This window comes from Haliotis asinina, chromosome 4, assembly GCF_037392515.1.
Source record: "Haliotis asinina isolate JCU_RB_2024 chromosome 4, JCU_Hal_asi_v2, whole genome shotgun sequence".
NCBI classification, from domain to species: Eukaryota; Metazoa; Mollusca; class Gastropoda; order Lepetellida; family Haliotidae; genus Haliotis; species Haliotis asinina.
The window spans coordinates 37,462,595-37,587,152 of NC_090283.1; the positions used below are offsets into that span (position 1 = coordinate 37,462,595).

Here is a 124,558-nt window from a genome sequence, read left to right on the forward strand (position 1 = left end):
AATAATCCGTAATATTTTCAATAGTATATACACCTGCAGTATTTTCTAAAATGTACTTCATACAAGACAAATATTCTTGGGTAGAAATTATAACCCATAACTCGGTCACTTACTTGCTCATATGAAGATCTGTCTAATCTGACTCAAACCTATGCAGGCATAGAACTCAACATATTGTTCTCCGCAACGTTGTACAATTGAATCTGTCTCGACCCTGGCGTCCAAGACAGTCCCAAAAATGTTCGACGGGGCTCATATTGGGGCTTCTTGCAAACTGTGTGGGCAAACTTCCTATGTTGTGGGTCATGTCATGTTTTAGTTTTGTGGGCAAACTTCCTATATTCCTATATTGTTTCAGTTTTGGTGGCTAATGTCCTCTGTTGTGGGTCATGTCATGTTTCTGTTCTGTGACACAATTCTGGGGTGGTTCTAGTCACGTTACAGTTCTGTTACACACCTCTGTGGTGGTTCTAGTCATGTTACAGTTCAGTGACACACCTCTGTGGTGGTTCTAGTCACATTACAGTTCAGTGACACACTTCTGGGGTGGTTCAAGTCATGTTACAGTTCAGTGACACACATCTGTGGTGGTTCTAGTCACGTTACAGTTCAGTGACACTCTTCTGGGGTGGTTCAAGTCATGTTACAGTTCTGTGACACACATCTGTGGTGGTTCTAGTCACATTACAGTTCAGTGACACACTTCTGGGGTGGTTCATGTCATGTTACAGTTCTGTGACACACATCTGTGGTGGTTCAAGTCATGTTACAGTTCTGTGACATACTTCTGGGGTCTTCAGATCTACAACAGGAGTAATTTCTGTGAGAAAGAATGAGTTGCACTATTAATTCATATGTTTTGTAATAGCATATGTGCGACCCAAAAAGGAATTAACTGTTGGTATTGGCATGTTACAATTACAAGCAATTGAGTGTATAACATTTCTTCCCCTCATCAAAGACGTGTCTAGGCGCACCTGTCACAGGCACGTGTTAACATTTATCATCTTAATTTCTATATCAAAATATCAAAGAGTAGAAATATGGATGTCATGTGACGGATGATTCCAACATACGTTGTTTTAGTTCGCTATTCACCTTCCAGTGTGTTTGACAGACTTATAACACTGAAAGGTTTTTAAGTTCTGCTCCAGTAAAGAGCACTACCACCAATTTCAGTCACAGTCAAACTTGTTGTCAAGGAAAAGCCAAAAACATTAAATTCAAAATTCCCAAACTAACAAAAGACACCAGTACACTGACAGACCTATCTATGCACCAAGTTTAGTGAAGAAATATTGAATCTTAAAAGGTTCACAGAAAGTCAAAATTCCTGTCTGTTTTCAACTGTTGGAATTTGATTTTTGCATATATGAACATGTTACAGCACCATCACGTCATGTGTGCTAAAGGAAAGCTAATGTCAGCTTATCTCCAATATGGCATCCATGCAATTAACTTAAACTAGAGGTATGAAGGGAAGCAGTGTTGTCAGTCACAGACTGACATCTTGAAGAGACTGTTTGTAATGAGTACAAAGCACTATCAAAATACCATAAAATAACAGCAATGCATGTACAGCTAAGAGGCACAATGACAACCAAACAATGGTTGTTTTCCAGGTAAAACAGCACTGCATAACTTGCATATATAGCATTGGTAACAACAGGGCTGCAATTTTTTTCATGCCCATCACATATACTCCACAGGGGTACAAATACATAAAACAATTATTGTCATCACTATTGTACCATCTTGTTCTATGGGTCGTATGGCCTTTATACAAATAAACCCTTCTTCTTCTTCTTATAAATGAAACCCCAAGATTAAAACTACTCATTTCGACATAGGTATACCTATGTCGACTGCCATAGTATTCATGTACATTTCTGGGGTTAGAGTATCTTGTTCATAGGTTTGTATAAACCTACAATCGTGACTACTGTTTTGAAAAATGAAAGCTTTACTGTCATTTAATCTTGTTAGCTGTTTACAACCAGTAGGTAGATTTGATATTTTAACTAGATGAAAACAAATCTAAATAGCACCTTCTACCTTGGAAGCAGGATAGGTGTCGAACCGCCCTATTTTATACTGGCAGGCTTCCAAAATGCTCCCTTAGCACTTATGAACAACACTAGGGCTAGGGTGAAAGAGTTATGTAACCTGTCAGAGGTTTTGTTGGTTGGTGAGAGTGAAGCATACAACGTTTTGGATATCTTTTAATCGCTCGGTATTAATTAAGCACACGTTTTTTCAAGAATGAACTTGGTGTTCCGCTTAAGACTAACCACAATTCTTTCATATGTAATGGTTAAAAGAGTCCAAAAGTGTGAGTTTATTCATTCCCCACAGGGCAAGTGACTTAAATTTAAGAATGTAACTTGTCCTAATTCACCACTCTTGCCCTGATTTCATGACATAATCATGATGACGTAGTTATGAAAGAATAAATCAACATGGTATTTGATGTTAATGCTTAGTGGACTATTGAGAAATGATAAATAACAACAAAGAAAGATAACTCTACTCTATCATCATTGTGAAATCTAAAGCTACATTTTGCACAGATAGGACATGAAATCCAAGTTTATTTGCAGTTTGCAACTGTAAGCAGAAATGACCTAGTAGCCTACTGGCATGTAAGATACCATTATATGATCTGACCATGACAAAGCAATAATACATGCAGGTGTTAATTTACAATAAACTTTGGATGAATGTAGTAATTATTGGTACCAACTTGCTCTCTTGGTGATCTTGCAACAGATGTTCAGTAACATGCCTCAAACATCCTAAAGACTTTATTATCCCTTTCCAGTTGTTTTCTACTAATATTTCATGAGACTTTGAAACAATTTTCAATTATCAGCTACTTCTTATTTGTTAAGATCTGATACAATTAAACGTTAGTTATTTTGTTGTTGTGAACAGTTTAAGTAAACTTAACCCCAGTGTTATTCTTTACACCCCTCCAGTGTAGGAATGTAACAAGTAACACTCACTGGAGCTAAGTGAGTAACACTGGGGTTAAATGAGTAACACTGGGGTTAAGTGAGTAACACTGGAGCTAAGTGAGAAACACTTGGGTTAAGTGAGTAACACTGGGGTTAAGTGAGTAACACTGGAGCTAAGTGATTAACACTGGGGTTAAGTGAGTAACACTGGAGCTAAGTGAGAAACACTTGGGTTAAGTGAGTAACACTAGAGTTAAGTGAGTAACACTGGGGTTAAGTGAGTAACACTGGAGCTAAGTGATTAACACTGGGGTTAAGTGAGTAACACTGAAGCTAAGTGAGTAACACTGGGGTTATGTGAGTAACACTGGGGTTAAGTGAGTAACATTGGAGCTAAGTGAGTAACACTGGGGTTAAGTGAGTAACATTGGAGCTAAGTGAGTAACATTGGGATTAAGTGAATAACACTGGAGCTAAGTGTGTAACACTGGGGTTAAGTGAGTAACTCTGGGGTTAAGTGAGTAACACTGGGGCTTAGTGAGTAACATTGGGGCTGAGTTTACCTGACTGTTGTTATGAACAGCTTAACATCTGACATCTGTCACTGGAGTTATATTTTCACAATGCCCTCTTCATTCACATTCATATGATAAGTAGAAGAAGAAGACAAGTATCCCCCATACTAGAAATATCCCACTTCCAATCTGACCGTGGTGCTGGCAACTAAGCAGCTGTCTTTGATTCACATATATAGACATAACATGTGTTCTGAGAGACCTTTACACTTTTACACAAAAACATCAATAGTGCTCCCATACTACATTGTATTCTATTAGCTGAATCAATGCCAAGGATTGATCAGTTAGTACTTTCGGAAGTCTACCTGGTGTTCATGTTACACTGTCCCATGAATGGTTGAACCTAATATGATTAGTTGCTTTCCACTCCTCTACTGAAGAAACATCATACACAAATCATTACATAAATTGAGAATAGTAATTACTGTTGGTCAATACTCCTCTAATAACCCAAATGAGGACACAGTATTTCAAATCCAGGCGTGGTCATTAAAAAAAGAGAAAAACTGTGCTCCAGAAATAACTGGGGTAATTTCCTATGCCTGGAGGTATTTAGGCCATATGAACTTTGCCTCTCTTTGCATTAAGGTTTCAACTGGAGAGAAGAAAACACTAATTGATTGAAAGCGTATGTACATACATTAAATTCTGTTAGATTATATTACTAATTATATATCAAACCAGCTAAATTTAAGAAACAAATACACATAGTAACCGAAGTCTCTGCAAAAACACAACAAATACCATAACAAAAATACTGCAGAGGTAAATTACCATGTCTTTGGATATAATTATAAAGTAATATTTTCATTGACCTAGTTTATTTCTTCTTTGCTCACCCAAAGCATTACAAAATAGTTTCTGACTGAGCACAGTACACAAAACAACAATTATACACAAGCATATCTATGAATTGGTAGAATATGGTACTTGGAATACTGGTACATACAAACAAGATTTTGTGGCAAAAAGTTGTCATTTCAAAATCTTCATCACTGCCACAAGACCTAGATGCCATACTTATGATTTAGGTGGGTATAATTTCATCTAGCATTTGTGGGCCACTTTGCTGTTACCAAAAGCTGGGGCACTTAGCAGGTGCCTTGTGTCTACTCCAGATCACCTCATATATATATAATGTGCAGGTCAGTTTAATGTCCGTATTTCTTTCCCATCAGATGTAACTGCTGTCCACTAGAACTGCTTGTGGTCTGGCACTGGCATTTTGCAGATTATTCAAGCAAATGACACAACGAGAGGACACAAAATATTGTCAGCCAGTCACTTTGTTCTGGTTATTGATGAATAACAACAACTGGTCAGCAAAAAGCTAATAATATTTTGTGACCTGTCAACTAATCTCAATGTGCAGATCAGTTTGCCTTTCATGAGTGGTATTACCATGAAACTACTGCCCAGTATACTGACCATGGTCAAGTTTTGTTGCCCTGGCAAACTGTTTGCTGCAATATTGCCAAAGGTGATTTCTGCCATCTGTGGATTAGATGCAAACCCTTAATTTGTAGATAAACATGATGTGAAAGCACTGACACACTGCAGGACCTCGTTGTTAACTGGGCTCCAATCTTCCTACACCCTCCAGAGGATGCCTAGCTTTCAGCCACCTAACCTTGCACACATTTCAAATAAGAGACAAATGGTACTGATGTATGGTATTCTCTCAGACCTGCCTACCCTACTTGCTTTCAAAGTGTATTCATGGTGCCTAAAAAGTGTATTTTGAGGTGTAAAAGTGTACAATCGCACAAGGAATACAATCTGGCTCCTCCAAGCATGTCTCCCAAATGCACAATATCAATGTCTGTACAGCAATATGTACAGTATACAAAATACACCAGATAGGCGGGTCTGTGGAGGTATTTTACAATTTATATTTCAATAACTGGCTTGCCATTAACATGAATTTCAAACAAAGGAACATTCAAACACAATGAACATCCAAACTAAATGCCTTTACAAGAATTATGATCAGTTCAGATTACACACCACTGAAAACTGTAGTCAAGTAGTGTAACGTGATCAACAGTAACAATAAACATGTTATCTTAAAAATGTAGCCATCTAAATCTCTGTATATGCAGCTTTGAAACATGTACACAAAGTACATACATTAACATTGATTCACATTATGGCACACTGATTACACACATTAACTAAAATCATGGACTTACACACAAAACATGGCTTTGCACACTGTTCATATTGAAAAAAAACAAGAACATGTTTCTGTGACCAATCCACAAACATCTACTGATGAAGTGACTTAAGTAACAAACAGAACTCATGCATTCATACACTCATAAATTGAACATACATGTACATATACAAAAATGATGACACTTCTCTATCAACTATCTTGCTCTCTACATATCAATCACACTTTCAAAGTTAATTCTTTTAAACCAAATAACTATTAATATATACTCTACTACCTGTATCAGCACAATAATCCTTCTGTAAAAAAGATTAAAATATTTCTGATGCTTTATCCTCACGCTGTACTGTTTAGCTGAATTACAAGAATATCTACAACCACCATTCATCTTAAGACACTAGTGAATGATTCATCAAAATACTGCATCAGCATATACAGACAAAGCTAAACAGCAACTACTGAAAAGAAGATCACAAGTACCAGACCAGAAATCTTTACATCTGTTACATTTCAAGGTTAACCTCCAGTTTGGGGAAAATGGTGCCTGTGTCTACACACAAAATCAAACCTTATATCTATCTTCCCTTCTGACCAAATGAGATGTTTCTTTGATAGTGTTGTTACAACAATACTCGTATGCTAATCTAGCTGAATGTGTCTATGCAGGATTTTTACGAAAAAGCAATGTGGCAGTGACCACAACTGTTTTGCAAAGCCATTTTGAATGACCTACATGTCACTAATGAACTCTGAACATAATTTTACCTTAAATGTAACAGTTGTGCACTTTAAAAATTCTTCAATGTTTTGGAAAAAAATCATAGATATAACTTGAACAGTTTCACATGCAATAATCATGTCTAATGCTCAGACAAACTGATTTCATCACATCTTGGTGCTAAGTGTCTGTTGGGTACAATAAAGGTCTCAGTGTCACACTGAGGACCTGGGTTTGATTCCCCACATGGGTACAATGTGTGAAGCCTATTTCTGTTGTTACCTGATGTGATATTGCTTGAATATTGCTAAAAACGGTGTAAAACCATACACAGTCTTTGTGATTAGATTGTCTGTCTTCAGACAAGCCCAACCTGTTTAAGTGAAGAAGCTTGCTCTACATTATAATCATAACCCCTGAAGAACTGAAATGGAAGTTAGATCGATTGATTTTCTTTAATTGAATTGTTCTTCCTTAATATGTATGGATAAATGTTAAAATAACAAAACTAATTCAGTACATAAATATTCTTGTTTGAAACATTATACCTATTCTATAAAAATAATCAATACTCAGATCATCAAGCTGTTGGTTCCTCAAACTCAAGACCACTTCCTTCATTCTCTCAACAAGGAGGAAATCAATATATGAATATTCCTTGCCCATAAAATGTAAAACTGTGAAAAAATACATTCAAATACATATTAACATCTTTGTGTGTAATATTATCATACCATATAGGCTCCAAGGATTAAAATGATATGACATTTAAGCCAGACAGACACCAAGAACCACCTAATCTATCTTCATGTTCCTGACCATGGGCCGGGTGTTTATGAACCATACAAGCTCAAACCTGATCAAACAAGAAGACAAAGTCATCAATATCCTCTTCAATGGCAAAATACGATTCATGAATATGTCAACAAGTTACGATTTTGTCAAATGCATAGAGCAAATTTGAAGGAGAGTATTGAAAGGATTTTAAGTTCTACTCCAGAAAGGAAGAAACAACAAACTTCAGCTGAAGCCAACATTGTCGCCATGGAAACACAAAAAATATTTCAATAAGAATACAAAAACAATCAAAAGTCACCAGTTCACCACTAGATATGCGTATGTACGAAATTTGGTGAAGAAACTCTGAATGGTTGAAAAGTTATGCTCCAGAAAAGAGCACTCCCACCAAACTGAGTCAGTCAAACTTGTTGCCATGGAAACATAAAAATGCTTAATTCAGAATTCCAAAACAACCAAAAAGTACCAGCACATTACCACCAGGACTGTGCCAAGCTTGGTGAAGAAATATTGAATGGTATTAAAGATCTGCTACAGAAAAGACAAAAGTGCACAGACACACACACACAGACAGAGTCCATTTTAATACCCTGCAAACTGAGTTGCCGGGGACAATAAAAACCTCCATTCCATCAGTAAACAGACCCTCTGACTACTCCAACAAGCCTGACATGAAGCCCAGCAGCCCTTCTGACTACGTCAACAAGTCTCACATGAAGCCCAGCAACCCCTCTGACTACTCCAACAAGCCGGATATGAAGCCCAGCAGCCCCTCTGACTACTCCAACAAGCCGGACATGAAGTTCAACAGCCCCTCTGACTACTCCAACAAGCCCGACATGAAGCCCAACAGCTCCTCTGACTACTCCAACGAGCCTGACATGAAGCCCAACAGCCCTTCTGACTACTCCAACAAGCCTGACATGAAGCCCAGCAGCCCTTCTGACTACTCCAACAAGCCTGACATGAAGCCCAGCAGCCCCTCTGACTACTCCAACAAACCTGTAACAAGCCGGACATGAAGCCCAGCAGTCCTTCTGACTACTCCAACAAGCCTGATATGAAGCCCAACAGTCCTTCTGACTACGCCAACAAGCCGGATATGAAGCCCAGCAGCCCCTCTGACTACTCCAACAAGCCGGACATGAAGCCCAGCAGCCCCTCTGACTACTCCAACAAGCCGGACATGAAGCCCAACAGCCCTTCTGACTACTCCAACAAGCCTGACTGGAAACCCAACAGCTCCTCTGACTACTCCAACAAGCCTGACATGGAAGCCCAACAGCTCCTCTGACTACTCCAACAAGCCTGACATGGAAGCCCAACAGCTCCTCTGACTACTCCAACAAGCCTGACATGGAAGCCCAACAGCCCTTCTGACTACTCCAACAAGCCTGACTGGAAACCCAACAGCTCCTCTGACTACTCCAACAAGCCTGACTGGAAACCCAACAGCTCCTCTGACTACTCCAACAAGCCTGACATGGAAGCCCAACAGCTCCTCTGACTACTCCAACAAGCCTGACTGGAAACCCAACAGCTCCTCTGACTACTCGAACAAGCCTGACTGGAAACCCAACAGCTCCTCTGACTACTCCAACAAGCCTGACATGGAAGCCCAACAGCTCCTCTGACTACTCCAACAAGCCTGACATGGAAGCCCAACAGCCCCTCTGACTACTCCAACAAGCCTGACATGGAAGTCCAGCAGCCCTTCTGACTACTCCAACAAGCCCCTCTGACTACTCCAACAAGCCCCTCTGACTACTCCAACAAGCCTGATATGAAGCCCAGCAGCTCTTCTGACAGCTCCTCTGATTACTCCAACAATCCTGACATGGAAGCCCACCACACCAACAAGCCTGACATGAAGTCCTGCATGCTGTCCCACTACACCAACAAGCCCAACATGAAGCCCTACATGCTGTCCCACCACACCAACAAGCCCAACATGAAGTCCTGCATGCTGTCTCACTACACCAACAAGCCAAATATGAAGCCCTGCATGCTGTCCCACCACACCAACAAGCCTGACATGGAAGCCCACCACACCAACAAGCCTGACATGAAGCCCTGCATGCTGTCCCACCACACCAACAAGCCCAACATGAAGTCCTGCATGCTGTCTTATCACACCAACAAGCTTGGCATCAATCACTGCAGCATGGTCTTTAGTCCTTTAACAAGATGCATGTAACCATGACATCCACATTTTAGTTAACTGAATATCATGACACTATGTGAAATACATACACATAGCATATTATATCTAAAATGTATTATTTGAATATTGTCTAAAATATGTTTTAAAATGTCTTATGCATAAAATTTATTATTTTCAAACAGCATGTAATCATTTTATGGAGCCCTTTATCAACCCTTCATAACTAGATATTTTAATATCTTCGGTTAGGTATATATTCATGAGGTTCTGGACATATCAATAAATTTATATGAACTGTTTGATCAAATGCATAAAAAAAACATATCAGTAAATAATTTTCTTATTTGCCATTCCAAACCTAGCACTTCATATTAAGAAAACAGTCCTGCTGTTTCACTATCCCTAAATAGCATCAGTTTGAATTCTATACAGAAGTAAATCACTACTCTGTCTAACCTGGATATAAGATCATATTCTTTGCATTCCTGTCTGTAGCTAGATACAAGTCCATAAACCCATGGTCCATAATTCAAATGCATCACCAAATTCCATTCAAACTACAGCTACAGATATATACAGATGACAAATTCTGCTGTCACATCCACCAGACATCCATTTTGCATAATGTGGTCCCAACATAGTTCTTTTCATTTTTAGGACATACTAAATCAAAAGTGAATCTGACAATTATACTTACATCTTCCACTGGTACTTTGGATCCCATAAAACTAATGGATTCCAATATATTATACACTCACAGTTTGAGTGCAGCTCTAATCTACCAGCAGATATGCAGTATTTATTCACAACAGAATGGAAATGCAAGTATGTAAGCACCCTTTATCAGCAGTCTTCTAGAGGGTAAGTTGTTTGGCACATTTACCTTCAATGGTTCATTCAGCACAGCTCACCCAAGAAGAACTGTAGCAACCAGTAATAATAAATAATAATAATTTGTATGGCATCCAATATCCATCCAATCAGTAAGTGGTTGCTCATGGTGTAAACAAATCAAAACTGCCAGGTATCACTGAATTTCAGTTTAATCTGGGGCTTTATCTGAGATCTGTTACATTAAAATTGTACAATATATGCAATTGGTTGCTACATCCAATCTTGATCATATCATCGAGTGTATGGCCTTCAGACTTCAGACAATCATGAGCTCAGTATTTAACAACAGCTTAAACTTTTCTGTAGTCACAGGACTCCAGCATGAAATGTGCAGTGCAACTTTAACTCAGTACTTGAAAGCTCCTGCCAGAGCTGCCTTTCTTATGAACTCTTTGACAACACACTCATCCAACTTGGTGAAAGCTTCAGTCTGGGTGACAGCCGTCATGTGGTTCAGAGCAAAGCGGAAGCAAAACTCCTCCAGTACCTAAAATTATAAAAAGACCATAAGTTACCCAGAGGACATACCAGCATTTTTACCTACAATATGGTCCTCAATATTCATATCAAAAGTATGTATCAAAGGGTTCATATCTACAGTATGTCCATAGTCCATAAACATGTCATGTACCACAGTTTTAACATCTACTGTATGTACTTCAGGTCAAATAATGACCTGAGGGTTCATATCAATGATATGAACCAGTTTTTACATCCACAGTATATGATCTGCGAAGGTGCGGGGAAGAACAGGCCTTCAGCAATCCATGCTTGCCATAAAAGGTGACTATGTTTGTTGTAAGAGGCAACTAATGGGATCGGGTGGTCAGGCTCTTTCCCAATTACGTAGATCAATGATCATGCTGTTGATCACTGGATTGTCTGGTCCAGACTCGATTACAGACCGACGTCATATAGCTGGAATGTTGCTGAGTGGCTGAATGGCTGAACGGCTAATACATGAATTTTGACATTACTGGTACTACTTTTATCACTCATTCAATTCATGATTTTCATTCGGAAGTTTACACACCTTCTGAGAGCATGTACAACGAAAACACTTCTATGGAATTTAATCAAATTTATTTCATTTAGTGTGGTTACACACGTTATTTTCAGTCGTATAATAACCCAATTTTCTGAAATAAAAATGAAAATATACAATCTAAATAAGTAAACAAATACTTCTAGTAGGTCTCTTGTAAATGTCAACAAGAGGACTGCACAGTACACACAGCATCAAAAAATGAGTGTTGCTCTTGTATCTTGATCACTGCCACTGTCAGCCACATCCACTTGCATCCTCCCGCACAAATGTAGGTTGTATTGTCACTGCCATGCCTCCCTTGGTTTCTTATGTCGCGGTCAAAAGTACTTCCCAGAGTTTGAATACAAAAGGCTTGAAATCATCTTCATTCAAGGTTGTAGGCTGTGTTTTCAGGCCCTATATTTGGTGGAGCCTTCAAGATAAACATCAAATCTCAACAAGTGGGAATTCCAAGATGAGCAGGCATCACTGGCATCCTGCACAAAGCGTCGCCGTGTTATTTACAGCAACTTATCCTCCGATGAGGAACATTAACTTCAACTATTTCAGACACAGTTGCCTGTTATTCACATTCATCTTTGCTGTTGTGTGTGCCGCTCCTAATTAAATGCTCCCTATTATCTTCTTCTTTGTGAATACCTCTCAACATGACGACCAGCCCAACAGTGATGGCCAACTCATCAGGCAAGATTTAGGTCACGTAGTCAACTTCAAAATGTTTACACTTCACAAGTGATGAATTACATTATTGTATATGAAACCAAATCCTCAGTTGAAAAGAATTATATTTTGATTTCGACTTGATTCTGTCTAAATTTGTTTATTTTTTTACCAGTTATAGGAAATGCATTGCTTCTACACAGTGTACATTTTCTTGGAGTGAAGTGAAAATCCAATCACCAATATGAAGTACTAATCTGCGTTGGGCAGTTCTATATAGGTAGTTGTCCAAGGGTGGTTTTAGGGTGTCTACCTCGACTGGTCCTCATTCTAACACCACCCTGTCTGATGGAAGGTTGATGAGGAAATCACGCTTTTGGATTCTTGAAGAACCGGGCAGCACTATTCTCATGTTGTCAAAACTCCATTTCAGTGTGTTTGTCAGATACTGTCTAGATGGTGTTTTCACAAGGGATAGTGGGACACCCTTACTATCAGTCTTATGGCCAAGAATGCATGCATGGTACATGTAGACCTGTATAACGTAAAGGTAACATCTTGCTGACTGTGGTATCAGCTGTAAGTGATTTCTGATCTATGTTCAAATGCCATTGGCTTGCAACTTTTATTCATCATTGTTTCTAATATAAAATCCACTTGGGGGGTTCCCTTAATTCTTGTGCCTAAGTATATCTACCATATATACCAGTGTTCATATCTACAACGTACACCAAAGTGTTATATCTAAAATGTATACCACAGTGCTATATTTACAGTACATACCATGGTGTTATATTTACATTATATACCACAGTGTTCATGTGTAGCGTTCAGATCTACAGTGTACACCACAGTGTTCATATCAACAATGTACACCAGTGTTCAGATCTACAGTGTACACCATAGTGTTTACATCTAGAGTATACACCTGGGTGTTCAGATCTACAGTGTACACCACAGTGTTCATATCTACAATGTACACCAGCGTTCAGATCTACAGTGTACACCACAGTGCTTACATCTACAGTATAGAGTCAGGCCGCGTTAATCCGGACACTTCTGTTTTTCATCAAAAACGTTCGGATAGTGAAACATACGGACTACTGAAACGAACTTTTATGAACACAACTACAGTAGGGTTACTTCCCTTTGACATGGCAACACAAAAACACAAGTTTCACATGACTTTATTACAATTTGTAGACATAATAACGTGAATATTCATACAATCAAAGCATACAATTATGTCTGGATAGATTATACATACACGTAACAAAACTCACTTGTGAGTAACAGTTCTGAATGCTGGAGCTTTTTTACTTCGGACCAGGCAGTTTTCTCAGTGCTTTACGGAGATTAAGCGTCTGTGGCCAGTCGGCACACTGGATGAAATGCTTGACGAGATATTTCTTGTAGTGGGCCTTGGAAGTTCTCATGTTCCCAGCATCCATTAGCTGAATGTGCGATGTGGTGTTTGGGGGCAAGAAATTAACTTTCACGTTGGTCAGTTTGACATTGGCACACTTGTGACTGGCAGCATTGTCACGAAGTAAGATCACGTGGCAACCACGTGATTGCATCTGTCTGTCGAATGATCGTAGCCAATCACAAAACATATCCGATGTCCGAAATTGTGCTCTTGCCGATAGAATGTCCGAATTCTTGACCAAAATGTTTACACATAAGATCAAAATTGGCTTTGGGGTTTTCTCTTCTTTTTTTTCAGTAATTTCATATCTTTTACGCCTAGGGGCGGGACTTGCCATTATGACTGACAAGCGTCAGGTGATCTCATTTTGACACGATCACTGTTTTATACAGGAAGTAAGCATGACAGGTATTACTCCAACTAACCAAAAGTGAGACCTACTAATTGATCAAAATCACAAACTAACGACATCTTCAACTCGCAAGTGTCGTTTAACAATTACCACAGAATGGGGCTCATGGTGTGAAGGGATTATCCAAACCATTTTGATGTACCGCCGGATTAATGAAGCAAAACTATGTGTAATTAGCTAATCTGTTACCGCTGATTAACGTTCGGATACGGAGAGTGAAGCACCGGATTACTGAATCAACAGGTAATGAGTTTACATAGTAAACAAGATTGGTTACAGCTAGCTATTGTTCAGATATCGCGGGAATCGGATTGTCGGGGTCCGGACTAACGCGGCCTGACTGTACACTAGTGTTCAGATCTACAGTGTACACCATAATGTTCATATCTACAATGTACACCAGTTTCCAGAATAAATGGACGTAGTTTATATACCTACATTATTTTCCAGAGTGTTTATAACTTTCACACTTTCCAGTGTTCACATCTACCATAATAACCATAAATTTAATGTCTACATTAGATAATTTCACAGAATAAGTACAGTGTGTATAGTTACACTATTGTAGTACATTATTCATACATATTTGTTTGTTGTGCACTGTGCAGGGGCAAACCTAATATCTAAGTATACATGTCAACCATTCACTATGCATGAAACTATTACAGGCCAAATGATTGAAAAGTATTATTCTGAATGCAACAAAATATTTATGGAAGCCAGTGGTTTTAATGTAAATGATACTGGTTTTTCTCCTGAACCAACCAACTTCTACAGCATGTTCAAAGTTTGCAACTCTGGCAACTCATGTTATGTCTAAACTCTTGTTGTTTGAACAGCCTGGACCACTCCTCCATGCTAAGCCCACTGAACCAATCTTATTACAATAACCAACACGAATGTGTCAAAAACAGGTTCCATCAAGAGAAGAAAATCCCCCAACTTGATGTGTGGCCATACTCTCTAAACATGGCTAGTATCAAGTCCAGAATCCTCTGTCAAGAGGAAGTCTAATCAATAGGGTATGAAGTTGACCTCTGTGAAATGTTCCATGCCGTACCACTCTTTACATAGTGTGGAATACCTCTTTTTGACAAACACTTCTGTGTTCAATATTTGATGAATATCAATCACAAATCACAGGCACTTTGACAGCTTCAGTGTCAATGATGAAACAAAAAGGTTTTCACTGTAAGAGACCTGAACATGTTAAATGCTGACTTTAAAGAATTCTGACTTTCTTTGATAAAGAGTTGTCCATTACTAATGGCAAGCATAATAATCTGAACTCTCAAGTATTCATTTTGGGACTGTATTAACTGGACCAACAGTCTTCGAGATATGCATATTATGAGCCATTTCTGCATGAGTGTTGACATATTATCTTTGCATATACACAAGCTTGATCAAATCAATTTTGGATAGCAAGAATGATAGATTTCAGCACCAATAGTTGAAATGGATTCAGGCACATCCAGCTTCCACAGTCCTGTTATGATCATGTTCATATATATTGCTCATCCTGTGAAAGTTGTGTTTGTAAACATTTGACAAACAGAAATCCAGTCTCTGATGTTGTCAGGAATTTGCTTGATAGTCCAAGATCCGAGTCAAAACATCCAGATAACAATCCTCCATAGGATAAACAATACCAGAAATTGTGTTAGAAATGTCCCAATGTACTTCTGGATGCACTTGCATGGAGGTTAAAACTTGTCCCAAAGTACTAGGAAGCCTAGCATTGCAAAGAAAGCTGGATGATAACATGAGTCTCCAAAACTTCCTTCTATGTTAAGGAGGTGATACAGCAACAGGTGTCCAACACCTGCAGACGCATTACCCAACAGATACATGACAACTGTCTCAACACACTAAAAGTCACCATGAAAAGGTAAAAAAGACTTTCAGCACGTTGAGGGTGATTTTGTATCTATATTACAGGAAACACGGCCACTGACACTAGTTAGTTATTTATTTGTGAATGACAACGCAACAGACATCAAAATAAAGGTAGCATATCTTCCATACTGTAACCCAGTGCATTTACTCTGATATAAAAATGACGTTACATGGGGACTGACACTGGTCGGTAGCTGAAATACATGCACAGCCACTGTGGGAAACTCCGCTAAGAAAAGTGAAATAACTCTGAAAGCATCATATGTCAAAAGCAAACTGTAACCAAGACCATACACCATTTCCAGAAAAAACAGCTTTTGACATGTGGTGGCCCCAATCTTACATGCAAAATGTGAGTCATTTGTTTGTTTCAAGGTTTGACGTAAGTGCACAAAGCCCATTGCATTGATCAGCTGACATTCATATACACACGGATTCCATGTTTAATATGGGATATTCCTCAAATCAGTTATCATAAATAAATGGGTAATCTTCAGCCTCAACTGCGAGTTCAAGCTCAAAGGCAATATTATAGTCAAATATTTTGTTACATATTCCTGTGTCTGAACAAACAGGTGCAAATTAAAATTCACCTTGCAACTGCTTGTTCACCAACTAACCAAATTCTAGAACGCCCATCAAACAAGGTTAATCAAGATGTTGTATCATGATGCTTTTATGCATAAATAAAAACGTCTCCTTTAAAAAGACACAACAATTTATCATTTTAATCATTCACACATGAAGAATTAATTTCAAAAGAATGTCAGAATTCACTCAACAAAGGCAAAACAAAGAGGAAGGAGTTTGGCACCTTCAATCCATCAAGATTCACTTAGTAAAGATATAAATTCAACTTCTATAAAAAACATAGATATGGATACGAAACACATTTTGATGAAGATGAGGTATCTCTATTGAATGGGAATGAAAAGTTTAGCTCAGTGTAAAATAAATTCTTCATAATAAATAAATTATTTTTGGAGACCAGTGCTGACAGAAACACTCATCCATTCCTCTTCTCTGCTGTCAGTCTGTGATGACAGGAAGTTGTTGACTTCACATAAAACAGACTTTAATGAAGATGACCAAATGTTTTTTGTTTACTAAGGCTTTCAGTTCTGATTGCAGATGTTTGGTGATACCAATGAAGACCACTTTTATGACTGGGAGATGGGATGATTATCATTTGGACTAACTGTTCTCATGTTTGTAAAGAAACATGGTCTTTTCCTATGTCTTCAGTGAGAAAACATGAAAAACAATTTAAAGTGGTACACATGAAGAGCTAGAAATATGATCACACCGATGTGTAAAGCAATACAGTCAAACCCCGTTGTGTCGAACTCGTCAGGTCCAAGGGGAAAGTTCGACTCATCCGAGTGTTCGACACATCCGCCAGTACTGAAAACACCAAGAACCAACACGGCCCCGGTGCTTAACACATCGTTATTTTGCAGTAGGATACACATACGAACAATATATCTTTGCAATAAACGTTTATGGCAGTATTGATCTTTAAATTACAACATATACAAATGTAAATCAATTCAATCACTTTATTCGTCATGGCAAATATGCAAATATGCATACAAAAAGATAAGAACAAGAATAATTTAACAAACTCACAAGCGATTCCATTTAGTTGACAGCACTAATTCATTTTCAGTTGGTATAAAAGTTGTATAGTTCATACAAACGAAATAATAATGTACATATGTGTACATGTGGGGCATTTATCTCTTAAAAAAATCTGAAATTACAGTCTGTTTGGTGTTTGGGCATGGCATCACATCCCCCGGGCTGATCGGGTCCTTCGCTGAATTGCTCTGCCATGTTACTAACCGTACTGGTTAAAAAAAATTGATCCTACACCTTAAATACTAAACCAAAAACAAAACATCAATTTAGATAATCCAACTCCGTTTTCCTCACTTGTCATTTTGTATTTTCAAGGAAATCACATGACCGCTAACATAGACTGTCACATGACAACAACATGCGCCATTGTTTGTTTAGAGATATCCTGTCGGTCCCTGATCAACGTGTCACTGGTAACAACTTAATTATGGTTAATTGTTTGAGCAAAGTTCATTTGGTAAGTGTGCTGACAATGTGTGTATAGATGCGTAGTTAAACATGTCACTTGATTGTTAAGTCCGTTAATCGTTACTTTTGATCTTTAGGTAGCACGTTTATGAGGATGACTTCCGATTGCACGACTGAAGTTTTCAGTTGCAACAACCAGCTTTGACAGTTCGAGACAAAAGGGTAAATTTGTACTTGTTAGAGCCTTTGGGGACCCTAACATGAGTTCGACACAACCGGGAATTCGACACATCTAGTTCGACACATCAGGGTAAAAATAATGATAAATATAAGGAAATCGGCAGGGACCGAGATGTCAGTTCGACACATCCGAGAATTCGTCTCTACCGAGTTCGAGACAATGGGGTTCGACTGTACATCTCTCTGTTACTGCTGTACGGCATATGTATCAAATTAGACATAACAATGCATAAAGCCATAAGTTAGGTTTGCATTGGACCCATCCAGTCTTACTTCAGAAAGAGGTAGGTGTTGTTCTTGCATATATTTTTTTAAAGTGTCAGACCTATAAATTTGTCTGGATTTCCCCCAAATCTGAGTCGTACTGTCAGCTAACTGTCACAGTTGCGACCACTACCTTTGCTGACACTGGCAAGCTTGGTCATAACGGAGGCCTAGCTGATTGGCTTCTGTGAGACTGCGGTGCCAGCTAAGGGTGGTAATAAAACTATACATACAGATGTCGTCTACCTACCACAACTGTAAACTATTTACGAAATATGACCCATAGTCAGAGACATGGACATATATACCCAAGGGAAATGGATTGGCCCACAGGGCTGGCTATAAAATAGAGTTGTAAGCCCACCATGTAACTGGCAAGCAGTGGGCCGCCAGGCAGTTCCTATTTCATACACTGCCATACTATGTCCTCCTTTGGTTAAACAAAATTATTCTGATAGTTTGTTACAAAAGAAGCAGTTTTTAAATTGTCTAAATAGAAAAAGTAATAACCACATGATAATCAAAAAGGAAAAATCATATCCTAACAATTTTATCACATGACATTGATGCCAAACAAGTAAGCATGTTTTCCACAATAAGATACACTGTAAAACTATCCTTTTGTCTATCTATTTGGGATATTATTCAAGTGGTAAAACCAGTCTTTTTATGTTCTGTCAAAAGGGTGTCAAATTCTGAATAACAAACAAATATCATTTATAATTTGAAGGAAACTGACTGAGATACATACTCATCACATGACAATGTAGCCTTTCTCTGAGGTTGCCAGTTACAGCAAGTGTTTGCCATTAATATGGCAATGTCCACCACTGCTAAAGAAGAACGAAATATTTACAACATATTTGCTACTTTTTTTGTTCACATACAATGTACCTGAAATGACTGTAAAAACACTGAAACCATTAGGTGCAATGTCTTATGAGATATCATGTTTACATAGGTTTGAAAAGTGGTCAAAGTGTTGTAGTGACCTTAAAGATTAGGTCAACGTCACCAAAACAACTGATGTCTGCATAATCCCCCAGTGTTGGCTGTCACCAAATTTGAAGACATTGGGTACCACAGTTCATGAGATATTGCTTTAAAATGCGTTTGAAAAGTGTCATGGTGAGCTTAAGATGTCAAATTGAAAGAATCACCACACAATACCCTTTTGGATTGACGCCATCTTAAAGAATATATAAAATTCTACATATTTGAGAAATAAGTAGACCTATTGCCTGCGATGTGATTGTCTTGCAACCTTCACTTCTCAGATTTTATGCCATAAAAGGCGACTATGCTTGTCGTAAGAGGCGACTAATAGGATCTGGTGGTCTGGCTCACTGACTTGGTTGACACGTCATTGGTTCCCAATTGCGCAGATCGATACTGTTGTTGATCAATGGATTGTCTGGTCCAGACTCGATTATTTACAGACTGCCGCCATATAGCTGGAATATTGCTAAGTGCGGTGTAAAACTCACTCACTCACTCACTCTCAGATGTTATGAAAATGCAAATGCTTCATCTAAGGGGTTAAATTCTTTTTTTACAAGGTCAGTTACAATATTGCATGGACACAGTATCCCATGTCATCACATATGAGTCCAAGTTTACAATGCACTCGATATTAATACAATAAATCATACATTTCTTTTCACCAGAGACAATATATGAATATGGTCTGTTTTCTTGTAATTGCTCCAAATGAAAAGTATCTACAACATTTCTCATATGTCACTGTTTTTTCATTATGATGTGTAATTATTACAAATGATTCAATTACAAAATATGTTCGTCTAGCAACACTAATACATTTTCAAATTTCAAAGCAGCACCCAGGTCCTGGCAGAGGGAAAGCTGATATAGCTCTCTGATTTAGAATTTGGTTTGTCACCATTGGTTGAAATAATGCTGATGTGATGATAAACTTTAACTCATTCAGCAAAGTCAGAACTAATGAAACTATGTGGATGAATCAGTCTGTCTACTCTCAATATGGCACTACAATGGCAAACATCATTATAGTTGAAGCAGCAGTAGTATTCAAGGACATGGTATGGACTGGGTAAAATTAGACCTGTCACCTTCTTCCCTCTTTTTCAATCAAAGACAGGATTTTACACACTAAAGAAAATCCCATCTCTCCCTTCCACTCCACTCTCCCTTTCTCACTCCCCAACCACAACAGTTCCAAGACTTGACCTCCTGTCACTGGGCACAGGGATACTAATAAACCCTGATAACTAATGCATCATATCTTCTTCCACACCCTTCTAAAACAACTAAAAGAAGTCAACAGGTTTTGATTGACAACTGCATGGCACCCCTTCTGATTTGCATGCTTGGGTTTGCATCAATCTGTCTATAGGTAAGGAAATCACTAATGAATTGCAACTCTACCGTGTATAAATTGGTCCAACTCCCAAATGGCTTCCCCATATCCATGGGTAATAACGGACTGTCAATTTGGTGGCTGGTAGTCTGGATCTGGAAAGTTCACCTTACGCATTTTTCTAAACCATACTTTTTGTCAGAGCGTTACTCTACACTTGTACTGTTTCACCCAAAGTGGAGCATTTCCAAGTGGAAATAATATTGTGACAGATGGCCAAATAAGCATGGTAAGAAACTATTGCCAACTGTATTATGCACCAAAGCTCTGTGAGCTTTATCAGTTAGGTTCATTCAAATTTTTATGAGGTGAAAAAGCTTACTTTGAAGGATAATGAGTTGATCACCAAAACAATAGAGGCAAACTTGGCAGTTCACAAAATGGAGCAATGATATTTATGCTGTGATGGACCTTGGAATCTTCTGATAAAAGACGTTAACGCCTTCGTCTTGAAATATCAGGAATTTTGTGTGGTGTCAATACGCTGATGACACCCAGCTGTCCACAGTCTTCAAGTCACAACCAGGAGAAGCAGCAGCTGCCGCTGAGTGTGTCACCTCATGTTGTGCCCGTATCAAGAACTGGATGAATGTTAACAGATTGAGACTGAATGACAGTAAGACAGAGTGCATCCAATATTGGCAATATACGTAAATTTCTAAGTGAAGTTTCTGCAGCTACCCTGGCACTTTCTCTTGTGATCTTGAGAACTGATTACTGCAATGGACTGCTCACCAACACTCCAAAGTCAGCCATAAACAAACCCTAACGCATACAAAATACAGCTGCCAGGATTGTGTCTTTCTCCAGTAAGTGTGATCACATAACCTCAATCCTTCATACCCTCCACTGGTTTCCAGTACAACAAAGGATAAGCTGTAAGACCCTGTGCTTCGTGTACCAGTGTCTGTCGGGGGATGCCCCCGAGTATCTCCATGCCTGTATTGTACCATATATCCTGGCTTGATCTTTGAGATCAGAGTACAAAAATTTACTGACTATCCTACTTACCAAAACAGTTTCCTATGGACAGAGATCCTTTTCATTTGCAGCTGTGACTGAGTGGAATCAGTTACCAAAATACATTAAAGACTGTGACACTTTCTCTCTGTTTAAATCCTGACTCAAAACACATCTGTATAAGCAAGCATTCTGTGATGAGTCAAGTTAGTGAACCCTTGGACTGTGCGCTTAGAACATGAAATATTCATGGAGTCATGCGCAATATAAATAAACTATTATTATTATTATTATTATTAACTTTTATTAGAAACAGTGGATACAAAACCAAAGCATGTATGTTCATGAAATCACAAAGTCTTGGAGAAAAATAATGATTCCTGGACTATCCATGGGAGTAAAATGTTCAATACATTTCAGATTTCTGTGCGCCCATGCCACAAGAGTGGCCAAGGAGTGTGCCAAGGAAATGCAGTGTGTGTTTGATAAGATAAGTTGGGTGTAAGTTAAGGGTTTTGATTAGTGAATGTAGCCGATTTCATTGGGCAATGTCAAGCAACTTGTGTATTCTGAGATGAGGGTTTATCTAGCTTTGCATCAGTTAAACGGGAGCGCAAATTCAGAGGTTAATTTTAGACAATATGGCTGTTCTCACAGGAATATATGGGTACTTTCAGATATGCCATTCAGGTACTTAAATTCAAACAGGTCTCTGAATTATGGCTAAAAGTTCAGTCACATTTTTTGAACTTCCAGCTCATTTCCAGCTACAATTAATACTGAGAAGTATGTTTGTGCAGTTCTTCTGTTGTCAGGAAGGGGTTCTTGCCTTCATTTCAGAAGGTTCTGTGTTTTGGTGACATGGGCATTTCAGTCTCTGCTGTGGAGGACTTCCTGACAATTTTGGGAGAGTTTTCTGTTAATATGGGTAGTTACATTTGAGGAACTGTCCATGTGCTTGTTCTTGTTCTGTGGCAAACAAGATGTCCCAGAAGACTTCAAACAAGAATGATGCCATTTCATCCTGGTAGTGCTTCCATCTTTCATTTCAAGATGCAGAGTAACAATTTCAAAATTCAGCAACCCCCTTGAGTAGGACTATTTGCCAAGAATCCTGTTTGTGTTTACTTCCAAATGATGTTTTTGTGAAATATTGGACAAAAAGAAGTTTCTGTAGAAGATGAGTCAAAATGAATGTAAACAAAACCTTTGATAACATTGTAACATATTTTTTCTGGTCTAGTCTGTGTAAGAATGTGTCATAGTTTGTCAGACTTGTCATGCATGTCTGGTGTCAGAAAAAACTATGAGTAAAATACTCCTGCCTCTTTGAAGCCTGTACCAGCACCTGAAGAGCCATTCAGTCAGTACATTATTGATTATGTCCATTGCCTAAAAGCTAGTCTGGTAATCAGTATTTGTTGACAGTTCTGTGCGCTGAAACCAGATTCCCAGAAGTCTACTAAGGAATATTACAATGCCGGTTATCACTAGCGCTGGGATCAAGTTTTTCAAAATGAATGGCTTACCAAAAGAAGTTCAGGATCATCAAGGGTAGAATGTCTGGGTTGTGTCAGCAAGGCCTGTACAAGTATGGATTACCCTTGTGAAATCTGGCTCCTCTGATCGTAAGTCATAAGAGAGTATTGAAGAGACTTTATCAGACTGTCAGCTGCCTGAAGTCCATGTTAATTAGTCGTTTAGAGGATTAATGAATCATTCAAAAGAACAACGGCTTAAAAATCAATCAGCTTTGAATTTACTGAACTATGTGTCTACTTTTTTGATTTGTCGTGTAAGATCACTGATATTGCAAGGAAATGTTAATGAAATGTTAACGTTATACCAGGACAAAATGAAACCAACAGTAACATAAAGGGTGTCATCACAGAAATCCCATACTTCCCACTCTGGTTTTGTACACAGTTAGTACACAACCCTATGTTAAAGAACCCAAGAATCTTTTGGTACCTGACAAGATGCTGAGCACATGAATACATACAAAAACACCTAGTTGCGGGTTCAGCAATGTGCAGTTGATTTGTACCATGACTACATGTCCCAGTCCACCAGCTGTGAGAAAGCCATATTAACTCACTCCAAAATGGAGTGGAGACTGAAAATGATGAAGAGCCATTCAAATTGTCATCCAGTGATTGAGGATAGAACCCCATACCTTTGAGCAGCTGGGCTGAGGTGGATATAGGAGCAATATAAATATCTTTGAAAATAATAAATAATAACATGCATTGTCACTAATGTGACATAATCCCACCCACAAATTATCAACTCAAGCTTAAAAAGTTATTAAACCCCACCCGCAAATTATCTAATCAAACATAAAAAGTGATGTTATACGTCAACAAAAACATGACCATTAAACTTCTTTTGAAATCTTAGTTTGTAGATGTTCAAATACACAAATATTTTCAAGACTCACTTTGATCTTGACATGAATATCATGGCGTATGAAATATGCCTAATAGTAATAAAGAAATTGCTTACTGAAAAATATTCAAGGAAAGTCTTGAAAGTCTATGGAAAAGCCTAATGCTATATCCCGTTTCGCGCTTTCTCAATGGTTCTTGAGATGTCATGCTGACAAGCTTAACATGCAGGTAACAAGCTGAAGTGTCACCATGACCTTGAAGGTCACCAAAATTGACTAGGCCCTGTGCCTTCTCTAGATAAAGCTTGGTGTTGAACATGAAGAAAATCCAGTTGATGGTTCGTGAGATATCTCGCTGACAAGCTTAACACACAGCTTAACATGCTGAAATCTTCAAAGTGTTTCCATGCCTTGAAAATTTAATGAAGGTCACCAAAATTGACTGGGTCCTAAATAAAGCTTGGTATTGAATATGATGAAAATCCAAAGAATGGTTATCGAGATATCTCACTGACAAGCTTAACATGCAGTTTAATATGCTGAAATCTTCAAAGTGTTGCCATGACCTTGAAAATTCAGTGAAGGTCACCAAAATCAATTGGACCCTGCACCTTTCCTATATAAAGCTTGGTGTTGAATATGAAGAAAAGCTTGTGAATGGTTCTTGAGATATCTCGTAAATAAGGGTAAAATGTTTAAGTCCCATCGTTACCTTGAAATGAAGCTCAAGGTCACCAAAGATGACTGGGACCTTTCTTATAACTGTAACGAACCTAGGTATGAAATGTGAAAAGAATCTACCCAGGAGTTCTTCAAATGTTCGAATTCATATGGACAGACAGAGCCTAATATTATATCCTGTTTTGTGCTTTACGTGTCGGGACAAAAATGCAGTGAATCGTTCTTGAGATATCTCACTAACTAGTTTAACATGAAGTTTAATATGCTCAAATCTTTAAAGTGTTGCCATGACCTTGAAACTAATGTGAAGGTCACCAAAATCAACTGGGTCCTGCACCTTCCTTAGATAAAGCTTGTTGAATATGAAGAAAATCCAGTGAATGGTTATCAAGATATCTTGCTAAGCTTAATCTGCTGAAATCAGATGCATGACCTTGAAAATTGAGTGATGGTCACCAAAATCAGCTGGGCCCTGGGCCTACCCTAGATAAAGGCTGGCGTTGAATATCAAAAAATCCAGTGCACGGATCTTGATATATCTCTCACACAATGATAAAGTTAAAAGTTAAAGACCCCTTGTTACCTTGATATGAAGGTCAAGGTCACCAAAACTGACCAGGACCAGTCAATTGAAGTTTGATGAATTTGGTTATGAAAGCCTGGCCTTGACATAGAAATGTTCAGATGTTACACAAACTCACTGTGAAAATAGTCCAGCTTTCAAGAGAAGGTGCCAGATTTCATAAACCAGTTGGAATGAACCTATATGTTAACCTGCTGTATTACCTGTGAAAAACAATTAAGTGAACCCACTCTAATTGGTGCATCTCCACTCAAGTCAAGGGTTCTTGAGAACACCATCCAACAAAATGACGAGTGGCATTCACAATGCATCCTGTTTCTAAAACATCTGTCAACCCAGTTATTCATCACATACATTACATTTCATGAGTGACTGCTAATTGAGAGAAAATGTCCTGCCATAAATGCAGGACTGACATCACACAAATGCGTTGTTGTAAGGATATTTTCACTACAACATTTAACAGATGCAGGGCACCTTTCAGCTTTTCTTGTTAACAGTATCATGCTACCTGATAATGAGGAAAAGCCAAAATGTCATGTTAGTTTGTAATTAGTAATTAGCTGTCTCGGCACTTTGGTTGGCTGGGGTTCATTGGTGGGTTCTGCAGAAACATTACTTTTGACATCATCTTTTGTCCAGTCATTTAACAACCTATCAATTGTGTAAGCAGACTTCGATGTGTCATCTGACCTTTGTTCTAGGTGCCTTTGTGCTGTCTGTATAACTTCAGTTTCAATAATGTCAGTTTCAATACAACTGATTTCATTTTCAATTTGTTTTACTTTCTCAGCCTGCTTATTTCTAACATAAGCTCGCGCAAGCTTTACCATGACATCTATGGCCTTGTTCTGAAGAGAATTTATTTTGTCTATGCTTTCATGAACAGTCCTTCGAGAGGGTAAATCCTCAGTCGCTATCAAATTATGTAGCTTATTCTTAGCTTTTGTAAATGCGGACTTAGCATTTGCTTTCTGTTGCTTCAATGTCAAAATGTGCTCTATCAAAGACCATTCTTTGTCTACAACATGACTTCTGTTCATCGACCTCAGTCCCTATTAAACTATCACTTGTTTTCCCAGCCATACTGTTTGAAATGCTACCAGACACAATCTCGCATTTCCACTTACCTTGCACTGTCTAACTATCTAATACACTATCAAAGATACGAACAGACTAATGAAATAACCATGCTCTGCTACCTCTGGTAATGAGGAAAAGTCAAAATGTCATGTTAGTTTCAAACTTTAACTGTCTCAAAAAGATGTTACACTGACAAGCTCTGCTATCTAACTGAACCCCGCGGGCAGTCACGTGTCCCCTCGTCGACGGCTTCCCCACGAGACGCACATGCTGCTTCTCAAAGCAAGGTGTGGTTTCTCAATACGTCACACCAGGAAATGCAACTGGTGTGTTTTGGCACGTAAAATCTCGTGAACACCACCATAACTCATAAACAAAGTGAACTGGTATGATATGGCAACTGGTTCACCATTAGTTTCATTTTTATTAAATATCTCAGATTATATCAATCAGCATAATGTACAAGATGCAAGACTGCCAACTTTCTTGTGTTAAGCAGCATGTGTACAAACAAGAGGCAGCAATGCCTAGCATTAACCAGACCCAAAAGAAATATCCAACAATATCCATCAATCTTAAACCTTTTAAGACAAATGCATGAATTACATCACTGCCATAAATCCTGCACTTTGACTGCAATCCCAGTATTCCCAAATCTTCAGCTTCAAGAGATACTTTCCTCTGTCACAATACATAGCTAGTTGTATCTGCAGCAGTACTATTATCTTACATCTCTTCCAAGCCTAGTAGTTAAAGTGTTTGGTCATCATGCCAAAGACCCAGGTTCAACTCCCAATATGGTTAGAATGTGTGAAGTCCATTCCAATAATTCAGAACACGCAAGCCTGTGATTTATCAGTCACTGTCCATGGCTCAGGTGCTGAAATTGTGAAGAACTACAAATATCTTGATGCAGTGATTGGTAAACTGGAAAAATAACACAGATGCTTTATACATAAAGGTTGACAATGTATCTTGTGGAAACTTTCTTCTTTTTATGTTGACAAAACTATCGTTTCACTGTTTTATTGTTTTTTTATTCAAACTTAACAAACGTGCCAAATTAAGCAACAAAATTGCAAATTTCAACCCTTTGGCGTAGATGTATGAGGAAAGAATTTTAACTTTAGCAAATAGAAGTTTACATAACTTCTCAAACATGTCAAACACAGAATATTAGCTTTTACCACCTTTCAGATATTTCCTAATTTCAAACTTTAAATCAGAGACCAATAGAATAATTGTAACTGTTTTAAGTGCATATTTTTAATCAGTGTTCAATAATTTAAATTACAGTACTTTTACCAGTGAGAAGTACTGTTTTATTCATTTTATTTATCCCATATTCATATGTGTGTTCAGTGATGATGTACAGCTAATTCCCATTCAGGTGATAAAGTTTTTTCATCCTATTTAAAAGCAGCACAAATCCAAACTAACTTACTGTTCCTGGGGTTGAAAATCCTCACTTCTTTCCTACATCTACAGACAGATGATTTGAAACATGTAGTAAAACAGGTAGTATTCTTAGAACTATAAACAATAATTAGTATTGTTTTATAATCCTTATTAATCCTCTACTTCTATTTCATAACTGCAAGCACAGCTAGAGGGAAGCATGCCTGTTGTAAACTCCCTGCACAGTTGACAGTTATCCTCATTATACTAAAGATGGCCGGTAGCATTGGCGCTGGAAATAGGAAATGCTGACAATGATTATCTGCATATGATTATCGGAATAGGGTCGCTGTATGGCTCTTGTGTGGATGGGAGAACATTAAGTCAGGATGCCTTTGGTATAACCAAGTTAGCTTTCCACAGGTAGATCATGTACGGGAATCTCTATGGTCAACAGTTCAGTCAACAGTTCGAGGCAGTAATGGTTTTGTGGTGTCCTCACACACTTGGCCTTACCAAAGGTATGACATCCTTCCTGTTCCATCTCCACCAGGTCTATATTGACACTTTACATAGGGCATGTCATAAATATACACAACTGTAAGTTATGAGTGACATAGATGCACAGCTGGTTCTGGATGGCTGACAGTCAATGCACAATGCATGGGGATTTCAGGTCTTCAGATTAGGCCTTTTGTTGTTGGGCTTGATTCAGGACAACTATTACCCAAAAAACTGCAAATTATTAAGGCTAATTCTGTAGCTATGACATGTACTTGTCTTGATCACTTAAAGACACTAAAAACAGAAATCTCCATGGTCAATCTTCATCAACATTGTATTATACATTTACTGTCAGCCAACCTTAGTGTGCTCTGCAGCCAGGCCACTTCACCTGATCACTGTATTGTATCATACAGTGGGTAGTGTTCTCCGCAGGATAAAGCCAACGGATATTTTGCGGTATCCGTTAGGGTAATATACTAGTTTCACACTGTAAACAAACATGGCATAACGCCCATGTATTGGCGATCGTGTCCAGATTGATGGCTGTGGTTACGATACAGTGACTGCCTTGATGAGAGAAAATTGTTGTCTCGTAATGATAGATATGACCTCTCTAATTTAAGTCTTAGAGTTAGTGGTTCGGGCTCTGATCCACTCTTTTTCATGACACAGATGAGAAATTTACAGATGAGAGTGGAGAGTTCATGAGGGGGAATTGTTTCGAGGGGATGAACATTATATTAGTTGTTTAAAAGTTTAACAAATTCCACATGTGTTTTTTTGTCATTTTCTAAAATAAGTTAATATTTGTTGACAACAAAACACTCTTTAACATAAAAGCTGACTGGGTACTACATGAGGTAATGCAGTCAAATGAGTGATCAGTAGAAAACTGCGTCCCCGAGCTTGTTACCTCACGTATTACAATGCACATGTTTATGACGTCATAGATATGCGGGCACATCTCAGGAAGTATAGATATGCGGGCACATCTCAGGAAGTTTAGTTTCATGATCTGTGGCTAATGAAACTCACATTTTCTTAAATATTAAAGTAAGAATGACATTGTATGATAAATAGGTTATCACGCGAGTGTGTTTTGGGATGGTTAGTATCCTGCATTAGGAATAAACACTATGTATTTAGTTCGCCAAGGCTCACTCACATGGTTATTCCCAATGCAGGATATTAACCATCCCAAAATGCACTCGCGAGGTAACCTATACACTCGTCCCTCGCAATAACACGGGTCTCGGCGTCCATGGACAACCCCCTGCATTACTGCACACAAGGAATATACGTCGAGTGAAAGACCCAGCAACAAGAGCGTATATATACATTGCATTTGGTACATGCTGTACGTGTGTGTACACAAAACGTACAGTATGTGTTTCTGTGAATGGTTATGAAACAAGTGTGTGATGGAGAAAATAAATCTGTACCAAAGTGTTTCTGTGTTTTCTTTTGGTAAGACCGATCTTTAATATGCAAATCTGCTAATATGGTATGATATGGTCAGTAGTTTTACCTGGCGCTGTCATTTTTATTCCAAATAAAGGGAAATTTCGCATTTCTCTATAGAGAGTTCGTGGCAGACTTTCTTCCATAATGTAACAGTATACATGATTGTTACTAATCATTCAGACATTAAAATGTATGGGAGTTAGAAGTGAGCAATGACTTCATTCTTTTCAGATGTCAACTCACCTTCTCGAGCACATGGAGAGGCAGGGTGGCATGCAAGCAGTTTAGCCAATCAAATATATTGTATCATTTTGTGTACATAAAGAAAGGCAGTGATTGGATAATCGCTTTAAAATCCGGAGAATGTCCACGGTGTGACAAAATTGAAGAGAAAACACGAAGGGAACTTAAACGAACACTACGTTTATATGATGGCATGATAAAAATACGAATATTGATCAAAGTATGTGTACTTTTATATATTTACATGTATTTACAGGTTCATAGTCCTGCATTGTTAAATGGTCAAGAGCTCAATTAACAGTTTGACATTTTGCACGGGTCACCTCACATTGTCTAAATACAGATGCAATCAAACAGCCTTGAAAAATTCCCGTAAGCTTTTCTGCCGTTTCACATTTTGTGACTGTCTTGTCAGTTTCTCCACAATGTTCCGCATCTGCATAACAGAAATTTCAGAAAAGTCTGCCAAGCGTTCCATATGTCTGAAAACAACTTTTGCACATTCTAAAACCTCCAACACTGGTGTAAAGACACATTCATTCTCTGCTTTGATACCATCGGTATAATCTTCCACTTCGGTTTTTTCTGACATCATGGCATCCTCAATCAGTTCTTTGTCCCCCTGGCTTCCAAACACAAGAAGATCATCATCTATTGCGTTGTACATTTCCACCGTTATGGGACTGGTGATGAGGGCGTAATTTTTTCGCATACTCCTGATATTTGGTGAGTGCATCTGTTACATCTTCTGGTTTAAATTTGAGGACGTCGTCTTCATCAGTGACCGCGAATGCTTCACCTAGTCCCTTATTCCAGCATTTCTCAATCGTCTGTTGTGATACACTTTGCCAACGGATGTGGGAGAGAGCTACCGCGTTTTATAAGTCCTCTTCTATAATGTGACTTGTACACCTGGATTATACCTTGGTCCACTGGTTGGACGAGAGGGGTGGTGTTCTTTGGAAGTAGCACAGCTCTAATCTTCCCGTCATGCGATGTCAGCGTGGTCGTGCTGGTAAACACATATAAGATGATCCACAACCTGACAAATGACCCCAATTTGCATACTTGGGAACGCCCCACAGAATGATCCACTTGAAACAAGAGGGAGACAGGTTTTCTGATAAATATCGAGAAGTTCATTCTCCCCGTGCGTTTCACGCATGAATTGTTATAGCACACTCAATTTGGGAACAGGTACAATCCCAACGAATTGAATCAACACAATATACTGAGCAAATATGTTCAGGACCACTGATCCATATCACGAAGCAAATGACATTTTCCTGGGTTTTTTTAACAAAATTGTTGAATATCTAAAATGCTTGTCAATGCCCCAATCATCTATTTGTCTTCGTCTTAACTAAAGGTTAGGGTGGAATATCAGTATCTTATGCCTGAAATTGCAGTCTTATCATCTGAAGGAATATGCGGTGTTGATTTCATGTCACGGTTAGCATGTATTGCACGTGCAAAATCGTCAAGCTACCTGTAGCAGCCAAGTGTACTCGCCCAATTCGTTGTACCGCCTCTCTTGTCACAAATGCGTTTAGTGCGCAGGATCATCTAATATGTGCCTAGCAGTAGGTGGTTGGGCGGGACAGTTGTCAAGCAGCAGTATTGCTTTTTCTTCTAGAGGTTGCAATCTTAGACACTCCCTGATGGCAGGCATAAACTTATGGAAAAAACATTCTTCAAAGATAGCTGCTATCATCCAGCCATTCTTAAAAGCGGTGTATACAACAGGTAATGTTGATCGGTTGATATGATGGAGACAGCGTGGATTCTGCAACGTGCCAATAATCAGGGGCTTCAGTTTATGATTTCCTGTCTTCTTACATGTCAGCAAAACTGTCACGCTTTGCTTTGCCTTCTTGAATCCAACTGGGCGCTTATCCTCTGCCACTGTCTGGCAACATCATGTAGTATAGCCCAGTTCAACACAGTTATAAATTTGAACTGGTTCGAGGCCCTCTGACTTGATCAGCTGCCGCAGTTCAGTGGGATAACTGCTAGCTGCTTCCTGGTCTGCAGTCACCAGTCACCACAAACGACATAATTCCATGACGGTGTTGAAAGCACAATAACCATCCAGAGCTAGCCTTGAAAGAATCTTCGGATCCATGAATCTGCATTGAAAACTTCTAAGCTTGTATTTTCATAATCTCTCCTGAGATTGGCATTCCATCATGTCTGGACTGAGTAAAACCATGAAAAGACAGCTTTGTCCAGCGTCGTGTTATATGCAGTCTTAGCCTTCTTTAAGTTGAGGCCACCGACATCTTCCGTATCCATCATGAATCCCTTCAACTTTTCCTCATCTTTTAACCAGCCTCTGAGGGTGCCTGCCGGGACACCAGAGCTGCGATTGACACTGGCCTGGGACTCTCTATTCCTAACTCTCTTGAGAGGGCCTATTTCTCTGCAACTGTGTAAGCTTGACGTTTGTTCTTCATAGATGCCATGGTGAAATTCACATATGGTACAGAACAACTGTGATCTGAACTTTTATTTAGAAGATGATTTCAGCACTCACATCTCCTACTTTGAATGTGAGGATGTAATTTAAAAGTGTTACAGCGTGCTTTGTTTCTGGTTATCTGTATTGAGAACATGTTGTCTTTTTCAAACACATGTACCTCTATTTTTTTTTGGTTATTGTCCGGATTACACTCCGATTGACACTGAGAACGCATCCGCCATGTTGTTACTCCAATGACAACACATGGCATGTTTTATGGTCGAATTAGTTTTGACATTTCAAAGGGCTGATCTCATTAATTTACTCAAACTACAGATAATCCAGCAACAGCAACATGTGGTAGATGTTCATTTAACAATAAAAGATCAAATGACAACCCCAATTAGATATGGAGAACACGCGGAGATGTATATTATTTAGTCATTGCTTTGCTCTCATTACGCAGCACGGAAGTGACATGAACTTTTTGGGAGCCACGGACTACCCTGCGGTTTAACCGAATCCATGGTATCGCGAAGCTAGTTATTACGAGGGACGACTGTATATACATTTATATTTACTGTCAGCCAACCTCGGCGTGCTCTGCAGCCAGGCCACTTCACCTGATCACTGTCTTATACATTTACATTTACTGTCAGTCAATCTTAGCATGCTCTGTAGCCAGTACACTTCTCCTGATCACTGTCTTATACATTTACATTTACTGTCAGTCAACCTCAGCGTGCTCTGCAGCCAGGACACTTCTCCTGATCACTGTATCATAGATTTACATTTACTGTCAGCCAACCTTGGTGTGCTCTGCAGCCAGGCCACTTCTCCTGATCACTGTCTTATACATTTACATTTACTGTCAGCCAACCTTGGTGTGCTCTGCAGCCAGGCCATTTCTCATAATTTTATTCCTGTTGTTTACAAGTGTACAAGCATTTGATGTGGTAATGTCATAAGTCTTTATCCAAATACAATCATAAAATTCTTCAAACTTAATAACTTTATGCCCCTCCTTCTCAAGATGCTCTTTTTTTAACCTCAGAAAGGTAACCCCTGCAGCTCTAATGCAACCAAATAACAACCATTACATGGTTTGAAGTACTTCTAGCCTGTATCTAAGTGAACAGGGCAAGCATATTCACCACAGTCACCTCCTACAGAGAACAGTACAATAATCCCTCACATACACATACAAAATGTCTATTAAAATATTTTTAAATGAAATTCCCTGAGTCTGTTTACAGGAAGCTCAGTGTTACTATTCCAGAAGACTAAATGAATGCCCAGCTGAGGTGTCTGTTACTTGCTGTTTTAAACAGAAATACTTATGCACACAATATTGTGTTACAAGATAAAGGTTTAATTACGTAAAGTTTTCAATGTGTACATAATGGTAATATAATGAAACAACTGTGAGAATGTGATTGCTGACATTGGGATGCAGACGGTACACTATGGTACTGTCAACTGTCAAGAACAAAGGGACTCAGGGGACATCTCATGGTAATCACATAATGTTCAATGCATGGCAAACACATTAATTATCATCTCACACGTAGGATTTCAAAAAACATGATAACGTGAGTACAAACTGACCAAACATGTTATGCATACAACATTATATGACTGAAGAAGATGCATAAACTTTTGTAAAGACATCATTAAGTATGAAGCATCTCACATCAAATGACCTTTCTTGCCTTGGCAATCATCTTGTCTTTTTAACAAAGAAACACCTTGCTGAACTGTTAGAAGGTTAACACCCTCCAAACATAGTAGAACATGTTGTCTAATAATTCAAGAAAGCATTAAAAGTTGTCAGGTTCATAATTAAACAACACTGCCTCTTCACAGCCTCAGACAAAAAAATAGTACAAATTAGGCATGTGTCCAGCCAGGAGAATTGGGGATGATGAGTTTTTATGTAAAAACATAATGAAAACAAAAACATTATGACATCACTCACACTGACCATGTCAAGGCAGGCTAAATATCAATCATTCTTCAACGTCCACAAACCTTGGCTTCAAATTTGATGGCAGCTGCATACAACATGGCAACGTCTTTCACTGTGATGCCTTGTTTGATTATTTGCTCACAGTAATTCTTCAAAATCGGTTCACAGTATGCATTGGCCAAGTCAAGCAATCCTGCAACATAAAGATTAATAACTTAAGGCTGCAGCTCTTGTTGAGTAATGTATGGTTGGGCTGGTATCACCAGGACAAAACTGATACATCATAATGCATGACTGTGTCATGGATATTGTTGGTGAAAACAACATAAACATCGAGCTAATATATATCGTGCAAAGAATAGTGATCGCTGGAATGATCGTATCATGGAGCAGCAAAACACTGCCACTTGCGTATTATGACTAATATACATAATCGCATTTTAATCGCATTTTGTTATTATCGGTTTGTTATTTAATAATAAAAATATCAAATCTTCTTATTAATATTCATGAAATAATATTACAAGACATTAACTTCACATTACTACAAAGCAATACTCAACAGACCCTTTTTTCCTACTGCTGGAATGCTGACATTAATGATGCACTAATCATGAGAAGGTTACTTCCCCTGTGATCAGGAAAAAGTTTCCATGCATTCACTTTTCCAGTTATTAGCCTGGACAGGCAACTGATTTCCCATAAGGCTCATTTACTACTACAGTGTCAAATCATAGAGTTCTTTATTGTGAAGGTAGAGAATTTACCAAACTCCTAAATTTGGGAGGTAGAAAGACAACATAGCAACCATCTTAGTTGTCTAATTGCTGGTTGGAGTGCATTAACCAAGTCCTTAACAAGAGAACTACTCAGCCTGATCAATCACTCACTTGTCTGCAGCATTTTCATGCTAAATGTGACTTTCACACTGACTGAGAAAATCGATCATGATGTATGTCTTCTGCCTGGCAAGATTTCAATAAATTTCAAGTTCCCTTGTAATTATATTGCAGCAATGCAGGATAAATGTATTTCACTTTTGTCCATTTAATCTTTATCTTAGCGGATTGGCTGAGGTGCATTTGACATGGGCAACTTTGATATCTGTCCTGAATGAAAGGATTACTCTTAGTTAACTTCTGCAGGAACATTTTCTGAAAAGGGAATTACAATCACAACCACTGTTACTTCAACAGAAATTTTGCAATTCTTGAAATAACAGCAAATTTTGTCAGTTTCATATGTCCACCAATACAATTTCAGCACAAGAAAGTATCTCTTCTGACAGAGTTTGTAGATATTGTAAGTGTTCCAAGAACTGCCTAGTATTTTTCCTAAGTTGCCATATTTCAAAGGGATTTTAAGCTAAAGCTAAAGGACTGGTTAACAAGCAGAAGTTGTTCGTGTAAATACATATCTGTCCAGGTGATTAAGTAACAACACCTGGTTAGTACATGATAGAGCTGAACATAATGTACAAAGCAATACACATGAATACAGGACAAATGTTTATGGATAGCATCTTCTTCAGTTTATTTTCACAACATTTCGGGGCTTATTTAAGCCCCGAAATGTCATGAAAATAAACTCCTTATAAGCCCCGAAATGTCATGAAAACAAACTCAAGCAGTTGCTATCCATAAAAATTTGTCCTGTATTACTACGCCAACTTCTAAATGCCTTTCAAGAATCACAATATACATGAAGTATGAAGAAAACTGCTGAAGTGTGTTTGGCAATGAATTCAACATGCTATGCCATGTAAATGCTTTTCACGTACCTGTGAATATAAATATACATTCTCTTTCTGATACTGTCTTATTTTGGACAAGGGAACAAAAAGTGCATTATCAGAGAGATAATGAAAGTACAGTCTAAGATGGTTCATGGACATAAACCTATCAGCCTTTAAGTCACTGCAGCAGAGCCGGAGGCTGTGGTTGACAATTTTACAGAATCACCAACCATATTATTAGTCTAGATTATGGATAATTATATCAGACAGATTAATTAATTATTGAGATTCTATTTATGAGCAAGCATGGTTTTGTCAAGTAGATTGTTCCATATCCTGAGGGCATGATTTGGTTTTTAATATGATCTATTTCCAAGGCTATATGTGCCTCTATCAGATAATTTCATCTGGTATTACGTAAAAGTTTTTGAAACATGTTCATTTTGCGATTTTGCAGTGATATCTTCAACGGGTGAGTAATAAAATGGTATAACTCTCTTTGTTTCTCTCCTTGGAAATTAACTGTTGCATATATGATCAGTTATGCATCTATATATAGCATCTAGCATGTACAATGCAATATATAGCACACTTTGTGGATAATGCAATTATATCTAAAACCTAAAACAATTGTAGAATTGAGCACAACTCACATACCCCCACTTCCCATTTTGGGACATGGAAATGGCTGATATTGATATATAATAATGTGTCAAGGATCAGCAGCTCACAAAACTTTCTCCTTGACTCTACTAAACTTTATATATATGACAGAAAATAGTTTTGCCATGTGTACCTTTCTTTTCATATTTGAAATGAAGAAATTAACTACTTACAATCAATCTGAACTATGTTTGTACTTATGACATGAAGAAAACAACCCACGTAGATACAGGAAATGAATCACATGTTGATAACATCAAGAAAACAACTCATCTAGATACAGACAATAAACCACATATTGGTACATATGACACACAACAAAGACCATGAAAAGTGAAAAGGTAACATCACACTTTTAATAATCACATTTTACAAATAAATAGCACATGGCATATCTCTGGGTCATGATCAACTTGTGTATTAAGTTTGGCGGACCCAGCATGTATAGTTTTGGTGATATGCTGTGGCCAGGTAAACATCAAACATATTTTGCACCAAGTCCTATTTTCATGGAAACAACAACAAAACAAATTCTGAAAAAAAATAAAAAATTAAAATAGCAAATGGCACATCAGTGGGTAATGATTACAATGTGTGTGATGTCTGGTGAACCTAGCATGTAGATTTTAAGAGATATGCCCCGGACTAAACCATCCAACACATCTGGAACCAAGTTGTGTTTCCATGGACACAGCAAAAATCAAAATTCTGTAAAATGTCAAATAGCAAAAGGTACATCAATGGGTAATGATTAAAATGTGTGTGAAGTTTGGTGAACCTAGCATGTAAACTTTAAGAGATGAGTTCTGAACAAAAGCATCAAACACATTTGGCTCTAAGTCATGTTTCCATGGAAACAGAAAAATAAAAACTTCTAATAAAACTTCAAAGTAGCAAAAGGCACACCTATGGGTAATGATTAACATGTGTGTGAAGTTTGGTGAACCTAGCATGTAACCTTTCAGAGACAAAGTTTCGGGCGGAAGATAGATGGATGGGAGGATGGACAAACAGAAGGACAGACAGAATGAAGGCTATGTACCCCTGTTACTTGACATAGCGGGCGTATAATCACTTTTTCCAGTGGTGGGTTTAGAAAAAAAACAGTATATATTGTTTAGCACCTGGTATTAGTTTCTATCTTGGGACAAACAATTACCAGACTATTCCACAGTTTTAAATTATTTTGATAGTCATCACTTTCATTTGGAGACATACATACTATAAGTAGAAAGGATTATACTCCCTGAACAGCCTATATCCACAACTGGATCCCATTATCTGAAATCTACTTTTAACTCAAATTAGATGGTAATTCAAAATAATGAGGCAAGGATATCCATACAGATCAAGTAACAATGTCACAGATCCAAAGGAACACAGTTGCATGTACAAGAAACTAAAAACACCATACATGCATGGACAGACAACAAACACACAAAACACCATACATGCATGGACCAACAACAAACACACAAAACACCATACATGCATGGACAGACAACAAGCACACAAAACACCATACATGCATGGACAGACAACAAACACACAAAACACCATACATGCATGGACCAACAACAAACACACATTCCACTGTTTCATTGAGAAAATTAGAATTTGGCTTCTAATATTCAGGGCTCTACTTCTTACTAACTGACTTACAATGATAATAAGTAAGTGAGTAAGTGAATGAGTGAGTGAGTTTAGTTTTACGCAGCACTTAGCAGTATTCCAGCCATATTGTGGTGGTCTGTAAGTAATCGAGTCTGGACCAGACAATCCAGTGATCAACAACTTGAGCATCGATCTGCGCAACTGGGAACCGATGACATGTGTCAACCAAGTCAGCAAGCCTGACCACCCAATCCCGTTAGTCGCCTCTTATGACAAGCACAGTTGCAATGATAATAAGAATATAAGGACTTTTCAGTAATAAAGACTTAGAGACTCTAAGTCATATTTGACAACCTGCCTGATACCACTATTTCCTTCACCAAACCACTTGCAATATAGGTATGTTCTAACTAGATCCTAACATTTTTATATTAATAAAATCTTACTATTTTTAGATATATATACATCTTTTTAATGGTCATTCATTGGGCTATTCAGCACATAGTTTAGGAGCATCTCTTCATCATTATCAGTCTATATTTCATCTGTAACAAGAAGAAATTCAACACAAAAATGTTAATCCATGCCACAGTAGAATTGTGCCAATTTCGCCATATATTGCCACAGTAACTACACATTGTGAAATTGTGCAAGCATTCCAAAGTCCTGATAGAGTGGCATGTTCTCACTTAATTAAGCTGCATTACTGTTCCAGTTACAAACAAAATGCTTTGATATTCAACCACAAATCTCAAGGGAGTGCTTCTGACAAATAGGCTGAGATGTATGCAGAAATTGTCGTCATATTAAACAGCAAGAGGATGGGACTTGCACTAATATAAACAGTTCCAAGGCCGCCTTACTTCTATAGTGGCCATACATGGCCACTGCCAAACTGGAGGCGCCTCACAAACCTAATTCAGAAGTCAAAAGATTTTGAACCTATGGAGAATTCTGCAAATTATTCAGGTCTCAGATCATTAATTGGAAAGATCTAACGCACCAGGGTATAAACTGATCAGCTTAGGGTTGAGTATTTCATCTTTAAAATTCATTGCAGTTTCCAGGACTTTCATTTCCAGAAACTGACTGGCTTCATTGCCCAGTTTCAATCTACCAGTCGCTGGGGTCAAACAGGTCAATGAATACAGATCAATCAATTTTTTTCACCTCCTGAATCAGATTAAATTAAGAAATTAAAGCCATATGTTCTTTCACCATGCATATTTTTTATGACTATATCGAACGATCAATTAACTTGTATTTCAGGTTTTCCTCCAGGAATCTGCTGATTTAATCATGTCTAAAAAAAACTTTGAGGAGAGATTAATTAAGGCTTACACAATAGTTTACATTATTCATAGCATTCAAGTACACCTACATTCCATTGCATTTGAGCTCATATCGTATAAGGAAGACATTTACATACATTAATGTGTACCTGTCAGTTTTTATAATAAAACAATAAAACAATAACAAAGAAGAGGGAATGATTTAATTCTTGTTATTTGTTGCTTCCAAATCTAAATTATCAATTAACTACAACCAATCAATGACATTTGAATAACTTCATGTTTGAAACAGCTTTTACTTCCACAGATTCTTTCTTTGTTAAACAGAAATGAAAACTGTGTCGGCAGTAATTATTGTTATGCTCCATTAATGGAATTTCATTGTTAAGGGCTCAATTTGCAATAACAGTACATGAATCATGTTCCCTCTTAGGGCATGTTTATTGAAACCATCCTTTTGTATATGTTTTCAGATGGTAAGATTCCATAAAAGGACATGACATGATATGGTCCAATCTGGGCCAGTGGATTTATGCATGATCATGACAACGACACATTTGGACATAACTGTGAAATTTATCAGATGAGCTCACATAAATGAAAAGTATAAAGATGTTTGCACCGCATGCAAAATAAAAGCAGCAACATTCACGTGGGTATGTATGCCAACAATTCTTTCATGAGTGAATGACATCTTGAAATCCTCACTTTTTATATAACCATAACAAATGCTAGATATTGAGTTAATTATTCAAAGTCTATTGCCAATGATTATTCTGAAATTTCTTTAAAAGAAACTGCACAAAATGTTGAAAGTAGTGAAATATAGAAGGTTTTCCTTCACAGACACAAATGTGGTAATTATGGAATATACTTGTGACTGGGTAGACTTGTGTTTCAATGCACCCTGCACGGAATAAGGATTGGAGGATCGAAGAATGACAATACAAACAGTAGACAGTAGACAGCTGCCACTGAACTGATGTGTTTGTGTTTATGATTATGATTTGATAGGATGAGACTATAGCTAACATCTCACTATGTAGTACAAAACTGCAGCCAGGGTTCAACAGTTTTTTCCCCACAATGGTTGCCACAAAAATAATGAGTTATGAGGAAGCATACATTTAACAATATGTTTTCAGCAGAAAAAAACACTTGCCTACCTGAAAACATCAAAACTTTGTAATTCATCCACCTGCTCTCAAAACTTCTCTTATTCTGAGGGTTACCTCAAATATAGTGAGCGAATATAGGCAGGAAGATAATTGTTAGATTTCTCCACACATTTTTAGCTATACTAATGTCAGGGCTTTGGGCTGGCCACATCATCATGGGTACATAACTGTTTGTTCTCCACTGCATTGTGAATCTGGATGCATTGGCTGTTGCATTATCAGCGAGAAAAAAACTCTGCAACTACAGGCCACAAACGTTCTTCTAATATACTTACATATTTTAATACAGGAATCAAAATGCAAAAACCTTACATGTGATGCAATCCCAAAACATCACACTTGCACGTTCTTGTTTGGTAGCACTGGCATGTTCACGAAGACACAGTGGAGCCCATTTTTTTGTTGTCTTTACTCCAAATATTAACTAAACTGTCTCTCCCTAACACTATCCGAGTTTCGTCAGTGAATATCGCTTGTTCCCAGTAAGTTTGAACAGTCCTATGGAGTTCTGAACAACACACACAGTGAAGAATGGATTTTGCTTTGATATCACATTTTTCTTCTTTTATATCAACGAAACTTTGAACGTCTTTTAACTGATGACTTAGATAATCTTACAGTTTGAGTCTGGGCATCAAAAAGACCAGTCATCTCACCAAGCATTTTTCTGTGGTTACTTTTAACTATCTGTAAAAGTTGCCAATCTGCACAAGCATCACATTTTCTCAACCATCCACTTAAGGTGTGTTTTCCTTTAAACTACAGGCTGTGTATTGCTGAAGGAACTTGGCAGTGGTTGATCTGTTAACTTCTAATATTCCAGAAATCTTACAACCACTAACACCATCATTTGACAATTGTACTTCTTTTCACATAATCGCTCAATTCTTTCCCTCTCTGTGCCATGTCCAATCAGATGACAAATAATATAAAGGGGGCATAATTGCAAAACATCCGGTGGCACAAACGTTAAGTGCCAAACCAAAATAGAGACCAATGCAATAAGTTTAATCATTTTACAATATTCTACCCTCACTCTGTCTCTGAAAACGCAAAGCGCAATGAAACCAGATTATGGCAGCCATAGTGGGGAAGAACATTTGGTTCCTGGGTGTATATTGTAACACTTCAAACAACAAGAGTCATCAGAAGATGACATATCCCCCCGGCCCTCACATGTTTGAAAGGACAAATAATCTGAGAGTTACTCATTGTTTTTTCAGACTAAGTTTGAATTGTTACCATGGAATTCATGAAAATTATAAATGCCATATATCTGTAACCAGCAAAGTCACAATTTCAACATGTCTCATATATCTGCCAAGATCTGTTGAAAGATATGAAATGGTTTGCGCGTTGTGCTCTGGGAACGAAGCCCATCCCTCCATTTTGAGACTAAGTCCGAAACGTTTCCATCGAAACTTAGAAAATATTACATCACAAAAACCTGTAAATAGCAAAAGGCACCACTTTGGGGTCTGCCACACATATCTGCCAGGTTTTACCACCAAATATTAAGACGGTTTTGAGTTCTGTTCTGGAAATGAAACACACCTCTCACTTTTCAGACTAGGTCCAAGGCGTTTCCATGGAAACCGAGAAAATAATAAATCACAAAAACCTGTAAGTAGCAAAAGGCACCACTTTGGGGTCTGCCACACATATTTGCCAGGTTTTACTAACAGATATTAAGAAGGTTTTGAGTTCTGCTCTGGAAACCAAACACACCTCTCACTTTTGAGATTATGTCCAGAACGTTTCCATGGAAACAGAGATAATAATACATCACAAGATCCTGTACATAGCAAAAGGCACCATTTCAGCTTCTGACTGATATATCTACCAAGTTTGGTCTAAAAGTATTGAACGGTTTTTTAGTTCAGCTCCAGAAATGAAACACACCTCTCACTTTTGAGACTATGTCTTAAACATTTCCATGGAAACCGAGAAAATAATAAATCACAAAAACCTGTAAATACCAAGTCAAAAACGTTTCCATGGAAACTGAGAAAATGATAAATCACTTAAACCTGGAAATAGCAAAAGGCACCACTATAGGTTCAGACTGATATATCTGCCAAACTTGGTTTACTAGTTTTACGTTGCACTCAGCAATATTCAGCTATATGGTGGACCAGACAACCCAGTGATCAACAACATGAGCATCGATCTGTGCAATTGGGACCTGATGACATGTGTCAAGTCAGCGAGTCTGATTGCCCGATCCCGTTAGTCACCTCTTACGACAAGAATAGTCGCCTTTAATGGCAAGCATGGGTTGCTGAAGGCCTTGTCTACCCCGGGACCTTCACGGGTATTTGAAATATGGTGATAATAAGGATGCGACAAGATCTGCCATCTTCACAATCAATCCAGACATCATGTAGCTTTGTAAGTGATTGTGTCACTGATCACTTTTTTTCGCTTCTATCTGGATGACAAAACTGCAGGTCAGATACACTATGAACAAGGGTCATCAGAAAATGACATATCCCCCCAGGACCCACATACTTGAAAGGACAACTCATCCGACAGTTACTTATTGTGTTTTAGACCAAGTCTGAATTGTTTCCATGGAATTCATGAAAAATATAAATGCCACATATCTGTAATCAGAAAAAGTCACCATTTCAAGATCTGTCTCATATATCTGCCATGGTCTTTTGAAAGATATGAAACATGTTCATGGAACTGAGAATATAATACATCATAAAAACCTGTAAATAGCAAAAAGGCACCACTTTGAGGTCTGCCACACATATCTATTAAGTTACACTGACTGATATTAAGAAGTTTTTGAGTTCTGCTCCGGAAACCAAACACATCTCTCACTTTTGAGAGTAAGTCAAAAACGTTTCCATGGAAACTAAGAAAATGATAAATCACAAAAAAACTGTAAGCAGCAAAAGGCACCACTTTAGGTTCCAATTGATATATCTACCAAGTTCTGCAGAAAAACGTTGTTTAAGTTCTGCTCCGGAAACGAAGTCCATCCCTCCATTTTGAAACTAAGTCCGAACAGTGTCCATGGGAACTGAGAAAATAATAAATCACAAAAAACCTGTAAATAGCAAAACGCACCACTTTGGGGTCTGCCACACATATCTACCAAGTTACACTGACAGTTATTAAGAAGTTTTTGAGTTCTGCTCCGGAAACAAAACACACCTCTCACTTTTGAGACTAAGTACAAAACGCTTTCAGGGAAACCGAGAAACTAAGAAATCACAAAAACCTGTAACTAGCAAAAGGCACCACTTCAGCTTCTGACTGATATATCTACTAAGCTTTGCAGAAAAATATTGAACGGTTTTTGAGTTGTGCTCTGGAAACGAAGCCCATCCCTCCATTTTGAGACTAAGTCCGAAACGTTTCTATGGAAACTTAGAAAATAATAAATAAAAAAACCTGTAAATAGCAAAATGCACCACTTTGAGGTCTGCCACACATATCTACCAAGTAACACTGACAGATATTGACAAGTTTTTGAGTTGAAAAGTTTGAGTTTGAAACCAAACACACCTCTCACTTTTGAGATTATGTCCAAAACGTTCTCGAACCCAGCAAACACATCAAGCAGTAATATTATAACGGATGTGTCCTGTCCCTGTACACACCAAAGCACTATAATGAGATGTTCTTGAACGAAACAAACACATCAAGCAGTAATATTATAACGGATGTGTCCTGTCCCTGTACACACCAAAGAACTATAATGAGATGTTCTTGAACGAAACAAACACATCAAGCAGTAATATTATAACGGATGTGTCCCGTCCCTGTACACACCTAAGCACTATAATGAGATGTTCTTGAACAAAACAAACACATCAAGCAGTAATATTATAATGGATGTGTAGTGTCCCTGTACACACCTAAGCACTATAATGAGATGTTCTTGAACGAAACAAACACATCAAGCAGTAATATTATAACGGATGTGTCCTGTCCCTGTACACACCAAAGCACTATAATGAGATGTTCTTGAACGAAACAAACACATCAAACAGTAATATTATAACGGATGTGTCCTGTCCATGTACACACCTAAGCACTATAATGAGATGTTCTCGAACCAAACACATCAAGCAGTAATATTATAACGGATGTGTCCTGTCCCTGTACACACCTAAGCACTATAATGAGATGTTCTCGAACCCAGCAATCACATCAAGCAGTAATATTATAACGGATGTGTCCCGTCCCTGTACACACCTAAGCACTATAATGAGATGTTCTTGAACCAAACAAACACATCAAGCAGTAATATTATAACGGATGTGTTCCGTCCCTGTACACACCAAAGCACCATAATGAGATGTTCTTGAACGAAACAAACACATCAAGCAGTAATATTATAACGGATGTGTCCTGTCCCTGTACACACCAAAGCACTATAATGAGATGTTCTTGAACGAAACAAACACATCAAACAGTAATATTATAACGGATGTGTCCTGTCCTTGTACACACCTAAGCACTATAATGAGATGTTCTCGAACCAAACACATCAAGCAGTAATATTATAACGGATGTGTCCTGTCCCTGTACACACCTAAGCACTATAATGAGATGTTCTCGAACCCAGCAAACACATCAAGCAGTAATATTATAACGGATGTGTCCCGTCCCTGTACACACCTAAGCACTATAATGAGATGTTCTTGAACCAAACACACACATCAAGCAGTAATATTATAACGGATGTGTTCCGTCCCTGTACACACCAAAGCACCATAATGAGATGTTCTCGAACCCAGCAAACACATCAAGCAGTAATATTATAACGGATGTGTCCTGTCCCTGTACACACCTAAGCACCATAATGAGACTCTCTTGAACCCAGCAAACACATCAAGACACACCACCAGGCATTTTACAGCTGCTTCACAAACCCTTCACAGTTCAGCAACATGAATATTTCTTGGTTCATCTTGCAAACAATGCCACTTTGAGGTTGACCAACTTCTAATTAACTATTTGTCAGAGATACCATCAAGGACTGCATGATAAATGAAACTAAATGAACTACATGATGTTGTCTGGTAAAGGTTATCAGTGCCCAAGTGCCGCTGAGGTGTGAAAGGACCTGTTTACATGTGGTGGTTGTTGCCTGAGGGTCATGTAAACATTCAGCTGCTGTAACTGATGTGTTCTACAATAAACTAGTTGTCGTTGCAACAACAAATGCATGATCTTTAGAGGTTGGGAGAACATGAATATATGACATGTTTTTATTTATAACACAACATATTTTTATTCTTTATACAAAATTTCAGAGCTATTTCTTGATCCTTCATCACGTGAATGTTGAGTCAGCACACACACACGCACTCACGTACGCACGCACACACACTAATTAGTTATTATTTATGTACAAAGATAACAACATATTTTAATGAGGTTGTGCACTGAATCAGCACTCACCTGAGGAAGGATTAACTCTGAAAAAAGAATAAACTGAAGCAGCTATGATCCATAAACACAGGCATGAATCATCTGTTCACATTTTCTCAAAATTTTCACACTGATCATTGCATGTCTGCATTTACTTGGTGGTATGTAACTGACAAAACACAACAAAAATCCCATTTGAACTGAAGATGTTGAAGATGACATGGACTACAAAAGGTGTCAACAATTGTCTTTAAGTGTAAGTAAAAGCATATCTTCATAGTTATTAGTCCATGGTCTAATATAGCTTACCTTCACCCATTCGGGTGAATTTAGAACACTATATTTTTCGGCAAACTTATCTTGTGTACATTCAAAATGCAGATGTTTGCACCCAGATGATTTTTCCCACCCAAAACCCACAAATGAGGTTTGGGAGAATTGACATAAAGCACTTTTTTTCTATTTTCCCAAAAATGCTTTGTAATAATTGCTATCAGGAACAATGAAAATATTTAAGATGGTTTCAATATTCTTCAAAGAACAGAATCTTGTCAAAAAACCTACTTTTGTTTAAGACACCTGCAACGACATTTCTACAGATTCACGAACTCCCCATAGGTTCCCATCTGTCTTCCCTCATCACAGAGATTTTTATCACCCCTCTCAAATGCCCCATTCCAACCTCTCTGCTGGTACTGGAAAGTTGCCGCCCTCGTCAACATCGCTCACCATAATGACCCTGACCACCCACTACAACATCTCAACGCCCAGCATCCAAGAATCAAGCTCACCATGGAAATAGAGACTGACCACCAACTCTCACAAATCATCGTTGGTGAATACTGTATTTGACTTCCAAAAACAGCCTTCCATAACAGTAGATAGCAAGCAATTACCATGTAGCGCTCGTGTAGAGGCTAGAGCACTGACTACATGTGGGTTAGAGGCTCGTATAGGGTCTAATCCTGTGCTTTATATGCTCTGAGTATAACGGCTCTGATCCACACTGAGATAGTGTTGCGGGATACTTCCATGTATGTCTCAGTAGATATAAGGATAAATAGGTGCCTGAACTGTTGTCTTCTAGACGCGCAATGTATATTTTCAATGCTCTCACAGGACATGATGATAAATCTTACGTATCATAGATTGAAGACAAAGCCGGTATACGGTACTGTCTATCCGGTTGACCTGGCAGTGGATTCTTTGCTATGAAATCCTGGTGACTTGTGTGGAAGCTTGTTCGATTAAAATCTAGAGCATGAATTTCTGATAGTCTTGCCGCTGTAGCCAAGGTAAGTAAAAATAGTGTCTTTGAGTCAACATTTCAATTGAAGTTCGATCAAGTGGTTCATATATATTACTTGTGAGATGTTGGAGTACAATATTTAGATCCCACGCTGGAGCTGTAAATCTGTGTTGCTGATCTTCCAACTTGAACGAACGTAATAAAGCAATGAGCTCTGGTACTTTAGTCAGTTTGGTCCCTGTTCTCATGGTGAAGACTGACCTGAAAGACCTGACGTAAATAGCATAAATCATCTGCTATTTGAGGATGAGTTGCCTTGTTCGCCGAAAATCCCTTTTTCCTGGCGTAGGTCTCAAACCGTTTCCACTTGTCATAAAGCGTGCGAGTGGATTTCCGTAACGCTACGGTGACTGCTTTTGCTGCTCTTGCTGAATATCCTCTGCGTTTCAATACGGTCCATATGTGAAGACGGAATACTGATGGTTGGCCGTGTATTTGTTTTGTATGGGGATGAATGAGAAGATTCTTCCACTATGGTAACTTTAGTGTTGGTTGTCCTAGCTCTTCTATAAGTGTTGGAAACCAATCTCTCGTTAGCCAGTAAGGCACAATCAAAATTAGTTGTAAACTGTTTGTTTGTCTGATTTTCTCTATGACTTTTGGTAACAGTACTGGAGGGGGAAACGTGTACGCGCTTAGTAATTCTCAGGGAATGCAGAAAGTGTCCATTGCCCAGGCTAGGGGATCTGGTACTGGTGCCATAAAGGGTGTTGGCTGTTTCTTGAATCAAATAGATCTATTTGTGGTGATCCGAAAGTTTGACTGATTAGTTGAAACGCTTCCCGATGCATCCATTCTGTTGGAGATGGACGTAGGGGACGAGATAAGGCGTCTGCCATGACGTTGCAGGCTGCTGGTATGTGACATGCTTTTACTTGAAGATTCAAACTGTCAATTAGGTTGAACAGTTGAAATGTTAGGGGTAGCAGAGATAGTGATCTTGTTGATCCTTACTGGTTGATGTGAAGAGCTTGTTCCTCTTTGTTCCAGATTCCTGCTGCTACCTCGCTTCCCTGATGAGTTCCCCATCCTTGTAGGGATGCGTCTACATAAAGGTGGTTGTTGAATACCGGCTTGTTGAGGTTCCAATTACGACTTTAGGTCTAACCAACCCAGTTGTGTTAGTAGCCTGATCGTGAAGTCTAATTGTAGTCTGAGTTGACTTTTCCGTTGATGCGCTTGTATCCCGTCATCCAGATAAAATGCACTGCGTAGCCCCATGAGGTGTACATAATTGATGATGAGCTTGTTTATTCGTGTAAATAAACATGGGTCCGAAGATATTTCAAACAGTAGGACTGTCCATTGATAATGCTGACCGTTGAAAAGGAAGCGTTGATATTTTCTGGATTCTCGATGTATCGGGATATGCAGGAATGCATCTTGCAGATCTATACTGGCTAGATAGTCTGCTGGTCTGATGAGGAGTCTCAGTCGAGGAAGATGTACCATCTTGAAATGTTCTGGCTTCCGTAGAAACATTTTGTTGAATTCCTTCATGTTGGGATTTCAGGTGTTCCACTACCTTCGCCAGGAAGAGGAAAGTAAGCAATTAAGCATGAGTCAGGATAAGGAAAAACTTTTATCTGTAGATGTGATATTACTGTTGTGTTCATTATTGTCCTTCATTATATTACAGTTTTAAAACAAAGCAGACATTGTTGAGCAATAAACTTGCAACACAAAGTATTTGGTTGTCACTGAAGAGTACTGTTCCTACCATGCAAGATCTTGCTCTGAGGGCTCTTCAAGAGTCTGTGATCCAAAGTATAAAAGAGCAGAATCTTTATGCAGTTATATTTCTGACAAACATCATATTTCCTAGTGCACAGAGCATACTTGTTTAAAACCACTCACAGCTGTGAGGAGGGGGTGGATGTTATATATGAAAACAGTGTCTTTTCATATGTCTTCACCAACACAAGGAGATTACCAAGAGCATGTAACACCATAACCATAATATCAAAACCAAAATACCATAACAACAAATCATACATATTTACTTCTTAAATGCACAGTTTATTCCAATATATTTCCAGCTGACAGCACAGATGAGGGAAGCCTCCAATGGCGACTCATTTGTCTGTTCCATTTGACTATGACCATCATTATTATCTGAAATATTTATAGTTAGAGCTTTAACATCACAAACATTGGAATGTGGTATTCTAGGTATAATAACAGTGTCTGATACGGTACTGTCTGACACCTATTTCAGGCACAGTGTACAAGACATATGCACAGGGTAACTATGTTTCCTGCATGTAAACTAAGGCACAGTGTAATATGAAGTACAACAGAAACAGCAAATCATTATGTCTACATCACTGACAATGTCCTTCCGAATTATTTTTTCCATTGCACTAAAAGCATAAAAACCTTTACCCAAGACATGGGAGCACTTGAGAAAATTTGTCATATTAGAGCCAGAAAAAACATCAAGCAATAGTTCTTAATAATTCAAAGAATACTATATCTCTCTTCTTCATTACAAGATATCTTGTATTCTGACTGTAACTAGACAATAAAATCTTTAGCTTTTCTTCCCCACTGGCACCTATTCATAAGTGGCTGGGATAATACTAGTATCTTCCTTTCTGAACACTTAGTATACACAGCCAGGATGTGTTTGCATCACTCCAGCATCAGCAACCTAGAAGCAGATTACTGGGGAGTTGGTGAGATTATTCCTGATGGATTTCAGTGATCACTTTCATAAAGAAGCTAATAATGAACAACAGTTGTAAGAAACTATACTCATCCAGTTGAGGGAGTTATAACCAGATTACTGTGATGTCACCCTGGGGGACATCTAATTGTTTCCAAACAAACCTATTCTGTATGTTTCGACCACTGGGAAGTATACATCATTCCAAAGGACTGTTTTCAGGATAAAACCAAAGATCAGAAGTCTAGAAAAGCTGTGTATCTGTGTAAAATGTGCACTGAAATTTTCAAAATATGCATTGAAATATAGCTCTAGCATCCCAAATACAAATAGCAAAATATAGACATGTTTTTTTGGGTTGTTGACTTGCGTACTCTGACTTACCAGTAGAAAACAAATGCATAACAGAAAGTACTACTTAATTTCATTATGTAACAGTTCACATTAAGAAAAACAGAATGAAACAAGCACACAAATGCAGCTAGCTATGTTTGCAACACTCATTTTGATTACTTTTGACAATATTACACTGCTCATTGCAAAAGAATTTGATGAATTTATTAGAAATTGTTTTGAATCAGAGTATGCTATTAATAGAATATTGTCAATGAGGCACCAGTGCGGAAACATGATGGCAATAGACTCTCAAAAAACCTCAGGATGCATGGAAAATTAATTTCCAAGGTTATCTTTCAAGAAATACACTGATAAAAGGAGACTATGCTGTACATCTTATTCCCTTACAAGATCATGGAGCTACGGGGTGACTGGGTTGAGACTAACAAACTGAGACAGACTATCCACTACAATCCTACTGACTCTCAGAAATAACATGGAACATGGAAGTGAAGCAGTGAAAGTAATTCCCTCTGTCAGTAACTATCAGAGATAGTGATTTTAGGACTTTTCCACATCCATCGCTGAGCTTGTATGCAAAGGAATAGACATTTCCTGTCTATTTCAAGAATTAGTGTGTCACTACAAAGTAAAATCAGAGAGTCTGAACAAGACAGACATGCTAATGCCACAGTACCAAAGCTGTACGAAGGGTAGACATCACCTACTGTCTTTGTTCTTGTCATCGCAGAATCAGGCTATAAACTGTGGTAAAACTGATGGTAAACGTCAAGGTTCTGCATTTGAGAGTTGGAAAAATCAAGACCATGAAGTTTCCAAGGTCCTGCTTGCCACGGCCATGGATCGTTGGAAAACAACATGACAAATGTCAAGGCTCCAAAAACTGCTTCCATTAGAGCAAAAACAAGATTCCACTAGGAATGTGTACAGTAACTCTAGTGTTTCCAAACAAGAAAGACATTATAAGCAGATGGAGGGCAGACACCTGGATGTTAATAATATACTTTCATTTAGAAAGTGGTCAAAGTGATATCAATATGTATCATGCTAGATTCCTGCTATAATACAGATCAATTAAAGTACTGCACGTTTCATCTCATATGTTTCATTTCATACCTTGTCATAATGTTTTCAGTCTCAATGGAAATACAGTCAGGCCGCGTTAATCCGGACACTTCTGTTTTTCATCAAAAACGTTCGGATAGTGAAACGTACGGACAACTGAAACGAACTTTTATGAACACAACTACAATAGGGTTACTTCCCTTTGACATGGCAACACAAAAACACACGAATGTATACAAGTTTCAAAAGACTTTATTACAGTTTGTAGACATAATAACTTGAATATTCATATAATAATCAATCAAAGCATACAATCATGTCTGGATAGATTATACATACACGTAACAAAACTCACTTGTGAATGAAATCTACATGACGGTAACAGTTCTGAATGCTGGAGCTTTTTTACTTCGGACCAGGCAGTTTTCTCAGTGCTTCACAGAGATTAAGCGTCTGTGGCCGGTCGGCACACTGGATGAAATGCTTGACAAGATATTTCTTGTAGTGGGCCTTGAAAGTTCTCATGATCTCAGCATCCATTGGCTGAATGTGCGATGTGGTGTTTGGGGGCAAGAAATTAACTTTCACGTTGGACAGTTTGACATTGGCACACTTGTGACTGGCAGCATTGTCACGAAGTAAGATCACGTGTCAACCCCATGACTGCATCTGTCTGTCAAATGATCATAGCCAATCACAAAACATATCCGATGTCCGAAATTGTGCTCTTGCCGATAGAATGTCCGAATTCTTGACCAAAATGTTTACACATAAGATCAAAATTGGCTTTAGGGTTTTCTCTTTTTCTGTGCGGCAGTAATTTCACATCTTTTACGCCTAGGGGCGGGACTTGCCATTATGACTGACAAGCATCAGGTGATCTCATTTTGACACGATCACTGTTTTATACAGGAAGTAAGCATGACAGGTATTACTCCAACTAACCAAAAGTGAGACCTACTAATTGATCAAAATCACAAACTAATGACATCTTCAACTGGCAAGTGTCGTTTAACAATTACCACTGAATGGGGCTCATGGTGTGAAGGGATTATCCAAACCTTTTTGATGTACCGCCGGATTAATGAAGCAAAACTATGTGTAATTAGCTAATCTGTTACCGCTGATTAACGTTCGGATACGGAGAGTGAAGCACCGGATTACTGAATCAACAGGTAATGAGTTTACATAGTAAACAAGATTGGTTACAGTGGATATCGCGGGAATCGGATTGTCGGGGTCCGGACTAACGTGGCCTGACTGTATACCCTCTCCATCATAGTTATGTCCTTGTTTCATGTAACAGAAAGGCATTCAGTGTTAGTGTCCATGGATGTTCTGAAGGTTTGGTACTGATACTAACTCTGTCCACACAAGTATGAAGTAATAATACATACCTATTGCCTCTTCTGGTACAAGGTCCACCTGGTCTGTGTACAGGTACTGAAGGAAGGCACGGTACACAGTGTATGGATACTGGGTGATCTCGATGGTGCTGAAAGCATGAAATACATCACTCTGGTGATACAACTCAACAAGTAAATTAACAAGTGATAGCTTGCAACTTTTACATGAAAACCATAAAAAATGAGCAAAAAAAAGTTAAGAAGACAAAGTCATCAATGTCAATGGCAAAATACTCTTCACAAAAATCTATTAGTTACAACTGTGTTACAAATGTTTTAGAGTGTATACAGCAGTGAGTGAGTGACTTTAGTTTTATACAACACTCAGCAATATTCCAGCTGTCTGTAAATAATAGAATCTCAATCAGATAACACAGTGATCAACAGCATGAGCATTTACCTACATAAATGGGATACAATGATATTTCAGCTAAGTCTGTGACTATATTACAATGTTGAAGTAGAGAGTATTGACTGTTTTTTAAGTTCTGCTCCAGAAAAGAGCACTACCACCAACTTCCGATTTCAGTCAAAATCAAACTTCTTGCAAAAAAAGAAAATATTTTATTCAGAAATCCAAAACTACCAAAAGGCACCAGTACACCACTACACCCATATATGTGTCAAGGGTGATGGAGAAATATTGAAAAGTTTTATAGTTCTGTAGTGGACAAGACGACATCCTCACAGCTACAGCCTAAGTTGTGTTTCCATGGACTCTGCCAAAAAAAATTCATATCTGGGTCTAACCCCCAAAAGGCACATTTACGGATCATGATGAGAATGTGTACCAGGCTTGAGGAGATCTACTATGCACAAGATGACATCCTAAGTCATGATTCAATGGAAAATGCAAAAAAATAAAATTCATGTATGGGTAGGATGGACAGAGCTTGTTTCTATATCCCCTGCAACTTCGTTGTTCCAGGGATTAATTAATTATTCGCTGACAAAAAAAATAAATGGTTTGAGTGAGTAGGTTGTAATGCCTTCTTATAGCAATTTTACTATAATGTCATGGAGAGAAATAGGCCTCTCACACTGAATGTATGATCTTACAAGTGACAAACAATGAGTGGTCCTGGCTTCAGTAGCAGATATCTATCATGAATTGCTAGAGTAACAACATCTTAATATGGAGCATATTAAGTCAGTGGAGATAAGGCTTTTGAGACCTGATTTTTCACTTTTGCCTTTCACAGACAGGTTACCTGTGGTTATTTTAACCATCAGAAATGTAGTGAACAATTTCAGACTGTTGGTAGTTGGTACTTCAGCTGAGTTGACATAATTCATCAAGCAACAAGACTGAGACAACAAGCATTCACTATTTCATATACTTTATTCCAGACATCTTTGACTGGCATTCTACAAGTTGGGTAGATACAGGATGAGGACTATTTTTATGGATATACAACTTCTTTATTCTACATAGGCGAAGATTCTAATATTTGACAACATCATCAGAATCTATGTCAAAATGTCACCGATACAGGTAAGAAATTGTATATCATTACACAATGCCATTATGAAAGTGGTCAAATGTAACATGTGCCATATTTGGGATAACACTTTCTTAGTGAAGTATAAATTGTAATACTTTTTCAGTTGAGTCCCATCTGGGCTTCACACCTGCACCCTCAGAGGTCAGACACCTAGCCTGCTCAGCCACCACGACTTTATACTTTACTAAGAAAGTGTTATCTCAAATATGACATATGTTACAAGTTGTATATCCATAAGAATAGTTCACATCCTTCATCCCAGACAGACATGTATTTGAAGGAAAGAACTCACTCTTTACCATCTTCCTCCCAGCACGACTGGAACATGGAGCGGAAGTATTCACATCTGCAAATACACAACTGGCTTGTGAAAACATCTCAAAGGCTGAGGAATTTAACTGTGTCAAGTAATCTGGCATTATGCACACAAAAAATGAATGCACGATTAATTTTGCTCCCCATTTGTGATTTCAAACAAATGACAAAGTAAGGGAAAGGCCTTCTTTTTCGCTTATACAATCTGGTCCATCTCAAAAAACAAAGGAAAGCCTTAAGAAATGGTTGTGAACTTCAACAGACATGTTCTGACGAATGTGAGCTAGATTGTTCATTTGAACAAATGCATCTTCATGGCACTGAAACTTACAAAAGTCTAAACATTTATTCATATTTATACTCTTTTCTTGCACTATTCTTAATCACATTTATTGTGACACAGACCCTTCATTGCCCATGTGATCGGAATAGAAGATGTTACACATCGTCATGTTACTGCTTGAAGAACATAACATCTGAAGACATTGTGAGAAGGCAACAGGTAGGCCCTCAAATGAACTAATGCAGGAGAAGTACATAAATGTGTATCTTATATTACTCCTTAATGCATCAATCTGACAGCACAGTGGTAGGTACATATTCTGATTAGATTTTTCCACAATCACCTATATCTTGTGTCTAAACTGGCAACACCATCTTGAATTGATCAGCAACAAGAGACAACTATGACAGGGTTAATCATCGGTGCCCTGATTGTGCAATGACCAAGCATGTCTAACTGTTCTGGCTGGTGGTGAATAGATGTATGTTGCTATGACAACAAATCAGATTAAAAGCCTCTGGATGAAGTTTATGCTCTGTTGGGGCGAGTTTGTCTTGATGGGAAAGTGTGTTCTTAGAATGTTCTGAAACCCATGATCTGTAGGTTCAGACCGTCCCCTTGGCTCAAGAACTGAATGAAATGCCTTGTGAAGCAGAGATGAAGAGTCACTGGTTCCCTGATTTTGAAAATGCCAAACTATAATATGCCAGTATAAAATGGCTGGCTCAGCGTTCGAAATAAACTTTTTTTTGACAAAGAAACAAGTACTTTCAACCTGGTATAAAAATAGGTAGCAACGTCCCTTACCTGGTAGCAGCATTTTTTTTTGTATTGCAGAAAATACATCATATAATCAGTTCATAGCATGTTAAGTACTTTTGCATACTGGTATTTATCAAGTTATGCAAAAATAACACCTTTACTTCTATTAGCAGTCAAAATTTTATCACCCTGATGTTTCAGGAAATGATGAATGTCCATTATCAAACATACGAAGCCATAACGTTATACCTCTGCATACGCGCACTGAGCTGACCAGTTCTGTCACAATCATGCAAGTACTGTGATGCGATAGTGATTAAGAAAGCTATGATGATCAGTTATTTTTGACATTAAAATACCAGTGTCGGTAAGTTTATAAGTGAAAGTGCACAAGTGGTAGTCTGTCCTATGAAAATGATGGGTTGTTCATGAACATAAGCTGTTTTACTGAAAATTACCAGGTAGCAAGTTGTTGCTACTGTGTGTTCTTTTTTTCAGGGAGCAAAATTGGATTTTCAACAGCAAATATGCTACCTCAAAGTGTTAATTTTAAACCCATGTGCTAGTTTCATATCTTACCAATGGGTGATTGCTAGAATTAAAGTTTCTAAGTCCAGATGGTGGATGCGCCAATCCTGTTGCTCATCCACCCTCATCTGGAATTAAGCACCCCATCCCTGACATGAACAGTCTACGAATAGGTGGAAAGTTGCATTTTCTGTTAAGGAGACTCAAACACAGACGTTCGATTCTACGCTCCACCACAAGAGATGTGATCTGAGGTCAAACTGTGTTTGTTGCACTGGTGGATAAGTATTTGCAAATGGGCTGAGGCTGATCAAAGCACTGTGTACAAGAAGGTTCGCGGAGCCTTAAAGGTCACATGCACAACTTTGCAGATTCTGAAACCTTTCAGAATGCAGTTACTGAAACAAATCACCAAAAAGGCCAATTCAACCCATAAAGTTGAAAAAAACGTGATGAAAACAAAGCCCACGAAATCGGAGTTCAAATGATTCACTAAATTTCCCCCAGCACTGGGGGAAAATTTGTTTTAACAGCTGTGCTGCGCTGTGCCCATAATGCATGCGCAGTGAATAGGTTCGCGGAGCTTGAAACAGTATGCATGCCCGGAGTATGAGGTCGTGAGCAGTAGTCTAAACTTGGTTGTGTACACAAACAAGTAAACAATCTACTCATGACATAAAAAAACTTGTTGATTGTCGTATGCAGCCTCGGTCACAGAGAAAGCTCAAAGTCTGATTTATTGATACCTATATGTCTGCCTGCCTGTCTGCTAAAGACAGTATGCAATACACAGCTTCAATCATTGACCACATGCAATTTGAACTGAACACCTATCAGGACATACGCCATAAACAAAATAAATTGATTTATGACTCGTACACCTGAGTAATGTCTCTGCCACATCATGCAATTAGGCAGGTGTGATACCTGTATACATGACATGTTTTTATGTGCATTTGTGCAAACAAACTACATCCATTTTTCTTCAATGACTGGATCTGACGGAAACTAGTGCAAACTTTTGTCAGTTTCAAGTCCTGCTTTGTACTTGGACGAATGATTTTTTAGTGGGTCAAACGCAAATTCAGAGAAAATGTATTTACAAAACCCAACATCTTTATATACATTCTTTATGGATAACAACTTCTTCTAGTGTATATGATTTTATTTGACAACGGTATATGAATCCATACTGAAACAACACATCAAGTACAATAAAAGAAGTTGTTATCCCTAACGAATCTTACTTTCTTGTGACACAGCATACTTCTAAAATGCCTATCAAACAGATCATCTTTCTGTACACACAATGAGCCCTCAGCTTACCAGCAAATGAACCAGTCAATCAGATGCCGTCGTTACACTTGAGTGCTCACCCATAGGCTACGACTGGGTTCGGTCTCACGAGGGCTTCGTTTCAAGTGAAGTAACCCCAAGAACAAAATATTGCATTTTTGAATCACGGCTGTTGTTTTTTAACAAGCAGCAATGTATATTATATGTCATCAACAAGTGACATTTGTGTTTTAATTATGTTTGATTTTTTGGTTGCATGTGACCTTTAAACAGTATGCATGCCTGGAGTACGAGGTCATGAGCAGTAGTCTAATCTTGGTTGTGTACATAAACAAGTAAATGATCTACTCATTACATCAAAAAAACATGTTGATTGTGATAAGCAAACTCTGTCACAGAGAAAACTCTGGACTGAGCCTCATGCAACACTACCTTAAGCAGAAATTGCAGAACATTTAAAAACACTTAAGAAACAAGAGTCATCAGAAGATGACAAATCCCAACAGCCCCCATATACTTGAAAGGACAAATCATCCGACAATTATTTAATGTGTTTTTAGACCAAGTCTGAATTATTTCCATGGAATTCATGAAAAATATAAATGCCATATATCTGTAATCAGAAAAAGTCACCATTTCAAGATCTGTCTCGTATATCTGCCAAGGTCTTTTGAAAGATATGAAATGGTTTTCGAGACACCAGGGTCTGCCACACATATCTACCAAGTTTTACTGACAGATATAAAGAAATTTTTTAGTTCTGTTCCGGAAACCAAACACACCTCTCACTTTTGAGACTAAGTCCAAAACGTTTCCATGAAGACCAAGAAAACAATAAATCACAAAAACCTGTAAGTAGCAAAAGGCACCACTTTAGGTTCCGATTGATATATCTACCAAGTTTTGCTGAAAAATATTGAACATTTTTTGAGTTCTGCTTCGGAAATGAATCACATCCCTCCATTTTGAGATTAAGTCCGAAACGTTTCCATAGAAACCGAGAAAATAATAAATCAGAAAAACATGTAAATAGCAAAAGGCACCACTTTGGGGTCTTCCACACATATCTACCAAGTTTTGCAGAAAAATATTGCATTTGAGTTATGCTCCGGAAACGAAGCCCACCCCACCATTCGACTAACACCAAAATGTTCCATTGAAAAACAAAAAAAATAAAAATGCCAAAACTCTGTAAACAGCAAAAGGCACAACTATAGATTGAGATCATTACATCTATCATGTTTGGTCTAAAAATATTGAACAGTTTCTGAGTTATGCTCTGGAAACAAAATGATGACGGACGGATGGACGGACGGACGAGGCATCGACTATATCCCCCCCGGGCATTACATGCTAGGGGGATAGTAAATGGAGTGATGTCAAATATTTACTTCAGATGACATTTTGACAGGTTGTGCATGATCAAAGGTGATCAAACACTTGAAAAGCAGTAAGAAAGTTTAAGAAATGAACTGAGCACAAAAAACAAAACATACAAAGGACGATTATCATGAATTTTCATGTACAAGAAAGAAATACAAAATCCCAGACAACTGCAGGAACAAATACACAGGATAAAGCTTGGATCTTACACTGTCCTATCTTCACAACTCAGTTATTGCCATAAGTTATGGGGACAAACTATGGCCATTGATGCTGCCTGGAGACAATTCTGTAATATCCAATGTACCTCTTCTGGGGGATCTTACCCCAGACCTCCAGCACATGTCCAAAGATTTGTTTAACAATGCATTTTTACCTCACAGGTTGTTGTTTTACCTGCCAGTTATCCCACACATGGGATGGCATTGTTTTATCACAACTATGGTATACCCTCGTGATTCAGTCCTGACATGCTGGCATGTGCAAGAGATACAGTGTCAGTACCCAAAGGCCTTGGGACCTTTACCACAGTTCCTCCAGGACACATCAGTCCTGTTATTGTGAAAGCATAATAGTACCAACATTTCTGAACAAAATACCCCCTAAAATATGATCACTATGACGGACTGATCAATGTCTATTTTAATAACACATCAAGCAGTAATGATTCCCATATTTCCAATTCCACTGAAATGAATAGAAAATTAAGGTGAATTTTTATCTTCTTGAAACAAACATGGGGGGAACAAACAAACTGTACCTTCATCATACATATGTTTGTGGTGAGAAGAAACTTACTGATGTTGCAAAGACCAGACAACAAACAAACATGAACTGACAAAAACTCCATTGATTTTACACAGAAGTGCATGGGAATACTAACCTTATCTTGAGAATGGACTTATGTACATGGATTTCTCGGTCTTCAACAACAAACTTCAAATCAGTAGTCAGCTGAAATAATTTAACATTCACTGTTCAATATACAATCATCATGTAATACAAACAAATATCACAACAGCTATGATTTTAAACCTGCATATAGTCATTTACTTTCCTATCAGAACTATGTTAGTTTGTATGAATCTTTTTACCCTTGGTACACCACACATTGATTTTAGATATGGACATGCTATGACCAAAGGCAGGCATCATGCATTAGTTATGTACCCATCATCATACAAATATCAAGTTTCAATAAAACATTCTTCCAGTTAACTAACTTTTGGGTACACAGTAATTATTGCAATGTTGTTGACAACTGAACAAAGATGCCTGAAGTTACTGATATGTGGAATGCTGGCATGTCATTTAGGGCTATTGCAAGAGATGTTTGTTGTCATCAATCTACATCGATTCATTGTCCATAAACACCAGCATACCAATGACATTAAGGACCATCACTTATTAGACTGACCACAAGCAACAACTCCTAGGAAGGATACAGCCCTACTCAGAATCATAAGATTTTATGGCAAGTAGCATGTTTAAAGTCAAAAACCACATGACACTGTCCGGTTGGTAGAGAGAGATCTAAACTAGTCAGATGAAAGTCAGTTGGTTTTGTTCCTGACTAATGGACAAGTCTGGGAATGGTTCTGCAGAAATACTCAATACCAGAAAATCTTGCAGCAAGTCAAGTTTGGCATGGGTTCATTGATGGTTTGTGAGTTCCTATCACTACTGTAAACTTGACCTTCAGAAGAGCAAATAAAATCTCAATGGACAATGGAATATTACTGACATCCTAAGCTGGATTGTTGCAGCACATTTTGAGGACCATGCACTGAACATGTTCTCATGATGACAATGCTTAACCAGACCATTTGCTCATTTTTGCACTAATCTCTCCTATGTAAAGTTCTTTTTTGCATTTTCTATCCCCCCACCACTGAGACGGAAGATAGGACAAACTTATTGTAACAGATATTACATTCTTTCACATATTAGCTACATAAATTGCAGCCTCAGGTATATATATATACACATATGTATTTGGATAAGAATTCACTTATGTATATGAAAACGTTTCTCACCAGTGTCTTCTGAATGCGTAACATTTCCCAATATAAAGTTATTGACATGATACTATCAATGTTTAGTCTGCAATGAATGGGGTTTTGTCAAGTATAATTAATGCATTATTTGAAGAGTGTATACTTTGGTGAGTTGAACTTCAGAACAAATTCATCTTTCCGTTTCCAAATCTCCCTGACAAAAAAATCTGATAAATGTGGTACAGGTTACCTGTATGGAGTTCATTATAGAAAGACAAACATGGAATGGCCTAACCTAAAGTAACAAGCAGAGCATTTCACAACATCAGCTGTTGTCTTATACGTTCACTCATTTGACAAGTAACTGTTCCTTCACATGCAATAACTGAGAACCACATGGGAAAGATTGCTTTAACTGACCATGTGAATGAATCATGCTCTTTACTTTTTACCAGCCAAGAAATTGGTAACAAATGTTCAACACATGAAAAAACATAATTTCTCTTACTGGTACTGCATGGACATCAATAAAATAATTTCTAGACATGCATGTTTCGAAATTGCCGGATGTGTGCTACAAATATACTTGTTTGACAGATGCATTCAGAGCACCTGAAAAGCTTTTGAACATGTGGGTATGATACCCATGCTTTTGAAACAAACATATGAATATTTAAAATATATGCTTAAAATTATGGAAGGTTAAAGAGGGGGTCATGGACATTGTACCATGATATGTGGGGAGTTGACAGTACGTAAATTTGTAAATGTCAAAAGGCTAACATAAAATGACAAACTTTGGGGTCAGATGTATTCAATGAACAAACTGTTAAATATTGACCCTCCCCATGTCCTTGTACAAGTTTTTGTGATCGTGACCAAATATGAGTATCACTTTCTATCAAAATCACGGAAAGAAAATCTTTTGGTGACCCTGCCCTAAATTCTTCTTACCTGCTTAAACCCAAAAATACCTGATTGGTCCCTTACTGCTTTAACAGTACAATAATATCAACAGATATATTCTTTAATTATTTATAATATAAACTTACACAACTGTACTCACCGGATCATCGAAAGCTTTGCATATAGTTTGTGCTATTCTGGATCCACGTACATGCTCTGAAAATAGTTCAAATTCAAGAACATTACAAAGCAAATAAGTGAAAAATGAATCTTCAGATAACCCAATGCAGACATGAACCTGACTTGAAACAAACAGAGAACATAAGCAGCTGTGTGTAAAAGACTTGTGCAAAGGGACTTATGTTTGTAATATCAATTCTGACAATGACAAGAACTAAGAGTTTCTCCTTGTAATTTGTGGTTCATAACAATGATGGCCATTTTAACGTCTTGTCAAATTTGATTTTCTAAAGATATATTGAAATGTACAATGGATAAGATGAAACATGTTCATGGCACATTAAGCTTCATCTGTCATTCAGTACAGATGAGGAAACATTTACACCATTTAACAAAGGTGTTAACTGAAAAAGTCACTGTGAATCTTAGTAGGGGTCACAGTGTTACAAGGGAGTGGCCTGAAGTGTTCAAGGCATGATGTAGACTGTCAACAGCCACGAGGTAAGTGACACACATGTGAAATTTGCCCAAACACTAACCCATCAGTGACCAGGTAGAGAGGCCTGAAGTGCTCAAGGCATGTAGAGTGTGCATCAACAGCCATGGGCTAACTGACACACATGTGAAATTGGCCAAAACACTAACCCATCAGTGACCAGTTAAGGCCTTCTGGAACTTATTTCAGTGACTCTACTTGAAGTGAACTTATTTTGTTGATCATCAAGGCCACTCCTTATACTGCTACACCCACAAGGAAGAGAGTTTTAATGAATGTCAAATTCTTCATTATAAAGAACACAATGTTTTGGAGTATATCCTTTCTCAATGCCAATCATTACTTTATCCCGTTCAGTAGTCACATTAAAATGACAAATTATTATTATTCATTATTAATATTATTTATATATGATTCTTTTATCAAATCTATCACTTTTCACAATGTCTGAAACAACTTATTAAACTTTATTATTGAAAGGATTAAAATTATAAAGTATTTTTCACAATCTAACTAAAACAAGACAAAATTGTTTCTAGGGAAACGGATCCCCCTGCTGCTGTAGGATGCGTTACCCAACATTGAGTGTTCTCTAATTTCTCGTAATCAAGTTCAATATACATCCATCAGATGCACACTTCTCAAGTCCCAATGAAACTCATGAAGAAGCTTAATCAATTCTATTGAGCAGTTTTTGTGGAGAAGTGGATAGACTTAATCGCCTATTTCACTATCATCAGAGAGAAATTCCACATAATTTATCTAAAATAAAAGACATATGTAAGCTAAGGCAGTTTTGTGCTGTGGTTTTTGAGGAGCAGTAGATTTTGAGAGGTGGATAGAGTACATTCCCTGTTTTGTATGGACAGACGGACGTACTGGCAGACGGACACAGAGTGTAAACCTATATGACCAGAACCGTATTATCGCCGCGGCATAAAAGAACTATTCTTGCACATATGCTTCAACAACAGGTTCACGGCAAAGTTGTCAAAGTGCAAAGTAGTTATGTTCCAAGAAAATGATTTCTAACAAGATGAATAAACTGTAGATTAAAATGGACAGCAGGGCTCACAAAATTTGTAAAATGTACATTCTAACTTATTATTTTCATCATTTTTCAGTGATCACGTAATGTAATTCAACTGACATCTTCGCTTTCATCGCCTCACTTTCTGTTCGGACATGATGTTTCTAAAATGAAGTCATATGCATGAAGCCTTTTTGACACAGGTCATAACCTACCTTCAACATGTCCACTAAGTTCTGTAATATATGCATAGGTGATTTTTAGCTATAAGACATTCTGAACAGCATGATTTTATCTGAATCTCTAAGTTTACCTTTATGAGCATGGTATCCACGGCTATGATATGACTGACAGCATGAATGGTGTAGCTCACTCATTACATCTTGAAATGCAAACGAAAATTGAAGTGGTGTCCATCAGGACCCGTGTAGTGAAGTCCTGAAACTATAGCCTTGCCATAGCCTTGGTATTTTCATGATGCTTATAGTTTTCTCACTGACACTGAACTGGGTGATTGAGTATGGTTTTTAAGCCACTTTTAGCAATACTCCAGCACTATCACAGTGAAAGAGCACTCTGTAGATTTGAATACACTCACCAACACTGTATGTCCTCCAACTGATTGGGGGAGCTGAAAATGTGGCAAACACATCATCCACGCAGTTGAAGCGAGTCAGCATGGGTGACGTGACTGACTGGCCCCGACACTGACCCCACATGTACACCTTCCCTGTCTGGCTCATGGCAGCTGAGATGTGTGTGTAGTGGCTGGCTGCGATCTCCACAAACCTGAGGACACACTACTATAAGGTCACAGAGTCTACTTGCTGTAGTTCTTATGTTATTTTGTAAAGTACCAATAGCATGGGATACATGAATGGACTTCAGAAATTATCCAGTGTTTTGTTTTGACAGCAAGGATGAAATGTATTAATCAAATAAAACATTAGACATTAACATCATGATTATGCAATCTACACGTTTCAGAAATACTACATTGTGATATTGCTGTTTCATGACAATAAATTCCTGATGTATGATCAAGGTCATGTAAGGCTTTGTATATTTCACATCAAGTAAAGTCCTTCCACATTTCTGATGGACTGACTGACCTTTCAATTTTCTCCACCTTGGTAGGGTACACCTGATTGGCCTTGCTGCTGGTGCCAAGCTGACCATACGAGTTAGCTCCCCATGAGTACAGTACCCCTTCATCTGAGAGAGCCATAGTGTGGGCATACCCCGACACCACCTGCAAGGTTTGAAGATACAAGTTACCCTTTCATCTGAGAGAGCCATAGTGTGGGCATACCCCGACACCACCTGCAAGGTTTGAAGATACATGTTTCCCCTTCATCTGAGAGAGAGATAGTGTGGGCATACCCCAACACCACCTGCAAGGTTTGAAGATATATGTTTCCCCTTCATCTGGGAGGGAGATAGTGTGGGCATACCCCAACACCACCTGCAAGGTTTGAAGATATATGTTTCCCCTTCATCTGAGAGAGTCAAAGTGTGGGCATACCCGAACACAACCTGCAAGATTTAAGAATACAAGTTACCCCTACATCTGAGAGAGAGATAGTGTGGACATACCCCGACACCACCTGTAAGGTCTGAAGATATAAGTTTCCCCTTCATCTGAGACAGCCATAGTGTGGGCATACCCCAACACCACCTGCAAGGTTTGAAGACACGTTTCCCCTTCATCTGAGACAGCCAAAGTGTGGGCATACCCCGACACCACCTGCAAGGTTTGAAGATATATGTTTCCCCTTCATCTGAGAGAGAGATAGTGTGGGCATACCCGAACACCACCTGCAAGATTTGAGAATACAAGTTACCCCTACATCTGAGAGAGCCATAGTGTGGGCATACCCCAACACCACCTTCAAGGTTTGAAGATATATGTTTCCCCTTCATCTGAGAGAGAGATAGTGTGGGCATACGCCAACACCACCTGTAAGGTCTGAAGATACGGGTTTCCCCTTCATCTGAGAGCCATAGTGTGGGCATACCCCAACACCACCTGCAAGGTTTGAAGACACATGTTTGCCCTTCATCTGAGAGAGAGATAGTGTGGGTATACCCCGACACCACCTGCAAGGTTTGAAGATATATGTTTCCCCTTCATCTGAGAGGGAGATAGTGTGGGCATACCCCAACACCACCTGTAAGGTCTGAAGATACAAGTTTCCCCTTCATCTGAGAGAGCCATAGTGTGGGCATACCCCAACACCACCTGCAAGGTTTGAAGATATATGTTTCCCCTTCATCTGAGAGAGCCAAAGTGTGGGCATACCCTAACACCACCTGCAAGATTTAAGAATACAAGTTACCCCTACATCTGAGAGAGAGATAGTGTGGGCATACCCCAACACCACCTTCAAGGTTTGAAGATATATGTTCTCCTTCTTCTGAGAGAGAGATAGTGTGGGCATACCCCAACACCACCTGCAAGGTTTGAAGACACATGTTACCCTTCAATTTGTTCCCAGGAGAGGCTGTTCATGTCAATTTATCTAACGGATAAATCTAAGGTATCTACACTCCTGGCAGTCCATGGCCACAGCATGTTCTTTCCTGTCAAAGATGTGAATCAAAAAGTCTTGTAGGGATATACTTGTAAGAATTATGTATGTTAATGAAGGATGATATTCATGAATATGTGAGTGTCCCTTGCTCACATCAATGAAGTGATGCATGCCTGTCTGGCTTTCTGCACCCATGGAGATAGGTTCTTAACACAACTAACACAACTCTTTGGAAAAAATCTACCTTGTTCTTGGCAACCATGTGAAAATATCTAACAATGCAAAGCAAAACAATTCTCAGCCAAAAAGCAAAATGTGTCCTGAATGTGACAGGGTGTTTAAGGTTTACCTTTGACTAAGGACTTAAGATAATCGGGAGATTCCTATAGGACACATGGATAGTCTGGAGATAAAGCCAAAAATACTTAACATCTGGCGTTAACTGAAGACACACAGGACAACAGTTGCCCCAGCATTGGTCCAGATTGTAAGACTACTGATAAGAGAGAGGGAGCGAGCGTCAGGGAGTAAGACAAAGATAGTGTGGGTGTGAGAGCAGAGAGAAGCTAACCTGGGAGGCTGCTCAAAGTGCTTCATCACACAGAAGCTACTGAATTAAAAATGAACTGGGTACACCCTTGTGTGTTATATTGTTATACCCACCCCACAGTGGTAATGAATGCATTATTAGAGTCAAAGAAACACTCATCTGGTTATTTTTTCGATCTGGGTGTCTGGATAAAACACATTTTAATAGTCAGGAAAGAACTCCACACTATTTTCTCATACAGTTACATACAGTCATATAGAAATGATTCGCTAACTTGTGTTTTCATATTTCCAAGATTGGGCAGTTTACTATAATTTCATGACACATTTTAGTGTGTAGGTTATCACTTGTGCTCATTTAGTTACACATCAATGATTTACGGTATGTTTGAATCATACAAAATCTTTTAAAACACTCAGTGCGTGTCTGTATTCAGTGTCTGCGTAAGCAAATGCAAGTCACCTGACTGATGATGAGACCAGAGAGGGCACCTGCCACCTTGCATGGATTGGGTTGATTCACATTGTTGCCCAGTCCCAGCTGACCATTTCCATTGTAACCCCAGCCATACAACTGAAAGAACAGAAAAAGGGTAAACATTACATAACTTAGTAAAAATGAAACATTTTTTTACATAGAGAGATTATTGACCTCATGTGTTTCTGTATCATTAATATCATATTATTAGGGATAAAATTTGTATTATGCGAGCCTTTGGCGAGGTCAATAATCTCTTTATCATATAATATGATGCTTAAAATTAGTTTAAAAGTAGAGCAAAATACGCTTGAAGAAAATATAGTTTCGTATGAATACATAGCACTGAAGTGAAGTCAAGGTCAGTGACCTTTCGCAATGGCGGCATATGAATACACAGCACTGAAGTGAGATCAAGGTCAGTGACCTTTCGCAATGGCAGCATATGGTTGTGACCAGTCAAACATATAGTCCAAACCTGAATATGAACCTAGAATGACTTTTTCGCCTTGAAAGAACAACAAAACAAGATAACATTCAAGGGAATGAGGGTAATAAGTAAGAAAGAGGTTCTTGGTTCACAGACAAACAGTAGTGTGTCTGACAACAAGTTCTTATAACGTGAGGAAGTCAATGTTTGAAAACAAACGGCCATGTTCAGAACATGCCGAGATTAAGATTTCATCTGAGCCTCATATTCTGTACCTTCTATTTGAACAAAGTATTCAGGTTCATCTTTTCCAAAATTAATCACTGCAGTAATAACTCCGGCACCTCTATCATCAGCTCTGACAGAATCACCAATATTGAACTTGGGGGCAGCCATGTTTGTCTACAAACTCGCCCACGCAATGGACAACCCCTCGAAAACTCCCGACGACGTCATCATTCAACGTTTATGTTGAGGGATTTGACATGACCTTGTATGGAGTTTTGTGGAAGTAGTTCTCGTTTTTTTACCTAATTTGCATATAAATCAGATTTGGATACCAAGTTTATCAGATGTGTGTTTATTGTATAGATAACACTCTCCATTATATGATAAATCTGTATACTATCTAGCATTACAGGTAGCATTTACTACCTGTATCATAAGGCAAATGGGATGGTGTCTGGGATTGGTGACCTGTTGTGCGACTACCAGGTGACCAAAACTATGTACCTATTCAGTGTCTTCCAAAGCTCTGTTTCGTAGGCTGTGACTGGCAAAGGCTGTGCTGGGTTTCCAGTGACAACTCTTCACAGTGTCATAAATATGCACCCTGTTTGTGAAGTGTGGACACCACTGCTCTAATCTCACAGGGATTACTAGTTCTGGGTGGATCAAGTCCAGCAGTCTCGCAGGATGGAGAATGCCATGATGCTTCTTTTAAACTGAGGATAGAACGCTCATGAGTGGCATGAGGTAAGTGGTTCCCTGATTCCACAGGCTCCATACAACAGTGATGTCTGTGGAAATGGCTAGTTACCAATCACTAAGAAAGTGTGATGATGCCAACCATTATTTATCAGTATATTTTACATTTTGTGTTACGTTTAAGAAAGAATTTCATGTTTAGTGCTTAGTTGATCAAAAAGGATTTCACACTTAGTTCATTGAAAGGTAACTAAAAATTTATGTAGTTTAGTTTAAGTTCCACAGCAAACCATATGTAGTTTAGTTTAATTTTCATTACACAGAGTCAGCCTGGTCTTGTAGATGAGAGCCCCATTCTTGAAATCTGTCCACAAATAGTGTGGGATTCAAGCAAAATGACACACCTCAACAGATGTTTGATTCTACTGTCCACCAAAAGGAGATTGACTAGAGGTGGGACAGTAGAATGGCCAGGACAACTGGATCCAAATGCCCTAAGAAAGGCTGAAACTGCTGAAAAGGTTAAAGAGCATCTCTTCTCATACACTGGCTAAGGTAAGGGTGACAGTTGACTTTTATCATGCTGGGCTTGAGTGTATTCCATTTTGCCTATTTCACTTTGATAAATAACACCCAAATGTAGGAAAAAACACTCTACTTATGATATGAACAATTCATGAATGTTCTGTTATTGTGAATAACAAACTAATCAAGTGAAATGATTTGATTCACTGAAAAGAAACCGAAAATTTTCAGCACAACTAAACCCACCTAGTAAATCTGTTGATACATTGAATATCCAGTTCAAAATTGATCTTCAGTAATCCATGCTTGCCGTAAAAGGCAACTAATGGGATCATGCTCACTGACTTGTTTGACATGCCACTGCATCACAATTGCATAGACTGATGCGCATGTTGTTGATCACTGGATTGTTGGGCCTGACTCGATTATTTACACATCGCTGCCATATTGAAGGAATATTACTGAAGGTGGCACAAAACTACACTCACTCACTTACCAGAGTGTTGACAGAACAATGACTGAGTCACTGTCAAGAAAAGTACTGTCGCTGAATGAAAGGCATATGTCTCCTCACAAAATACTTACTGAACCATACGATTTATTCTGTCAAGTCACAAAGTGATGTTTACCTCACCATTGTCCATTAAGGCCATAGACGATGTCTGGCCACATGAGATGGCTACAACGGTCCGGCAACCTGCAAATAGCAGAGAGAATCCAAATCTCATTTTATATCAACACATATGTTTGAGAATGGCAAAAACTTATAAACGTACATACCAAATTATACAGACTAAATTATCACTAGTGAATAACAAAGTTATAACAAAGAACAAAGTGCAACATGTATTGTTCACATTTGTTCACAACTGTGTGACATACAGTAGTGAAGGTGTGTGGTAGTAGGTGTGACACATGACATACAGTAGTGAAGGTGTGTGGTAGTAGGTGTGACACATGACATACAGTAGTGAAGGTATGTGGTAGTAGGTGTGACACATAACATACAGTAGTGAAGGTGTGTGGTGGTAGGTGTGACACATGACATACAGTAGTGAAGGTGTGTGGTGGTAGGTGTGACACATGACATACAGTAGTGAAGGTGTGTGGGAGTAGGTGTGATGCATGACATACAGTAGTGAAGGTGTGTGGTAGTAGGTGTGACACATGACATGCAGTAGTGAAGGTGTGGGGTGTGTGACTCATGACATACAGTAGTGAAGGTGTGTGGTAGTAGGTGTGACACATAACATACAGTAGTGAAGGTGTGTGGTAGTAGGTGTGACACATAACATACAGTAGTGAAGGTGTGTGGTAGTAGGTTTGACACATAACATACAGTAGTGAAGGTGTGTGGTGGTAGGTGTGACACATGACATACAGTAGTGAAGGTGTGTGGTAGGTGTGACACATGACATACAGTAGTGAAGGTGTGTGGGAGTAGGTGTGACGCATGACATACAGTAGTGAAGGTGTCTGGAAGTAGGTGTGACACATGACATATAGTACTGAAGGTATGTGGGAGTATATATGACACATGACATGCAGTAATGAAGGTGTGTGGGAGGTGTGACACATGACATACAATAGTGAAGGTGTGATATTCAAAACATTCCGTTATGGTGTGAGTACCTATGACAGCAGTGATCTTGCGGGGGGTGGGCTGGTTTGTTGTGGTCCCTGTTCCCACCTGTCCACAGTTGTTCTGGCCCCATGCATAGATCTAGGACAGGAAATACACTCCATGTAGCGGTTAGCTGTTGCCAAAACTGAGCATACTCTGATGGTTAAATCCCCAGCTATTTAACACTGTAAAATCTGTTCTCAAAATAGGATAATCGACAACCACGTTTTCTTTACCCCACATACCCCACTAAACTTCCTGCATCACAAACTGCATCTCAAATCTTCTACATATCTCTTGAACCTAATCTCCGGCCCCATCCTCTTCTCATATATATATTTATTCATAATATATTTTTTTATCCATACCTCGAAGTTCAAGACAAACATACACACATCATCTCAAAACTGAAAATTAGCCCATAGATCACCAAATCATATAAATTATGTATCTCAATCTTGAAGTGTACTCACCATAGGAAATATTTTGCAGTCATATTCAATGCTTTGTCAAACAATTAGTTGAATGAACAATCTTGAGGACCAGTAAATAAATAATCATTTATCAAATAACATATCCGATAAATTTCCATACAGTAGCAATTCAAAGCATTTATATATTTACACTGACTGTAAATCTGTGCCCTGGGGCTAGCAGCAAAATGTAATTTTCTGAATAAAATTGCCATTTTATACTTATTCTGACTCATGCTTATTATGCTTACTCTACCTTTTATGCAAATGATAGTGGAACACTTGAAATCCCTTGAAGTTCTCTCTTATGAAAAGGACGTAGCATCACATTCACCCACGAGTAGCCTGTCGGCACCCTAATCAGTCACATGACCAGCCATGCTTGTCACTCTTTCTGGATATGTCCAACACAGGCACCTGCGGGAGATCCAATGTGCCACAATGCAGGAAGGTCAGGAGGGCTTGACTTCATGTGACAGAATAAGCATAAAATGTCAATTTTATTTAGAAAAATGTAATGTAATTTAATTTTCTGAATAAAATTGATATTTTATACTTAGCCTGACTCATGCTTAATTGCTCTTCCTGGCAAAGGTAGTGGAACACCTGAAATCCTTTGAAGTTCCCTTCTAAAAGGAGCGGACATGAAATTCACATTTACCCATGCATTACCTCCCCTCCCACACACATGGTCAGCTGGTTGGGAGGACTTGACATCCCGAGTCAGGATAAGTATAAAATATCAATTTTATTCAGAAAATTACATACTTTTCCTTATTCTGACACATGCTTAATCGCTTACAGAATCCGAAGGAAATGGCAGTGGGTCAGGCCACCCTGGATTCTGCTGGCTGTTTCAAATTACGTCCAATAATTTCCCCCCAATGGGAACTTGTAATGGCGATAATTCGGTCCTATTCTTCTCATATTCATGGTAGATTTTTAGGGGGATCACATCCAGTTGAACTTGTCTTCCATAGAAGGACTGGCACGTGATGACATATAAAGTAACTAGCGTCCTGCGAGTTTCTGATGCAACTAAATGTCAAGATATAGCAATCGAGACTAGTTGTGACCCTTCTTTGTGTACAAATATCTTCATAACAAGTACAGGATCCTAATCACTCATGCCAGTCTGTTCAAGATGTGCGGATGGACCTTCCACCAATATACTCCACAGAGCGTCTGGCTTCCACAAGTCATGTGATAAATTGGGTGAGTCAAGTCAGCACCTTCGGGGAACTGTTAGTTGCTGAGCAACGACAAGTCCAAACTGATGAATGCCAGTGTAGCGCTAGTGTAGAAGCTAGGGCTCTGACTACATGTGGGTTAGAGGCTCGCGGAGTGTCTAACCGTGCTGTTTTATATGCTCTGAGTATAACAGCTCTGATCCACACTGAGATAGTGTTGCAGGATTCTTCTGTAGGTGTCTCAGTAGATATAGGGATAAATATGCACTTGAACCGTTGTCTTCTAGACTTCGTACGCGCCATGTATATCTCCAATGCTCTGACTGGAAATAATAATAAAATTTGTGTATCATGAGGTCCCAAGATATAAGACAAGGCCGGTATACAGAACAGTCTATCCGATTGATTCTTTGCGATGAAATCCCATCTTAGACCCAAATGAGCTGTTTCTTGGTGACTTGTATCATACTTCGATTAAAGCCTAGAGCATGAACTTCTGATATTCTTGCCGCTGAAGCCAGGTCAAGTAACAATAGCGTCTTTTGAGTCAGCATTTCAACTGAAATCCAATCAAGTGGTTCATACGCATCACTTGTAAGATGCTGGAGTACAACATTTAGGTCTCACGCTGGAGCTCTAAATCTGTGTTGTTGATCTTCCAACTTGAATGAGCATAGTAAGGCAAGAAGCTGTGGTACTTCAGTCAGCTTGGTCCCCGTTCCCACGGGGACGACTGAGCTGAGAGCTGCTAAGTATGTAGATAACATAGAGCCTTTCAGACCTTTGGAATGACATAAATAGCATAAATAATCTGCTCTGCTCTTTAAGGATGAGTCGCCGAAAATCCCTTTTTCCTGGCATATGCCTCAAAACGTTTTCACTTGTCATCATAAAGTATGCGAGTGGCTTTCCGTAAGGCTAAGGTTTACTGATAATACATGGAAGCTGGAACGCAGGTTACAAATTGTCCGGTTGTCTCGGACATAATCATGTAGCATGTGAAGCTTCAGATGGTAAGTTAGATGAAAAATGTAATTGATGACAAAAAGTCTGTTTCGCCCCTTTGCATATTTTTGTTTTTAATTCACCGAAAACATATGACATTTCGTCGAACTTATGTTGTCGGCAGAAGGGAAACTTCCAGATGGGATCACATGACTTAGATCATGTAGCAGGCTATTTTTAACTTGTATCGTGACAAATAGTAGGGGTTGATTCAAAAGTGTTATATACTGTACAATAACAGTTTAGTTTACCATAATCCTACTTAACATGTGTTTTCGCTAGAGATGTTCTCACACCCGCAAAATCCTAATGAACAACCTGAGACACGTGTCACTAGTGTTTTGATGGCTAATTAATCCATTCACATCAAATGCCTTCCGATAGATTACGAATGAAATCACAGTCGTGCACTTATGCACAGATGTTTCTCTCTGGATAACTGGATCATTTTTCGATGAAAATCTATGGAAATGGTTTGAAAATCTGCCGTCCAGGTCCGGAAGCGTGGGGTCTGGTTAAGCGAGTGCAATTAGTGAACGTAAGTTTCGTTTCACATACAAATCGTCCGGAAGGCGGGTTTTCTGGATATGTGGGGTCGACTGTATTTGCGGTGATCCAAGGGCGTGACTGATTAGTTGAAACGCTTCCCGATGCAGCATCCATTCTGTTGATCTAAATGCTGAAGACAAAGTCTCAGGGATCGTAGATATAGGAGCAATCGGCGGGAATGTATCGATGTCATCATTCTTAATCTTATACATGTTGAGTTCATTGGAATCCTTAGATGGTGAGATAAGGTTTAAGCTGATCCATGATGTGACTTCTGTGTCCTAGAAGAGGGCTTCTTCTGGTGACAACTCTCAGTGATGTCCAACTTTGTTCCTCCTCCTAGAGTAAGACGCATTCACTGATCGCTGACTATCCCGACTCTGTCAGTCTCAGTCTGAAGGGGAGGATGACTGCATATAACTACTCATGTGAGTGCACTCGCTCGGCGTGGGTGTGTCCTTCTCTGTACTGTGACCAGATGACCGGGACCTGGATCTCCTGGAGTGTGTGCGTGCATACACCTTTTCTTCATCTTCATACGTGAGTGCAAGTCTAGACGAGTGCTCTCGCTGATTCGCAGTCAACACTGATGAGTACAGTCGTCTTTCTTCCTCCAACCGTCGCTCCATAAGATTCATCATCTGTGTTATGAATTGTTGCATGAAGGCGCCTGCGTTGAATGCCTGCGTTGAATGCCAGCGTTGAGTGCAGTGATGACTGTGTTGAAGAGTTGTCTACGATGCCTGAGGTTGCAGTCGACATCTGCGAAGTCAGCTGTAGATGATAAAGGTTCTGAGGCTTTCATGATGCAGTCGGTGTCGATCTAGTCGTCGACGCCCGTTGATTACGTTGATTGATGTCTTGCTCACTCTGTATCATCAACAGAGGCTCGTCAAAGTTGTGATGTTCTTGTAGAGGGACAATCTCTTCCCCAAACAATGCCTCTACAGACGGTCTCTTCTAAGTCTTGGGAGACGACTCGCCCGACCCTGGACATAACCTTGGAGATACAGCTGGCATATCACTGGAATGAATCTCAGCATCAATAATTAAACGGTTACCCAGTTTTTATTTCACCACGTCTGTGAACAGACCATAAGCATAAAAAAAATTCCAGTATCCATCTGTTAACTTGGGGGGCCACCATGTCAGATTCTCTCTTCGTAAAGGGACTGCCGACATCCTGTTTAGAGATAATAAATCTAGCGCAACTTTACATCAAGATCCTTCGAACAAGACAAGTTGTTACCCTCTTTCATGTATGAGTATCTTCTGTTACAAGAACAGGGTCATAATCACTCAAGATGGACTCTCAACCATTCATTCCTCAGAGCATTGGTCTCTACATGGGATAAATGAGTGAGATTTAACTTAGCGCCTTTGCAGACTAGTTTGTTGTGTTACAATGAGTGGCTACTCTAGAGGCTTGTAGGTATCACTGGTGAGATGCTGCAAAGTAACATTCAGTTCCCAAGCTGGTGCCTTAAATTTCAGTTGTTGGACTTAAAACTTGAAAGAGCAGAGTAGAGCTAGTAGGACTGGCACTTACATCAGCTTAATGCCTGTTTTCATGGTGATAACTGTGCTCAGAGCGGCCAAGTAAGTTGATAGTGTTGAACTTTTCAGTCATCTAGTCTGTCGTAGATGACATGAATGTTCTGCCACTTGAGGGTGTGAGGCCTTTGATGTTGTAAAGCCTTTCCGCCTTGCATAAGTCTGAAATCTCCCTTGTTTGTCTACATCTGAAGTACGAGCAGATCTGCATGGAGCCAACATTACAGCCTTTGGCGCTCTGGTGGAATATCCTCTCTTCTTTAAGCAAGCTTTGATACGGTCCATACATGAAGTTGGAACAGTGATGATTCCTGTGAGCTTGTCTGGTGTGCGGATGGACAAGTAGATTCTGCCATTCTGGTTGTCTTAGTGATAAGACTTTCTGGTTCTTCTATAAGTGATGGAAACCATTCTCTCACTGGTCACAAGGTTGCCACCACAGTCAGTTGCATCATCGTCTGCATGATTTTTCTGATTACTTGTGGCAGTAGAACAGGAGGCACAAACGTATAAGCATTCAGTCCTTCCCATTACATGCTGACAGCGTCTGCAAACTGGTACTGGAATACAAAGGTTGGCATCTGTCACATCTGAACCTTGTCAAACAGGTCTATGAGTGGAGATCGTAATGTTTGACTGATGAGCCAAAGTACTTCTGGGTGCAACATCCATTGTGTCAGCGATGGTTGTAGAGAATGTGATAGGGCATCTGTCATGACCATCAGCAGTTAGTTCCTCAATACATTCGATCAGTGTAGTACAGTGTTAATTACACTTGTCATCTCGAACTGTTTGATGTAAAGAAGTCGTTCCTGTCTAGTCCATCTTCCTGATGCACCTCTGTTGTCAAGGTGGGCTCCGTATACCTATAGCAATACATCTGTGTAAAGATGACTGTTGCAGTCCGGCTCTGTCAAATACATTACTTTACAAACAGTCTATCTGTTAGTCCACCATAACAGATATGGCTTGAACTGGTCTGGGCTATCAGATCTGAGCTGTCCAGGTGAGTAATCATGAACCATTGTAATGTAATGTACTGTAGTCTTCCTGTCCAAGGCATATCCTGAGCTGAGGTGAGAAGACTGCCAAGTTCGCAGTGATAACGGAGAGAGTATTGCTGTAGATATCCTGGCTTGAATCTTGATACAGTGATTCTGTGTTGTGAACAACCATATTCCCAGGAATGCAGAACTTGCTTTGGATCCAACTCTGACTTCATCGATAATCTTCCGGTAATACAATACTGTTCTGCATACGCCACGCTCGTTGCTCCTGAGACCAGCTGTGTGTTCATGTAGACAGTAGTATAGGTGAGGTAATACTGAACATGTGCACGTGTTCATGTGTAATGAAGATGTTGTTACGAGTATCTTGACAATATGCAGTGAAGATCCTTCATATTTCTTCTTCAATCACCATCACTCTAATTTGAAAAGAGGTTCCATACAAAGTCTATTAATAGCTGGCTGGTATGGTAGAACTGTCATGTGTTGCTACAAACCTCCAGGTAAACATTTAATCTGGTGTCAGTTGAACACCTCTAAGACGATTAAAGACAATTAACTGGCACAGTAGACTGGACCGTACATGAAGTCTCTCCACGTTGGAAGGGTTGTTTACATATGCAGACGACTTCCTGTCACATGAACTATGACAAAAATTCTGTGCAAAGCATTGTCTCTCATGGACCAATATGATTCCAAATAGGTGACATCACCTGTGTTGCAGCCGTATGATTATTGCGAAATCTTGTGCTGTCAATAATTTCTACATCAGCACACAGGCTTGTTTGTAACTTCACTGTTTGGCTTGTCCTGGAGTTACATGAGTGAGCATGTGTAATAGATGACTGAGTAGAAGTGCCTGAAACCTTCCTCTGCTTAGAAATGAGGTAAGTATAGTCTTTACTGAAGATTACGTGGTCGTCATCTTAAACAGATGTTTTGAAGAGATTTCCCTGCTTCCTTAACGTTGGTACTGGTTGACTGTAGTAATCAGTCACAATGAAGCATTATAAAATATTCTTGCAGATCATCTTTGGAGTTGTCACATACGTTATCTCACATCATTAGATTCTGTCGTGTGCTTCTTTCTTCAGTCATCACTTCACTCAAGTCATGCACAACTTCCCTGGCAACCTCTTTGCCTTTATACTTCTTGGAGACACTTCCTTGTACCTGATGTCTGCCTAGTTGAAGAGTCATCCACTGGGCTGTTGAACACACCAGACACATAATGCAATCAAAGATGGTGACCTCTGTCAACTGCGACAAAGCTACACTGATGCTGACTCTGGTACCTGACATCTGCTTTGCTGTTGCCGTCTGCATTGTTGTTGTGGCTTCATTTGTGACTTCCTGCAATGGCAACAAAGCAGCGCTTCTGTAGATTCTGGTATCTGACGTCTACGATGCTAGAGAGGGATCTTCAACCCCTTAAGAGTGAAGTAAAGATTTGTTGTGGTTGCTGCAGAAAAAGGGTGAGAAGATGAGTGCGTCAAAGTCTTTATCAACCAATATGTAGGTGAGAGCTTGGCTCAGTTCCTTAGATGGAGATTCTAAATCCAATCTGTCGGTGAACCAAGACGTGACATCTGAGTCCTAAAAGATGACGTACATGTATTCATTTAATACAGGCCTGTGAAGTATCTTTCTATCTCAAAAGCCATGTCTCTCTGAATCCATGTGTGAATGCTCCAGTCTCTCCCAGGTCCTTAGAGAGAGCATCCAAATGCTCCATGCGGCATGGGTATCTCTTTCCATGAATGTGTTTGCACATGGAAACGTGCATGCTCCTTGATGAGGATGTAGCTCTGAGTCGGATGGTGATGATGATCAATATCTTGATCTGTAGCATCCGGGGGAAGCATGTGGCGAATCCTTCCTAATGGAATGCTGCATGTGTGTGAGTGTACTCATCAAGTCAACAAATTTCTGTGTAGTATGCTGAAACTGCTGTGGTGTAGATGATGTGTCTGAGTATAGATAAAGTTTCATCAGGTCTTCTTAGCATTTGAGAAGAGTTGTTGTAGCTACCATCTCTGGTACCAGATGTCTGCAAGGTAGAGGGCCAACTGGAGAGTGATGCGCTGATCCCATTGTTGCCGCTGTAGATCTAGTAGCTGTAGACTGCTGACATATCTTACTGCGTCTAGTCTCCGACGTGTATAAGACAATGATGACCTCTTCTTGGACTTTTGTTTCCAATGTCATGGATGTGTCCCAAGGTACATTTGGCAATTCAATGGAAAAATGAACATCAGTTATTAACAGACATTAAACCATGTTTCCTTTGTTTGTGAGCGGGGTTTAACTGACAAACAAAAAAAACAAACAAGTAAGTTGCAGTAAAGATTTATTGGGAATAATTTTCATCTCTGCAGGGTTTGATTTTGAGGGTGATCTTAACACTGAGGTGAACACTACCGACTGCCAGACCTGACAATGGAGTTGACGTAACGGTTATAACAGTTTTCAGTAATTTTCCCAGGACACCCTGCATACTCTTTGGCTTAACCATTCTAACTGTACTCACAGGTACTTGCTACATCTTCATGACTGCTTGAATTCATCATAATATCCATATCGAGTCCTATTTGTGAAAATGGAAGCGATGTCACTGTCAACTACATGTGCGTCCATACTGTATAGTGTACATGCGCTCTGACCAAAGTGGCGATATGCATGCGAGTGTAATGACGTATTCAGATATAAATAATCACAATGGTCCAAACACAACAAATAGCATCCCCAAACAAGAATAATTCAGCATTAAAAATTTGAAGTTGTTCGAAATGCATGTGCAGGTCAAGGAAACCTATTCACAACCATGACAGCAAAACATATTTACACACAAAATTTAGATTGCTCTTTTAACTTAAATTCACTGAATAATCAGTGAAGTAAATACAATCTAAAGTTGGCTGTGGTTTAAATAATTCAGACCACTCTGGGCCCTGTGTTTAACTATTTCAACGGTGGGAAACGGGGAGACTTCCTGTGGGTGAGTGTGATTGTACGTCCACTTCAAAAGGAGGGAACTTCATGGGATTTCAAGTGTTCCACTATCTTCCCATAGAGGGAGGAGATAACCAAATAAGTATGAGTTAGGTTAAGGAAAAATAATTAGTCTGTTTATTTATACAACAACTATTTCTCAGGATACCTCCTTACATTCACAATATATGTAAAAAAATTTCATAGATAGGTTACAGTAATATTTACCATAGCGATGAATGATAAACTATAAAAATAATTGGCAATCCACTATCTTCCCATAGAGGGAGGAGATAACCAAATAAGTATGAGTTAGGATAAGGAAAAATAATTAGTTTGTTTATTTATACAACAACTATTTCTCAGGATACCTCCTTACATTCACAATATATGTAAAAACATTTCATAGATAGGTTACAGTAATATTTACCATAGTGATGAATGATAAACTATAAAAATAATTGGCAATCCACTATCTTCCCATAGAGGGAGGAGATAACCAAATAAGTATGAGTTAGGATAAGGAAAAATAATTAGTCTGTTTATTTATACAACAACTATTTCTCAGGATACCTCCTTACATTCACAATATATGTAAAAAAATTTCATAGATAGGTTACAGTAATATTTACCATAGTGATGAATGATAAACTATAAAAATAATTGGCAATCCACTATCTGCCCATAGAGGGAGGAGATAACCAAATAAGTATGAGTTAGGATAAGGAAAAATAATTAGTCTGTTTATTTATACAACAACTATTTCTCAGGATACCTCCTTACATTCACAATATATGTAAAAACATTTCATAGATAGGTTACAGTAATATTTACCATAGTGATGAATGATAAACTATAAAAATAATTGGCAATCCACTATCTTCCCATAGAGGGAGGAGATAACCAAATAAGTATGAGTTAGGATAAGGAAAAATAATTAGTCTGTTTATTTATACAACAACTATTTCTCAGGATACCTCCTTACATTCACAATATATGTAAAAAAATTTCATAGATAGGTTACAGTAATATTTACCATAGTGATGAATGATAAACTATAAAAATAATTGGCAATCCACTATCTTCCCATAGAGGGAGGAGATAACCAAATAAGTATGAGTTAGGATAAGGAAAAATAATTAGTCTGTTTATTTATACAACAACTATTTCTCAGGTTACCTCCTTACATTCACAATATATGTAAAATATTTTCATAGATAGGTTACAGTAATATTTATCATAGTGATGAATGATAAACTATAAAAATAATTGGCAATCCACTATCTTCCCATAGAGGGAGGAGATAACCAAATAAGTATGAGTTAGGATAAGGAAAAATAATTAGTCTGTTTATTTATACAACAACTATTTCTCAGGATACCTCCTTACATTCACAATATATGTAAAAAAATTTCATAGATAGGTTACAGTAATATTTACCATAGTGATGAATGATAAACTATAAAAATAATTGGCAATCCACTATCTTCCCATAGAGGGAGGAGATAACCAAATAAGTATGAGTTAGGATAAGGAAAAATAATTAGTCTGTTTATTTATACAACAACTATTTCTCAGGATACCTCCTTACATTCACAATATATGTAAAAAAATTTCATAGATAGGTTACAGTAATATTTACCATAGTGATGAATGATAAACTATAAAAATAATTGGCAATCCACTATCTTCCCATAGAGGGAGGAGATAACCAAATAAGTATGAGTTAGGATAAGGAAAAATAATTAGTCTGTTTATTTATACAACAACTATTTCTCAGGATACCTCCTTACATTCACAATATATGTAAAAACATTTCATAGATAGGTTACAGTAATATTTACCATAGTGATGAATGATAAACTATAAAAATAATTGGCAATCCACTATCTTCCCATAGAGGGAGGAGATAACCAAATAAGTATGAGTTAGGATAAGGAAAAATAATTAGTCTGTTTATTTATACAACAACTATTTCTCAGGTTACCTCCTTACATTCACAATATATGTAAAATATTTTCATAGATAGGTTACAGTAATATTTACCATAGTGATGAATGATAAACTATAAAAATAATTGGCAATCCACTATCTTCCCATAGAGGGAGGAGATAACCAAATAAGTATGAGTTAGGATAAGGAAAAATAATTAGTCTGTTTATTTATACAACAACTATTTCTCAGGATACCTCCTTACATTCACAATATATGTAAAAACATTTCATAGATAGGTTAAGTAGTATATACAATGGGGGTTCTGGACCACTTTCAAGAAATGTCTCTACAAAGCCTTATTTAGTAAATAAGGCTTTGGTTGGGACCTTAGATCTTGCTACTATTACCCCTACTACAAAAAGGTTGGGTGTCTATGAAACAGTTTACCGTGTATTGGTTGGAGGTAACACTGTGCCGTACGGTACGATCAATAATTCTTCTCTTACAAATCCCCTACCCGGCCCATCCCTCAAGTAGTACAAGTTAGGTTCGTCGGCTTTCATATCCACTTTATCTATGTTGTAAGTTTTGACTGACCATATAGGATCGGTGGCCCGCTTACGGCTATCACCCTCGTGTTCCCCCGGCTGGTATAGATACCTCACTAGGGCCCTATCTGGTATCTGTTTCTCCTTCCCACGCAATGGAGCGGCCGACTCTGCAACTATTGATTTTAGTTTGATAGCGTCTGCCGGTTTCTTACCGGTGAGACGGGTGACTTCATGGTTGATTGCCGACACCACCTTGGGTAACCTCGTGACCCATTCAGTCGATCGTTTTCCAGGGGTGACCATCTCCCTAGCATACTGATATCCGAACAAGCGCTCAGCCAAAGTCCTATTAAATCTCTCAACTATGGCTTGGCTGCGATGGGCTCCGGCCGTGCCACGCCTGGCCTTTGTATCGTGTTTGGCTAGAAGTTGTGACACGGCACCCATGAACTCCCGTCCGGGGTCAACTTGCAGCTCTGTTGGCCACGTCAGCGGGCTGCGTTTGTATATGCGTTCGAATCCTCTGGCTACCTGGGCCGAATCTTTCGTGGTCAAGGGTTCGGCTTCCTTGTAACGACTGGCTACGTCCACTACGGTTAAGGCATACTTGTACCTCTTGTCGTGGGGTAGGAACAGTAGGTCTGCCTGGTGAACGCTATTAGGTATGTTAATACCGAACCTCCTTCTAGGCACGTAGCGTGGTGCCGGCAAATAGATCTGCCACAGGGCTTGTTTTTCAAGCCACGCTTTGGCTTCCTCCGGGGGTACTCGCGCTATTTTAGCTAGCTTATCTACTGCGCTAGCTCCTTTCCAGTACCCACGCGGGCTGTAGTAAATAGCCTCAAATTTTTTCATGTCCATACGCGTATGTGTTTATCCCATCAATAGCTATCCAACGTTTCGTGTCCATAGGCGACAGGGACGTCTTGTTTATAGTCAGTCCGTATATCTTATGTCCATCACTTCTAAGTGTGTTCATTTTATGCCTAAAGGTACGGGTCTTGAACAGGGCTTCCTTGAATCTGGTGTGTTTGATGTGTTGTTTCACCACATACTTCTTAACCCCCTTAGCCTTCCGGATCTCACTATTGTCGGCTTTCAGTATGGAGTACATCTTAGGTCTCAAACCTATGTACTCGGCTATGGGCGTGCCAGCACACTCGTCCTTCATCTTACCTAGGACCTTTTTATTTACCGTACTGTGTATGGCATGGGTCTTAGGGTAGTCGCTGGTGTCGTATAAATCGAGGTGTTTTTTCATGTCCTCGTACACGTCCTCGGTTCGAATCTCCATCAGCAGGGAATCCGTGTCAGTGTACAGCACTTCACACCTGTCGCCGTACTGTTTCTTGAGCTCGTTGTAGTAAAAGTCGTACATCAGGTGTTTGGATAAATCGAGGATGCTCATCCCCACGTAAACAGGCCGGTTGAATTTTATGTGGCTTTTCTTCATGTGTAGGGCAACCAGGTTGTCTGTGAATATCTTACTACGGTTGAATGCCGGACTGGCTATCAATCTCCTGAGCTTGTCTTCCTCACTCGACCGAACCAGCTTCACGGTCACGCGTTTCCTCAGGTTCTCCATAGTCTTACCAAACACCGAGTTGTTCATGAGCTTGTAGAGATTTTTCTCAAAATCACTGGTGGCTTTTTTTCGTAGGTCTGTGTTCATTCTGATGTAGGGCTCCATCCATGGACTCTGGTCGAACATGAGCACCCTGTGTATTTTGGTCAGCCTCATACCCAACGACAGGTACAGCTGTAGGTTGCGATAGTGAACGATGTACTTGGTCTTATTCATTAAGTTAGGCACGAGTTTTTCAACGTCTGTCACACGCCCACCTGACAAGTTATGTTGGTACTCAGACATCCAGTCTGGGTTAACCCTCATACGTTCGGGGGCCAGGGGGTAGCTGTTGTGTGATGTGTGTAATTCCTTGGGATACTCTAAGTCAACCTCGAGGATATACCCTTTGTTCGAATCTGGTGCAACCCCCATAACATCAACGTGTGGTACCCATTCGAATCCCCCTGTAGGTAGATACTGGCTCATGGCCCAGCCGTACAGGTTGTTTGCGTCTAGGTAGAGAATGTGATTGGTTGGTTTGTTAGGATCGTAACCTTTCACGTATTGATTATTTGCTTTAGCGTATCGTTTGGATGCCATGGAAATCCCACCTCGCAAGCCTTTCTCAATGAATAGGTGCATGTCGTAATCTGTGAGCAATTCCAAATTAACTCCGGTCTTTTTAAGCAAGGCGTCCCACGACAGACCTGGGCTGGTGTAATACCATGCGGGGTCGAGTTTATACTGCTTTAAACACGTCCGCCTAAACGTCTCAAACACGTCGGCTAACAACAGTACATCTGTCCTCAAGTACAGGTCGTGATAATCACCCAGGTTCTTACAACCCAGTTTATTCCATACGTTAGTCGCGTGCGAGTAATCATCTCGTGAGACGGACGCCTCATTCAGCTTGCTATAAAAACAGTCAATAGGGGGTAGTCTGGTCTCGGTGAACTTGACCCAACTATCCATGTACTCATAGGGGTACACACCCTTCCTCATAAGCAGGGGTCTAGTCTCGGCGTCTGTGTATCGATCGGTGATAGGGAAGGTATTGTTAGCCTTGACCAGACTGTCGAGTGACGACAGGAGGAACTGAAACGAGTCAATGAACCTAAGTCCGTTTAAGCTGAAGGAGATGTATCTCTCCATGTTGTTGGGGATGCACGTTATATTACCATCGATTTTCGCGATGGCCTGCATGATCAAGTGTGAGTCGTACCCTCTCAAGTTGTGAAAGACAACAGGGATGTTTATTGTCTTAGGGTTGATTTTAAGCTTGAGGTTGCACGCGCTGTGAGCGGCGCCTCTATACTTACCAGTTATGTGGCAGTGATCTCTCACCGAATCACCGTTAAGTGGTGAGTCACACACGTGACAGTTAGTGCTACTAGCGTGAGCTAGCCTGTCGACTCGGGTCATACGCATGGGAGCGATTCTATACAATGCATTCCTAATAATTTTTTCTTCCTCCTGCAAACACTTTAGAAACCTTTCAGCCGCGTCAGGGCCCCTATACACTACCGGAGCTTTCGTTTCCCCGTCACAACGGACGACAATGTATCCAAACGAACAGGCTTTATGCTCTTGTGTCTTGTGGGTGAAGCTACCACTGGGAGCCTCGCCGGCGGCAGCCACTAAGGCTTCGAAGTCGGCATATATGATATAAGGCACAGACATTTGGTTCTTGTGGTTACTGAATTTTAGGATATTATCACCTTCCTTAGGCATGTCGACTCGTATGGCCGTCTGCCCCACACCTTGACAATCATCCCGGTGGGATTCTAATAAATCAGCTCGGGTGAAGCCATGTAGGCATCGTTCACAGAAGTGGGTCTTTTCTCTGTGTGCCGATTGGTCATACAACAGCCTGCTAAAGTGTTTTATCCATGTGTAGTGATACTTGTCACCTCGCTGGATCATGAATATATTGATAACTTGGCGATCCTTCACCGGGCTGACCCTGTGTACTATTGTTGTGTTACCTTTGTGCCCAAAGACATTTATAGCCAGATTATTCTGTTTTTCTACTTTAGTGATCTGGGATATGGGGGTGGGTTCATCTATACCATCCCAGTGGAGCCCATCGTCTTGGGGATAGCTAGAAAGCCTATCTGAATGAGTGCCAGCTGGGAATAAGGCTGACCTGATAGCTAACCTCAGGCAATCGTTTCCTCTATTCTTAACGTTTACTATGGCATGTTTGTTCCTATAGTAGGGAGGCAAGGCTAGGTATGACCTGCCTCTGAACGGCACGTTGTTAGCTATGTCTAGATAGACATTATCGATTTTATCTACAGCCCACCCGGACCCCAAGTGTGTGTAGCGTTCTAGGTATTCTCGTATCTGCTGAAAACTGGTATCGATTGATGCGTCAATGGTCTCTGTATGTGTGGCGACCTCTTGTTGACCTCGGAAGTAAGGCTGAACATACTCAGTGGTACTCCCAACCTGCTTATCGAGCGACATTTTCACTGTGATCTGAAACTTGATACTTCCTAGGTTATTTAGTTCCTGGTTGACCTTATCAGCTATCAGAGGCTTGATATCTGTAATGTCTATGTTTCTATCAACGTGCATGCGCCAACCTCTCAAATAGTTGCCTACAGCGCGCTCAGTGCGCACGAACTGTAGGTCAATAGCTCTATTCTGTCGTAATAATTCTACAAGCTGTGGTTTTCTCATACGGGAATACCCACCTAAACCCAAATCGTGTGCCTCGGCTTTCAGTTGTTTTACAGTGGGAGGTTTTGCTACGGGGGCATGTGATAACAATGCGGTTAACCCGGCTCTCCCCAGGTTTGAATAACCCGTGTATCCAAGCTGTTTTGCTTGAGCTTTTAATTGTGTTACCGTAGGAGGGACTTCTAAACCTAGTAATCTCAACAATGCTGACTTCCGCATTCGAGAATACCCGATCACACCTCTCTGTTTTGCGACCCTCTTCAGCTCGCGTACAGTAGACATAGTGTTTACACCTAAGAGAACCAATGTCTAATTGCTTCACAGTAAAGGGAGGTAACCCTTTCACGCATTGGAGTCTATCTTGAGCAGTCGCCTACGTTCTTTTATGTAGCCTTTTTTATTCTCGTAGATGAGTTGATGTCTGACTACGTTCGCTCCGTGAGCTTTACATAGACAGTAGTGTCCTTTAACCCCGATACCACACACAGAACACGTGTAGTTAGGACTTCCCATATGGAAACAACAAAACCCCTGATTCCTGCATTTCCTACCACAGGCCTCGGTCTTCCCCATAAGTATGTATTCGCATCGGTATGGAGCGGGTCTCATGTTTACTTATATAGGTATTTTAATTTAATTGCTTCGCAACCAACGCAGTAGCTGCTATACCCAACACTATGAAGCCCAGTTCACGATTCATTTGTCCCTTGGATGGTGTGTAGTACTGAGCGAGTGTGGGTTTATTGAGCGGTTCCAATTGTTTACCAGTTAGTAGGTAGTATTCTTTCATTGCTTCATCGACATCGTTGAACGTTTGAACGGCATGGTTTTCACGCTGGAGTTGTTCATTAATAAAATCGATCCTCTGGAGGCGTTTTTTAGCGAACTCAGCCTGTGCTCTTTGTAATTTCTCAGTAGCGAGATCGTGCCGCTTCCTTTCTTCCTGTATTTCAGCCGCGTGATCATCTCGTAGTTTCGAGAAGAGGAAATTACTCCCGGAAAATGCCAGGGCATTCACTAACGCCCCACCGACCATCATAGCTATCGTGGCCATCCCTATATTTATTTCATTATATTATCAGGTATTATTCCTTGTTTTACTAGGATGTCTTTTGTGGCCATCGCCATACCAAGGTTCATTATGAGCATACCCATATCCTGCAGGTTGAAATCTAGTTTGATAGTTGGTTGTTTAAGCACCATTTTAGTCAACCGAGCGTACCCTACGGCTAGACTGGCGACCACTGTGGCGTGGTATGCGTCGTTGACAAACGTTTTCCCCTCAGACATTATGTATATGATATAAAATATTAAAATTATAACATGATATGCGGGTCTACCGTGGGGGTGGGGGGCTCACTGTTGGGTGGTGGCTCACTGTGGGAGGGTACCCCCACGTATAACCACGAGATAGCCAAGGCAGCAGTTACACCTACAGCCAACAACAGTCGGGTTGGGTTGGCCACTTTATGTTGGTTACACCACCGTTTTTTACCGGCAGCTACTCTCTTAGGATTCTTCTGTCTGGTTACTGTTGGGGGCACCCCCACTGAAGGGGTTTCCACCTCGGGACTCACTGTTGGGGGTGGGGTCTCCACTGTCACCTCGGGATGGGTTTCCCCCACTGGGGTTTCCTGTGCAGCATCCATCTATACTATTATTATTATTCTTTCTCTCAAATTGACAATGTTTTCCCGTGATAATCGCCGCCGTCACTGGAGCCAACAACATACCATATTTGTGGTACAGCCCACAGCTGATAGAGCTCACGGCGTGTTCGATAAAAGGGTCTTTCTCGAGGTCCTCCCACAGGTAAAGTCGGCGCTCTGGTGGAATGGGAAGGAAGTGTGATACAATACCGGTGTATATCTGGGTCATAGCCGATCCTATTGTCTTTGTCATTTCTGCTCCGAGCCGGGACTCGTATCTAGCGTACAGCTTATCGATTTCTTCGGCTGACATTTTGTGAATTTTATCCGGAGTGTAGTCTCCAAAGTAATGTTTGGCTTTGCCGCCAACAGCCAACGCCACCAGTTTCTCTCGCTTGGGGGAATCCCCCACAGTGGGGGAACCCTCCAACTGTTCGAGCAATTCCTCACACTCCATCTTATAATATAACAAGTAAGATTTAGTTTTAACTATATAATACCCGATGCAGACAAAACACAGTGAAATGAAGGTTAAGTTGCACACGACAAACACTTCAAATATCATAGCTATACTTAGCATTTGCTTTGCTTTGCTTAGCTTTGCTTAGCTTTTGCTTAGCTTTGCTTAGCATACTATATATGCTACTGGTTGGTCGGTTTTTAGAACGAGCTTAGCGTGTTTAGTTTCAGCGAGCTGTTTCTTCACCCGTTCCCGTTCTAATTTGCTCATCACATCGTTCTCTCTCAAACACTCCTCGAACGAATCCCTGTCCTTGCAGTGAAATAAGGCCACCCATCGCGTCTGCTCCCTGAGGTCTTTCAACACCGAGTTGAACTTCTGCGTTAGCACCCAGACGCTGTGATTTGCATGCCGGCCGGAGAAGGCCAGGTACGATAGCATGTCTCTCTTTTTTGTTATCTCGCGATTAGCGCTGCAGTCGTCCAGTATGAACAGCGTCGGTTCCCCTTTAAATTTCTCGTGAAGAGCTTTCAACCAGTCCTGCAGGCGTGTTCCAGGGTCAATTTTGTGTACGTCCGGGTCCGTCATCACCCAAGGTCGCGCGTACGTTTTATTCATGCTCAGAGTAGGGCACATGATAACGATGTTATCGAACACATCCTTGTAGTAACCCTCCAACATATCCAACACGAAAACGGTCTTCCCACAGCCAGTCTGCCCGCACACTATAGCGCAGTGTGGGTCAGTGGGGAGGTGGGGCAGTTTATTGTTGGGGGGTGTGGGGGGGTACCCCCCATCAGTAGATGGCTTGCACGAATCTCCCATTGTCTATATTAAGTTGCGCGTCCATAATAACGTACAGATATAATTTCAACTTACCAGCGGGTTGAGCCTTCTTAGTAATCTGGATGGTTATCCCTTCGCTGCCGTTATCTATACGACGCCCGCTACCATGCAGTTTATCATCATCCGTGGATCGCATGTCCAACCATAGGGCGTACTTGGTGGTCAGGTATTCACCAATCTGCACGGAGCCGAGGTCCAGGTCCTTTGTTATGTAGTCCCCCACTGGTAGCTTTTTTATCTCATCCCACTGCTGGTGTGGTCTCATACCATGACTGAACAGCTGGTTGGGCACGCCCTCGATGGTCACTTCCACCTTTTCAATCTCGGGGTTGAAAAACTTCTCGCTGTCCCTCCGGAATGGATCGTAATACTCCACGGGGACGACCAGGATACCTTTCATCGATCGCGCCGGCACGTTCAGGTTGATATTCCACACAGTGTCGCTCTTATCTCGCACGACTGATCTATGCCTCAGTACGCGATCGTACAGGATAGCCATCTTCCCAGAGTACTGGCTTCGAACCTGCCTGGCCAGCTCCGGGCTAGTGACCATGTCGAACTCCAGAGAGATGTTGTCTATGGCATAACTGGCCTCATCACCGTTCGGCGTACGCACTACTTTGCTATAGTTGTTAAACGTGAGCTCGTATTCAAGCCTATCACCCAGCGCGGCCTGGTAAAACGGCGCGTGTCCCGTGAGCAACTCGAAGTCGAGCGGCACGCAGAATCGATTCCCGTATGCTCGAGCGATGGCCTTTTCACCGTCCGATAGCTTGTCTTGCTGGTCTTGCGTGAAGACATACCCTATGCGCGCCCGGGTTGATTTGCTGATACCCTGGTACACATCATTGACTCGTTCTCCCTCGCTTTTCCAGAGATCCCTGTAGCAGTGAAACACGTCGCTGTCGTCGATGCTCAGCACCTCGTTACCGCTGATCTTGACGGTCGTTTTCTTGATGATAGCTCGACCCACGTTCCGCACTAGCTCGCATTTGTCGTTGTCGGAGGTCAACGTGATATTGAACGCCAGTCGAACAGTGCCTGGTACAATGAGGTCATTCTCACCAAGGTTTGGAAATCTAACCAGCAGAGTTTGATTCTGGTCTATCTTGCTGGGATTGTTGGTGATGGTCACCGACTGGCGCACGGCTCTGGCTCCTAATGGCTCTCTCAATCTTCTGAAAGGATCTAATTTTCTACCGTACATTGTTATATAAATGAAATATATTTTTAATACTAATGGATGAAGACATAGATATGACGGAGATGTCGGGTGATAGTGCCCAGGCATTCGATGATGACCAGGAGACCTCATTCAGTACGGGCCTACAGCCGGCTGTCGACGCAGTTGAGACCTCATTATCGAAGCAAAGGGCCGAACTCATTAAGGGCGCCGTCGACGATTATTACAACGCAATTGAAACTAGAGACAACATCAAGCAGCCGGGAAGGGAACATTCCAAGTTTACCCTCATCAATAAAACGCTGCGTTTGAAGGCTCACCCGGATGCCGATCTCGTGAATAAAAGCACGGGAAAATCGCTTGCCTTATCAACATTGGCCAGAAAATATGGGATTGACTTTATCCGCGATAAACTAGGCTTAGAATATTACGGTGGCGCGCGACCTAAGATTCCTCCGGAGTTAGTTCAAAGTCTGGAAGGCATCAGGGACGCCCCATCGGATCAAAACATGACTTATGATATTAAAAAGGTGTTGGCCGACTACGAGAACGAGCCCTTCCCGGGGCTCAAAAGTACCTTTAGGGAACTGCGGGGGTTGGACCTGTTAATGCAAACCATTCGTGGTCATCTCTGGAAAAGCACGGCCAAAATGAGTGAGATAGACGACCACATCGCCTATGAAAGGAAAAAACTCGGTGAAACTGAGGACGAGGCTCTGAAAGAAACGAATACGTGATTTGGAAGAGGAAAAGAAGGTCTGGCTGGAGACAGCATCCTCCTTCAAAGAAAAGCTTCGATCCCAGGTCAGCCGTATACGGGAAACCATCAATCAAGTCCTCCACCGAGACACCACGTTAGCAGACAGGATTCGGATATTATTCCGGGAGCAAGGGATCACCATCGCCAGTATTCTGACTGCATTGGGTTTCATCATTTCAACCCTGGTGGTGTCACTGGTGGGAGGAACCCCTGTGGGGCCTGCCGGCGGCGGGGGAACTCCAAGTGGCGGTGGGGGTGTTAAAGACTGGATAAAAAAACTCGGGGAAGGCCTAGCTAAACTGGCTGGTAAAGCCGCCGAAGCCCTTCCCGGCATCCTGGGTAGCATCGTCTCGTGGTTGTTGAGCGCTCTGTCTAAAACTGCCATGTGGCTCAGTCAAAACCTGTGGGCAGCCATCGTCGCCGTGGCGGGTCTGGTGTACGTAGCGGCTAAGAAATCTTTAACCAAATAAGTCCCAAAGTTACCCCACCAACCACCAGGGCCGTTTTATTATCAATATGCTGCTGATAGGGGGGTACCCCCACATGTATATGGGGGTGTGTGGGGGGCACATGAACTTTAGACTCCGGGGGTGGCGCCACTAAACCCTTTTCACGTGGTGGGATGTGTGGGATATAGGGGGTGTTAATATCGGGGTTGATACCCAACTTTTGGTCCACCGTGGCTATGACTATTTTGTTGTTATAACCCACCACTTTTTTTATTCTCAGTTGCATATCACTCGGAGCCATGTACAACCCCACGCCGAACACGTAATTGACTTTCGATCTGGCATATTCTAACACGTTTTGGTAACGGTCGATGGCCCTCGGGAGATCAACTGGAGAATTGATAGCATCCTCAACGTTGGAAACGAATTGTGTCTGAGCGTCGTAAGCAGTTCCCTTACCGAGGATGTTGGAACGCGTCATCGACTGCGCACCCAACAGCACCCACACGTACGTTCGAATCGAGTCGTTCAAGCGTATTGTACCAGCACGAGTGAATCCTTTCGATGTTTTTGAGATCATTTTAGTCCAGGCTGTGGCTGCATCAGGATTGGTTTGCTTTATACAGCTGACATGGATCTTTTCATTCGTTGTGGGGCCTGTAAATGTATGACGGTTTGGGTTGTATGAACCATCTTTAGAACCGGCATAATATGTTCCGGACCTGTAGAAGTACACGAGAACTATACCGAGACCATGGTTCACACCAGGAAGGCGAAAGTCTTTATTCGTTGGAATCTCAAACTCCCCACAAATACGTTCATAAGCGCGTCTATCATAGCCGTTATTCGTCATACTCCACCCTATATCTTGGGGAAGAGGAGCCTTTATTTCCTTTAATATTCGTCTCGTTTGATAATAAATATGAAACAAAATAACCGCCTTACTCAGTTCGTCTATACCGTAGTCTGGTGTCACACCCGACCCTGTCGTCGCACACCACACACCAAAGTTGAGTTGGTTCTGCCAAAACTGCATTGGGTTTTGATTCCAGTTTACCACCGCCTGATCGTTATTAACGGACACGATATATTTTTCAAAGATATCAATAAAGGTTGTTTTAAACCCCGTACCATCTGCATTCACCACGATTTTCAAGTGTGCTAAATCCATATTATAATATATAATTCATATATTATAATATGTACATAACACTTCCAGGAATAACGAGCGGTGAGGCCGTTCAGCTGACGCACGCGATCAATAACACGTCAGGTCAACTCGAAGTCGCACTCTGCGATATCACCTACCTACCGCAATGGACTAACATTAATATCAGCAACAATAAGCTGTTCGTCAGTGGAACTCGCAGCCAGATAACTGACGGCTACTACAGCGTGTGCTCTCTAAACGACGAGGTCTTCAAACCCCTGGGAGCCGAACTCAAGATGAACGACTCAAACGGTACAGTGGTGTTAATCAACAACGGAAGAACCTCCTTGAGGCTCGGCCGACCATTAGCGAGGATACTCGGTTTGTCTCCTGACGAGATAAAACCAACAACAACCGTCACAGGCACGAAGTTACCTGACCTAGTACCGTACCGAGAGCTGTACATCTCGATCAGGTGAGCACAATGTACAACATTCAAGGAGGTCACCCTTCCACTATACTGAGAGCAGTGCCGGTGAAAACTGAGAAATACAACGACGGTAGAACCGAGTCGTTTTCACCACGGCAGTATAAGAGATTAACCCAGGGCAACATACCTGAGCTGACAATATCGGTGTTAGATATAAATCATAATCCTGTAAATATAGGATACCTCAGCTTAACGCTTCATATAAAATGACCAGCGCACAAGGACCCGGAGTGAAAAAATGCGTCAATATCGGGATCTCCGACCTCGGAGACACACGCGGTTTCGACGCTCCCGGAGTAGATGGTAAATCGTACGCCTTGCAACTGAAAAACAACATTTACAAACGCATTGAAATCCCCTCCGGTGGAACCCTAAGTGATATAGTAGATACCACAAGAGCAACAGTCAACACTAAGTACACCCTTGTCAACACCGGTGATAATAATTGGGTAATATACCCATCGTTCGGGGGTAAACTGTTCGACTTAGACGATGTTGAGAGCACTACCGTCGCCCGAAACAAGCCATATATGCTCGTCTTCACCGAAGATGACAAGTGGGTGTTGTTACCCGATAACAACTGGTTTATCAATATTAGACTCGTCTCTCCCTACGTGTTCACGGATAACAAAGACAACCACCTAAACAAAGTCGTGAACAATGGAACCATGCTCGTGGCTTACGTCCCAACTCAGAGACGTAGCGTAGTCGTCAGCCCAGTCCACACTGTGGCAGCCCACATGCTATCGAGTAAACCGGCCATACAAAACGTGAAATTGCAGTTGGTGTCTGAATTCGAAGGCATGGCCACTCTACTAGAGAGTCTAACGGCAAACGCAACACTGATCATCAAAGTCTACCTAGGGGAACCATCGGGGAATGATGTCGAGATTGTGAAGGGGATCAAACTCGGGTGGGGCAAACAACATCAGTATCAAGTTTGCAATGTTTACGTGCGGGTGGGTGTCGACTCCAAGACCAGTCTGCAGGGGGTCAACGTGATCGTGGAAAACAAGATATCACTAATCAATATCTTCCTGCCTAACAACATACACTTCATGGGTATGAAGTTAACCCCTGAATTATTATCAGAAAACCAGTTGGAAATTATATCGTAATAGTATAATAATGACCAGTCATCATCCCAACACTACGCTTAATGACCTAGGAGATACGGAGGGATTCGATCAGCCTGGTGAGGAAGATGAATTATACATCCTGCACTTCAAAGACAACGTGTACAGACGGGTGCCGTTATCACATTTTAAAGAACCTAAATGGAATATCAACTTAACACTCGCCTCACCTTACATAACAATGGACGAAAATGAGTGGGTCTCTAAGATTAGTAACAACGGTAGCTGGATCGGGGATTTCATCATTCCGGAGAGGGGATTCATGATGTCTATTAATTCCGTAAATAGGTTAATGTCTGTAGGAAAAAAAAAATTAACATTTAGCAATCGTTTGAGTAATATAAATATTGTTGAGATATATTCCCCTTCCACACTCATCATAGAAGTCTTCTTTTATTTAAGCACTGAAAACAACTCAAGAGTACACCAAATTGTACCCGGGGTGACAGTACGCTGGTATGACGAACACCTAGGTCAACATTGTCGTATTATTATACAACGGGATACCCCGGGTCATATAAAACGCTTAATAAGCCTCAGTGGGGTTTTGATTACAACAGGAAAGTCTATTAACCTCTCACCTATTACCCTGACTAGTGGTATAGACCTTGTAGAATTCAAATTCACTTATGGACTATTAACTGAAACCCAATTAAAATATCTTTCAAAATATATATTATAGGATGGGTCTGTATCCAGTCGTAGAGGAAGTAGCGAAGACACTGGAAACCGTAGATGGGTTCCGCTTGAGGCAGTTATGTGATGTGAAACGTCAACTAGAACAAGACCGTGACACGCGGAAAGCACTATGTAAAAAATATAATAGAGCTTTCAATATCGTGGACGGGGCTGACACTACCCTTATGGCAACCAGCATGGGACTAGGGGCGGCAGGCGTTGGGTTGTTGGCTACCATCGTGGCTGCACCTATAGTGCTAGGTATTGAAATAACAGCTGGGGTGGCAGGGTTGGCAGGATTGGCGCTTAAGTTAGTATCACGCAGACTTAATCGTAAGGCATTGAAACACGACGAGATCAGGGTTCTGGCCGAAGCAAAGCTGAACACAGTGAGTGAGCGTATTTCCACGGCACTCTCTGATAGTAAGATCTCAGAAGAGGAGTTTCGTTCAATCCTCTCTGAACTCAAAAAATATAACGGAATGAAACAAGATATTCGATCCAAGTCTCGTAAGTCTGCTATCAGCGAGGACGAGAAAAAAAAGTACATAGAACAGGGGATACAAAAAGCCCAGCAAGCCTTTATTATGAACACCAAAGAGATCGTAGGCGGTTCACGTTAAACTGTTTCATCGATATAAACATGACATAGGCACAAACGTTAAGTAGTAGGGGAACACGAGGGCGATAGCCGTAAGCGGGCCACCGATCCTATATGGTCAGTCAAAACTTACAACATAGATAAAGTGGATATGAAAGCCGACGAACCTAACTTGTACTACTTGAGGGGTGGGCCGGGTAGGGGGTTTGTAAGAGAAGAATTATTGATCGTACCGTACGGCACAGTGTTACCTCCAACCAATACACGGTAAACTGTTTCATAGACACCCAACCTTTTTGTAGTAGGGGTAATAGTAGCAAGATCTAAGGTCCCAACCAAAGCCTTATTTACTAAATAAGGCTTTGTAGAGACATTTCTTGAAAGTGGTCCAGAACCCCCATTGTATATACTACTGGTTACAGTAATATTTACCATAGTGATGAATGATAAACTATAAAAATAATTGGCAATCCACAGTACCATAAGCAATCATCGAAAGGAGGACAACATATGGTTTCAGTTTTGGATTGCAGAATATGGACTTGTCTGTCATTTAAGGTCCCTGGTATGCTTCTGTACATTCACTTTGTTTAGTGCACATTTCTGAGGTGTACATTTGTAGTACCTGAGGTGACAATGACCCCTTTCAGGACTATTTATAGAACTGACACACGGCACTGCATGCACTACAAGCATTAGCTGCATGAATGACGTTCATCCACAAGGAGGACTCTAACAGTGCTTACTGCATGCCTATTCATGTGGGTTCAGTTTATCAAATTGTGAGATAGAAAAAAAAATATAAATTATCTTTGGATTACCTCCCCTTCACTTGTTAATGCCATGGAATGATGGCTGCCACAGGCTACATGAAAGACTTTCTTTCCCTGAAGATTTGTGTTGACAATGGCAGGTTGGAAACCTTGATTGGAGCCTCCATTACCAAGCTGACAATAGCCATTATGACCCCAACTGTAAACATCTCCATCTGGAACAAATAACCAATGTTGAAGTTAGTCTGCATCATGGTCTCTGTCTATCTAACCTGCAAGATGCTAGAGAACAGCCATTGTAATCCTCTGCTCCAATACATGTAGCAGTCACCAACAGTTTCATCTTTGAAAGACAAGGCAAAAGATTGGTCAGCCATGCACATACACATGACTCTGTTTCCTGTCTCCTGGTCGCTCATCTGTGTACATGCTGCATTCAACACTTAGCAACGGCCGGATTCAAACCTATACACAAATGGTGTGTGGCCACATCGCCTGGTCAAAACTGTCTTGAAAGGCAGTATCCAAGGACATTTAATGAAATATCGTAAAAATGATTTATAGGTTGATACTGTAATTAAGCCTTATTATAAAGAAGTATGTTTTGAAGACTCACTGCAGAATGTACTGATTCAGACAGTCTACAAAACATACATTTGAAATAATATTCAGAGGTGGCTGGATTCCATGCAATATCTTGAACAAGTCTGCCTGAGAAGTGAATGTCTTATGAAGGGTTTCATACCTAATGCTGAAATCAACATGTTGAACATATAATTCTACGTTGAAAGGGTGACATTTGTTTGATAGTTTTGATATCAACACAACAAAAATAACTTAGTTTCCGTTTTTGCGGAAACCCAATGGATACTGGGTAATGTAGGTTTCCGCTGTTTTTCAGTATATGGAAACACGCAGTGAGAGTTTCCGTATACTTTACAAAACTGAAACTAAAAAGTCTTAGTTTCCATCATATTTCTGCGACTGAAACTGTCTTTAGAAGTTTCCACTTGGTTTCAGTTCGTTGAAACATTCATAGTAAGAATAACTTGGAACTTGGTATTACTATTATAGATACTGGGTAATGTAGGTTTCCGCTAGGTTTCTGTATCCGGAAACTGAAAAAAACAACATTTCCGCGTATCTGAACCGACAAACTTCAGTGCTGGTCCACTGGGGACTATATTTACGTACTGTTGCATTTGCAAAATAGTTTCGAAAGACAATAACAAAGCAAAAATAATAAGATTTCGAGATTTCCGGGAACCTACATGAAAAATGTCAGATAGGTATGTCAAATCATATAAGTTCATGGAAACTATTGTTGTTGGTTTCCGGCAGTTTCCTGTGGCTGAAAGTATCAAGATTACTTTCAGCGTCTGGAAACTGTCGGAAACCAACAACAATAGTTTCCAGAAATGGAATCTGATAGGAAAGTATCATTGTCAGTTTCCACTGCATAAAGCAACTGGAAAGATCATCGATGGTTTCCATTAGTGAGATCTTGAATGAAACGATTGTACAAAAATAAATGTGACTCGATATGCATATATCCAGAAACCTACATTAACCTGCCTATGTGCTATGTTCATCTTAGTGATCTCAGTGTTTCTGTATGCCAGAATTCAAATAGAGGATATTGTTACATAAAATAATAATAACTTCAGGACAACGGAAACCTAACTGAAAGAATATGGAAACTTAAGATTCTACTCAGTCTCTTTTAGGTCTTGTTTGGGAAACTTAGGAAAAATCTTAAGCTTAGGAAGTACTGAGTAAGGCGTCATTGAGTTTCAGTTTCCATTTGTGATATTTCTCAATGTGGTACATACTGATATACAGTAACTGGGAGTGGTCAGGCACATTACATATAACTGTACCAAAAAGAACAATATGTTCGTGAACGTTCTGGGGCAGAATTATATTTTGTACAGCAACATAATACAAAACACAACAAATCTGTTTTAGTGAATTTATAAAATTTGTTCTAGGGTACATAAAATATAAGGGAAACATATTTCACACACATTTGCCCCAGCTGTAACTTGATGTCTGTCTCACCTAGAAGAACTTCACAGTGAAAAGAAAATTGAAATGCAATGACTTTTTAAAATGTTATTACAAGAAAAATGAAAACAAAACAGAGAAATCAAACTTAAAACAAGCTAACGTTAACCATTAGGCTATTACCTTGTTCGAGGAATGTACCTATCAATATTCACACGAAACAGTCCAACAATATGCTATTCACCTGCAGCTGACAAAAGACCTGTTCCGTGTCATGTGCCTTTTTTTAGGTTTGTTTTTCGCATTGGTGTATCTTCTCAAGGAGCACCTGACAATTTAGTGGGGGCGTGTTGTGACAAGGTATTAACTGGCTCTTAGCCCCAGCAGCTATTACTGTCTGCAGCTGACAGTGAACTGTGTTGAATGATGGGTTTTTTTTTTCATTATAATTCAAAGGTGTCATGTATCATGTGTGAATAGTATATGCATTGTTTTTTGTGTATTAGAGAAATGGTGACAAAAATGCAAGTATCATGTATGCCATGTATCATGTTCATACGCCATTTTTATAGTATATTTTAAAAGAATCAAGTATCATGTGTGAATGTTATATGCTGTGGTACAATAAATTTCAGAACAGACTGTACTGAATCCCTTGTTAATCCCCCCTTAGACAGTTAACTACAGGTGACTGATTCACACCCTGAAACAAAGGCAGGGGCACAGTGGGGTACCTCCCCCACCCCCCTTTTGACAAATCCGCAGTGCAAGATAAAAGTAATTCATCAATTAGATTGTTATCGGTTAATCCTTTTATCCATGTTTGTTATTTTAACTCTGTTGATAATTCCTTTTGATGCTGCTCCAACCATATATTACACAACATGCAATACATCAGACCTTGATTTATAACTTTGAATATTTAGTGCAGACATAAGGAATGCTAAATGGGAATCATTGTCGGGCAATTTCGGCATTTCGGTATAGAAAAAGCTTACATTGCTGGAATACTTTATTACAACCAGACTACATCCATCGATACTACTGTTTCATTTATTTAATGCCTGTCAAGGAAGAGAGCTGCCAGGTGCCTGTGTTCGTCACGGCCAATGGAGCAGGCGCTGCCCACCTAGCAGCCAGACTATGTAACCGGAAGCGCTTGATTAGGAATGAATAAGGCCTAGCGAGATGTGATGTCATTGTGAAAACAAACAATATACTTAAACACATATTGCAGTTATCACTGTTTTTCTAAAACTATGAAGGGTAAGCAGACAAGTGACATGTTTACAATAGAATTTAGAAAATAACTGAGCACCCATGAGTCTTTGTTTGAAATGCCGCCATCTTTGTTCAAACGTACAAGCGCGAGATTGGAAAAACTTTGTACTTGTTTTGAAGTATGGTCTGTGAGAGTGAGGTAGTAGAGATTGCAGTCTGTATACTTGCTACAATTTTCTTGAGATATGGCAACGTATTTCACAATTGAAGCTTTGGAACTAAGGATCTGGGAACCTTAGAGTAATCGCAACGGACACCCAGGGCAGAAAAAATAACAGTGCCCCATCCTTGTCAGGTAAGTTTCAGATGAAATTTTCAGTTTGTATCGAATGAAACGTTATTTTACAGTAACCATTCGCTCGCATTTCGACTTCCGTCATGGTGACTGATGTAGATATTGCATTTTGATGTGAAATTAAAATGTACCTGCGCGCTGAGTCTGAAATGGTCATAATACTAATATGCAGGAAATCAACAAGTGAAATATTGATGAAATAATTAGTTCATGATAATAGTTGGAAAATACTACCAATCGACATATGTTCATAATCCAAATGTGTGTCTCTTTATGTTTCTGGATGTTGTGAGAAGAATCATGGAAAAGTTCGGACTTATTTGAGGTAAAATGACTTTCTCCAACTTTTAGTATTGCTCGACATGATAATATATTTAAAATACCTGCTACGCTTTCAGCACATCCTGCTAAAAGGTTATATAAACCATAATGTAATTTCAATGTCTTTGAAACGTATATTGCATGGCTTATCCTTATCACATCTTTTTCCATATTGTCTTTAAGTAGATAATTTCAAAGTATCCATAAACGTTTTAGTATCAACCACTCTCAAACCCCCTTCTTCATAGTTGTTTTGATTATGTTATATTTTATCATTATCAATCTAAAACAAATCATTTTTTTCAAGGGAAGTGATATAGCCTGATGGTAGGTTGGGCAAAGAATCGTAAATATTAACCAATTTTATTATTGTTATTTTATCAATAAGTGTTACATTTCTTTTTCTCCAAGACTGATAAGTCTATTAATGTGGCAGACACCATTCCTGAATAGTTTGTTGTAAATAGTTTTATCTAATTCAGGTGTTGTTATGTTGTGGCATTTTAGAGTTGTCAGGATAGCAGTTTTCTTTAACTTCTCTTTACTATGCTTTTGGAGCAGCCTATTAATGTAAAGGGGTTTCAGCTTATTCCATGTTTGTCATTGTCTCTTTGTTTTAACCCAAGCCATGCTTTCATTGGTCAGCTTAAACCCTTCACTTTTCATCCACCTTGACAAGACTTTGACGTGCAGACTAGTCATTACTTAGGATAAAGGATTAGTATTGTTCAAGGTCAGTAATATGTATTATTGCCAGCTAGTCTATATGTATATATGTAGGTAGACTTAGCTATGTTTAAAACACACTTTGATGTATTGTAACATATTTATTGTTGGTATGGTATCGTTATGTCAACATAGGTATTACCTCAGTAGGGATAAAATATTCTGATTTGTTCTAACCTTCCTCTGTGAATGTTCCAGTGTGGATCTTCAGCGAGTGAATGTGTTATCTATTTGAATGCATTGTATTTATTTACAATGTGGAATAGTTCCCTCACTGATCTTAAGTGTAGTATTGTTTATGGAAGGGAATCCATTATGTGTCTGGTTGTCATTTACTTGTATTTACGTGTTCCTGTGCAGGTGAATACTGTCATTCAAGGTATAAGGCGGCTGCCCAGGGCAATTTACACCCCAGTATCACCCACAGGGTATGGATAATTTCACTACTGATTATTGTTCTTGGTATACATTGTAAATAGTATATTATGACAACTATGTACCTGTGATTTCATTTGATATCATTGGTACCACAATGTGGTAATTAGCTAGAATGTGTAATATAATCCATAACAATATTTCTTCATGTTTATGGTATGCCTCAAGTACCTGAGTTATCACCCTTGATAAACCATTTGTGTAGTCTAAATAATGATTTTATGTCTCTTATGACTGAAATAATCACCTGTATATGAAGAAAGAACCATGTTTTTGAGATAGAACATTGATTTTTATAATACTGTCTTATTGTTATCGTATTGTGTTACAGGGTGTCCATACTTCTCTTCTGCAAATAAAACCTCACACCCGTAGCCTGTGTTTGGATGTCTTCCATACCCAGCACAACCCAGTTACATTAATCTCCTCCAGTCTTTTTCTGGTGTTGTTTACCTACTACTCTTAGTGATCTGGTGTAAATTTAATACCTAGTACATCAAATACACCAACTATCCATTCAATTTTCAGATCATTACACACCTTATCAATAGATTTAGCTTTTGATCCAATCCAGGTTGCTTTCGATTTATCTAAATTTTCAAACCTGATATTTTGTAAAAAGTTGTCAGTAGCAGAATACAATGTCTCTTCAGTCCCATCAAGAAACAGTTCAGTATCATCAGCGTATTGTTCCAGATTATATTCATAATCATTGATAACGTTAGCTTTGATGTTTTCATTATTTCTTATGATGCAACCATAATATGTAGTAGAATTGACGTAGCACACTAATTTGCAGATTTGCGTGGTGCATAATTTCTACTTGATCACGTTGATCATGTTAATGCTAATTAATTAATAATTAGAAAACTTATGTTACCCTTTTAGTGGTGCATATACCATAGTTACTTATTATTTTGTTTGATACATGGTGAATATGATAATAATGAAAACAAGGGCTGTGGGATTGTAATAATATATTATTTGAAAAATCAAAATGAACGCATATGCTTTCCTTAACAGAAGCCTTCAGGGGAATATAGAGGAGCAAGAGGGATCATCGACATGACAGAAGGCAGGAAAGAATGAAATCATACGGGAGATGCTAAAACAAAAGAAAGAATCTGTAAGTTCCTGAAACTGGACTACTTAATACCACTTGTACCAGTTTATATACACTACCTGACACCAGGGTTTGAAACACCCAATTTTCTGACATTTGTGCTGCGTATTGTCACATCACAACATAACTGCAATAAAATAACTTTTCTTATCTCAAGTCATTACCCATCATCGTAACATGTCATTATCTAATTAGACCAAGCATCGCTCCCTAGAATATACGATGGACATAACTTCTTCATTAGTTGTATTTTTTTTCAGAAACTCCAACAGCGCATGAAGAATCTAGCTAATAACTGGACTGAGAAAGGAAACAGGAGGTGGCTGTAGTCATAACCCCAGAATTGACATCACCTGTGGAGTTTGACACAGGAGATTGTAACCTTGTCTTCTCTGTTGAAGTTTCATGGGAAAACCGAGGAGCTGCTACACTGTAAGACTTTACTAGGCAATGAACGAATAGGTCCAGCGTGTTCCAGAGCCAGGGCAAAAATGAAGACCTTACAACGCCACCCAACAAGATGCATTCAGTCCCTGCCAACCTAAAGATCTTCCAGCCTGGTCACTGAGAATATGATTCAGGATAGTGCGTTCACTACGTTAAGGAAAGCAACAACTAAAGATTCTGTTTCTGAGTCAAAATTCCGTCGCAGATTCCAAACATGTAGGTTTTGAAAACACTTAACCTTGTTCCTAGCAAAATGATAAATAATAACTATAAATATGCATGTGTGTAAGTGGTTTATGTGCTTGTGAGTGGGCAAGTCATTCCTCTCTGAATAAAGAGAAATCTACTGACAGGATTTTGTGATTTGTGACAATGTAAAACACAGACACACTATGAGAACAATGTGATGTAAATATAGCTGGTATTGTTTTTGTTATGTGTGTGTATTCCTACATGTTAATGCTACTGAGCAAATTTTGATGATAGTTTCTAAATCAATGTATATGATGAATAAAGAGAAACCAACTGACTGACTGATTTTTATTTTTTGTCCAGGTGGTGTTGAGATAATTGAAGTGAACATGTATTTCAATGTATTATGTCATATAATTTACACAATCATCGATCGTGTGGACATGTGGTAATCAATGCATGCTAATAACCAAGTATAAAACCAACTATAGCCACACAAATTCTGATTTATTGAAACCTACGGAATATAGTTAATGTATTTCATAGATACGGAAATCAGTGGGAAACCTAACTGAATTAAGTAACTGAAACTATCTGAAAGTAGAGAATAGTGGAAAACATATGGAACCTCTTTGGAATGATGGTAACTAAAACCCAGTGGAAACTTACCGGAATCTGGGTAACGGAAACTCACTGGATCCCTACTGGAATCTGGGTAACGGAAACCCACTGGAGCCCAAACAGGAATCTGGGTAACGGAAACTCACTGGATCCTTACCGGATTGTGGGTAATTTGTGAGTTTCCATTTACTGGAAACGTAAAGAAACGATCCGGAAACATACCTGAAACTTAAGTTTCCATTCTGTTTCAGTTAGGTTTCCGGTGTCCGGAAACGAAGTTATTTTTGCTGTGCAACATGTTGAACATATAATTCTACCTTGAAAGGGTGATATTTGTTTAATAGTTTTGATATCATTGTAAACACTTTGTCAAGTTAAATTCAGCTCTTCAAATACACAGTGAAAGGGCTGGTGTACGGTTACTATAAGGTACATGTTTGTTCTTGGAGTAAATTCTATGCGACATCACCAAGCACTTTATAGCCATTAGTATCAAGAACAGAATCTTTGACCTCAACCTCCTTTCTCAAGAAACACATTATCACTGGCACATACTCCTATGGCACTGCTGAAGTCAGCACATCTTCGCACACACTACTGTACACTTACTTTCAGTGACTGCAAGAACATGAGGTCCACTCCCAAAGGCAATGTCAACAACTTTTTTCTTACAGAGTCCTTCAATCTTCCTTGGGGTGAAACTACTGTGGGTGTCACCTGAGAAACAAAGGAAGGACACATCCTGTACTCTGTTCTCAACAACAGGACACATTCTATTTGTACACTGCACATCAGCTTAACTTGCCTAGTTTTTTGGGACTGACCTTGTCGCCAGATGTTTTCATAACTGTTCATTAGGAATGTTAATATTTGACAGACTGATTTTATTAACATGACTAGAAAATTAAAACAAGAGTCATCAGAAGATGACATATCCCTCCGGCCCCCAAAATGTTTAAAAGAACAAATCATCTGACAGTTAGTTATTGTTTTTTCAGACTAAGTTTGAATTGTTTCCATGGAATTCATGAAAAATATAAATGCCATATATCTGTAATCAGCAAAAGTCACCATTTCAAGATCTGTCTCATACATCTGCCAAGATCTGTTGAAAGATATAAAATGGTTTTCGAGTCTGGGGTCTGCCCTACATATCTACCAAGTGTTGCTGAAAGATATTAAGAAGTTTTTGAGTTCTGCTCAGGAAACAAAGCCCATCCCTCCATTCTGAAACTAAGTTCGAAATGTGTCCATGGAAACCAAGAAACTAATAATTCACAAAACCCTGTACATAGCAAAAGGCACTGATTGATATATCTACTAAGTTTTGCAGAAAAATATTGAAAGGTTTTTGAGTTCTGCTCCAGAAACGAAGCCCATCCATCCATTTTGAGACTAAGTCAAAAACGTTTCCATGGAAACCGAGAAAATAATAAATCACAAAAATCTGTATATACCAAAAGGCACTACTTTGGGGTCTGCCACACATATTTACCGAGTGTTGCTGAAAGATATTTGAGTTTTTGAGTTCTGCTCAGGAAACGAAACACACCTCTCACTTTTAAAAATATGAGACTAAGTCCGAAACGTTTCCATGGAAAACCGAGAAAATAATAAATCACAAAAACCTGTACATAGCAAAAGGCACAACTCCAGGTTCTGATTGATATATCAGCCAAGTTTTGCAAAACAAAATTGAACGGTTTTTGAGGTCTGCTCTGGAAACTAAGCCTACTTCACCGTTAGACTAACACCAAAATGTTCCATGGAAAAACAAAAAAAAAATAAAAATGCCAAAACTCTGTAAATAGCAAAAGGCACAACTACAGGTTGAGATTATTATATCTATCAAGTTTGGTCTAAAAATATTGAACGGTTTCTGAGTTATGCTCCGGAAACAAAATGATTATGGATGGACAGACAGATGAGGTGTCAACTATATCCCCCCGCATTACATGCCGGGGGGATAACAATTCATACAGATTCTCCTAACTTGATATATAACATAACCAATAAAGTGTGAGGTAACCAATACTAATATGAAATTATGCAATTTTACATCACTGTGCTAAAGGTCTAAATTTTAAAGAAAAAAAGAAGTAAATGAAGTATGGGAAACAAAAGAACTACTACTTCTTTCACTCCAGTACCTAGTCCCAGGCAGCTGCTGCAGTTTGAACCAATGGCATACACATCATCATCATCAGTCAGGAAAATAGCCTCATTTCCAGAACTGCCAAACACACACACTTTCTTGATGGAAGTTAGTACTTCTGGCTCCAGAATACTGAAGATGGACCAGCGACTTAGGTCAGTCATATGACTTATTGTGCTGGCTTCATGGCGACTAACAAGACTAAGCCTTGAGGTTGAGGAAGACTCAGCCATGTTGCCTTCTGAGATGGAGCCTCATACCTCCCCTCCTGCTGACCTCATGGCAAGTTCACCTCCACAGCCTGGGAACAAGATGATGAATGATTAGTCTCAATCCCAAAGGTGTACTAAAGAGACTGTTTTATTGTTTGGTTTGAAATATTGTGCACAGAAAATATTTTTTTCTAAGCTGAAATGACTTCATGTTTAATTTTCAATACATGAACAAGAAAAATGACTGGATTAATTGAAGCCTGCCACATATTACTTACAATGGATGATGAAAATTACTTTAAATTCTGTTTTTTCAAATAATTCAAATCTGTTTTATGTAGCTAAAGTTTTGTCCAAATATATATTTCAAATATCTACGGACACAGGTGATTTAGCATGCTACACAGTGAGTGAGAGAGTGAGTTTAGTTTTAAGGAACACCCAGCTAAATCCCAGCTATATGGCAGCAGTCTGTAAATAATCAAGTCTGGATCAGACAATCCAGTGATCAACAGCATGAGCATCAATCTGCACAAATGGGAACCGATGACATGTGTTAACCAAATCAGCAAGCCTGACAACCTGATCCCATTAGTTGACTCTTACAACAAGCATAGTCACCTTTTGTGGCAAGCATAGGTGCTGAAAACCTATTCTGTCCAGGATCTTCACGTCATCATGTTTTAAAATGATGGGTTGTTCAGGTTGACAACTGAAGTGTTACAGCACAAATTTTATGGATGGCAACTTCTTGGGTTTATTTTCCGACGTTTCAGGGCTTATCCTAGCCCCCTCACTGTTCACTGTCCAGTTCAGCTCAACCTGCAGAGGGGGGCTAGGATTAGCCCCAAAACGTCATAAAATAAACTCAAGAAGTTGCTATCCATAAAATTTGACCTGTATTACTATGCCAGCTTTTAAACGCCTTTGAAGATTCACAAGTGAAAGTGTGTTTTGAATCTCTAAAGCCTGTTTCTTCGCCTCTATTTCACCACACAGCTAGCAGACATTGGCACTGTGGTCTAGATCATGTGAAATCAAAAGCTTCTGCTTTGGAGAAGGAACTTAATACGCTAATATAGAATCTATGACATTTTGAAGTGTGACACAAATGTTTTGAAAAGAAGTCCAGCATAGGCTAAAGTCATATGAATATGATCTTTCAAACTTAGTCTAATATTACCGTACGTAAGAACAATCCAAATTACTTCAAATGGAAGGGCATAACAATTTTTCACCTACATACCTTCATATTAGTTGTAAGAGACATCTGTTTGAGATACTGTAAGTGTATTACCAACTTAGACTATCGAACTGTTATATGTGATTACGACCAAATGAAAAGTAAAATTCCAAAGTTTCGGAGGACATCTAGACACGTGCCACCTTCATTTGACTATGGTCAGCTAACCCACGCTTCATTTCGGAATAGTGATTCTATCTGAAACAAAAACACTAGAAAACAATTAGACTGAGAGTCACTGTCACTCTGCCACTGCCAGGAATAACCGAAAACCGAACGATATCTGATAAGGCACCATGTGAGAAATGCATTTAAGTAAGAATAGTAGATACATCTCTAATATATGTCATAGAGTCATGAGCATGTCGTGATTGGTATTGACATGTATCTCAAAATACGTTAGTGGCACATCCTTAATAATACGTAAACCTTTACCAGACGAACTTCCGTGGTTTAGAACCCACCTACCCAGAGTTCCATGCAGTTAGTCATCACCGAAGTGCGGTGTTTGTCAACATATCAGCGGAGACGTTTAGTGACGAAGGCTGTGATTGGGGTGCAAAGATAACGCCGACCAATCAAATGTAACCTTACATGATGAAGCGTTGTCTCTCAATAATGGCGGCAGGTGCGAAGAGGAAGGTAGGAATGGGTGACGCCCCGAGTGCCAAAAGAACGTCTGGCCACTGGAGTCAAGGTCTTTTATCGTCTATGGATGACCCAGAACTCAGAGTAGATGCTGATGATAAACTTGTAATTATAAAGGACAAATACCCAAAGGTGAATGAGCATGGTGATTTCTGGAGACGCGAGCCATCGTCCCTGTCTTCGCGAATGCGTTCAACTGACCTGTCTCCAGTGCAAAGAACATGACAGTAATACACATGAACATATGTTTTATTCGAATCATTTTTCATTCATTAAACTATGGGTTACATAAGATAGATCAAGAACTATTGTCAATTACATCAGAAATCATGGTTACTAAATCGATAGTTTTATTGTAAATTCCCCTTAGCAAAGCGGATCTCTATGTATGTTAAAGTGTGAGGACATAATGTACTATATATTAAAGGTAAATGAAGAGCATGTTCTACATAATGTACTTTGCTGTATGTATCATGAAGTGTCTCTATGTAGTGTTGAAGAACTGCCTTACCAGATATGAGGTGTTAGTGAACCTAGGGAAATCTCCCACAGGAACCCGATATCGCACTGTAGGTTAAACATTGACCATAGATATACACTCACGTCATATATATTAATAGAGTAAAGGAGCAGCAGCTACCATATTGGATTGTCATGCTGACATCGACTGGTTCCGATTTCAACTGAAATGTACGCTAAGAATTCGGTGACATTCAAAACTATGCACACGTACCTCTCAATTATACATGTCCCCACACATCCTGCCTGATTTCCACTACATAACACCCATTTTATTAACTTTAATACGTCCTCAAACTCAAAAATCAAACCAAAACTCCTCTGGGGTGAACGTTATCCTGCACTCGCAGCCTCTCGCTTGATCGCTGAACCGAAGTATTCATAGTATGGGTAAACAAGACGGCATGATCTGAGAGCGAAAAGTTTTGGATGAGCTATGAATTAAACACCCAATCAAGTTTCACAAAAAACAACACCCAAAACGATTTTTAAATTTCGCGCTAATGTATTGAATCTGTTCTGGAAAAATTACTTACGTTCAGCGGACCAATGACATTGCTCGAAAGGCTGTGAGTGTGGGATAACGTTCACCCCAGAGGAGTTTTGGTTTGATTTTCGAGTTTGAGGACGTATTAAAGTTAATAGAATGCGTGTTATGTCGTGGAAATCAGGCAGGATGTGTGGGGACATGTATAATTGAGAGGTACGTGTGCATAGTTTTGAATGTCACTGGATTCTTAGCGTACATTTCAGCTTGAAATTGGAACCAGTCGATGTCAGCACGACAATCCAATATGGCAGCTGCTGCTCCTTTACTCTATTAATAAATATGACGTGAGTGTATATCTATGGTCTGTGTTTAACCTACAGTGCGATATAGGGTTCCTGTGAAATCTCCATACATAAAAGCTCCAAGACTCTTTTCTAGGTGTTATTTTGATTTTTAAGGTTTTAACTAGTTTAGGTCCTGCATTAAATGATTTCTTAGTGTGACATTGCACCTTTAGGTTATGCACAATTGAGTTCTGAAGCCTATGAATTAGAACACTGCAGAACAAAGCCAACAACCGAAGCAATATGCTGACAAGAGCATATTTGCATTGAAGCCAAATTATAGAGGAAGCTTGTGTGCAGTAGAGCCTAGGTACAAAAGCCTAGATTGCATCATAAATGCCTCACTCACATGTTGCCAGTCATGTGGTAAAAACAGTCAAGGAGTTTCCCCCTGTAAGAAGGGCTTACTGAGCTTCAAATAAACCTACTCTGAGTAAGCCAGTCTGGGCCAGGAAAGATTGAAAGAGAATTGTCAACATCCTGGTTCTTTAAATGTGTTACATTTATATAAGATTCATGAGTTAAATATGTATTGGATTTCATATTTTGGTATTGATTTATTATTATGTTTTATTTTGACCTTTAAGTGTCTTTTGAAATTTGAGCCATCCAAGTACATGTATGATGATATGTTGTTTCTGTTAAGGTAGATCCATATCTCGTGTTCCTCACACAATCTTACATTTCAGGCTCTACATCACTTCCTTGTTTTGCCAAAGGAGAAGATTGCGAACTTAAAGAAATTGAAGTCGGAACACATACCCCTCCTTAAACACATCCACAAGAAAGGAACTGAGATAGCAGAGAAGTAAGGGCAGTATTTTGTGATATCAGTAAAGCCTTTGATAAAGTATGGCACAATGGGATTATCTATAAAATCAGAAGCTATGGTATACAAGATGAATTACTACAATCGTTTGAAAGTTATCTCAAAAATAGAACACAGTTTCCATTAACAGGTACATTTCTAATAAGAAAGGTGTCTTGGCCGGAGTACCACCGCAGGGTTCAGGATGCAGATGATACCTCATTATATGTAATTATTGAAGATCCGCTGGTCTCAGCTGGTATTCTTAACAATGATCTAGATAAAATCTCCCAGTAGGCTCAGGAATGGCAGGTAACTTTTAACCCAAATAAAAATGAATCTATTCAGTTTTCTCATAGAAGAAACTGCTCAATAAAATTAAATTTGCTTATGGACGGAACGATCATAAAAGAAGTCAAAAGCCACAAACATTTAGGAATAGCACTCAAAAGCGACAGTTCGTGGAATAATTACATTAAAGATATTGTCCATAAAACTCGCCCTATGATCAGTTGTCCAGACTCGATTATTTACAGACCGCCGCCATATAGCTGGAATATTACTGAGTGTGGTGTAAAACTAAACTCACTCACTCAATCAGCCTCAGATGTAGTGATCTGAACGCCGATATGTTCAATCGACATATTATCAACAGTCCTTACTGTTCATGTGGATACAGGCATGAAACTGCTCAGCACTTCTTTTTCATTTGTGTTAATTATTCACAATTAACATCTATTATGTACTCTTATACAGTGGGTTATAATCTCGATACTGTTATGAATGGCAAGCATGAACTATCATGGTCCGAAAACCAAAAAATATTAGAATCTGTTCACAACTATATCTTCTCAACACAACGGTTCAAACGTCCCCTAAATACGTAATGATCCACATCTATTATGGCTCGTAAGACACACCAAACTGTGACAACATTTACACTTTATTGCTGTTATTGAGTGTTAACACATGCTGATTAAGAATGCTCACGAGTAACTATTTTCAGATAAGAATTAATGCATATTTTCATACCAATTTGGTTACCATTATGTACGGAAACTCACTGTGAAGACCAGAAAAATGTTGAATTCGTCCATCAAGGCACAGCGCTCTAAATGTTCGCAGAAAAATAATTAACTTAACCTAACAATAGCCTTCTCATAATTGATCTATATTTCTACAAATAACTTTTTAGACACACCAAACAGTAACTCTTTGTGTTTACTCGGATGATAGTGATACCTATGCTTGATGTGATGTACTAAACAAAATGAGATAGGGATATTGGTATTTTTATGACTGATATTTCATTGATATTTCAAGTATGTCAGTAAGTAAATACATCAACATTCATAACTTAAAATTTTCAAATATCCCTAACTATTATGTCCCGTATATGTACACATGTATTATTTATATGAAAGTTACTATCGATGACAAACACTGGCTTCATTTAAATTTTGTATATGTTGTATGGTGTTGATAAAAGCTGTAAGGCTTCTTCACTAATCCCAGTTCATTTTTATGAATAAAAACATGTTTAAACCAGATTGAAGACAAACTTGTCTCACTTGTTTATATATACCAATCAGTTCTTGAGGCCAGGGTTTGATTAATGTTGAGGCTCTTCATGACAGAATTTTATTGCGTACTTTTGCATATATCTATTTATTGGATGATCTTCTGTTGATGCATGTCAGCACTCATGATGAAAGTAAGCTATTTTAAGCGTGCCAAGGATGTGGAACACAATTTTGTTGATGGCAGTGTACTGCTGTATGGTACAGTGATGGGAGTAAACCAGGTGAAGTCCATCACCAAGTCTACTCAGAGTCAGTCATTTGTGTTAAGTTTTCTGAGAATCCATTTAATTGTGTGTACATGCAGCATGTGGAACAGAACAGCAATCCTACCGACTGAATGAAGTCGGCTGGTGTTAAATGTTAAACTGAGGGCTTTCTATTTGCTAACAGGAAGAGTGACTTCCTATGCACAATCACCAATATGAAATGTCGACTTTGCAACAAATTTACAAAGACTGTTCAACACCTTGTCAGTGGATGCCCTTCCTTGGCACCAAGAGCATATCTTAAACGACATGATGGCATGCCTGGCTGCTTTTACCACCATCTCCACAATTCCTGTGGCTTTGACTCCAAGGTCCATCCATGGTACAATCCTAAACATGTCCAAGGCATAATGGAAAATGATGCTTTCAAACTTTTGTGGAATAGGCCCACCTCGAGAAGAATCCTAGCTAACAAACCTAATCTGGTCCTTTTTGATAAAGCCAGTGAATTTATTTATACCATTGAATTTTATGTCCCTTCTGACACTAGTATGATTTGCAAGATTCAGGTGAAGTATGCTAAATATGCAGTCCTCGCCTTTGAAATGTCTTCCTTGTATCCAAGGCACATTGTCGTCAGACTTCCTGTTGTTCTCTGTGCCCTTGGTTTGTTACTTCCTGATCTCTTGGTGCAGATCTGGAGAGTGCCTGGGTTCTCCATTGAGAGCACAGCCCTTCTGACACTCTTGGTAATGCAGAAGGATGCTGTGTTGGGGAGTTTACATAGTCCTTGAAAACCTCTTGGTTTTGACTAGCAGCATACCCTGGGAGAAGTCCCATTCGGTGTCAGGGCTGCATGTAGATGGGGCAAGTTCCCTAAGCTGATGATGAGCCTTTCCAACTGACTGTGCCAGGATCACCCCAATCCCTCTCTGCTGCATACCATCTTCAATTTGTAATACATAATACAGTGGAAAGCTGATAAGTAAACTTTCAAGGGACTCGTCAAAATTGTTTACTTATCAGGTTTTATACTTATCCAAACTTATCAATATCTGAAAATGACAGAATAACAGACACGATTTGTAACTAACATAACCTGTTTTATTGCACTTTCCTACCATTTTCAATTTCTATAAGAGCAGCGAATTTGTCCTCACTAGACTTTGACACAAGTTTGCCTTGTACCTTTGACAGAATGATCTGATCTCGGTATCCCCCCAGTCAAGCTAGGTCCTTCGCAAGATACTTAAGACATTTTGCCAGAATGACAATAAGATTTTCTTTGGTTTTTTATCCAATCCAGCTTTTGTGTTAAATAAACAAACATGTCTTTCAATTGATCCCATTCTGAATTCACAGCGAGATTTCAGTTTTTATTTCTTGTCACATGACCGTAATGGCGGCCCACTTCAAGTCATTTATCATGTATAGTGGACAAACTCACTGTCATTATAAATTGGTCTACTCACTCATACTCCCAAGCTACATATAACAATGAACAACCGATTAGGGCTGGCCTCCAGTTGTCAGTGTATTGTAAACTGCTTGCCGCCAGCGAACTGTGAGTGGGATGTTTCTTTACCTGTCAGATTATGTGCTGATTGCTAGTTTAGTTATCCAGTCTCGTTTGTTCAGTAATTTACTTCCAGGGACCGTGCAAAAACGTTTACTTAAGCAGTATTGTTTACTTATCCAATTTTAGTTAACCAGACTCAAATAGTGATAATTAATGAAGAAGTTTGCCGGGACCAAAGATTAGTGTTTACTTATACGGTATGTTTTGTTAAGCTGTTTTTACTTAGGCGGTTGCCACTGTATGTACGTAATACATGAGTACTTTAAAACTTGGGGACATGCCCTAAACATATGGACAATAGACTCTCTTTCTGCTTCAGAGCAGACAAGAATCTGCAGTTTCGGTTTGGCTATCATGCTGTTCCTAGTATGAGGTAAGTCAGATGTCATAATAGCTGACACATGAGACCACTTTTGTCCTCTTGGAATCGATAGTGAACTGGCCTTTCCTCCATGCAAGTATTGACGACATGCCTTTAATGATCAATCAGTTCAGTGTCAATATTTCAAAGAACTGTTTGGTGATAAGAGGAGTACAATATATTTATTTATTGTCTAACACATTTGTGGGCTACTTCTTGCCTTCAGTTGATAGAGACAGGAGGACAAAACATATTATATATACCAGTATTTACAGGAAGGAGACAAGTACATGTATATACAAACAAATCACAGAGGACAGATCAAGTGCAGTTATAAAACAATGATGACAGGGTTAAACTTAAGGTGAAGCCAGTTAACAGATGTGTACACAGCAGAGTGATATACAGATAATTATATTTACAGGAAGCCTGAGTTGTGCATGTGTATACAATCAGTGAGGAAGATGAAATAGACGCTTTATAAACAATGATGATGGGGAGATGTAAACACAACAGGTGATTAAATGACATTGGGGTGGCTTTCGTGATGTTCCAGACATTGGGGAGATATACACCTTGGTCTCTGTTAATCTCCTGATGTTGATGGCTTCTAGTAGTTTTAGTTTGCGCCATTTATGAATGTTGGTAGCCAGGATGCTAGTCTGTTGCCAGTCAGTAGAATGGGTGGGGTTATTGTTGATGTGCTCTAAAAGGGCAGATTTGTTGTCGGCGTTTTCAAGTGATGTGTTGTGTTGTTAATACATATATCAAATGGGCATGACGTTTCTCCAATGTAACTACTGCCACAATTCCAGTGTAGTTGGTATATGCAGTCTCGGGGGTTTTGCATAGTCAGTTTACCTTGTCCATTTGCCTGAAGGATGGTCTGCAAAGTTTTGTCCAAATAACCTGAAACATCTATACTTGTAGTTTTCCTGAGAAGCCGTCTGATATGATGATTCGGCACGTAGTTGAACTGGGTCACAGATGGACTTGGCTCTTCTTGTTAGAGTTGTTATTATCGCTTGTTTAATTTGGGGGTGGTGACTGGACAGGTAGTGGATATAATGGTCGGGTGGGTTGGCTTCCCGTAGACTGAAGAAGTAGCCCAGAAACATCGTGTTAGACAATGAAAAAGAAGTAGTCATCCATATACTCGTCGTATTATATTCACCAACTTCTAAATGCCTCTCAAGAATCTCAACAGTTTTGACCTTTCAAGAACATTTGCAGTTCTACTGATCCTGCACTTATATCATTTTGCAGACCCAGTGCATTTCATAAAAGACTGGATCATGTGTAGTTAGAGCTATAAAGAGGACATGCACATAAAGGGTGGACACTACTAGTCAGATAAGATACTGTGAGAATGTAGTGGAATGTGATAATATGGATCACCTTGGGCTTGTCATGCCGTATGTTTGTGGCGGACGAAAAATGATGACAGCGAAATTGCATTAAGATAAATTATCAGCAGACTGTCATTAGTACTATTGTTTGAAGGCTTTTGTAGGTGTCACTAGCAGGATCATGCATCCCCACTGTTATACATGGGCTGTATTAGGCATAATTGTCAGATCTTACATCCTCAATTTTATATGTGGGCTTTATTAGACATCATCAATTGGATCTTGCATCCTCCCTTAGCTTGTTTTCTCAGCCAGGTGTAAAGAGTGAATGCCTTCATGTTTGTTTGTTGTGTTGTCAGCCACCTTCACATGCATGTGATTAGCCAGGACTTCAACAGCCCTTTTCTCAAGACAAAGAAGCACTGGAATTCCTTTACTACTGAGTATTTCATTGATTCCGAAGGTATAAGGATAGTTTTCTCGTTGAAAGTTCTTCTCAGGTTATGTCTGAGCTTCTGTGTTCTTTGTCAGTGCCAGTCTTACCTTAACTTTATGAAAGATTCCACTTATGAAATGTTTTCACAACTTTCTGGTCATACCAACATGAAATGTCACCCCTCGTTTTAAACAACATCACAAGTGAATTTAATTTTAAGGTGTTCTGGAGAACTCATCAGAAACATTTTTGTCAAGATTTCCCTAAATTTGAAAAACATGCATGAATTCTGTCTGATTAAAATGCTTACATTATTAAACTTAATCCATCTCATATTACATACTTTCGTCCTGCTCTTCTGACTGTGGAGTGGAAACGACCTGAGACCAAAGTTTCAGTGTGACACATGGCCTGAACATACCACAGCAGTAGCTATTATTGTAGGTTGTCACTAAATTGCAAGATACACACCTTGATCAAATGGGCCATGAGACATCCAGCTGAAGTCATTCTCTTTAGTCCCTTCAGATATTGAGGACTTGCAAGGGAAAGAGGATGGGCAAGACAATACAGCATCACACAAGGGGAGGTTTATGCCAGGTGTAGAAGAATGCTCCTCATTTACTGTATCAGAGTTTGCAGTTTGGAGAAACCTTGAAGCATCTGTAATCAGTGTGATGACATTCAGTTGCAGTCTAGTGGACCAGCTCAACATTCATTAACATCTCTTCTGACCCTTCAATCCTTCATCCTTACATGAGGATGGCGATCCCACCCCAGTCGACAATCATCCAGTTGTTCAGTCATGCACTCAACAATCCTTTCTACATCCTGCTTTGTCAACTGACACTTCATCTTCTGCTGGATTGTGCATTAAGTCAATGATTGCTATACATTCAGTCAATGATTGCTCTTCAAACCTGCAGCAGCCCATCCCCATACTTTGTAGATTCCTCAAGTGTCTGCGATTTCACAGTCACACTGTCCTGTCCTCCTCAAACCTGCCTCCACTTTCAATGTACTTCATTCAGTGATCCCACCATTGTACCTGTGGTAAACAATGCCCAGATCAGAGTCTTTCTCTAGGAATCATCATCTACTTGATGAATCGTTTCACATCATCAGTTTGGAATTCACAGTGATTATAGCACTCTCCCTGACCTCATGGTTAAGTTGGACAATTCAGCAGTAGTGTGGTACACCGGCTGGAGGGGATCAACCCAATCTCTGACATGCTGATCCAGTTCTTTCATCTGAGAGATTCTCTTCACCTCATGATCGGAGCCAGACACAGTCCGGGGATTTCAGAATGTCAAAGCAAAATATCTCACCAAAATAATCTATCACTAACTGAATGAAGATTCAAACCTGTGATCTTTTGTTCAATCTGCCTGAAGTTTGAAAATTCACAAGTGGAGGTCTTTGCAACTCAGAGAGAAAGGTGCATGCCCTGCAGAGACATTGGTGACAACCTAAACTGGGCTGTGTTCGGTGAATGTGTTACAAGATGCTGAAAACTTAGTTTCGGGTCATTTCCACGTCGTGTCAGGAAAACGAGAAAGTGCAACATGTAAGATGGGATGAATATTATACATGTGAACAATCTGTGATCAAAAGGTTTGATTATGAATAATGTGGTCCATGAAAAGTGCAGTGATAAGAGTCCAAGCATCTGTATGAACCCTGCTTGTTTATATGGCCTTTAACGTTTTTGAATCTGAAATCATGAAAATGTGTTATGTACTGATTGAAAAGTTATAGATGTGAGATGGGTTTGTTTCAGATATCATAGACCAGCTGGAAGAATTGGGGAGAGTAGAGACAAACACGACAGAGAATGAGCAAATGCTCAAGAGAGAGCTGAGGTACTGACCTACTGAAGCTTTGGCTTCACTTCCTTCTCATTGCTTGTCAAGAATACTGAGTGAATGAGTTTAGTTTTACCACGCACTCAGCAATATTCTAGCCATATGGCGGCGGTCTGTAAATAATCAATTCTGGACCAGACAATCCAGTGACCAACAACATGAGCATCGATCTGCGCAATTAGGAACCAATGACATGTGTCAACCAAGTCAGTGAGCCTGACCACCCAATCCTGTTAGTCGCCTTTTACGACAAGCATAGTCGCCTTTTAGGGCAAGCATGGGTTGCTGAAGACAAATTCTACCCTGAGACATTCACAGGTTCTTGTCATGAATAATCTTGAACCATTTAAGAGTTGAAGACTAATCATGTTTCGTATAATGGGGCAGAGGAATACTAATTGAATCATTTATAGTAAGAATAGAATCATATGTCCGTTCTGTTATGAGGAAAATAAATTACCTGGATAGGGGGTTACAATTACCTCTACAGATGTCAAGGTATCTATGATGTTTACAAGAATGGCCCAGATAAAGTTTGAAATTGAAGTCCCAGTAACATTTCAACCATATCAGTGAATAGATCTGGAATGAAACGACCCTCAAAACACAAGTTTTAGTATGAAGTTGTATTGACATGTCAGCTTATCACTGGAACACGAATAAGACCATACTCTATGTTGCTGAAAGATAACTTCATGATGTGACCATTTTGATGAGTTAAAAAAAAAATAATATATAAAATCAAAATATACCATGAAGCAGTAACAATATAATGTCAGGGGAAGGATATTCTATGGAAAGTATTAAAAATCGGACAGAGAAGAATAAGATGGCATGGGACTAGGTAGATATATTTTCCTATTTCAACTCCAACTCATCAATGTTCAATTTTATGACAGCTAGCAGATCTTGTAGTCACGTATAACATGTGCATTTTTTACCATAAAAAATATCATAAATATTTAAGATAATTATTGATATTGATAAACAAACATCAAAACATGGACCCATGGGTTTGATCCTAAACTAATCCCCAGCACTAATACCCCTCTCGCATGTGTACGTTAGTATGGCTCTCAAGGACAGAAGCTGTGAGTACACAATGCTGTTGACATGGTAGTCAAATGTAGTATATGTTTGGGATAACACTTTCTCAGTAAAGTACTGATTATAGTACTGTTATTAAGATGAGTCTTGTCTACTCTGCAGCGCCTGGCCAAGTTTAACCAGTTTGGCAAAGGGCTTAGAATGTACCTAGCTGCCAGTCTTGTCAGAGATGTGTTTTTTGGGGTACAGGTCAGAGCTCATTGTTGAACATTGATTGTGATGTTTTGCTCTGAGAGGTAATCATTTGCAATACAAGCCAAACATGCACATTGGGCACAAGCCATATTGTCTTGAAAGTTAAACTGTGGCCCAGCAGGATTCACACACATTGGCTTTACTGTACATTGACCGTTCCAAGGACAAAATGAAGCAGCATGCTGGAGTTCCAGGTTATTATGTAACAGAAGACCCACCTACCCTGAACCTGTAATGTTATATTATTGGATTTATTTTTGTGTGTTTCAGGTGTCACAAGTGCTCCAAGACTTTCTCAACAATGCCAGCCCTCAAGTCTCATATCGTCCTGCACAATGCATCCAAAAAAAAGTCCTGATAATTCCACAAGCTGGCCTTATGTATAAACTGTAAATAAAGCATCACTCTTCATCAGTAGTTCATGTCATACTAGTCACACAAACGTGTAGGTAACTGTATATAAGTACAACAGGGATAGGTCACTCGCTTGCTTTCTTTACCATTGGTACTAATTAACGTGTGCCTTGTCATGCTCCAACGCACACAGTGACTTGGCTCGTTCCCAGGGCAACTTCAGTTGTGTTTAACAGAACTTCAGCCAGTTTATTGTATCAGTCGGAATTTTGCAATGAATGAATGAATGAATGAATTATAGTAAGAATTAGGAGCAAGAATTATGTGAATGAATGAAAGAAATAAAAAAGAATTGAAGAAAGAAGTACATATATGAATGAAAGAATAAATGATACACCGCGGCCTTCCCTCCCAAAACATGTTAAAGAACGCAAAAGTATCGCGAGAACACCTGTTAACATCAGCTGTCTTTTTAAAAAATCTACTTTGAGACATTTTTGTTGACATTAATAATTAATTCAGATATCTTATTGCATGTGGGGAATGGAATGGACATTAACAAAATGTTAACTGACACTGTCACACTGCCCTCAGAAATACTGTGTAAAACTGCCACAAAGCGTTCTAAAACACCTTTCCAGTTTTGTCAAATATAAGATCAACAAGAAGGAAAGAAGTTATGGAACTATAACCCTCAAGCATCAATGGCGAATCAGATCAGAGCGGCAATATGTCATATTTGCCACACACCTCAAATACACCGTAACATTTTGTTTTAGATTATGGAACTATCACTGTTACTTGCAAACACATTTCACCTGATAGTATATTCCACTCACAAGAATGAAAGGTGTTTTTGAAGTAGTAACTAGGAACACTCAAACAACGGCGTGTAGTATTTCAATGGCGGATCAGAGCAGATCGGCGGTATGTCACATTTTTCACACACCTCAAATGCACCCTAACATTCTTTTTTAGATTATGAAACTATCAATGTTACTTGCAAACACATTTCACCCGATAGTATATTCCCCTCATATGAATTAAAGGTGTATGTGAAAGATGATTTTGAGGAAGTAACCAGGAATACTCAAACAATGGCGTGTAGCATTTCAATGACAGATCGGCGAAATGTCATATTTTTCACACACCTCAATTACACCCTAACAATTTTTTAAGTCATAAAACTGTCACTGTTACTTGCAAATACCTTTCAACTAAAGGTATGTTTTCCTTCTGAACATTAAACGAATGTGTGAAAGAAGATTTTATCGGCACAATATAGTCTATCTTTGCAGTGAATCGATAATAGAAGTCAGTCAGCTATAACATGAAACTTGACTACAAATCTTCTGTCCTAATACGGACACTAACACCGATTATTTGACGTAAACTGAAGTGACAAAATAGTTAGCCAATCTTCTACATGTGGGGTTTCAGTTGTTACAACACTCAGCGAACTTAATCAGCTGTTGAAAATAAACCGGGCTCAATCTTAAATACTACGCTGCCACCATATTGGCTACACTGGTTACGTAACGACTCGAGACATACGTTCAGCGGCTTTTCGAGAAGTTTCTTCTCCCCCTCTATAAGGGCTCCCTGGTACCACCCTCCAGCAAAAGTTCATGTCATACTAGTCACACAAACGTGTAGGTAACTGTACATAAGTACCACCCTCCAGCAGAGGTTCATGTCATACATTCACATCACCCTCTGGCAGTGGTTCATGTCCTACACAAAGGCGACTATGCCTGTCGGAAGAGGTGACCAACAGGATCCGTTGGTCAGACTTACTGACTTGGTTGACACGATCATAATATGTGAAAGTGTGAAATACCTGTTAAAGTTCGGCTTAACTACAGTCTCAAGTGTTAGGGAGATTGGAAATGGAGAAAAAGGGACTTTACTGATGAGAGATTCATGCCGAAATGAGAAATGCTGTTTTCTTCCCCAAAGTCCAAAGTAACTTATTTACCTTCATTGAGATAATCTGTTTTCTTATCATAAATAAGTTGTTTTTGGACCATGAACATAACAGTGACTTTCACATAATTATTTACACAGGTATCACTGATTGTTCAGGCTATTTAGAATTCCTGATCAGAATCAAAAGTTTAAATGAAAGGAATTGGAAAATAACTAGATTCGTGTTGCATATATTCTATATGTGTTTCACTGTAAAGAGAGATGTTTATGATGCAATCGCGAAAAATAGCAGGTGTGAAGGGCACGAGTAATATGTTTCTCTTCGGGTTGAAACACGAGTAACTTGTCAATGAGTTTCAGTCAGGAAACTAGTATGTCATAACTTGACCTTAGGTCGTTACCATGGGTTAGCCAATCACGGGATGAAAAATGGATCACACACACATGTGTGATACCTGTTTTCTCACACGTGTTTCTTGCCCAGGGTGATGAATAATACTGATACTAAGTTTACTTGGACAGCCAGTAAGAAAATGTGATGTACAAACATCCTTCATGAATGATGATTCCAAGGCGTAGTTGCTGTGGAGGACACTGTCCGTCTCTTGTTTGAGTACACATGCAGAGGACAGTAGTGAGCAGGTTGTAATATTGCTCGCATAGCTTACGACCATCTAGCAGGGCAAAAATATAGATATGTAAGGCTCTGACTGGACAGAGTGAATGATCTTCAATGTCATCAGGCCAGATGAACCATTCAGCTGTACAAGTAACTTGTACTTGTCTCTCCTCATTGGCCGAAAGAGCATGATCAAAAGCAGAAGTGTCCTTTTGGTTGCCTCAACTTTCTGTAGAACCTCACGAAGGAAGACTGTTGGCAGGAGTTCATAAGGATTGAAGTCATTTCATAACATCAGTGAATGTCTTCATCACAAACCTAATATTTCTAGATTTGTAGAAATGACCCTTGAGGACAGGATGCTGAATTAAGTCAAATGTATTGGTGAATACCTGGCAGACTGAACGAAATATTCCTGGATGGAGACAAGTCTTCTCTGGGTGAGGTGAAGCAGCTGCAATGACATTCTTAACCCTTGGAACGTGTCTGGCTCGATACAAAGAGAGTCTATCAGTTGGAAGAAATGCTGTACTAATGAGATATAGCAAGAGTCACCACTCTGAATGCCCAGTTATCGATGTGAGGTGATTGAAGTAGTTTATTCAGTATAAAGTCCACAGGCCCATGTACACTGCATAGCAAACAATAAATACATATAGCGCTGAATAGGTGAAGGGTATTCTTGCATAGTAATGGGGAATGTGTACACAAGTTTTTTTTGACGTATTTGGAACTCATGATTAGGCACAAAAATCTTCATAATTGACTGTAGTTTAACTATATATACATATGGAAATTAATTAAGCAACACCAAATTCAAAGACACATAAAAACTTAACAAAGTTTAACGAAGTAATTTTGATGATTGATTATTCAATTTTGATGTATTGACATACAGCATGAGCTTTTCATGGGTTGATATGACGCGCGTGAAGCTTGCACAGCGCACGTGCATTGCTTTAACCTCAACTTTCGAAAAATGCACTTTTTCCCTGGGGTGTTTACAAGCGCAGGTTGTCGATTGCATTCGGTTTTTCATTCATTTCAATGTCATGGCACGTAGGAAATTATCAGAGGCCACTCGTTGGCAAATAATCGGCATGAGGAATGCTGGTATGTCTCTAAGACAAATCGGGACTCAAATCGGACGACATCATTCCATAATTTCAAAACTTTTGAAAAAATACCGGGCCACTAATGAAGTTAAAGACCTGCCTAGACCAGGAAGACCCAGGAAGACCACAGTCCGGGAGGACAGAGCTTTACTGAGACTTGTACGGCGCAGGTCCTTCGACTCGAGCTCTCGGTTGAGACAGGAGTGGCTTCCAGGGAGACCCATCTCGAACAGGACTGTTCGGAATCGTCTGAAAGCTGCAGGATACCGGGCAAGGAGGCCAATCAAGCGACCCAGACTGTCTCCAGCCCATAAGGCAGCCCGACTGGCCTGGTGTAATGACCGTTTGCACTGGAACATTGCCTCTTGGAGGAAGGTCCATTTCTCAGATGAGAGCCGGTTCTTGCTGCACATGGTGGACGGTCGTACTCGGGTCTGGAGGCAGAGGAACACAGCAATGGCTCCACGGAACATCCAGGAGACTGTGGCCTTTGGGGGAGGTTCCGTTATGGTATGGGGGTGCATTTCCATGAACTGCAAGTTGGATATCATTACCATCCGTGGCAACCTTAACGGTGTTCGTTACCAACAGGAGGTTCTTGACAGGGCTGTGGTACCTCATTTTGAGAACCATCCTCTGGCAACGAGACCCATATTTATGGACGACAATGCTAGACCTCACAGGGCGCATGCTGTAAATGATTTTTTGCGGCAAAATGCAATTGACAGAATTCCATGGCCTGCCATGAGCCCTGACCTCAACCCCATTGAACATTTGTGGGACTTTATTGGCCGTCGTGTGAGGCAGAGAGACCCACCAGTCCATAATCTCAACGAATTGACGGCTGCCCTGCATGAGGAGTGGAACAGGATCCCCCAGAATCAGATCCGGAGACTCATCCAAGGAATGAGGAGGCGTCTGGAATCGGTGGTGCGTGCGCAGGGAGGACACACTAGATATTGATGAAAGTCGGTGTGCAGACTCTCAGATGACTGTTCTTTCTTTCCATGTGACATTTGTGTTAATACACCTGACAACAACGTCTGTGGATGAATAGTAAATTGTGTCCATTTTTTCATGAATTTAAGACAGTTTTAAGAATTTGGATTTCGTTGCAATAAAGCAAAGTCTTGATACTTTTTCCCTTTAAGTTGTTTGTCAGAGATCGTCTGTTGAATAAAAAAGTGTCAAACTATATCAACCCGGCATATTTTGATTGTCAGAACACTTCAAAGTTGCTCCAATAGAAAAAATTGGGGTGTTGCTTGATTAATTTCCAGGTGTATAGATGGAAATATTTCTCTCTCAAATCAAAATAAATATGGCATTTGAAAGTAATATAAAATTTATTATTCCTTCTTCAAAAGACATTTAGAGACTGTTACGATGAAAAGGAACAATTTTTATGAATTGGTAACTTCTGTATTGCACCACATATGACATTTCTGTGTAGT

At 39.4% G+C, this 124,558-nt stretch overlaps 5 protein-coding genes across 7 annotated transcripts; 3 read left to right on the forward strand and 2 right to left on the reverse strand.

Moving 5' to 3' along the window:
- Positions 1 to 5,606: 5,606 nt before the first annotated feature.
- Positions 5,607 to 108,138, reverse strand: LOC137281531 (RCC1 and BTB domain-containing protein 1-like). 3 transcript variants are annotated; one of them, XM_067812814.1, is made up of 15 exons: positions 108,030 to 108,087; positions 106,135 to 106,440; positions 104,594 to 104,701; positions 96,585 to 96,751; positions 70,863 to 70,953; positions 69,860 to 69,927; positions 67,334 to 67,444; positions 64,900 to 65,039; positions 64,386 to 64,576; positions 62,242 to 62,297; positions 60,062 to 60,132; positions 54,904 to 54,957; positions 53,098 to 53,195; positions 34,485 to 34,615; positions 5,607 to 10,772 (listed from the first exon to the last, which is right to left on the reverse strand). In XM_067812814.1, exons 2-15 carry the CDS (start codon positions 106,370 to 106,372, stop codon positions 10,632 to 10,634), a joined length of 1,665 nt encoding a protein of 554 aa, XP_067668915.1. In that variant the 5' UTR covers positions 106,373 to 106,440; positions 108,030 to 108,087; the 3' UTR covers positions 5,607 to 10,631. The 3 variants fall into 3 exon arrangements, with proteins under 3 accessions (XP_067668915.1, XP_067668916.1, XP_067668917.1); XM_067812815.1 differs by having other exon boundaries at positions 10,417 to 10,772; positions 108,063 to 108,138; XM_067812816.1 differs by having other exon boundaries at positions 10,417 to 10,772; positions 108,059 to 108,084.
- LOC137280916 (serine-rich 25 kDa antigen protein-like) lies at positions 7,899 to 8,249 on the forward strand. Its single transcript, XM_067812102.1, has one exon. The coding sequence runs from the start codon at positions 7,899 to 7,901 to the stop codon at positions 8,247 to 8,249; it is 351 nt and encodes a 116-aa protein (XP_067668203.1).
- On the forward strand, positions 9,011 to 9,424 carry LOC137280917 (uncharacterized). The gene has a single exon (XM_067812103.1). The coding sequence runs from the start codon at positions 9,011 to 9,013 to the stop codon at positions 9,422 to 9,424; it is 414 nt and encodes a 137-aa protein (XP_067668204.1).
- Positions 31,542 to 33,359, reverse strand: LOC137282072 (tigger transposable element-derived protein 5-like). The gene is given in 4 exon segments (XM_067813814.1): positions 31,542 to 32,025; positions 32,027 to 32,199; positions 32,201 to 32,420; positions 33,334 to 33,359. Coding segments are annotated over 4 exon segments (903 nt in total).
- A 67-nt stretch (positions 108,139 to 108,205) lies between the features above and the next one.
- Positions 108,206 to 119,498, forward strand: LOC137281532 (aprataxin-like). Its single transcript, XM_067812817.1, has 6 exons — positions 108,206 to 108,374; positions 110,285 to 110,403; positions 114,091 to 114,144; positions 115,841 to 115,944; positions 117,701 to 117,782; positions 119,358 to 119,498. The coding sequence occupies exons 1-6, from the start codon at positions 108,213 to 108,215 to the stop codon at positions 119,443 to 119,445; spliced, it is 609 nt and encodes a 202-aa protein (XP_067668918.1). The 5' UTR covers positions 108,206 to 108,212; the 3' UTR covers positions 119,446 to 119,498.
- Positions 119,499 to 124,558: the final 5,060 nt, after the last annotated feature.

Excerpts from the sequence above, each read along its gene's own strand:
- LOC137280916 (XM_067812102.1), top strand. The coding sequence starts at position 7,899 with ATGAAGCCCAGCAGCCCTTCTGACTACGTCAACAAGTCTCACATGAAG.
- LOC137280917 (XM_067812103.1), top strand. The coding sequence starts at position 9,011 with ATGAAGCCCAGCAGCTCTTCTGACAGCTCCTCTGATTACTCCAACAAT.
- LOC137281531 (XM_067812814.1), bottom strand. The coding sequence starts at position 106,372 with ATGGCTGAGTCTTCCTCAACCTCAAGGCTTAGTCTTGTTAGTCGCCAT. Across the intron at positions 67,445-69,859 it reads CCTTAATGGACAATGGTGAG|TTGTATGGCTGGGGTTACAA; the intron begins GTAAACATCACT and ends CTGTTCTTTCAG. Across the intron at positions 60,133-62,241 it reads GCAAAGCTTTCGATGATCCG|CTGACTACTGATTTGAAGTT; the intron begins GTGAGTACAGTT and ends AAATTATTTCAG.
- LOC137281532 (XM_067812817.1), top strand. The coding sequence starts at position 108,213 with ATGGCGGCAGGTGCGAAGAGGAAGGTAGGAATGGGTGACGCCCCGAGT. Across the intron at positions 115,945-117,700 it reads GTATTTCATTGATTCCGAAG|ATATCATAGACCAGCTGGAA; the intron begins GTATAAGGATAG and ends GGTTTGTTTCAG. Across the intron at positions 117,783-119,357 it reads ATGCTCAAGAGAGAGCTGAG|GTGTCACAAGTGCTCCAAGA; the intron begins GTACTGACCTAC and ends TGTGTGTTTCAG.